The sequence below is a fragment of the Aotus nancymaae genome, unplaced genomic scaffold, assembly GCF_030222135.1.
Source record: "Aotus nancymaae isolate 86718 unplaced genomic scaffold, 86718_ANA_hifiasm-v0.15.2.pri h1tg000014l, whole genome shotgun sequence".
Lineage (NCBI taxonomy): Eukaryota > Metazoa > Chordata > Mammalia > Primates > Aotidae > Aotus > Aotus nancymaae.
In genome coordinates, this window is record NW_026988425.1 from 1,232,210 (window position 1) to 1,375,259 (window position 143,050).

The window sequence follows — 143,050 nt, forward strand, 5'->3', positions numbered from 1 at the left end:
CGCCGCCTCTGGCCGGCATCGGAACCGCGGGGCTTGCACCGCACTTGCGTGGGAAACGATGCCCCGTGCGGGCCTGGAAAACCCTGGCGTCCGAAACCCAGCTCCGGGCCGAATGGACTCTGAGGTTTCCCCTCCCAGGTGCCCGGGCAGGATTTCTAACATTCAGCGCGCCGAGTAAGGATGCAGCCCCCAGGCCGCCAGGCCCAGGACGTCCAGGTCCTTAGAAGGCCCCGAGGTGAGTGGCCGCGCCCAGCTCCGCACGTTACCCCCCGGGGTCACCCAAACCCCGGCGATCCTCCCCGTGTACCCTCGGTGCCCATGCGTGACACCCTGCTGTGGGCGTCCGGGAGAGCCCCGGGGCTCCCCAGCCATCCCTCCGGCCCCCCGGCCCCGCCGCCCGTGCTCAGCAGTGAGGGAGGCAGCGCCCCTTGGTGCCCCACCCCCTGCTGCGCCCCGCACTCCCGGCACCCCTCCCCTGGGCTGGCTCCCAGGCAGAAGGCACCCGGGGCTGCGCCTCCAGGCTGAGTTGGAATCAAGCGGGAACCTGGCGACTCCCTGGGGCTGCTATGACAAAATCCCAGCAGCCCGGGGCTCCCACGGAAGCCTTTAGTTCTCACAGTTCCACAGCCTGGGGGCCAAGGCCAAGGCCCGGCCGACTCTGTGTCCGGTGAGGGTTGGAGATCGTTTTCTCCCTGTATTTCCCTATGGTGGGGGCTGGGAGAGCTCCCTGGGGTCTGTTTTATGAGGGCACTGGCCCCATTCCTCAGGGTGGAGCCCTCCTGGACTGACCACCTGAAGACTCCCTCTCCTGACACCATCTCCCATCAGGGGTGGGACTTCAGCCTGGCCAGGGAGGTGAGGGGACTTCAGGAGAGGGGGATGTGCCACCTCAAAGCTGTAGTGTGTCAGTGGCCACCACAGAAGGAATCTCTTTGCCCCCATAAGCTCCATGGCACAGGTTTCAGTGAAATGCAACGAGCCAGTGCTTGGCCCCGGAGCAGCAGGGTCAAGGAAACAAACTGTCTCCCGAGGAAAAGGCTTTGCAGATGACGAAGGGAGGCCGTTAATAAAACACACACAGAGAACGGACGTTCGGGTACATTGAAGATACACAGGCTGGGCTGGGCATGGTGGCTCACGCCTGTAATCCCAGCACTTTGGGAGGCTGAGAAGGGAGGTTGTCTTGAGGCCAGGAGTTCGAGACCAGCCTGGGCAACATGGTGAAACCCTGACCTTGAAAACAAGAATTAGCTGGGCATGGTGGCCCACACCTGTAGTCCCACCTGCTCAGGGAGGCAGAGGTGGGAGAATCCCTTGAACCTGAAGGGCGGAGTTGAGATCACACCAGGGGTAACATGGCGAGACCCTGTCTCAAAACAAAACAGTACACAGGCAGAGCACGGTTTGGAAGTAATTGCAAGTTCTGAAGGAGTGCAAAATTGTGACCCAAAGCTAACTGGGCACAGGGCAGGAAGGAGGAGGGGCCACAGTCACACAGACCCAGGCGGGCACATCCTCACTGACCTCTGCACACAGAGAATGCGCCTGCCACACTCAGGAGGGGCTGCCAAGTGATGTAACCTGCACCCCGCCTCAACCCCAACTTCCCACCACATGAATTAGGATAAAGGAGTTTTGGGTGTTCTCAGAGCAACCAACTGTGGGAGCTGGGCCCACGGATGACACAGAGAAAGTGCAGCTTCTAGGTCCATGCGGCTGCACCCTCCCACAGCAGGAACGCCCTGTGAGCTGTGCACGTGGAAGCGGTGTGGTTGTGAGCCGATCAGACCTGATTAAACGGCTAACCTTTGCATGCTTGGTACTTTGCCCTAAATGCCAAGCTGGCTTTATGATGGTTGTCATTGCTGCTGTGGCTGCTGTGGGCTCAGGGTGCTGGAGCCATCCAGTATCTGCACTTCCTACCCACGCTGGGTGCCTCTCTCCATGGGCTGGGACCGCAGCTGCAGAGCCCACAGGGATCCTCTGGCTGCTGACTGCTGTCTCCAAAGCAGCCCTGCCCCACGGGTCCCCCCTCCTTGGGTGCCGCCTCCCGGGGGGCCCTCAGTGCTGGATGTTGCCCCATGTTCCCCTTGAATTGGAAGGCGGCATGGGTGCTCCCCCATGGGTGCTGCATTTGACAGAGGACAGGGCCGGTGGGCTGGTCTGCTCTTGGAGGAACGGCAGTGAGATGCCGGTCATGTACCTGTCTGCGTCTTTCCTACATTCAGGGTGTCCTGTGTGCTTTCAGAGGAAGTCCCAGGGAGCCCAGCTCAGACTCCAAAGACCCTGACCTCTTGCTGGTGCTGGGAAGGTTCCGGGGGTCAGGGGTGTGGGGAGGGCAAGGGTGAGGGGCCGATAGACAGGAGTAGCTTTTGTCCAGGGGTGTGGGAGGTCAGATCCCAGCCCTTGTGTGGCCGGGTCTGAGAGTGATGGAAGGTGCTGGCCCCAGGCAGGAGGTCCTGCTCGCAGCTGCACCCCTGTGCCCTCCCCAGGGCCACCCCAGGAGGGAGCCGTTTCCTCCCGCATGGCAGGGACAGCAGTACACTCCGATGTCTTCTCTCAGAGCCGTATCACTTTCCAGCTTACTGCTGGCTTTAGTCACAGACATCCCGATGGTATCGCCACGGCACGGCATGTCACGGTGGTCAGCCACACAGATGACATCAGGCCGAATCAGCCTGGGGAGCAAGACATGAAAAACTCCAAGACGCCTTGGTAAGACAGGAGCTTGCTAAAAACCGAAAGAGAGAAAGTAACACATTTTCAAAACCTGCCACCTTGGCGAAGTTTCCGTGGGTCCATTGGTCTGACTGGCCAAACTATGTACCCAAAATGAAAGAAAACGTGCCGTGTCTGGCAAGCCCGCCCTAGGACAGAAGTGTCGTACCTGGTGAGGCTCTTGGGATTGGTGAGGCGAGGTCCAAGGCCCCCGGGAGTGCTTCTCTGGCCCATTTTCTGTGTCACACATAAAGCGTTTGGTTGTGAGTGAAGCCCAGACTGAGAAACGTTCTGCTGCTGGTCTGGCTGGGAAGCTACCATCCCGGGAGGCCACACGATCTGGTGTTGTTCTCACACTTTAGCCGGCATCAGAGTCACCTACATGAACCTTACATGCACAGGAGACACAGATCACTGTGCTCCATCCTTAGAGATGCAGCTTTAGCAGGTGTGAGGCCTGTGTTTCTAGAAAGTTCTCAGGCGATGCTGACGCTGCTGGCCCAGGAGCCACACTTTGAGAAACACTGACCTGGCAGAACCACGTGGACTTGGAGGGTCTGTGGCAGACGGAGATGTTGTAGGCAGCGCAGACGATGAGCTGAGTGAGAGCTGAACGCTCTCCTGGAAATACATATTCTCCTTTTGAATAAGAGTGCCCCAGAGACTCAGGGAGCTCCGCTACTGCAGAAGCTGAGCCGCCCAGCAGAAGCCGCCTGCCGTTGGACCCACCATCCTGCCGTCATCAGGTGGAATGTGTACAAGGCTTGAGCAGGTCCGGAAGACGCGGTAAGTTCCATCAACAAGCACCCACTCCTGCTGCGTTAAGACCCCTTCCTTCACCCAGACCTCTGGCTATGTGAGTTTCTTATGACATTGAATGGAGGGAATGCACGCACTGGGGCCTGGATGACATGCATCTGTCTGTACACAACACACTGCCCCCACCTGAAAGTGGAAAGCTGCGTCATCATGGCCTTCTGTGAAAGGAGTCTTCCCAGTGGGTGCACGTTCTAACCATGCATCCGGTCCGTCATCTAGCCAAGGAGGGGTGGCCGGAGCAGGGCCCCAGTGCACTCACAGGCACGGGCGAGTGGTCTGGCTACAGAACAGGCGACTTCAAAGGACACTGAAATATTGATGACAAGATTTCTCTGGGTAGGTTCCATGTTTGTAGAAAATCTTGAGGAATTTACAAAAAAAAATTAAAAACTACTAGAATTTATAAGTGAATTTAGCAAGGCCACGGGGATCTGATAAAAATCAATTGTATTTCTGTGTACTAGCAGCAAACAATTGTAAAATAAAATCTAAAATAATTTCATTTACAATAGCATCCAGAACAAAATGCCTGGGGAAAATGTTTAGAGACTTGTGGACTGAAAACCTAGAAGCCACTGCTGTGAGAAACGTTTAAAAGCCTGGACAAGTCGAGGGGAGTCCCTGGTTATGACGGAAAGGCTCAATATTAATGTCAGTTCTCCATAAACTGACATATAGATTCAGCGCACTCTCAATCAAAATTCTAAATGGCTTTTTTGAAGAAATTAACCAGCTGGTTGTAAAATGTGTTTGGAGATGCGGGTGACCTGAAGTAGCCAAAGGAATCTTGAAAGATGAAAACACTGCAGGACCCAGGAGATGTTCACGATTCCCCCATCCCAACAAAACTCAGCGGGGAACGGGCCGCCTTCAACGAACAGAACTGGAGCAACTGGCTATTGGGACGTAAGATGGTCAGCTCAGTCGGTGTCTTACACGCGCTAGTTTAGAATGAATTCTGTGTGTAAATACGCAATCTACAATTTTAATATTTTAGAGGGAAACTTAGGAGAAAATCTTTGAGATTGTGGATTAGGTAAAGATTTTTAGAAAAGCCGCACTGAGGTGTGATATGCAGTATTCCCAGTGTGTGATCTGGTGAGTGACTGACGGGCCGTGGCAGCCCAGTCACATTCAGGATGATGGCGGTGGACGCTCGTCACTCGCCCACTTCCTTCTGTCTGCTTGTGTCTCTACCCTGCCCCACCCACAGGCAACCACTGATTTCCTTCCTTCGTTCCTTCCTTCCTTCGTTCCTTCCTTCGTTCCTTCCTTCCTTCGTTCCTTCCTTTCTTTCTTCCCATCTTCCTTTCTTTCTTTCTTTTTCTTTCTTTCTATCTCCTTTCTTTCTTTCTCCTCTTTCTTTCTCTCTTTCCCCTTTCTCTCTTTCTTCTTTTTTTGAGGCAGAGTCTCACTCCGTTGCCCAGGCTGCAGTGCAGTGACACAATCTCAGCTCACTGCAGCCTCTGCCTCCCAAGCTCAAGCGATTCTCCTGCCTCAGCCTCCTGAGTAACTGAGATTACAGGTGTGCACCACCTCACCTGGCTAATTTTTATGTTTTTAGTACAAACGGAGTTTCACCATGTTGGCCAGGCTGGTCTTGAACTCCTGACCTCAAGTGATTGGCCCACCTCAGCCTCCCAAAATGCTGGGATTACGATGTGAGCCACCATGCCTGGCCTGATTTGGTTTCGATGATTATAGACCAGTGTGTTTTGAATATAATTCTGTATAAATAGAATTATACTGTAAGTACTGTTTTCTGGGTCTGTTCTCTTGCATTCAGCGTATTTGAGAAGAAGCCACATCATCGCATCAGTAGTTAATTCCGTTTTACTTATTTGCAGTATCCATTGTGTGGCTATGGGATATGATGTGCTCTGTCTGCCTACTGATGGACATTTGGCTGTTACAAATAAAGCTGCTATGAACATTTGTGTGCAAGTCTTTGTATGAACACAGGCTCTCATTTCTTTGTGGTAGGTAAGAAGTACTTGGTAGTGGGATGGCTGGGTCGTTTGGTAGATACATGTTTAACTATTTTTTTTTTAAACTGTTAAATTCTTTTGCAAAGTAGTTGTATCATTTTACATTTCCATGAACAGGGTATGAGAATTTCAGTCACCTCACATTCTAGCGCAGGTTTAGTCCAGCAGTCTTTTCAGTGTTAGCCCCTCATGTGTCTGCAGCGCTGTCTCCTGTACTCCTCTCAGGAGAATGATCTTTGACAGCTTCTCATTGTCAGCGGCATCGGTGCCACCTCGTGTCAAGTGTCTGCTCAAATCTTTTGCACATTCGGGTTGTTTAATTGAGGTTTGAGAGCTCTTTAATACTCTGGATACCAGTCCCTTATCAGGTGGGTACTTTGCAAATATTTTTCCCAGTCTTGGACTGTCTTTTCATCCTCCTAATAGAGTCTTTCGAAGAGAAGAGTTATTAATTTTGATGAAGTCTAATTCATTTTTCTTTCATAAATCCTGCTTTTAGTGATGTATTTAAGAAATCTTTACCTAATCCATGATCACAAAGATTTTCTCCTAAGTTTTCCTTTAAAGATTGTACAATCATAGACTGCATATTGACACATATGATCCATTTAAACCAGCTTCGCCTAAGACACCGATTGGAGTTCACTATTTCACGGCCGAATAGCCGGTTGTTCCAGCGCTGCTTGCTGAAGGCAGCCCTTTCCTCACTGAGTTGCTTTTGCACCTTTGTTGGCAAGTCAGTTGAGTGTAAGGAGAGGTTTATTTCTGGGCTCTCTGTGTTACCATCTGTTCATCTATTTTCATGCCAGTACCACACTTGCTGTGGACTGAATTGGGTACTCCCAAATTCTTAGGTTAAAGCCATAACCCCCAAGGTGACTTTATCTGGAGACAGTTTTTAGGAGGTGATTAGGTTAAATGAAGTCATAAGGGTGGAGTCATAACCCAGAAGGGCTGTGACCTTATCAGAAGGGGAAGCTCGCTCTCTCTTTCACTCTCTGCTGTGTGAAGATACAGTGAGAAGGCGGCCGTCTGCGAGCCAGGAAGGGAGGCCTCACTAGGAACCGAATCAGCTGGCGCCTTGATGTTGGATTTCCAGTCTCCAGAACTCTGAGAAACAACTGTCTGCTGTTAAGCCCCCAACTCTGGGGTATTTTGTGGCAGCCAAGGAGGTTAAAATGGCACTATCTTGATTATGGTTCTTTTGTGATACCTTTTTAAGTCAGGTTAATGTCAGTCAGACAATTGTGTTCTTTTTCAAAGTTGTTTTGCCTATTCTCAGTCCTGTGCTTTTTCACATGAATTTTAGAATCAACTTTTCAATTTGTTCCAAAGTGCCACGTGGGGTTTCCTTGGGTGGAGGCCGTCATCGGTGTTTTGTTGTTACTTATGTCCGAGGCAGGCTTCATGTCTAGATTTTCTTCTAAAGTCTGATTTAGCTGAATTCCAAAACGTTTCATGTGCTGTTTTGTTTTCATTCAGTTCAAAACATTTTGTTTCCCTTTTGATTTCTTCTTTGATCCACTGTTATTTACATATATGATTAGTTTCCAAATATTAGAAGGTTGTCTGGATATGCTTCTTTATATTTCCCAAACGTACTTTTCATTTTGGTATCAAATTTATTTGCCTCTTTGTTGGAGAACATGCTTTACATCACCTGAATCCCTAAAGGGAATTTTATGGTCTGAACTGTGGTCTACCTTGGTAAGCTCTTCACACGCATTTGAAAAGAATGCGTGCTCTGCTATTATTGGGTGAACTATCGCATAAATATCAAATAGGTCAAGTTAGTTCAGACTGTTTTTCAAGTTCTCTATATACTTAAAAGTTTCTGTATATCTGTTCTATCAATTATTGGGAAAGAGGTATTGAAATCTCCAAGTATAATTGTGTGGACTGGTCTATTTCTCCTGCAGTTCTCTCAGTTTTTGCTGAATTTATTATGAAGCTCTGTTGTTAGGTACATAAACATTTGTCCTTTTGGTGAACTGACTCTATCATAAAATGACCTCCTTTAGACCTGATCTTTTTTGAGGATTCCCATGGCTTGTGTATTAGATGGCCTGAAGTCTCACAGTTCTCTGATGCTTGGTTCATTTTTTTGTCTTTTCTCTTCATTTCATTTTGAACAGTTTGCACCGCCATCTGTGTCTTCAAGTTCATCTATCCTTTCTCCCGAGATGTTAAATTCACCCTTCACCCCAACCAGTGCATTTTGCATATGAGGCATTGTAGTTTTCATCTCTAGAATTTGGATTTGTGTCTTTTACAAAATAACTGTCATGTTTCTATTACACATGTTCAGTCTCGCCTTTGGCTAGTTCTTGGAATGAGGCAACAGTTTTGATGATTGTCAAGGCCTCTACTAATGCTGTCATTTGAGTCATCTCCGGGTCTGTTTCTACTGACTGTAGATCACACTTTCCCACCTTTTTGCATTGTGCTAATTTCCAGTAGATGCCTGGCATTGTGAATTTAACCCTGTTGGGTTGTGGATAATGTTGTACTAATGTGAATATTCTGGAACTTTGGCCGCTGGTAAGGTGTCTGTGTAGTTTGGTCATTCTTTCAGGTTTCACTTTTAAGCTTTGTCCAGCAGGGCCAGAGCAGTGTTTCACTCAGGGCTGATGCTGCTTCCCTGCTGGGGCAAAGCCCATCTTAGTCTCCCACCTGATGACCGTGTTCTCCGACAGAAGGTAAATCCAGTCTCTACTCCATTTTGACTGGAAGCAACAATTGTGGACCCATTAACTTTTCTTTTCTTTGAGATGGAGTCTCACTCTGTTGCCTGACACCGGAGTGCAGTGGCACGATCTCAGCTCACTACAACCTCCGCCTCCTGGGTTCAGGCAGTACTCCTGTCTCAACCTCCACAGTAGCTGAGATTACAGGCATGGGTCACCACGCCCAGCTAATTTTTGTATTTTTAGTAGAGACAGCGTTTCGCTGTGATGGCCACACTGGTCTCGAACGCCTAACCTCAGGTGATCTGCCTGCCTCGGCCTCCCAAAGTGTTGGGAGCCACTGCACCTGGCCCCCGTTCACTTCTCTTATGTTTAAGGGAGTTAATCTGCACCTAGTCAGCCCTCGACAGTGTCACATGATAGAGAGTGGCCTGCTCATCACTGCTGCTCTTCTGCTGTCCTTCCTCAGCAAATGTTTTCCAGCCACTCTTGCGGCTTCCTGGGCCAAGCAGCTCAGTTCTGCCCTGGGAAATACAGGCAGAATTCATGACATTTAGCTTCATTTAGATGAGAGAACACACTCTGTGTGATTTAAACATCTTGAAATTTATCTGTGGTCAAGCATATGGTCAATTTTGTCAGCTGCTTCATGTGGACTTAAAATGGCACATCATTTGGTGAATAGAGCTGTTTCTCTCCACAATTACATCTTCCCCCGATGGTTATATCAATTACCAAGACATCTATGTTAAAATCTCCAACTATGTTTGCAGATTTGTTTCTTCTTTAAATCCTGTCATTGTTGCTTAATATATCTAAGCCATGTGATTAGGTGCCTGCACTTTTAGGTATTGTGTATTCCAATCGAACTTCTATCATCGTGAAATGTCTGTCTTTAACTCCGCTTATTCTCCCAGTCTTTACATTTAGTATGACAATCTCATCAAATAAACTTTCTTAAGGTTCTGTTTGCATGTTATAAATATATTTGCTATTGTTTTCCCTTTTTTTTTTTCTTGAGATGGAGTTTTGCTCTGTCACCCAGGCTGGAGTGCAGTGGTGGGATCTCGGCTCACTGCAACCTCTACCTCCTAGGTTCAAGTGATTCTCCTGCCTTAGCCTCCTGAGTAGCTGGGACTTCAGGCATGTGCCACCATGCCTGGCTACTTTTTTTTTTTTTTTTTTGCATGTTTACTAGAGATAGAGTTTCACCATCTTGGTCAGGCTGGTCTCAAACTCCTAACCTCAAATGATCCACCTGCCTTGGCCTCCCAAAGTGCTGGGATTGCAGGTGTGAGCCACTGCACCTGGCCTATTCTTTTACTTTCAATCTGTAAACAGCATATAGTTAGGTATTTAATTTTTTATTTAGTCCAACAAATGTCATTTAGGAGTTTTTAGTCTACATTTAATGTAACTGCTAATATGATTGGATTTAAATTTATCATTTTGCTATTTGTTGTATATTTGTATTCTCTGTTCTTTGCTCTTTCCCTCCCACCTTCCTGCTTAGTTGGGGTAAAAATAACATTTATATTAATTGTACTTCCTTGGTTTTGTTTTCTAATGTAGGGGGAGCTTACTATGTGTATTTTTTTTTTTTTTTTTCCTGAGCCGGAGTTTTGTTCTTGTTACCCAGGCTGGAGTGCAATGGCACGATCTTGGCTCACCACAACCTCTGCCTCCTGGGTTCAGGCAATTCTCCTGCCTCAGCCTCCTGAGTAGCTGGGATTACAGGCACGCGCCACCATGCCCAGCTAATTTTTTGTATTTTTAGTAGAGACAGGGTTTCACCATGTTGACCAGGATGGTCTCGATCTCTTGACCTCGTGATCCACCTGCCTCGGCCTCCCAAAGTGCTGGGATTACAGGCGTGAGCCACTGTGCCTGGCTACTACGTGTATTTTTAACTTACCACAATCTACGTTCAAGTGCCAAGTTTCTGCATGGTATTCTCATATTTCTGCCTGTAGAAACTCTGAACATTGTTGGTCATTATGGACTACTGGCGATGAATTATCTCCGTTTTTTTCTGATTTAAAAATGTCTTTATTATGCCATGATTTTTAAAAGGTGTTTCTTTTAGCATAGAATTCTAGGGTGACCACTTTCATCTTCAGTCTCTTTGAAGATGTCATCAGTCTTCTGAGTTGCATAGCTTCCGAGGAGAAGTCTGCTGTCATTCTTATCTCTGTTCCTTAATAGTATGTTGTTTTTCTCCAGCTTCTTTTAAGATGTTATCCTTTTCAGTGGCTTTCAGCAGTCTTGACATGTGCCTCGCTGTGTTTTGCTGTTTTCTCTTTTCTGCTGGGTGCTTACAGAGCTTCTTGACTGCCTGAGTTTATAGATTTGGAAAAATTCTGGCCATTATTTCATCAAACATTTTTTCTGTCCTACCCCTCTCCTTATCCAGGGCTCCAGTCACATGGGATAGGCCTTGTGGCATTATTCCATGGCCACTTAGGCCTCATTTCTTTCTTTCTGCACTTCACTGGGATCACATATTGCTGTATTTTCAGGTTCACGAATAGTTTTCTTGTTGAGTCTAATCTACTACAGTCTCCACCAGGGTATGACACAGGTGGCAGATGTCAGCCTGCATGTTTTCCAGCCAACCCAGTGTTTACCTAGTAGAACCATTCACAAACTGGCACTGGAAGTAGGGATGGAGACTGAGTGTGGATCAACAACAAAGAGCTGACCCATCAACAGTAGCCTTGGCTGATGCAGTTATCACTGAACTCCCAACCTGTTGGAAGCAGGGTCCCGCATTTAGCCCCAGGCACCGTTCCTGGGCAAGGGACACTGCTCAGCCAGCCCCCTGGAGAAGACCGATCGCACTGGACTCCTCCATCAGGGAGGGGAATATCTCCTGGTTTCACTGCTCCCTGATTCCAGATATCGATGTCTTTGCTGTCAGCATTTCTGCCAGCACCATCTGTGGCTTGATGAATGGCTTATTCACTATTGCCCACCTCCTGTGGCATTATTAAGGAATTTAGTTTACAGCAAAGGCAGCGTGGGCATAGGTACACACTTGGAATCCCATTTCCCATCACCAAGAGGTGGTGAGTCTGATAAAGCATGGGGATGACTTCTTGAAGCTTCAGGTGTGCCGCCCGTGGGAGGCAGTGCCCTGCAACACTGGACTGCTGTCCTGATGGGTGGGATGGTGCCTCGAACTGTAGACCAAGACACGGCACCATTTCATAGCCAGAATAATGTCTTTAATGCCAATGGGTGGAACTGGAACCAGCCCTGCTCACTTCCCCATCCAGCACTTACTGCAGGGTGGGCAGTGCTGCTGTTCAGAAGGTCCTTGCACTTCCTTTCAGGGGCTCTCCCTGCAGGGCTGCATGTCCCTGGCTGGTGAATTCAGCTGTGTCCCTGTGGCTCACTGTGGCCCATGAACTAGGAGGGGGCCTGCTGTGTTTTGCATCTGTGTGGAAAAGGTGGCATCTAGGTAGGGTTGTCACCTCTCTCTTCCCAATGCCGTCTGACTGGCTGAGTCCCAGGAGGGGCTGCTATGCTAGGCTGGATGCAGATGGTGACATGGAGCAGAGCTGCAGCTGACCTGCCTGGGAGAGACGGGAGAGGACCACATCTATTTAGCTGAGCCCCGAGTTTTACTGGCTTACTCTTGCTACGGCAGCATCAGTTATCCTAGGTGGGCTGATAAGCCCATTCATGTACTTTTGCTTTTCTCGTTTGTGACGTTGGGCTCTTTTGCTTTCAAGGTCCTAGTTCCCAAGGCTGGAATGCTCTCACCTGGACCACAGTGATCCATCTACTGCACCGGAAGTTCAGATGGTCATCAGCTATCTGGGGCTGCTCATGCCACTTAGCTAATAGGTCAAGGAAAGCATGCTGTGTCCATGGAGATGGCTAACCCGATCTTGGAGCTCCGTGGGCTTTTTGGGTACTTCTCAGTGCTTTCACAAGTAGTACTGTGACTAATAACGGCAAGATGACAACTGCTTCAGACACACCGGAATGAAAATTTGAGTCCTCTCACTGCGTAAAGAACCTTGACTATTCAAGGTACTGCTTAGGGTCAAGAAAACATGGAATGGGTAGTGGAAGGAGGAAGGTGTAGACGCTGATCGCAGCCTCACAGCTAGCCACAGCATGAGGACGGTAGCGGGGACGCAGGCTGTCCTCTTTGCGTGGGGTGTGTGTGTGAGCATGTGTGTAAGTAAATGTGTGCATTAGTTGTGCATGTGCCTGTATGTGAATGTGTGCCCATGAACGTGTGTGCATGTGATGTGCTCATACATGAGCATGTGAGCGCATGTGCATAAGCATGTGATTGTGAGCATGTGTGGATGTGAACATGTGTTGTACGTGTATGTGCATGTGAGCCTGTAAGCACGCCTGCCGTTTGTTAACTGATTACTCATTTTCTCACCTCTCAGCATCCCCCACTGTTTACACAGGGAATATTAGTGGTGGCGGATGGTGAACTTTGAAACTTAGTTTTTTTTTATGTCAGAGAATATCCAGAGGGTTTGTAGCTGTACCAAAGAATCAGCATCCCCCCAACGTGGCGAGGAAGACGCATGGGTCTTTACTTCTTCTGGGGAAAGTCAAAGCACCCATGTTTGGTGGTGTGAGTACAGCAGTGTTAGGAGATGTCCCAGGCGTGTGGCTTACTTGTGGACACAGAGCAGCTACAGGCGGGGCGGTGCTGGTCGTTCACAGCCCCATTTGCCCTCAGGCCCACTTCCCACATCCTGAGCTCTGATTTATGGCCCAGGGGGCCTCTGATCCCAGCCAGCTTTGGTTAGGATGAGCATGTGGCAGCGGCAGCGGCTGGCTGGGAGGACCAGCCCATTCTCTCTGCCCTGGTCCTGATGGAGTCTCCGGCACAGCAGGTATGGCCATGTCAACTCTTGCGTGAACACCGGGGGTGGGTTCAATTTTCCTGAGGGCCCCACCTTCATTACGACGAGTCACCCTGCTGTGCACCTGCCCATGTGCACATGCCAGGCACGGCCACCCCGCCTACAGCCTGTGCCCGGAGCCAGCCGCTCCTTCTCTTCGGTCTCACGCCAGCCGGCGCTGCCCTGGATGTGCAGCTCTAGTCTTTGTTTTAACCCTTGCTGTACTTGAAAGCTTGGACACATTTAATCAATTTCAAAGGCAGTACTCATTTATATAAAAAATGGCAAATGCGTACAAGCAGGAAGAAATCAGGAAAAACTGCTGTTGCTTGAAATAATGTCATTTTGGTGCATATTTGCTCTCACTGAATGTCAGACTGCACAGCTCGCTGGCAGCCCACGTCTGAGACTTACCTTCCTGAACGATATGACGATTCACTTTCCAGCCTCTCAGCACCCCCCATCATTTTATACAGGGAAATGCGTGGTGGTGGATGGTGAACTCTGAAACTTAAGTTTTTCAAAGTACTGAGGAGGAGAAAGGACTGCAGATTGGCCGCTGGCAGGCTTTTCTAGAGGTTTCTTCCATCCTTGACACTGGTGGAGACACAATCTTGATTCTTCACGTGCACTTTTGGGGAGTGTAACGGGTGAGACCCATCTTTTACTTCTAGTCCCAAACCTTTTACTGATTCAATAGGACTAAATGCCAGATCCACTGTCCTCTCTGCTTGACAAAACATGCTTAAGTGCATGTGCTTAAAACTGAGAGATGAAAGAAGCCAGCCCAGCAGGCAGGCAACAGCCATCCACGTCTGAACTCCGTAAAATGTCCGCTACTGTCTGCAAAATACCAAAGCGCTCCAGAGCGTCCCTTTGCCCCCAAGATGGCTTTTTTTTCCTACGGGATTTCAATTCTTGTGTTTTCTAAACATGCTAGAACCACACTAAGAAAATCTCATCTGCATGGGTGCTCCTGTCACAATGCCTGCTGTTGCCCTTCTAATTAAAAACCCACACAAAACATCACTCCCAAGTATAGAAGACTGTATGTTTTATTTATTCCACTGAAAATCCCAAGTTCCTTCACGGCGACCCTCCCTCTGCCCTCACGCCCCTGCAGGCCTGGGCCATGCTGCATCTGCCACAGCCTGGCTCCCAGGCCACCAGGAGGCCCGCCGCGTCCCTTTGCATACACGAGGGATCTGACTCGACGCTATGTACATTCACAGTTCTGAATACCCACCAACTCTAAATCACCACACAAGAGAAAAGAGAATCAGGAGGAACAAACATCCATTCAAAGTCTGGTTATCAGAGATTTTTTCTGAAAATGCACGGTGGCATTTCATTCAAAAAACCCTTCATCTGCAGACCTGCAGGGAAGGGGGTGGCCTGGGTCCCTTCCCTCAGAATATCTTGGTTTGTTCACCTCCGTCATTGGCCACGTGCAGGCTCTTCTCCTTGAAAAATGAATCTTTACGCATTCTCCAGTTCTAAAATCAATGACTGTTAGCTACCAAGGCTACGCTAGAATTTCTTCCGTGTCCAACAGGCCCAGAGCCCTGAAACTGACTTCGGTTTACTCCGTCCCTGTGTGGCCTGGCTGGCAGTGCACACGCTAGAAGCAAGTCGAGGTGATTGATTGAAACGGAGCTGAAGGTTGTCTGTTTCTAAGCGTCTGTCAGTGGAGAAACGCGTATTGCGAATCTCTCTGAGGAAGTTAGTAAACATGGTTTTCCTGTACTTACTGGCCTTGGTGGTCACTTTCTCTAGAGATGCCCCAAATATTAAAATCAACTCATTTCAGAAATCAAAAAAATTTTCCAAGCAAACCTGGAGCCTTTGCTTTAGGAAGCAAACTGAAGTCTGTGATGATTATTGTGCTTGAAGGATGGGTTTCTAATCACGTCATAGAAAATGACGAAGCAAGGTGACGTCATGAGGACTTCAGGTGACACCCAAATACCCCCTTCCCAGTGCCCGGAAGCTCCTTCGCCTTTGACTCTAAGAGGGGGCAGGACCCATGCGCTCAGTGGGATATGCCCGCGACCCCGGCGCTGGGAGGCAGCGCTGCAGGGAGGCGCGGTATCTGCGCGGCTGTCACCAGACATCCTCGTCACCCTCCGCACCGTGCAGCCCAGCATCTCCTTCCACAGGCAAGAGGCTGCGGCTTCTCTCTCCGCAGGGCAGGAAGGTCAGCCATGCTGGGGTGGCTGCGTCACACCGGTCACCATGGAAACCAGAGCTGAGAGGAAGATGCAGCCGCTTGCAGCAGGGACCTGGCCCCAGAGCCAGGGAGGAGTGGCAGGGTGGCAGCCGCCTTTAGTTCCCAGCTCGGCCCAGCTCATCTGAACAATATCCAACCTCCGATTGGAGTGTAGGCTACAGTGACGTGGATGACGTCATGACAAGACAGAAACAGCAAACTGGCAACGTTTATAAAAAAAGGGGATTGGAAAAGGATTAAGAAAAGCAGGAAAAGTGTTTTGGGGCTGGGTCCTTGAGCTCACACCTCCCCGAGGGGACCCAGCGGGAGGAGAGGGATTACCTGCTGGAGAGAGACCTGATGGAAATTTAAGTCAAAGCCCAAACAGCCTCAGATTCTATTAAAAAAAAGGCCTATAAATAAATATCCTTTGACCCTAAAAGGAAAAATGAAGTAGAAAACAATTTCCATTTTTTAAAAAATGCTGCATGTTTCCTGAAGTACCTAAATGGAGTTTATAAAATACTCATGAGCTCCTGCACGCGGTAGAAACACTGAGAAACTGGGCGGCGGCGCTGCCAGGCTGCGGATCCAGAGGCGGACAGAGGCTTCGTGCCAGAGCGACAGGCAAGCGCGCTCCGTGTGGCAGGTGTGTGCTGAGTGTGCACGAAGGCCCGCCCGGTGCACAGTGCCGCTGGAAGAGGCTGTGACAGAGACTCGAAACCAGGACTCCGTGGGAGAACACGAGGCGACACGGTGCCCCCAGCCCGGCAGGGAACCTGACCCAATGGAGTCCAGGCCAGGTGGGGGTCCGCGTGCGCACCCTCCGATTCTCACACAGTAAGCGCCGGTTCTGCAACAGACTCTTCACCAAGGAACAAAATAAGAACAGCCCCCGAGGCCCCTGGAACTCGGGCCGAGGGCAGTGCCAGGACAGCGGGAGTGGGGAGCGGAGCCCAGAGGTCACTCTCAGAGAGGCTCATGTTGGTGATGGCCACGCGGGAAGGGCCGAGTCTCACGCAACCCTCAGGCCTAATCCAGCTTCTTCCGAGCGGGCTTCCTCCCAACGTCTGAGTTTTCCGGGCTGAAATCGGCACAGAAACCGTTTGGGATCGGCGCAGGTGGGGTCTTCGCACAGCTTTCAAAATGTGCCTGCTCCGGGTACAAGTGTTCCTCCGCGAAGTCAGGGTACAGCTCTGCAAACCTGCGGAAGTCGGCTGGAGAGACGAAGGTGCCTGTGGTTATGAGGGGCGAGGGGCGAACTTCGAGGACTTCGGGGCTGTTTTCCCAGGGCCCTGGTGAGTGTCCACCTCATGCCCTTGGGGGAGGGTTAGAATCATCTGTGAAACGGATGCTTTCAGGGTGCAGAGGGGAACTCACGCTTCTTTGCCGCGCACTATGGTCAACCTGACAACAGGTGCAGGCTGTGTGTCCCCTACCTACTCCTGACAACATGGGGGCTGTGTCCCCTACCTACTCCTGACAACGGGGGGGCTATGTCCCCTACCTACTCCTGACAATGGGGGCGGCTGTGTCCCCTACCTACTCCTGACAACATAAGGGCTGTATCCCTTACCTACTCCTGACGATGGGGGCGGCTGTGTCCCCTACCTACTCCTGACGACGGGGGTGGCTGTGTCCCCTACCTACTCCCGACGACGGGGGCGGCTGTGTCCCCTACCTACTCCTGACAACGGGGGGGCTGTGTGTCCCCTACCTACTCCTGACATCGGGGGCAGCTGTGTGTCCTGCTTTTGGGGAAACCTACAGAAAGCTTACGGTTTTGAATTTGACAGATAAATCCTGGACGTAGCACTTCTGAGGCACTGTAGCCAGAGGAGTTGGCTCAGGGACAAGACCAAGTGTCCGGGCAGTGATCTGGCGCTCTGAGGGGGTGCCCTCGTCTGCACCGGGGTACCCGGGCAGTGATCTGGCGCTCTGAGGGGGTGCGCTCGTCTGCACCGGGGTGCCCGGGCAGTGATCTGGTGCTCTGAGGGGGTGCCCTGGTCTGCACCGGGGGGCCTGGGCAGTGATCTGGTGCTCTGAGGGGGTGCCCTCACCTGCACCGGGGGGCCCGGGCAGTGATCTGGTGCTCTGAGGGGGTGCCCTAGTCTGCACCGGGGGGCCTGGGCAGTGATCTGGCGCTCTGAGGGGGTGCCCGTGTCTGCACCAGGGGACCCAGCAGGCAGGGGTTGTCCTCACAGAGCCTCGGACTGCACTTCCTGGCCACTGTGAGCCAGGCTCTCGGGTGAGTGCCCTCAGTTCCCCGAGGCACCGTGCAGACTTCTGGCAAGGCTGGAAAGATGGTGCAGGGACTGGTCATGCCAGGCAGCTCCAGAAACACTGAGAACCCGGGCCAGGGATGGTTATTACTGGAAAACGTCTGCAGCTGGCCGGTGCTCATTGCAAACATCAACAGAACCCAAACACAACAAGCAGCGTTGTGCACTTTCAATGCTGAAACAAGGGTGCACATGCACACACACACGTGCATACACAGTAACACACATGCAAACACACCCCAACTAAACACACACGTGCACACGCATGCACACACAGCAACTGAACACATCCAGTGTCTGACCTTTGGAAGCAATTTAAAAACCCGCCCACACAAGATGTGAACAGTGGCCATTTCAGGGACTCCCTTGGTCTTTTTGAACAAACATCTGTTCCTTCCTTTTCTCAGCAGGAACAGACGCCGACTTAGACATGCGCAGGGCTGCCCAGTGAGTGGCCCTAGCTAGCCCTGGCCCCGGCCTCCCTGCTGGACTGAGCTGCAGGCTCCTGGTGTATGACAGTCCTCCTGAGCTCCAACGGTCCCAGCGTCACATGCCCCCCTCCAGGCCCCCACGCAGACCCTGTGTGCGGCTCTCATGTGTGCTTTCTTATTTACTCTGAGGCCATAGGTCGGGGACTGCCTGCCACACCCACGTCAGGAGACGAGGGCCGGGAGCCCAGGCTTCCACCGTGAGGATGCAGACCGGAGCTCGCAGCCCTCGGAGTCCCGGGCGGATGCTGGTGGCTCACTCACACTGCAGGGGAGGGAGGCGCCCCGAGCTGGGGTTTGCTGATTTTGCACAGCAATTTAAAAATATCAACCACTATTTCCCGGACACCGACAGCTCATGCTCTGGAAACACAGCCGTGTTACCAGTGGCCTCAGCAGACGTCCACAGGCAGGTGAGTTTTCCCAGGAGGAAATCGCCCTGGGCGGCACCGTGTTCTGCAGTACCCGCCTCCTTATCTCTCCTGACAGACCCCTCCCAGGAGAGGGGGGATGTGAAGCCATACCCTGGCGGGCAATGACAAAGTCCACAGCCAATGGCCTCGAGGGCTGGGTGTGGGTTTACCCCACCTCCAGGCACCGGGATCCCGGCCTGAGGTTATGGAAGGCTGAGAGCTTTGGGACTGGGCTTGGAATTTGGTTGTATAAATTGCCCAAACAAATCAGATTGGAAAGCTCCCTGTGAGCCCTGCCAGGTCTCTAGAACCTTCCTTCTCAGGGGTTTCTGTGTTGCACAGGGCAGCCTAGCAAGTGGAGGTGTAGCGGGGACTCCACTCCAATCCTGGGCTTCCACAGACTCACCCCACACTGTGCCCAGCCCCCCGCCCCCGGGCCGCGAACGCAAGCCCCCTCCTGCCGGCTCACCAAATGTGATCTTCCCCTTCTCATCCTCGTCAATGGCTCGGAACAGGTCGGTCACGGTGAGCTCTGCCACCCCCAGGGCTGTCTTGAGGATGCAGGACAGGTCACCTTCGCCGACGCTGCCATCCTCCTGGGCCCCGTACATCTGCAAGGCAAGCTGGGGGTCACCTGGCAGCCTCCTCCCTGCCCACCAGGCCCCACAGTCCAGGGTGTTCTTTAGTCCGGGGATACCCCAGCAGCCCTGCGTCACTTCTTAGAGTGCTGGGCACCTGCAGCGTCAGCAGCTGGACCCAGGGGGACTTGAGCTTCAGCATGGAGCCACGCAGCAGGCCCTGTGCCATGGACAGGACCCTGCCACCAGGTGCCTCGTGGACATGAAGCAGATGCATCTTGGCTGAGGACTCAGACGCTGCCGACCCCACCCGTGACAGCTCCTGGGGACCCGCCTGGGCCATGGGCGAGCACGGGGCAAGCCGGGGCTGCAGTCTCCCCACAGCCCTCCTGCGTGAGTGCAGGCTGCAGTGGACGTGTTCACAAACATCAGTAACATTAACAAACTTCGACTGCTAGAAATCCACAGGCCAGATGCAGGAGCAGAAATGAGATGGACCCTGGGAGGGAGGGGAGGGCCCCAGGGGGAGCGGGAACCAGCACTGTGCTCTCTCCTGAGCCTCACACGTGACGCCTCCTCTCTTCCCGCTCCAACTGTGGAGGCAGCAGCTCTGGCCTGCTCTCTGCAGGGTCCAGGCGCCTGCCGCCCGCCCCCTACAACTCCACAGTGCTCCCCTCTCTGGCTTCACAGGGACTCTGTGACCCGGGAATCCCCCAGACCCCTTGCTCAGGGCCCACCCGTCCCTCTGCCCCTCTGCCCACGCAGAAACAGCTCAGCTCCCTGTGGGGAGCAGGGGTCTCCAGCCCTTGCCCACAGCTCTGCGGCGGGGCTTTCTTCTTGTGTCCCCTCGGCTCCAACCCCTGGGCTCCCTCAGACCCCTCTGTGACCCTCTCAGCGGACAGCCTCTGTCGGTGCCCCCAGTCCTCTACCTGGGGCTGCATCATCCCCCGCCGCCCTCTCTCTGCCTGGGGCCCGTGGTTCCCGGGGCTCTCAACACACCCTCGACAGGGAGGTCGCCCCGACTCCAAGCCCCCTAGTCCCCGTCTCCTGCTCTGGCATGTTGTGATCTTGTGGCGTTCACTCCACCCTCCTAGAGTGAGCTGCACGTGAGGGGCGTTGGCCTCTCTTCAGGGAGGGGCTGCGCCTTCACCTCACCTGGCTCCTCCTGGTGCTCAGGGAAGAGACACCGGGGCCTCCGGCCTGCCGCCTGGCAAGGCTGTCCCAGGGATGGCACCCTCTTCCCGGGCTCTGTGGACAGGGTCTGCTGCAGGCTCTGGAGGCCCCGTCCTCACCCTCGGCCCTCCCTACCCAGCCTCACCCCACAGCGCCTATGCACACGGCCAACCAGTCTTCCGGGGTCTACGTTCTCTCCTGCTTTTAGATTTCCTGAATCAAACATCTGCAGTCAAGATCCACGTTGGTGCTGCTGGAGCCTCAGAACAGGCCAGGCCAAACCCTCAGGGCCACCGGCTCCCGCTCTTTGGCCGACCTGGATCCCACTCAGTCCCCAGGGAGCAGTGCCTCAAGGCTGCCTTGGAGAGGTGACCTGGCATCTGGGTCCGTCTGGACACAGAACCGCAGATGCGGACTTCCATCCTCGGAGCACCGTGTAGACGGCTGCACGGGAAACACGGACAGGCGGCACCAAGGCCGCCACAGGCGACACGGACCGCAGGTTCTCCTTCCACCCTCTGAGCCACTGCGATTTCCACAGGACGTCTTAAGGTTTTACACAGTGACAATAACGAAGAAGAACAAAAACAAGGGGCCCCAAGGCGTCTGGAAAGTCTGGAGCGTGCGCCTCTGGGTCCCAGGTGCCAGCAGTTCTGTGTCCACAGTCAGCCTGGGAGGCAGCTTCCTGGGTCTCTATGTCCCAAGAGCAGCACGCTGGTGCAGTGATCATGCTCCTTCAAAAGAGAGTGCTCCATGGAAGCCCTTCCTGCTACACGCAGCACCCCTGAATGTGCCAGGGTCCCAGGGCAGCAGAAAAGCACTGTGGCCGTGACTTAGGGATTGATGACACCACAGAAGGTACAGGCTGCAGGCAGGGGCACGGGGAGGTGGCCCGCAAGGTGAGAGGAAGGCAGGTAAGCTGAAGACTGCCAGGGCATCTGCAGTTGGGGCGGAGCTGCTGAGGGTACAGGTGAGGCGGGACCCTGGAGTCCCCGCGGGGACGCAGCCACCTCAGCCGACCTGGGAGCCCGTGAGAGCTGATCCCCCATCCTGCCCCTAGGTGGTCCCTGCAGGTCAGCTGGGTCTCACCTATCGCCTGGTTCACCTGAGAAAGAGACCTCCCAGCAGCACGTACTCCACCCTGAGCAGGGACAGGTGGGCACCATCCTCCCGAGTGGGTGTCCTCAACCCCACCACAGCCAGTTACCCTGCCTGCCCGCAGGTGGGGCCTCTGCAGCACCAGCCCGGAGGACGCTCGCGCCCCATGGCCCATCGTTTATGATGAGAAACGAGGCAAGTGCCACCCCCACCGCTGCTGCTGTCATTCTGTTCCAGAGTCTACTTGGTGGATTTAGAGCAGGGGCTGGCGGGGCCAGAACAGGATGCGGTGGCTCACGCCTGAAATCCCAGCACTTTGGGAGGCTGAGGTGGGCAGATCACCTGAGGCCAGGAGTTGAGACCACCCTGGCCAACATAGTGAAACCCTGTCTCTTCTAAAATTACAAAATTTCGCCGTATGCCGTGGCATGTGCCTATAATCCAGCTACCCAGCAGGCTGAGGCACAAGAATCGCTTGAACCTGAGAGGCAGAGGCTGCAGTGAGCCGAGATTGTACCACTGCACTCCAGCTTGGGCGACAGAGTGAGACTCCATCTCAAAAAAATTAAAAACAAAACGGTGTGGCGAAAGCAGGGCCAGCGGGGTCTGTGAGGCCACAGGGCCTGGCCCAGAGCAGGGGCCCTAGGAGGCAGCCTGCCCAGGCCTGGAGGAGAGGTTGGTTGGGCTTTCTTACACAGGGCTGTCAAATGGTGAGGTCATCCAGTTCATCCTGCCTGGTGTGACCCCCACAAGCACCTTTGCATGTGGGGACATGGTCCCGTGTTGCTATGGAGAGGGTGCGCTGGGGTCAGAAGTGAGAGAAGGGAGTTCTTGGAGCAGTGAGAGACAAGCAGCTTCCTGACTCACACATCAGGCCCTCGAGAGTCTGGCTAATGTGAGTCACACCCTGTGAGAAGGCCTGGTAAAACTGTGCCTCTGTATAGGCAAAGCCAGCCCAGCTCTGTCCCAGACGAAATCCGTATTGGTGGTGCTGGAGCCTCAGAACAGGGCAGGCCAAACCCTCAGGGATACTCGGCCTCCTGCTCTCCAGGCCTGACCCAGACCCCTTAGCCCCCAGGGAGCAGTGACTCCCTCCCCCCATCCCCTGCAGTGAGGCAAGTCCTGAGGGCTTCCCAGGACTCTGCAGCTGGGCTGGCACCCCAGAGTCCCCCAGTGGTCAAGGACTGGGCTCTGACGTGTCACAGCCCCTGGGGTTAGCCGAGGCGGGCAGCTCCTGAGCCATGCTTTCTTCACAGTCCACAGTCCGAGAGGGAGAGAGGACGGGACGTGTGGGCCCATGTTAGATGCCCTGTGGCTCCACCAGCCCCACCCAGGAGCCCCAGGACCCAGGTGCCCCAGGACCCAGGAGGAACCTCAGCCATGCCTTTCTGGTAAGTTTGAATTGCTAAATCCAGGAAGAAATGAATCTGGGAGTGTTTTGGGCATTTCACGAACAACAGCTAGCATAAGCTTATGTAAAAACAGCAGCTGGGCAAATGATCAATTAACTGGTATCATAAGGGACTAGAAGAATGAAGAGCGGTGCTGACATGACCGCACATGAACAATCAAACCCACGTGAACTCTGCACTCACCTCGAAAGCCAGCTGGATGGTGTCCAGTGTCCGGGCCGGCCGGCAGACGACAGACAGGGCCACCACGCACTCCCGCAGGTCCACCTTGCCACGGCCGCTCTGTGGGGAGAGACGCTGTCAGCCACGGCTTGGCCGCCGCCTTCGGCACTGGAGAAACGCCGGGGTTTCCCACGGGTCCCGGTGTTAATTAAGGGCAGTGCTGCTCTCACTTGGGAAAGGGAACTTTGGAAAGACATTTGACCAAGTGGGTTCTCCGAGGTCACTGTGCTGTGTACCCTTTTGGGGGCCATTACAATGAATTCCCAAAGTTCACCAGGCTGCCACAGGAAGCGTCTCAGCAGAGCATGCAGAAATCATTGCCTGTCACCTGCCGAGACTTGCAGTTGAGAAGACCCAGCAAGCACCAAGATTGGCTGTGGGCTCTAGGAATTGTCTGTTTATGGCAACACATCCATCCTTCAGAAAGAAGGTGAGCCCGGAGCTATGACGTGGAGCTAAACACACAGCCCGGCTGGGCCAGCTGTGGACGCCAGCCAGCCCCGTGCTGACCATTCTCAGTAATTCCTCACACCCAGAGTCTCCAAGCGACATGCTGATGTAAATGAGCAGGGTGTTGAGAGGCACGGAGAGGGCTGACAGGGTCTGCACTTCTGATGATGATGGGGGCGGTCTGCACGTGGCTACAGGGTGCACCCAGGCTGCAGGAAACAATCTTGCAGGTCAGAGCGGGAGGAGGTGAGGACTACCCTGGACAGGGGGAGGACTCTCTGGCCAGAGAGCAGGTGAGGAGCACTCAGGGCGGAGGAGGACTCTGGCCAGAGAGCAGGAGATGAGGAGCACCCAGAGACAAAAGAAGGACTCCCTGGTTGAAGAGAGCAAGAGAAGGTGAGGAGCACCCATGACACGGGGAGGATTCTGGCCAGAGAGCAGGAGGTGAGGAGCACTGAAGAGCAGAGGGAGGACTCTTTGGCTAGAGAGCAGGAGGGCATGAGGAGCACCTGGGGCAGAGGGAGGACTCTGGTTAGCAAGCAGGAGGAGGTGAGGAGCACCCAGGGGCAGAAGGAGGACTCCCTGATCAGAGAGCAGGAGGTGATGAGCACCCAGGATAGGAGGAGGACTCTGGCCAGAGAGCAGGTGAGAAGCACCCAGGGGCAGAGGGAGGATTCTGGTCAGAGCAGGATGCGGTGAGGTGAGGAGCACCCAGGAGCAGAGGGAAGACTCCCTGGTCAGACAGCAGGAGGTGAGGAGCACTCAGGAGCAGAGGGAGGACTCTGACCAGTAGTGGTCTTTGCTTGTGTCAACTACAGGCCACAGGTGCTGGAGGTGAGGGGCACACAGGTCCCTGAGGCTCTTCTGAGGGAACTGGCAGCTTTCTTTGTGACACGCCACACCCCTTGCAAGGCATGGGGTACTGGGACTGGGGCTTGGGTACCCGGCAGGTGGAGTTCCCATCAAATCCAATGCCTACAAGTCCCTAGCTCTGGGAAGGTCTTGGGTTGAGGGTCTGAGGTCCTGGGTGTGAATGGAGACTATACCTACCTCGTAAGATCATGCACATTTGAAATTGCAGAAAATAAAAAATGAACTGCATGGTGTCGTAAGTTACTGAGAATGCTGCCTGTGAAACCAGTCTTCACTGCTTCGCGTTTCAATTCCAACACTGTGGTAAAGCGGCTGAGTGCAAACGCAGCCCGAGCTGCGGCACGGACACCAGGGGGGACTCACACCTGAGATGCTGTTTCCTGCTGCGTGTATCAGAGGGCCCGCGGCTGGGAGGCCCCTTGGTGCGCGAATTTAAAAGCATGGGAGGAAATACCCCAACGTGACAGGGTGGAGTAGCGAGGGGTGGTTTCTCTTCTCTGCTTTCAAACTCGTGTGGAAATATTTATATTAGAACAATGTATACTTCAAGAAGCAGGAGGTTTGGCCGAGATCCCGCCCCCCACCTCGTCAAACAGGGAGAACATGTCTTCCAGCAGGTCAGACACGGGGACTCCCAGGAAGGCTGCAAACTCCGAAACGCCGACCTTCTCTCCTGCCTTCACCCTGGCGCTTGCTGAGTATTTGTCCAGATCTTTTTCAAGCTTTTCTGGTTTGAGCCTAGACAAGAAAGAGGGAAAGCTTTCTTTTTTAATAAAACGTCAGTACGCTGACACTAGATTTAGTTATAAGACCCCCCACAATATTAACATTATTTACATAGGTAGCAGCAAGTTCGTTTTCCAGAAAAGCCCTTCTCATTGGAAGGTGTGAGATGTGTTTTGCCCACGTGTCCAGCCAGGTGCCTGTGCCCCTGAGACCCACTCCCCTCCCAGGGCATGTGGGTGGGAAACCCCATGGGAGACCCCACAAGTGCCAGGCAAGGGTCTGAAGCCTCAGCCTGTTCCCATGTGAATATGGAACTAGAAAAGAATTAAGAGATATAGCTACCTAGTTATGCCTATATATATAACCATATATAGTCAGTTATTCACATGTAATATATATACTCAAAATAACCTTTTGAGCCTACTAAGGACTATCGGGTTATAAAGCATGGAACTGAGGTGACAATGTGAACAAAGTGATCCTAGGGCAAGAGGCCGTAAGCCCTCTGTCAGGCCTGCGTTAAGGGCTGCTGGAGGGCGCCTCAGCTGTGCGGCAGCGCCAGAGCGCTGGGAAAGCGCCCGCTGTTTAGCCAGCCAGGGAAGGAGACGTCCTTCCTCAGGGGAGTTAGGAGAAAACTCCGCTCCTCCAAGCTCCTGTGGTGAGGCCCGCAGACATCGGGGGCGTAACTGTCTCTGTGTGACGCTGTGCTTCAGTGGTCACGTTCCATGTCCACTCTCAGGCTCTGCTTCTGCACCTGGCAAAAGTGCTGACGCGTTGTGCTCCTTACCTCATCTCGGCTACTCCAAAGTCCTGGGCCCCCATCCAAGACACGTGATGTACCTGACCCCACCACTGACCATCATCACCTCACCCCACCTACCCTGCCCCCTGCTGTGTACTGAATAAAAGTCAGAGAGTGCGGACACTCGGGCCACGGCCGGACTCCGTGCTTTGGTTGGCAGTGACCCTGTCTCTGTGTCTTGTGTCTTTTATTTCTACAGTTTCTCATCTCCACACCAGCAGAGAGGGGCTCACAGGACTCTGTAGGGCTGGACCCTATAAGGGTGGCCTCCTGGGCGCCATCCACACAGACAGCGGATACCAAGCATTGAGGGATTTAAAGGCACTCTGTGTAGGCTGAAGTTGATGTTTGAGAAAAGCCAAAGAAAAGCCACAATAAACATCGTCAAGAATTATTTCCGTAGCTCCCTGCCGTGCAACCTGAGGGCCCCGCTAGACCGTGGCAGTAGTGGTTCTAGCTAATGCTCAAGGAAGAATCACCAGACACTTACCCAAGGCCCCGCACGAGCCTGGCGAATTCTAAAAGGCAAGTGTCAGCCGGGAGACGGAGCTGTCCTTCCGCCAGGGCCAGCTGGCAGTCCTCGAACGTGTAGTCAGTCACGGAGACACCTAGGGCTCTGCAAGAGAGGGCAGCACACCCCGTGAGCCCAGCCCCGTGTTGGCCAGCTCTCCCCACCTCCCCTCCTCCCCTGAGTAGCCGCAGATGGCTGTGGGCCTGGCTGCGCGTCTGCGGCACAGACATGGAGTGACCTGCCGACCACCTGCCTGTGCCTGAAGGAGAGCTCAGGGTGATGGGAGGGAATGGCAAAAATTACAGCAGTACCCCCTTCACAGGGCACCAGCTCCCACGTGGGTCTCTCCTGAACCAGCCGTGACAACTGAAATCCCTGCACTGGCTGCTGACCACCTGCTGCTTCTGCTCTGAGGCCACCACCGTGTCGACACCATGGAGCCGTCCGTCCAGGAGAATGTGAGCATTTTAAGAGCTGTTTCCTCCCCCTGCGGAGGCTGGACAGAGGTGGCTTTACCACCCGGTAAACCATGCTTTCACTGAGGTTTCAGGGTTTTTATTTTGTAGCCTACACAAAATATTATTTTTAAGTTATACACTAAAAAAGAAATGAATATGGGTCCAGGCGGAGGCCAAGGTGAAAGTGAATGCTGTGACTTCAGCAGGTTGATTACCCATGGCTGTTAGAGAACTGGGCCACCTCTGCATGGAAAGCCCATCAGGGCTCAGTGGAGCACCGGACATTCGGAAACAAAATAAACCATCCACGAATAAAGAAAAAAGCAACAGGAAGACCTTTACAAACTGGCCTGAAGGACAAGATGTGCAAAGGTGCATCTGACCAACAGGCAAGTCCTTTTCAGCTCTGGCTTGCAGGGCTTCCTTATCCAGTGTAAATCCCTACCCCAGCCTTCTTCCTTCCTGCCGGCACCGAAGGCAATTCGCAGCCACTCCAAAAGAACAGTTACCAGCAAGGGAGGAAACAGGGCTGGAAGTCGATTTTCCTCTTGGAATGAACCTGGGACAAGGCTGGATGAGAGGAATCTCCTGGAAACACAGGCTTAGATCCTGTCCCCCACTGACCCCAGGCTCTGCCTGGCTCTAACCACACATGCAGGCCCCTTTTCTATTTAACAGAGCTGCATGCAGGGGCTAGGGTCAGGCTCCACTTCCCTAGGCCATTCAGGAAAAGCCACTTTCCTCTTTGGGTGGAAGGAGAGGATGGGCATCTGGCCTGCCCTTCTGTGGTCCCCACCTGAATGAGGTGCCTCTTGCTCCTGCCTGGAGAAAGGAGGGAGCAGAGGCTTCGGGCAGGAGATGCAGCACTTATGCCTGCAGCCCTCACACGGGGACCTCCTTCTCCTGCAAGCACCCCTGCAGTAGACTCAGGGTCACTGGGCTCCCATTGCACTAAAGGTGCACCTGCATTTGCTGACTGCAGGGCTCAGGGCCACTGGGTTCCCACTGCACTAAAGGTGCGCCTGCATTTGCTGACTGCAGGGCTCAGGGCCACTGGGCTCCCACTGCACTAAAGGTGCACCTGCATTTGCTGCCTGCAGGGCTCAGGGTCACTGGGCTCCCACTGCACTAAAGGTGCACCTGCATTTGCTGCCTGCAGGGCTCAGGGCCACTGGGTTCCCACTGCACTAAAGGTGCGCCTGCATTTGCTGCCTGCAGGGCTCAGGGTCACTGGGCTCCCACTGCACTAAAGGTGCATCTGCATTTGCTGCCTGCAGGGCTCAGGGTCACTGGGCTCCCACTGCACTAAAGGTGTGCCTGCATTTGCTGCCTGCAGGGCTCAGGGCCACTGGGTTCCCACTGCACTAAAGGCGCGCCTGCATTTGCTGCCTGCAGGGCTCAGGGTCACTGGGTTCCCACTGCACTAAAGGTGCACCTGCATTTGCTGCCTGCAGGGCTCAGGGCCACTGGGTTCCCACTGCACTAAAGGTGCACCTGCATTTGCTGCCTGCAGGGCTCAGGGCCACTGGGTTCCCACTGCACTAAAGGTGCGCCTGCATTTGCTGCCTGCAGGGCTCAGGGCCACTGGGTTCCCACTGCACTAAAGGTGCACCTGCATTTGCTGCCTGCAGGGCTCAGGGCCACTGGGTTCCCACTGCACTAAAGGTGTGCCTGCATTTGCTGCCTGCAGGGCTCAGGGCCACTGGGTTCCCACTGCACTAAAGGTGTACCTGCATTTGCTGCCTGCAGGGCTCAGGGTCACTGGGTTCCCACTGCACTAAAGGTACATCTGCATTTGCTGCCTGCAGGGCTCAGGGTCACTGGGTTCCCACTGCACTAAAGGTATATCTGCATTTGCTGCCTGCAGGGCTCTGGGTCACTGGGCTCCCACTGCACTAAAGGCGCACCTGCATTTGCTGCCTGCACGGCTCCCGTTACGTGCCTTATGCGTATCCACTCCTATGCTGAAAACCAGCAAGCTGCACGCCCTGCCATCCCAACAGCGATAGGGCCCCTTGGACAGGACGGCCCACTCTGCAGTCGGCCTCTGACGGAGACCCTCCCTCACCTTCACAGGGGACAGAGGCCGTTTCTCTCAGTTGGCGCCACTCTGAAGTCAGAACTCAGCCCTTCTATGGAGCTGCATCAGGTTTCACGAAAATAATCTTTTCCTAACTTTTAAATTAAAACACAAAACAAAACAAAACCCCCATTGAGAAATTTCTGTAACGACTGGGCTTTAAAACTGTCCCTAACACAGGCAAATTGTGGAGATATGGTGAGTTCTAGGTCATCGTGATAGGGAGTCACATGACATTTCTGGTTGCCCAGTGCATATAAAAGTTACGTTTAGTACAATTACTGTAGTCTATTTAGTGTGCAATAGTGCGATGTCTAAAAAATGTGTACGTCTTAATCTAAAAGTAGTTAATCACTAAAAATGCTCTTGATCGTCTGGGTCTTCAGCGAACTGTAGTCTTTTTGCTAGTAGATGGTTTTGGCTATGTTGATGGCTGCTGACTGATCAGGGTGGTAGTTGCTGAAGGCTGGGGTGGCTTTGGCAATTTCTTAAAATAAGACCCCAGTAAACTTGGCCGTATTGATTGATTCTGCCTATGATGAAAAATTTCTGTGTAGCATGTGATGCTTTTTGATAGCATTTTACCCACAGTAGAATTTCTTTCAAAATTAGAGTCAATCCTCTCAAACCCTTCTGCTACTTCCCAGCTAGGTTTATGTAACATTCGAAAGCCTTCGCTGCCATCTCAACGTTCCCAGCATCTTCACTAGGAGCAGATTCTGTGTGAAGGAAGCACTTTCTTTGCTTGCCCATAAGCAGCGATTCCTCATGCGTTCATGTTCCGACCCGAGGCTGCAGCCGTCCAGTTCCACCTTCAGGCTCCACTTTGGATTCCAGTCCTCTTGGTGCCACCACACCTGCAGTTACTTCCTTCATTGGTCTTGAAGCCTTCAAAGTCATTCATGAGGGTCGGAATGAACCTCTTTCAAACTCCTGCTGTGGTTGATATTTTGACCTCCTCCCATGGATCATGAATATTTTTAATGGCATATAGAACGGTGAATCCATTCCAGAGGTTTACGGTATACTTTGTAGCTACAGCCTGAAAAATGTACTTCTGAAATCATAAGACTTGCAAGTTGAAACTGCCTGGCTCCTTGGGCTGCGGGATGGGTGCTGTGTTAGCAGGCATGGAAACAACGCTCATCTCCTTGTTCACTGCTGTCAGAGCTCTTGGGTGACCAGGTGCATTGTCAGTGAGCAGCAGTATTTTGAAAGGAATCTTTTTTTCTGAGCAGTAGTTCTCAAGAGTGGGCTAAAATATTCAGTAAACCATGCTGTAAACAGACATGCTGACATCCAGGCTTTGTTGTTCCATCTACAGAGCAAGGCCGAGTAGACTGAGCAGGATTCTTGGGGGCCCTGGGATGTTCAGAATGGTCCATAAGCATCAGCTTCCACTGCAAGTCCCGGCTGCCCCAGCTTCTAATGAGAGAGCCAGACTGTCCTTTGAAGCTTTGAAGCCAGGCGTTGACTTCGCCTCTAGCCAGGGAAGTCCTAGGTGGCGCCTTCTGCCAGTAGGAGGCTATTTCATCCACGCTGAAAATCTGCTGACTAGCAAAACCGCCTTCATCAACGGGCTTAGCCAGGACTTGTGGATTACCTGCTGCGGCCCTCCGTCAGCACCTGCTGCTTCACTTGCCCTTTCATGTTATGGAGACAGCGTGTTTCCTCAGACCTCATGAACCCACCTCTACCAGCCTCAGGCTTTTCTTCTGTAGCTGTCTCAGCCTTCACAGAACAGAGTTTGGGCCTTGCTCTGGATTAGGCTTTGGCTTAAGTAGATGTTGTGGCTGGTTTGAGATTCTATCCAGACCACAAAAACTTTCTCCATGTCAGCGATAAGGCTGTTTTTCTTTCTTATTACTTATGTGTTCACTGGAGCAGCACTTTTAATTTCCTTCAAGAACTTTCCCTTCACATTCACAACTTGGCTAACTGGCACTCAGCCGGTCTTGACTTTCGACCTGCCTTCCTCACCAAGCTTAATCATTTCTAGCTTTTGATTTAAAGTGAGAGACAATGGCTCTTCCTTTCAGCTGAGCACTTAGAGGCCATTGTCAGGTTGTCAGTTGGACTGATTTCAAATTTCAATACTGTTGTGTCTCGGGGAGAGGAAGGCCTGAGCAGAGGCAATGAGACAGGCGAACAGCCAGTTGGTGGGGCAGTCGCACATGTATTGATTAGCTTCCTCTCATACGGGGGCAGTTCATGGTGCTCTAAAACAATCACAACCGTGAGACCAACGGTCGCTGATCACAGGCTGCCGTAACATGAACATTGTGAAAAAGTCTGAAATATTGTGAGAATTACCCACATGTGACGTGGAGACACGAAGTGAGCTCACGATATGAGAAATACCAAAACGTGACCCAGAGCCACCAAAGCGAGCTCACGGCGCCGGAAAATGGCACTGACAGCCTCGCTCAGCGAAGGGATGCCACAAACGCGAAGTAATTGTGATGCTCAGTAACACGAGTCAGAGTGAGGCAGGCACCCTCATTCCCCTGCTGCCCTGACCAGGCCGTGTGTGCTCAGGGAATGAGAAATCAGTGCCTCTCCATTCCTATTAGACAGCCGCCAGAGTTCCCCTTGGCATCATTTGGGAACAGGAGCGTCTCGTGCTATCCATAGGAAAGAAGGACAAGGACAGTTGAGAGGCTGCCCATGAAGCTGATAGCAGTCCTGGCCCCACCACGTGTGATCCCAGACGGGCCAAGGGACAAGGAGCCCCGGCTGGGAGAACCACCCACCTCACCTCCACCAGCCACACCTGGGCCATCCTCGGCCTCTCCTGATGAGCCCATCCTGGGTGGCACCTCTCTCCAGGCCAGCACGGCACGTGAGTCATTCAACTCAGAACCCTGAATGACGCAGAGGCCAGCCTCATCCCAGATGAAAACCAAGGTTGGGGAAGGATGTGTGCGCTCTGCCACCCTGGGGTGCCGCCGTCCTCGCAGCGGGCAGGGGAGGAGAACGTGCTCCCGACACTGCTGCCCAGGCCTTGCAACGGGAGTCGGAAACCCGCTGGGAGGAGGCACTGCCAGGGTCTCTCTGCTCTTGAACAACTCTACTCCCCGAGTGGGGCTGCACCGGGCGGCTGCCCAGGCCCAGGAGCCTGAGGCTGCGCCTCCCTCCCACGTTCCTTGGTGAGGGTTTGGCTGACGGCAGCAGACCCTCCCAGGGCCCTGATGTGATGAAACATGGCTCCCAGTATTTGGAGTGGGGTTTTAAGAGAATTCTGAATTACAACAATGGAAATGGGGCCACTCTTGCCCCCTAAAAAACCGTGCAGGATCCTCAGAGTCCGTCCGGAATGGAGGGCTCCTAAATAAACAGTGAGGCCCTTCAGCGACCTCTCCGTGAGTGAATGCATTCCCCTGGCTCGGCGCCTGCTCAGCTCTTTCTATTGTTCAAAGCTGCCTGTGGCGGGGTTGCGTGGAGCTTTGGGAGACAGACTGCCACACCCATTTCTACCCTCGGGCACACGTGCTGGGAGGGAGGGGGCAGGAACATGGGGGACAGGGCCACCCAGATGAATCTGCAGGGTGTCAGGTGAGTGTGAACAAAGTGACTTGGAAGTTGGAGCTGGGCACACTCTGACGGGCCCCGCGGTGGCTGCGTCTCCCCCGGGCTCTCTGGAGAGGCAAGTTCCCAGCCACGCCCAGACCTGCTGCAGCAGAAGCCCGGGGGTGGGACCGGTGGACGGAGGTTGAGGCAGCTTCCAGGTGGCTCCTGCGGCTCAGGTCTGGCAGCCACCTGGGGGAGGGGAGGCTCTGGCTGCACTGGACAGAGCTGTGCAGGAGGAAGCACTAGGGTAAATCCAGGTGGGAGCAGCTGGTTGCAAGGACAAGTGTGGGGGGAAAGGGACAGTGAGGGATGGAAGGTGCTGAGAGAGGGAGAGAGGGAGAGCGTGTGAGCTGACGGCACTGCTGGCCATGCAGGTGGGGAACCTGGGATCATGTGATGCGAGGACGCTCCCTCTCTTCCTAACTGCATGCACAAGGATCGTGTAAGAAGCACCGGTCACCTTACAAGATTAAATGTGCAGCCACCACTCCACCCTGCCAGACACAGTAAGGGCACTGGGAAGTATCACAGGCAGATGAGCAAAGGTAGGCGTGGAGGCCGCTGCACAGATCTGACGTCCGCCCAGGCCAGTGCCCTGTGGAATCGTTTAGGTGCACAGGGAGCACAGGACCTGGGCTGACCAACAGCTGCAGGCAGGTCTGGAAGAAATCAGTCACGTGTCTTCCAAACATCGGAGAGGGTGAATGTCCTCAGATGAGAACAAGGGATGCACAGCATAGGCCAAGCACGCCTCACAGACACGCACGGGCTGGCTCCTGCGCTTCTGCAAGAACATCTTTTCCTAGCACTGCTGGCTACTTTAAACACAGAGAGCAACGCTCTGGGAGATGCCCCTAACTCAGCGATGCAGGAAGGAGATGCTCACTTACTCGGCCATGACTCGCCGCACGTTGCTGGCATACAGCGCGGGGTTCCTCTTCTCCTCCTCGGAAGGGCTGTACACAGGAAGGAACTGAGCACACAGAGAAGCTGTGTTACTTCCACAGGATCACGAGACGCTGACCTCAGCAACACCACCACAGTGACAATTGGGAGTCTGACAAAATTAAGATCTGTCAAAGCAACGACCATTAGAACCATCTTCAAAGCTGTCATGTGCACACATGTGTATGCACACTCACCCCAAAAATGAGGTGTGAACTGCACATGTGTGCACCTGAACACAGCCCATGATGCGTGAGCCGCACATGTGTGCACCTGAACACTCAGCCCATGATGCGTGAGCCACACACGTGTGCACCTGAACACTCAGCCCATGATGCGTGAGCCGCACACGTGTGCACCTGAACACTCAGCCCATGATGCGTGAGCCGCACACGTGTGCACCTGAACACAGCCCATGATGCGTGAGCCGCACACGTGTGCACCTGAACACAGCCCATGATGTGTGAGCCGCACATGTGTGCACCTGAACACTCACACCGCCAGTGCCCCTTAGGAGCACCTGCTGCCCACACCGGGCAAACTGTTTTATGAAATATTTAAGTTGCGTGTGACTCATCTTTCAACACCCTGCTCCCTAACCTCACAGAGGGGCTTATGCCCATTTCTCACAGCTCCGGTTTTGTCGTGGGGACAGCAGAGCGCCTCATTCCTAAATTTGGAATAGACTACTGGCAGCTTTTGCCACCTCCTGCATTTTGAAATTAAAAGAAATTGTCCAATGAACTTCTCCTTGCCTGAATGGCGCTTCCACGGCATTTTAAATGACCACGACACACAGTGCACACCACACCATCCCGGATGTCCTTTTCTCTAACACAGAAGATCTGAGAAGACAGGAGTGTCCTGAAACCCAGGTTCTCACTGCTGTCTCTCGAAACTCGGTAAGCAGCCGTGGCTCCACGCAGCAACACCAGCATCTTGAGTGAACAACATGAGTAAGGGCAGAGCCATTCAGCAAAGCCATTCAGTTTCTTTTCAACTCTTAAAATTAGAAACCAGCCTGTAACACAGCCGTTTAACACCAGGGTGCCCTCGGGAACTCACAGTCTGTGTTTTGGCCTTGAAGCCTGGCCTGCACCCTCCTGGCCACCATCCATCTAGCCACATAAACCTGCCGGCCATGGGGGCTGCCGCCCGAAAGCCAGGCCAAGGCCTTTCAGCCCAGTCCTCCGTAATGAGAGCGGCTTGTCCTCTATGGAAGTGAACAGCTGGGCTGAAAGCCGCGCTCATCTGTGTATTTTGTAGCACTCTGCAATATTTATTGGAAGGCAGCAAAGTGTTTTGTTAAATATTTAAGTTGCATGTGACTCATCTTTCATTTCCAGATTCAAGAAGTGCATATTAATTCCCCTTTTAAACAAACAAAGAACTACTCCTCATCGACTTAGATATAATTTTGCAGGCTACATAGAGGTCATGACTCTAGAGACCTGGGGCAGGCTGAGAAGGGGGATCTCTGACCACGTATTAAACAGAGCATGGTGCTGTGACACACTCAGCAGTATTAAGTATGTGCAGTAAAACTAAAAGCCAAAGATAATTCACTGCATGTGGACGGCTTCATATGCCTTTAAGCTACAATACCCATGATAAAGAATGGTAGATTTAAAAAATCCTATCCAGCTGGCTGTAGTAGTTGACGCCAGTGATCACAGCACTTTGGGAGGCCGAGGAACGAGGATCGCTTAAGCCCAGGAGTTTGAGACCAACCTGGGCAACAAAGTGAGACCCGTCTCTACAAAAGCAAGCAAACAAACAAAAAATAAAACAAAACAAAAAAATTAGCTGGGCGTGGTGGCATGTGCCTATGGTCCAATTACAAGGGAGGCTGAGGTAGGGAGATCACTTGAGCCCAGTAGGTTGAGGCTGCAGTGAGCCCATCAGTACACTCCAGCCTGGGCAACAGAGCAAGACAAAACACACACACACACACACACACACACACACACACACACACCCCCCAAACAAAATAAAAAACAAAAACCCAAATCTAATCCAAGTGGTTACTTTACATCAATGTAAAGTAACCAGAGTCTCCTCCTGAGATATGGAAGACAGGAAGCAAGACAGATGGCATGTCACATTTCCAAAGCTTATCTGGGCATCCCGGGGAAACCCTGCATCTGCATCAAGCACTGCGAGGAGCCCCGTGGAACACTGTATCCATACGAACCTCGATTTCCACTTGATTGTGAAACTGACACAGCGTGAGCCACAGGATTTCCAACCTTAAAAACAGATTGAGCAATGTTGAGACTTACAGCACAGGTTAAGAAGCAGGTTACTTCCAATTCCGGAGCAAAACCTCCAGACGCGCCCCCTCTAGAAGGCGCTGCCGGGCAGTGAAGGCTCCCGTGGCGGGGGTGCTGTGCCTGCCCAGCCCGAGCCACAGTGTGAGGCAGAGCCACGGGTGGAAACGCTGCTCTTCTGATTCACCAGCTGCTTGTGTCTTCTGTGTGTCTAGCAAGACATCAACTCCTGCATGTTCTCGAGCTCAGGAGACCTCGTGCGGCCCACCCCTGTCCCTCCTTACCGTCCCCAGGCAGCACAGGGCCTAAGTCATGCCACCCCTCCAGCCTGGCTCCAGAGTTCCCAACCTCAGAACCAGGTTCGCCCTGCCTTTGCTGCAGGAGTTGGAGCGGGAGACATCCAGAGTTGCATCCCAGGGCCACACTCACGCCCCGACAGACAGCCCACTTCCTCTCAGTCCCAGTGCTGTTTCTGCTCTCTCATGCCAGCCCTAGCCCTAGGCCCCAGGGACCCCAGAGTCCCCATTCCCGAAGAGCCCCTTCCCAGCTCTGCTCCCAGCCGGGCGTCTCCACACACCAGCCTGGGAAGCGCTGACCCCAACGCCTTCACCTGAACACACCAGTGGACCCACGTCCTCCCCAACACCTGGGGTGAACCTGCTCCCTCTTGGACCTCCCCTCTCCCTCTGCCCTCCCCTGATGAGCCTGTGATCCTGGGCTTCTTCTCTGTGGCTCCTTCCTGTTTCCATGGGGTTGTTAACTGTTGCATAACTGATCTTCCGTGTCTGTGCCGGGGGGACAGGGACACTGCAGCGGGGGCTGGCCTGCCACCCGGCACTACTCAGTCCCTCTACCTGTGCAGATGGGGTCCCCCCAGACACCCCTAAATCTCCACTTTCCTTACCAGGGCCCACTGCGTGGACGACGGTAATTACTGAGCTGGCAAACTGGAGAGTGAACAGAAGACTCGCAGTTCCCTTCCTAATGCTGCCGCTGAAGATGTGAAACTTAAGGCCCCAGAACCCAGGAGTGTCAGGACTGGGCCACGTCTCACAACGGGCTGAACCTAACGGCTGTCCAACACAGCTTTCACAACTGCAGAAGTGACCAGTGTGCATGGTGGACCCCAAGCAGCCCCTGTGCGCGCAGAGTAACAGGACAAACAAGACAACACAGTGTTTGACTTACGCTCCAGGTCCTTGCCACGTCCATGTGATGGTGTCCTGGGGAGGAAGGGGCAGAGCCAGTCAGCACAGAGCCTGCAGCCAGCACCTGTGCCTGTACCTGCCGGGCTCTCCCTGCACCTCCCACCCCAGAGAGGCGCTGCAGCCAGGGAGAAGGGAGGAGAGTGCTAGAACTCCAGCTTCCCAGACCCCCTGAGGATCCAGGACCTGGACTAGCCCCCACCAGGTCCTCAGAGCCCCTGATGATACAGGCCCCAGACCTACCTCCCTCCAGGTTCTCAGAGCCCCTGAGCATCCAAGACCCAGAACAGCCTCCGCCAGGTCCTTAGAGCCTCTAAGGAACTGGAGAACCACCTCCTTACAGACCCCCCAGAGTTCCCCCAAGATCCCCAGAGCCATCTCTTAAGAGGTTCCCAGAGCCCCCTGGACCTGGGAGAAATGTCCTCCCTCCCTCCATGCTCTCCTCTCTCCTCACGGGCCTGGGGACACCGATTCCAGTGTGCGCCCAGGAGCCTGGCCCTCTCCCACCCCCCGCTCTCTCCAGATGCTCTGGATGATCCCCTGACCACTGTGCATGTGCACAGTGCTTTGGAAGCCCCATCTTCAGACTCAGCGCCGCCGGGCAGAGGCCACGCAGCAGGGCCCTGATGGCAGAGGCCCAGACACCGTCATCCCAGGGTAGACACTGCTCCCCTGACAACTAAGCTTAGTGCTTCTGGGAGCAACCAGTAACAGTGTTGCTTTAAACACATCGATGAAACAATCTTAAAAAGTGAACAATCTAGTTTTCTGCACACAGATCAGAGTCTGTTACCCTCGGGATGAATTTTTTGCTCTCGGGAGCTGCATTAAGGTATGGTTTCTGTTGCGGAGGCAGGAGGGGGTCCTCGGCCAGGAACCCGGCTGACAAACGCAGGCTTCAGTAAGAAGGACAAGGCCTGTCGGTCGCGTGGCTTCCGGCCCTGAGTCCGTTTTACTACCGACCATCGGCCCTCAGGGCAGAGTGAAACCCGCAGGCATCGCCAGGACAGGCCCTGAGGCAGAGGAGCCGGAGCCTGGCACCCAGGTCACCTGTGTTTCTGCCCCACTGTGTCTGGACCTACTAGGTTTTTGTTCAGTGAACTTTCCTTTGCTGCCACAAAGAGGAACTGCTGTAGACGGGAAGCCCCTGTGATGGGCAGGCGCTCTGCCAGGAACCTGCAGTGAGCCCAGCACCAGCGGGCCGTGGGGAACTCCGGTCCACCTGAGCCGTTTTTATGCTCCAGGAGCCCATGAAGGAGCAAGGATGTGTGGGAGCGACTGCCGTGAAGGGGAGACACAGCTGGCACCAAATGAATGCCCTGAGCTCAGTGGCAGGCTTGGGAGGCAAGGCCGCCAAAGTGGGGAGGGAGATGGAACTGGAAGTTTTCTGAGCATCTGAGAGCACCTGGAGGAAGGTGCAGCTGCCTTACAGGTATGGAAACAGAGGCAGGATGTGGGCAGGGCAGGGGCTGGGGCGGGGCCAGGGGTGGGGCTGTGGCTAGGAGCGGGGGTGGGGCAGGGCCTGGGGCAGGGGTGGGGCCCAGGGCTGTGGTGGGGCGGGGCCGGGGCTGTGGCCAGGAGTGGGAGTGGGGCAGGGCCTGTGGGTGGTGGGGCCCAGGGCTGGGGTGGGGTGGGGCCCAGGGCTGGGGTGGGGCGGGGCCCGGGTCAGGGATGGGACCTGGGGCTGGGGTGGGGCGGGGCCCGGGTCAGGGATGGGACCTGGGGCTGGGGTGGGAGCCAGGGCTGGGGTGGGGCGGGCTTGGGACGCGGGGATGGGGGACGGAGCCAGGGCAGGCTGAGCCTCCTCTGGAGGCAGCAAGGCCCCATGGGTAACTTCTCTGGGGCCTAATCCAGGCTTTCTTCCCCAAGGTGGGGTCCACTACCTTCACCCCAGGAGCTCTTGACCCCTAACACCTTCTTAATTTTGTTCTCTTAAACCAAGCAAAACCTGGGCACTAAATGATAAGACCACCGAAATGACAAAGCCACCTCCTTTCTCTCCAGCTGCCTCCGCCTTCCAGAACGTAAACGTTCTTAATGTTTCAACATCCTGAACTAGGCACTGAGAGCGGCTGGGCCCTGGCCAGCGGTGTGGGGTGGCGGTCCCTCTCCAAAATGTCAGGTTTGGCCACACAGAGGAAAGGGCAGCTGCTTCGGGACCTATGGAAGCAGGGCTCTGTGTGGATACCGGGATCACTGTGGAATCATGGGGTTGATCAGGGACACGTGCATAGAACAGGCCGCACTTGGGAACACGGTGCGCCGAGCCCAGGGCCCGGCCCATCCTGTCCTCTCCAGCGCAGAGGCCGGTGCCGTGGCGTAGATAAAGCATGCGGGGAGACGGTGACACAGGTGCACGGAGGCAGCTCGCAGTTCCCATTCCCCGAGAATTCACCTAGAAGCTGGCCCCAGGAGAACACAACTCACCAGTTTATTTGGATATCGTAAAACCACAGGCTGGACGGGAGCTCCGGGGATGAAGGCACCTGTCGGGCAAGGAATAGTGGTGTTGCCCATGGCAGCCTGCGCAGGATGGCGTCTGCTGCGTTTCCCATGCTGCTCTTGGGCTAAGAAGGAGCTCTTCTGTCTAGGCCTTCCTGGTCAGCAAGGTCACTACATGCCTGGACTACCTCAACATCTGTACTGGCCGTAAACATCCAGCACCACAGCACGGATGGGCGGGAAACTCGGCCAGGAAGGACTCAGAACCACATGTGGTGAAGAAAATGGAACACGAAGACCCAGCACCTTCCACTGAGCTGCACTTTGAACCTCTGCTAGTGACACCTGCCACCTGCCACCTGCCTGCTGCGCCGGGGAGGGTGGAGGACAAAGTCACGCGCATCTGAGCAGGAGAGGATGGCCACAGGCCTGGAAACCACGTGGCCCACACAGGCAAGCGACTGCATACGTCCTCTACCCAGCTCCCAGAAAAGCCCGGATACTCAGGCTGTGCGGCCCCAGAGGCAGGGCAGCCGGTGCCAGTCCGAGCAAGGTATTGGCTTCTCCACGTGGCTCGGACCCAACCCCGGGGTACAGGTCTGCATACCCCAGTACGGACACAGTTCATGAGAGCCACCACTTTCTAAAGTCACCCAAGGGAGATGACAGGATCTGGATGGACGCTCTGACATGCCCAAGGGTGTGCAAAATTCCAAGCAGACTCAGCAGAAAGAATGGTGGGCTGTTGCCTGTTCACTGCAACGTTTCCCATGTCAGGGGTGGAGACCCCAACATTAAACCCGGGTGGCCGCTGCGGGAGAGACCCAAGTTCACAGGCATTTGAGTCCCCCTCCTCAGGGAGAAAGAGCGCTGTCTAACTGGGGACTTGGGAAGCTGAGGACGTGCGGATTTGAGCATGGCTCACAGGGATTTGCACCTGGGATTCCTAGGAGTGGTGGGGAGCAAGCTGCAGGCCCAGAAGGGCGCCCTGAGCCATTCAAAGGCAAGGAGGCCCCTTCTGGACCCAGGATCCCCCAGCCTGGATCTCAAAGCAGAAGCAAACCTTTATCTCTACCACCCTGGAAACGACCTGAAATCCTGACTTCTCCATCCTCCTGCAAACACGATAATCCTCGACTCAAATGCTAACATTTATTTTGTGACTTTTCTTAGAAACACCTCTAAGAACCCCAGCATATGGGAGAAAAACAGAAACTGTTCTTATTTGCACAACACATTATTTAAAAACATCACTTGAATATTTTCCTTTTCTCTAGGAGAAAAATAAACAATTAAGAAAACCACATACCAGGTTTGAAGGTTATTAGGCAAGTCCTGTTCGTACAAGTTCCTTCTGGAAAAATCATTATCTTGAAGAAGGAGAAAGAAAAAGATCAGCATTAAACTGTACATAAGTAGAATTCAGAACTTACAGGTGCCAATCTTCACAGTATATTTTCTTGACCGCTGACACAAGTTAGATACTGTAATCATATTCAGTATCGAAATTATTAAAAGGCACTATGGGAGTGTACACTGATTTCCACTCTACTGCTTTTAGTGAAGTGCCGCAGCAGTGGAAATACACAAACGGCATCTGCCTTCTTCAACCACAGCTCCTGGAAAGCAGGGAAATCGCAGTGCCCACCTTTCAGCCACTGTGAGAAGCCGTGCGCTAAATATAACGCACGCTTAGCACAGCAGAAGCACCCCTCGGGGGAGCAGCGCTCATTCTCATCGGGAAGAAGGGAGAGACGAGAACAAAGACACACAGTGCGAGCGCCTGGCTGACGGACCCCAGCAACGGGCTCCATGAGCAGCAGAGCTCAGCCCGTCAGGCAGCGCCCTCCACACCGCGGCTCCCACTCCTCTGATTCACGCTGACCTGCAGCAGCAGAAACTGCACTCAGACTTGCAGCCCCTCAGGCTGCTTCAGTTCTGGACCCGAAAAGAAGGGAGATCTCAGGCGAGCCAGCAGCGGTGCACCCAGACCTCAGGCGGGCCAGCGGCGGTGCACCCAGACCTCAGGCGGGCCAGCGGGGGTGCACCCAGACCTCAGGCGGGCCAGAGGCGGTGCACCCAGACCTCAGGCGGGCCAGCGGGGGTGCACCCAGACCTCAGGCGGGCCAGCGGGGGTGCACCCAGACCTCAGGCGGGCCAGCGGGGGTGCACCCAGACCTCAGGCGGGCCAGCGGGGGTGCACCCAGACCTCAGGCGGGCCAGCGGGGGTGCACCCAGACCTCAGGCGGGCCAGCGGCGGTGCACCCAGACCTCAGGCGGGCCAGCGGGGGTGCACCCAGACCTCAGGCGGGCCAGCGGGGGTGCACCCAGACCTCAGGCGGGCCAGCGGGGGTGCACCCAGACCTCAGGCGGGCCAGCGGGGGTGCACCCAGACCTCAGGCGGGCCAGCGGCGGTGCACCCAGACCTCAGGCGGGCCAGCGGGGGTGCACCCAGACCTCAGGCGGGCCAGCGGGGGTGCACCCAGACCTCAGGCGGGCCAGCGGCGGTGCACCCAGACCTCAGGCGGGCCAGCGGGGGTGCACCCAGACCTCAGGCGGGCCAGCGGGGGTGCACCCAGACCTCAGGCGGGCCAGCGGGGGTGCACCCAGACCTCAGGCGGGCCAGCGGGGGTGCACCCAGACCTCAGGCGGGCCAGCGGGGGCCCACCCTGGCAAGCTCAGGGCCAGTCAGGCCAACTGGGTAAAGGAAGAGGCAGTCTGTGCTTGTGGGGGTAGAGCTGGGGCACCCTTGCAGTCACAGCCCTCGCAAGCGGCTACTCCCAGCCAGACCCTGCAAAGGTTCCTGAGCAACCAGATCCCAGACAGTTCTGTGAAATTTCCAGCCTCTAACGCTGGCTCAGTTAAAGAAGAAAAACAGAGCGTCCAGGCTAACGTCAGCTGCACTGCCCTTACAGCTGGGGTCAGGGCTTCTGAATGATGGCTGGGAACCAGCACACAGACCAGGAAATTTACTCCAGGACTTTCAGAACCACCCAATACACAGGAGGCTGACACGTCAAACCCAAAACCGCACCACACCAGGAGGGTGGATTAGCAATGCTCTGTCCGAGTCAGAACTTATGTTCAAAAAAGATGATTCAAGAAGCTGACACATGTTTGAGAACTGTTTTTCCTTGCTTTAAATTTCAGGCACCGAAACCAAACGCGCCTGACAGCACTGTCTTGAGCTCATGTACTCACTAAGAGAAGAGAACCGGAATCCAGCCCCAGAGGAAGGGCCCCGGTTTCTTCTTTCTCCCCATTCTCGAGGTTCACATCTTTTGGAATAAAACCACCAAAACACAATCGAGACTGCCTTACCTGCGGCCACTTTCCGCTGGACTGTGCCCGTCTCTTGATTTCTTCTACTGTTTTCCTGCGAGAATCCTGGTCTGACCGGGACACGAACACGGGCCGTATGTATCGGATCAGAGCTGGAAGAGAGGAGGGGAGGCAGATCACATGCAGGGCCGGGGAACAAGAGGGCTGCATGGCGCCCAGGGGGGCAGGAGCCCCCAGATGCCCCAGGGCTGTGCCACAGGCGGGCTGTGAGTCCCTGCCTGAAGGAACAGGAACAGCACCCAGCCTGCCCAAGTATGCGACAGCAGGAAGCCCTGCTGCCTGGGTGCCAAAAGTAATAAAAACCATGTCCATGGCATCCACTGAGGACACGGAGCACAGAATGAAAACCAGGTCCACGGCAGCCACTGAGCACAGAACGGAGTCAGGGAAAGACAGCCGCCAGGAAGCAGAAAGTCTTTAGTACCGGTCTTCACAGAAGACAGGGTTGAAGGTGCCAGGTCCCGTGCCTTGGACCCCGCCCACCCTGTGTGGGTGAACTGCACCCCTAAATGATAAGCTGAAGTCCTCACTCCTGGTACCATGAACGGGACCTTGTTTAGAAACAGGTGACAGCAGATGGTGAAGCTAGGATGAGGGTCCTTATGGGAAGAGGAGACAGAGATGGGTAGAGAAGGCCAATGATGAAGGAGGCACTGGAGTGATGTGGCTGCAGCCCCCGCAGGGAGCTGGGAGCTGGGAGGCTGAGGGAGCTTCCAGAAGAGCCCAGTGCTGCCAGCATCTTCATCTGGGGCTTCTGCTTCCAGACGGTGGGAGCACACATTCCTGTCGCTCTGGGCCACCAGCTGTGTGGGGCTTTGTAGAGTAGCTCCAGTTCTAACCACTGCCCCCGCACAGCCTCCTGGTAGGTGCAGGGTCGGGGTACCAGGGACCCTGCCATGAAGGCTGGTGCTTGGTCAACCAGGGCACATGGCCACAGCACCTGTCCTGCAAGAGGATTTGAACATGGCAACCAACTTCTCAGAAGAGAAACTTTGAAGACTTTACAATGAAACTATCCCTGAGTGGGGCTTCCTTGTTGAGGAAGGTGAGCTGGATCCACGCTTGGCCCCCCAGACCAACTGAGGGAGTCTTCTGACCCCGCCACGGGCTCCCAGGCCGCTGCAGGTCACCACCTCTCCACCCCCGTTCAGCTCCAGTCTCTTTTCTTAGCGCTTTTATTACTTGTAAGTAGCATTTTATGACTTTCATTCTTTCTTGGAGGTTTTTTCCTCCAAGAAACAGAGAATTGAAGCCAAAAGAAGAAAAATTCCTTCTGTCCTGTGATTACCTGCTGGGTCTGAGGACCCTTCTGTAAAATCAAAGGCACCCGGGGTCTCAGCGGTCTTTCCTCTGACTTCAGTCATTTTGCTTTTTCACGATTCCAGGAACCGTTTCATCCTTACCCATCGGTTATTCCCGACTCTGCTAAAAAGGACTAAAGAAGGAAAGGGCAGAATGACGGAGCCGCCTCGTGGCCCTGACTGCATGGTCTTTCGGTGCCCACTGATTTGCCCAAAGCGTCCCATGGTCTTCCCAAGGGCACACCGGGTCTGGAGATCTCACCCTGCCACCTTTGCAATCTTGTCAGCTGGTCTGTTTCATGAACAGAGTTGAGATTTCAGAAGTTGTCCATACAGCAAATAAAAGAGCAGTGGCGTGGGGGCATTTCTCCACTCTCAGATGCGTTCAGGGGTCCACATGGGGGGTGCGGGGGGGCGACTTGGGCATCTGAGTGAAGCCTTGGGCTGTGCGTCTTCAGTTGGACTGCTGGTGTGCATTTCACACTCGAGCACTGAGAACTGGGCGGCGCTGATGGCAAGGAGCTGCAGCTCCTCAGGGCATCGCTGTGCCATACGTGCAGCCACGCTGGGACTGGCGCATTTTGCCAGCAGGAACGTGACAGTGTTCTGCTGTCTTTCGGGCATTTGAGCCTCAAACTTTCCTTGACAAGGTTTATAAATGGATGGTGCAGATATGAAGGTCACTGAAACTAATAACGTGAAAATGAAAACAACCCACTGGGTTGGTCACTCTAATTGGTATTGATACATCTAAAAATGAAAGTATTTTGAACACTTTCAATGTTCATCTCTTCAACGAAGTTGTGAGCTGTCAAAGCGTCCATGACAGGAATCAGAAGTTGTCACAAGCTGGGACCAGGTGAGATGTTTCTGGGCTGGAGCCTGGGGGAGATGTCTCTGAGCTGGAAACTGGGAGAGATGTCTCTGAGCTGGAGCCTGGGAGAGACGTGTCTGAGCTGGAAACTGGGAGAGATGTGTCTGAGCTGGCAACTGGGAGAGATGTCTCTGAGCTGGAGCCTGGGAGAAATGTCTCTGAGCTGGAGCCTGGGGAGATGTCTCTGAGCTGGAGCCTGGGAGAGATGTGTCTGAGCTGGAGCCTGGGAGAGATGTCTCTGAGCTGGAGCCTGGGAGAGATGTCTCTGAGCTGGAAACTGGGAGAGATGTCTCTGAGCTGGAGCCTGGGAGAGATGTCTCTGAGCTGGAGCCTGGGAGAGATGTCTCTGAGCTGGAGCCTGGGGGAGATGTCTCTGAGCTGGAGCCTGGGGAGATGTCTCTGAGCTGGAAACTGGGGAGATGTCTCTGAGCTGGAGCCTGGGGGAGATGTCTCTGAGCTGGAGCCTGGGAGACGGTTCTGAGCTCCTGAATCAGAGCAAGCTCTGGGTACGCAGTGGAAGAGCCATCAGCCACGCCCCAGGATGACGGCCCTTTCAGGCCAGGACAGCAGGGAGTCAAATGTGGTTCCTGCTAAGTTTGAGCTCTAAATTAAATTTCTGACAAGGCTGTTTGCCACTGTCCTTTCCCTTGCAGGTCCGTGGATGATCTGAAATGAGGAGGAACACATGGCTCCACGAGGGCCCCGTGCACAGTGGCTGTGGGTTCTTCCTGCTGCACCGAGATGAAGCTGGGTGCTGGGTCACCAGGGTCGGTCCTGAAGAGGTGGAATCCTGAGCCGTCCAGAAAAAATCGGACTACGGCGCTCAAACACCCCTTCATGCCAGCAGTCTCCGCAGGGAGGCACCGAGGGGCACAGGAAGAGCCCGGCCAATGCTCGACTTCATTCTGGGCAGGCCAGCCCCCTCTCCAAAGACCCCTGCAGCTGTGAGGGTCCCTGGGCACAGGGCTCCATAATGCACCTCCCTGAGCGGAGGACGAAGGACCATGGGCCTCTCTGCCACGGTGGAGGCGCAAATGTGGTCTCCTGGGTGTGCCGGCAGCGTGGGATGCAAAGGGTGCTGACTGGCTCTGGGGCTGCCCAGTGGGCCAGTGGAGCTTAGAGCGAGGAAACCTGTGTGTCAGAGCCGGAGCTGTCACCTGCATGGTGACTGTAGCCCAGTCTCGCCTCAGCCTCCTCCAGGCTTCCCCTGCCAGCTGAGTGTAGCCAGCCCCAGAACCTCCAGTCCCACTAAGGGTCACCCCCAGTCTCCAGGCCTGACCCATGCAGACACAGGCCAAGCACAACTGCGAAGCTGCAGGCACAGCCTGGATACCCAAAGGCTGCTATAGGCCCAGTGCCCCCAGGGCAGTGCCGGGCTTCTTCACCTCACTTCCAGCCTCCCTATCCCAGCTGTGCCAGCTTCTTCACCCCACTTCCAGCCTCCCTATCCCAGCTGTGCCAGCTTCTTCACCCCACTTCCAGCCTTCCTATCCCAGCTGTGCCGGGCTTCTTCACCCCACTTCCAGCCTTCCTATCCCAGCTGTGGCCACGATCCTCAGTGGTCAGCACCACAGAATGTGCCGCCCCCAAATATTCTGTATAAAACTGTCACATGAATGCTAATGTTAGGAGCTGTGTGGAAAGAGCCGGCAGGAGCACCAGGTGAGGACCCCAGCCACGGGTGATGCCCCTCCTCCTCCCGGGAAGCTCCTGCCCTCGGCACTTCCCACTGCCAACACAGGACCCGCCATGCCCCAGAACCTGCTGTGCTGATGTCCCCGTGAAGAAAGCACGAGGACAGAGCAGGCCCAGCCAGCCTGGAGAGCACCGAGGACAGAGCTCTGGTGGGTCCGCACTGCGCATAGGCGGGTGAGGGGCAGGCAGGGCTTCAGGGCTCCCTACAGTCCTCAGAGCAGCGGGCCTCTGCTCACCCCAGAACCTGGGAATGGGACCTTATTTCGACAAAGGTTTTTCAGAGGTAATTCATTAAGGATCTCAAGATGAGAGCACTCTGAATCACCCAAAGACTGGTCCTTATAAGAGACACACGGAGGAGAGACACATAGAGGAAGCCAGGCCAGTCGACCACTGAGGCAGAGGCAGAGCCACGCGGCCACAGCCCAGAATCGCCTGCAGCCCCAGAAGTGGGAAGAGGCAGGAAGGGGACCCCCACGGCCTTCGGAGGGAGTGCGGCCCACACACGCCTTGATTTTGAACATCTGGCCCCCAGATGATGAGAGGATGAATCTCTGCTGCACTGAGCGCCCGGCCTTGGTGAGGTCCGAGCTGCACCAGGGGCTCAGGCCCCTGGGTTCATCGCAGAGCCCTGGAGCACAGGCAGCCCCGGCGACCTGTTCCCCAGGACTTCCATAACTGCCGTCTGATAAAGGGATCCACCCTTGCCAAGGGGACCTGGAGCAAGCACTGTAGCCTGTTATGATGGTGAGGGCACTCAGGAGCCAATAAAAATTAAAACTACAACAATGAAAATTACACAAGAAACCGCAACAAACAAAATGGGAAGCAAGGCCAGTGTGCTGGCAGCGGGGGTTTCGATCACTCCCAGCTGTGTGGGGGTGGGGCCTCACTCCCGGCAGGAGGGGGGGGTCCCTCAATCCTGGCAGGGGGGTCTCACTCCCAGCAGTGCGGGCAGGGGGTGAGGGGGTGGGGGTGGGTCCCTCAATCCCAGCAGGGGGGTCTCGCTCCCAGCAGTGCAGGGGAAGTGTCCCTCATTTCCAGCAGGAGGGGAATCTCTCATTCCCAGCAAGGAGTGGAGGTGGGGTCCCTCACTCCCAGCAGGAGGGGAATCTCTTATTTCCAGTGAGGGGTGGGGGACCTCTCATTCCTAGTGGGGTGGGGGGCCTCTCATTCCATCAGGAGGGGAATCTCTTATTCCCAGCAGCTGGGGGGATCTCTCATTAGCAGGGCGGGGGTCCCTCACTCCCAGCACGGGGGTCTCACTCACTTCCCCAGATCGGGATGTCTCTGCTCTCTGCCTTCATCACGATGGAGGACATGGTCATGGTCACCGGGATGGCGTCGAAGTAGGACGAGTGAGGCGCGAGCGTGAGGATGGCCGCCTCGGTGGGCAGCGCCCGCCGTCCCTTCACGGCCACCCAGTGGAAGCCGCCGGCAAACCACATGGTGCGCATGATGGCCTTCAGCAGGAAGTCCACAACCCTGCAAAAGAGGGCACTGTGTCACGCGGGCACAAGGGCACGGGTCTGCGGTCTCAGAGGCCGCATGAAGTATGTGGCAGTCCCATGGGAGGGCCCTCCAGGGCGCAGTCCAGGCCACGGGCTTCCTGCGGTCACTGCTGTTGGGACATTCGCTTAAGGGAAGAAAAGACACCGTGCCTTCCCAGCCTCTGCCTGTGTCCTCGCCAGCCGCATCCTCGCCTACGAAGGAGACCCTGGGCCCTGTGGGGAGGCAGCAGGGGAGGGAGAAGTGAGGCTGGGGAGGAGGGAGAAGTGAGGCTGGGGAGGAGGGAGAAGTGAGGCTGGGGAGGAGGGAGAAGTGAGGCTGGGGAGGAGGGAGAAGTGAGGCTGGGGAGGAGGGAGAAGTGAGGCTGGGGAGGAGGGAGAAGTGAGGCTGCGGGGGAGGGAGAAGTGAGGCTGCGGGGGAGGGAGAAGTGAGGCTGCGGAGGAGGGAGAAGTGAGGCTGGGGAGGAGGGAGAAGTGAGGCTGGGGAGGAGGGAGAAGTGAGGCTGGGGAGGAGGGAGAAGTGAGGCTGCGGAGGAGGGAGAAGTGAGGCTGGGGAGGAGGGAGAAGTGAGGCTGCGGAGGAGGGAGAAGTGAGGCTGCGGAGGAGGGAGAAGTGAGGCTGCGGAGGAGGGAGAAGTGAGGCTGGGGAGGAGGGAGAAGTGAGGCTGGGGAGGAGGGAGAAGTGAGGCTGGGGAGGAGGGAGAAGTGAGGCTGCGGAGGAGGGAGAAGTGAGGCTGCGGAGGAGGGAGAAGTGAGGCTGCGGAGGAGGGAGAAGTGAGGCTGGGGAGGAGGGAGAAGTGAGGCTGGGGAGGAGGGAGAAGTGAGGCTGCGGAGGAGGGAGAAGTGAGGCTGGGGAGGAGGGAGAAGTGAGGCTGCGGGGGAGGGAGAAGTGAGGCTGCGGGGGAGGGAGAAGTGAGGCTGGGGAGGAGGGAGAAGTGAGGCTGGGGAGGAGGGAGAAGTGAGGCTGGGGAGGAGGGAGAAGTGAGGCTGGGGAGGAGGGAGAAGTGAGGCTGGGGAGGAGGGAGAAGTGAGGCTGCGGGGGAGGGAGAAGTGAGGCTGGGGAGGAGGGAGAAGTGAGGCTGCGGGGGAGGGAGAAGTGAGGCTGGGGAGGAGGGAGAAGTGAGGCTGGGGAGGAGGGAGAAGTGAGGCTGGGGAGGAGGGAGAAGTGAGGCTGGGGAGGAGGGAGAAGTGAGGCTGGGGAGGAGGGAGAAGTGAGGCTGGGGAGGAGGGAGAAGTGAGGCTGCGGGGGAGGGAGAAGTGAGGCTGGGGAGGAGGGAGAAGTGAGGCTGGGGAGGAGGGAGAAGTGAGGCTGGGGAGGAGGGAGAAGTGAGGCTGGGGAGGAGGGAGAAGTGAGGCTGGGGAGGAGGGAGAAGTGAGGCTGGGGAGGAGGGAGAAGTGAGGCTGGGGAGGAGGGAGAAGTGAGGCTGCGGGGGAGGGAGAAGTGAGGTGGAAGAGGAGGTTGCGGAGGAGGCTGTGGTGGGCACAGGAGCTGGTCCCAAGCAGGCTCAGAGGCAGGAGAGAGAGCAGGGAAAAGGGATCAAATCCTGGGCCGCCTTGGAGGAACACTCCCTCCAGCCCCAGACGGAACTGCAGGGTCAGACGGTGCTCAGGGGAAATGTACTGGGTGTGGGGGCTGGGAAAAAGCCGCCTCAGCTCTTCTCTAAAGACCTTGGAGGAATTTTACACCCAAACTATCCACGTGGGAAAACCCAGGCTGCTGGTACACATCGTGGTCTCAGAGAAGAGTTCTGCTCGCTGTGGGGTGGGGGACCCAGCACCCGCTCACCCCAAGGCAGAGGCAGCCCGTTCCCAGGGGAATGTGAATGGGGGATGGATCTATCTGCACCCCTGGGAAATCCACTCCATCCTATCGTCCTCACATGGATGACAGCCACGAATACTGAGATGTGTGAGCAGAGCAGCCGCATGGCAGAGAAGTGGAGCCCTGACTCCAAGAGACAGACAGGGTGGGCATCAGAAGACTGGCGCAAAACACCCACCACGCTCGCCAAGAGAGTCAGGAAGAACAGGGTGCGCTGAGGAGCATCAGAGAACAAAACCCTCTCAGAAACCAAGACTCTCACTGGGGACAAGCAACTCACAGGAAAGCCTGGAAAATGAGGGGGAGGAAATCTCCCGGAACAAGCAGGCAGGAAAGGAGGAGGGCTGCTGAGGCCTTCACCCTAAAGACAGCCGGTGTGTGGGGGTGGGCGGGGGAGACTGCACACCTGAGTGTGAAGGGCATTCGCAGGTTCCAAAGGTTCTGCTGTGAGTCAAGGCAGGAGGTGGAGCGGAGCCGGCCCTGGGGAGGACGGCTGCCTGAGTGCGAGGGGGCGGGGAGAGCAGGGAAGGGGCCCTGGGGCCACACCTGGGGGGGTCTCAAGGAGCCAACTCTGCAGCTCTATGTGGACCTGCCTAGCAGCGTCAGGGACGGCCCCTGGGCAGCTGGTGGTAGAGTTGCGTTGGACTGTAGGCGTGGAGGGGCAGCCCCAGGATGAGATGCAGGTGGCAGGAGCTGCTGGCTTCCAGGAGACCAGAGAAAGTGGTTTGATGTTCAAGTTCAAGCTCCAGCATCCAGGCCAATGTACACAGAGTACCTACAGTTATCGTGTGGATGGAATTCCCAAACTTGGGAATGGAAGTTCCCACACACACAGAGCATCCAGGAAAGGGTACTCGCCATCTGAACCGTCTAGTTGGCCCAGGGCCAGCCCCTGGAGGGCCTGGCCCAGCTCAGGACTTGGCCCATGGTCAAGGATTCAGGGACAGTTGGTTGGGTTTTGCAAAATGACGCTACAGTTTTTACAACACTGTGTTTCGAAAGTAACTTAAAATAGTGCCTTTTGCAAAACTGTGTCATTCGTTCACTGAAAACCTAACATTTTTATTTTAGGAAGGTTTGAATGACACTAACTTACATTCAGCAAAAACGCTTTAATTCAACATCAAACTATTGGAAACTGCAGAGCAGCGCAGAACGTGAGACAAGTCCCCCGCTAACTGCGTAATTATTATTCAGCTGTACACTCCGAATCCGTTATTTCAAATCCAGCTTTTTCCTGATCCCTTGCGTCCCTAACTACGGGGCTTTTGTGACTAGAGTTCCTCTTGGGGAATTCAGAATTCAGGGTTTGTTCTCTCTTCTGTTTCCCTTCAAGCACCAAGCCAAGCCCAGGACTGTGCACCAAGGGAGCTTTCATCAGCGCTGCCGAAGGAGACACCAGGGCTCCAGGGGTGGGATCCAATGCCGTGCAGCACGTGCAGCTCGAGCACCGACAGGCATCCGTGCACTTACACACCGGCACGCACGTTCACCTGCACATGCATGCGCATTCACACACATACACAGACGTCGCTCTCATACATATATGCACACACACTCACCTGCACACATTCACATGCACAGACATCGCTCTCATAGACACACTCATATACACATGCACACACTCACCTGCACACACGTGTGCATTCACACATACACAGACATCACTCTCATACATACATGCACACACACCTGCACATGCATGCGCATTCACACACATACACAGACGTCGCTCTCATACATACATGCACACACACTCACCTGCACACATTCACATGCACAGACATCGCTCTCTTAGACACACTCATATACACATGCACACACTCACCTGCACACATGTGTGCATTCACACATACACAGACGTCGCTCTCATACATACATGCACACACACCTGCACACATTCACATGCAGACATCACTCTCATAGACACACTCATATACACATGCACACACCTGCACACGCATGCGCATACACATACAGACGTCGCTCTCATACATACATGCACACACACTCACCTGCACACATTCACATGCACAGACATTGCTCTCATAGACACACTCATATACACATGCACACACCTGCACACGCATGTGCATACACACACATACACAGACGTCGCTCTCAAACATACATGCACACACACCTGCACACATTCACATGCAGACATCACTCTCACAGACACACTCATATACACATGCACACTGGGACAACATGTATACAAATACACACATGTACACACAGACAACACATACACATGCTGCCATACACGTACACATGTGCACACGATACACACATCCATACACACGTATACATGCACCTGCACACATGTACATTCATGCAATACACACATGTAAACAGCACACACACGTACGTATTCTTATACACATACGTTCTTACGCCGCCTGCTCACATACACACACACACATGCAACCACACACATATGCACATGTACCTACTCTCGAGCATGCACACATGCATGCACACTCACACGTGCATATGTACACACACACGTGCACACTCTCATACACTCTCTGCACACATACAGAGAATGATACACAGTGAGTCTCCACAGACCCAGAGGCCCACAGATCTCATGAAGGTGACAAAAATTCCAACGTGTCACTGTCACGGGACACTCGAGGTGTGCATGAGACGCACACATGAAAGCATCTCTGAAGTAGGGCTGCTGGAATGAGAGTCCGCCGTGGTCCACTTATCACGTGATGAAGCCAAGCAAATTATTCATAGACAAGAAAAGCCACCGGGTTAGCATTGGGAAATGGAAAATTGCCCCAAGCCATCTATTTTGAAAAAGTCAGAGCCCGCGCGTGCATGGGGCTCCTGTCTCCCAAGATAGAATAGAGGAGGCGGGGAGCTCGGCCCAACAAGGACACAGGGAGTGAAGAGAAAGGGTGCCAGGAAAGCCACGAAGCCACTGCGGGCCACAGCACCACATCCACCAGGTCACTGCGGCCCACCGACACTAGAACCTCCGCTCTCTAGCTGTGGCTTCTCAATTCAGCAAAATTGAAAGCTCGACTCTGACTTGGACTTGATTTATTTTGCTTGGTTATATATTGGATACCCAATTCCTGTTTTATGGTTCAAACATCTGAAAAACAACCCTCAAGATAAAGCGTGTTCTTCAAAAAGAATTTTAAAAATTTAGAAAGGCAAAATGAAGGACCAAAGCCAGTGATGATCCCACTGCCCCTAAATAACCCAGGCTGCCCTGGGTTGCCACCACCCAGCAAGCCACTTGATGTCCACCCACTCAGCAGGGCCCAGAGTGAGGGGCCCCCAACGTCCAGGCTGCCCCTCAACTACGACTGCGCCATGTCTGCACACAACAGCACGGCAAACCAGGGACCCTAAGTGGCCGTCTTTCCCGCACCTAACTGCGTGTCTGAGTGTGGCCCTGGGCATCCAGCAGATGTCGGCTCCCATAAGCTTCTTAGTGGTGAAAACTTTCTTGTACATACAGCCTATAGATCAGACAGCTTCCAGAGAGAGCAGGGGCCTGGGCACGCCCACTATACCTGTCAGGGGCCACACTGTGAATGCATCAGACCCTCGGCCACACAGCCTGTCCCGACCACTGGGCCTGGCTCCCCAGGAATGCTGCCCTGAACATCAGGTGAGCGGGTGTGCCCGTACTCCAGTAAAACTTTACTTACAGGCAGGCAGCCTCCATTCACTACTAATAATCCTGTTTGTGAATAAAAGATTGAGGGAGCCCTTTCAGGATGGCGAGAGGTGTTAACAACACATGGAAGGGTGGTCAGAGCAGAGGTTACAGGACACGGGTGACGACTTTTTAGACACTGAAAATATTTATGATATCTCAACATTTTCATTTGCTAATGGCAGATACTTTGAGTGAAAGCACAGCTTTAGGAATTTAAATGAAAGAAGAAAATACGGTGATTAAGTTTAATTTTTGTGATCTGTTTGGGATATTTAGATTGGATGTATTCCTCATCATGTAGATGTGCTTTATCTATAGTCCAGGCTTAAAAGCCAGGAAGAGTTTAGGTCCACAAAGCAAGGGAAAGACATGGCCCTGCAGGGGTGGTGCCAGCGGGCAGCAGGCCAGGCCAACGTCCGCTGACACGCAGCCCTGGAGGACTGGGGAGGACCCGAGCCTCCTGTCCAAAGGCAGGGCTGTGCCTGGCCCTGGGGAGCAGGCCCGCTGGCCGGAGCGTCTGCTTTTCTAAGACTGGCTGGAAATGCGGATTCTGATGTCAAGTCACTGGATCTTTATCATGAGGCAACCTGTTCCCACTTAGTCCACTTTTAATCAGACCAGGTTGGCAGGAGATGCCCCGGTGGACACCTGCCCCACAAGCAGCCGCTCCCCTCACTGCTGCTGCTCTTCTACCTGGAAGACAGCCCCTCCCAGGCCCACAGCACCCATACCAGGTCCAGCTGCCTCTGCATCATGGCCACTAGGTGGGGACCCCCCTAGGCAGGAGGCTTGTGCCACTGTGGTGCCCGTCGGTGCAGCCCAAGAGGCTGTCCGCTCACAGCCTGAGGGTCTAGGGGGAGGCCACCATGGGCAGGGCCAGAGCTGAGGGTCTGAGGCGGGAGGGGTGAGGGGGCTGGTAGTCACAAAGCCCGGAGAGGGTGCCTGGAAGCCTGACTTCCATCAGCCACAGGGAGCCCCGGCAGGTTCTGGAGCAGAGAATGCCCCGGTGTAGGGGGATGCCTATGCTCAAGGATGTAAAACAGTGGCCACGTGGCCTGCAGAGCCCTGGAAAAGGAAGGCTCAGAGCTGGACTGTGGCGGAGGCGCGGAAGAGGGAGGCAGCAGGGAGGCGGCAGAGTCCCCGCTGGGAGGCGGCAGCCCTGGTGGACGCTGGGCTCAGAAGGGAGGGACGGATGGGCTAGGGCGGACAGACACAACCCCACTGTGAGAACGGGTTCCCGCTGTTTGGCTGAGTGACCCCCCATGAGCAGAGCCCAGCACGGGCGCAACTTACTTCCTCCACAGGGCCAGGGGCTGCTCAGGTTCCTTCTCCGCAGAGCCCAGGGATGCAACAAGTGCCAGGGGCCAGGCCAGCAGCATCATGGCGGCGGCAACCAGGAGCCGGACCGGGAAGAGTGTCAGCGTCATGAGGGCCACCTGCAGACAAAGGGGGTGTCATTTGGAGAATCCACGCGGGATACCAGCCAGCTCCCCATCTGGCGGAGGCCAGCCCAGGGGGACAGCGCGCCCCGTGGAGTGGAGAGCTGGGGAGGGGCTGCAGCCGGCACACAGCTGACCAGCACTGACCAAGGCAGACTGGCACTGAGCAAGGCTGACCAAGGCTGACTGGTGCTGACCAGCCCTGACCCAGGCTGATTGGTGCTGATGCTGACCAGCGCTGACTGAAGCTGGTTGACACTGACCAGTGCTAACTGACACCCTCCATGCCCACTGCCAGCTTCTTGCCTTCTTACTGGAGCTGCCGTGCGAGTGCCTTGGGAACCACACAGTGGAGCTCCCTCCTACAAATTCAAGGGCCCCTCTGACCCATGGTGCATGCCCCCAGGCAGCTCTGTCCCCCAGGATGCACTCCCAGCCCCCCAAGGCGTCACTCAGCAGTTTCCCCTGAAATCATTTATGTGGACGTTAGAGTGCATACGCTGGCCTAGGCAGCGTTGGTGACGTGGAGAGGTAGCTGGCCTGGAGCTTGCAAGGTTGGCCCTCGGACCACAAAGACGGCAGAACTAAGGTGTGGCTTTCCAGCCCGTGGAAGACCCGGTGTAGGAGCGTGGACTGGCAGGAGGGCAGTGGCCTAGGACAGTATGGCGGCTCAGGAAGGCACCAAGCCAGGGCAGGCCCCCAAACCAAGGCAGGCTGAGGCTACAGGATCCCAGGCAGCCCAGGGTCCAAGGATGGAGGTCCCTCTGGGAGGCGGGAGGACTCCGTGCATTGGGGCCGGAGGCTTTGGGTGAGGGGAAGCCCCAGTGCTGTGGGGCAGGTTTTGTGCACAGAAGACAGAGAAGCCTGAGGAGACACAGAGGGCGGCGGGCCCCCCTCGCGGCAGCCATCCCTCATTTCTGACGCCCGTAGTGACAGCGCTGCCACTGTTCCCTCGGTTTGTCCCTAGATTCTTTTGGGTTCTCAACTGAGACCAGCAGAGCCCAAGAGAAACTTAATGCCGGCCACATGCGTAATTTTACATTTTTGAGGGGCCACACTGAAAGGCAATGATGATTTCACATGCAGTGCATTTTGGCCAATATATCTGAAAGGTCATTTCCACACATGCTCAGTGCAGAATTTGCCCCCGGCTAGTCTGCATTTTCTCATGCTGTCTAGGATGGCCCACGCCATCCGTGTCTCCACCCCGTCAGTGTCCAGCGGTCAGGCCAGCCTGTCGGGCGCAGATCTAAACGAGGTTTGCTTTGCGAGATGACCACCTCTAATGTCCCTCTCCTTTCCCTACTCCAGGGGCTGTTCCTCACCCCGGCTGGGCCCCGCCTCAGCACCACGCTCACTGCACCCAGCAACCACAAACCTGTTATCCCGCCACTGGTGACGACTGTCACTGTTCAGCATCGTGCTACTGGCACTCGGCAAACGTCCTTTACTGCTGGGAAACAGTCCCAGGCCTCGTCCTTCACAAGTTTTGTTTCGCTTTAAATCACGACTGGGGGGTGCTGAGCCTCCTCAGAGTCTTTCCCACCTCTATGGGAGAACCGCGTGCTGCTCCTCACTTTAATCCGCGAATGTGATGCGTCACAGCCAAGGTCTCTGATAGTGAGAGCTGCCTTCGGCGCTATGCGGCTCCCCGTTGGGACTGTTTCTTAAAAGGAATTGCTGGGTTTGCTGGCTAACAGGTGCTCGGGACTGTCACCACCAGCTGTTAAGTAAGACGCGCCTGTCACTTCCTTCTGGCGGCTTCCTCGTGCGGCTGCCTTATGAAACCAGCGCGCGGCCATGCCCACCGGCAGCTCCTGCCTGCGGCTTCACTGCGCCCACCCTACTGTGCAGGGTCTCTCCTTTTTCTTGGGTTAATTTCACTGTTGTTGTCAATGAGGAAATCGCTCCTGGAAGGTTTTGGCGTATTTTTCCCTCCTGCTCCCAGCATCTCCCGGCTGCCTTTCAGATAACGGAGTAAAGCTGCCCACCACTCTCTCTCCTGCGGATTCACACCAAGCCTGCTCTCTGGTTTCATTTCTAATGTTGTCTGTGTCTGCCTACCAAAACTTCTACACCGACGTCACCAGATACTTTTCTATTTATTAATCTATTTACAGAACCATTTTAGATTTGTCCATTCTTTCTGCTGTGACCAAATCATATTAATTTTGGCTCCTACGAGTTCCTCTTTCTTCTGCTTTGAATTTGGTCAAATGTTCTTTTTAACTTCTTGAAGGAAAAGCCTGTGTTGTTATTTTCAGAAACACCTCATTTCCTGATACTCACATTGAGAACACGGCTTCCCTTGAGGCCACTCGATTTAATCCACAAGCCTATGGGGCAGCCTTTCCTTCATCTGTAAAATGTAGTTCTAACTATTGTGTCCTTTCCCATCTTCTGTTACTGTTTCATATTTTGTTGCAGGGGAGGAGGACTCAGCCTCGGTCTTCAGCCCACCTAGGCCTGGGGCCGCCGGCTGGGAAGAGGCCGCTCCGAACAGGCCGCTGCAGAGCACACGAGCCTGGCTCTGCTGTTAAAGCCAACAGCTGGCCGTCTCTTCCCGACGCGCACAGAAACTAAGTTACTGGGTAAGATTATTTCTTATTCCCATAAATTGTTCTTAGAACCTGATGGCTTCCCGGGTACACGCCATGAAGTGATAATAACCAGCACTAAGAGAAAGTCTCAGAAGTTCCCCACTCCGACCCTGTGACCATGGTGGCCTCTGCCCACAGCCTGTTTCCCTCCACCGCCAGCGTGGCAGCCAATCCCTCTACCAAAACCGCTTCCACCACAGACAGTGGAACAAAATCACAGTAACCCATGGCATTCCTGAAACAGCACCAACTGCCAGGCCATTCCATCCCCAAACAACACAGGGCACAAATGAGACCCAGGTGGCCAGGCCCTGCCTGCATCCCAGACGGTCAAGCTGATGGTTCCTTAGCACATGGGGTTCACTGGGCCACCCAGTGGGGGATGCATTGCACGACCACGTGAATCCCTGTGCCGGCTCCTGCGTGCATCGGGGAAGACTGCATGACCACGTGACCTTCGCCCCACACATCCCTGCGCCTGCTCCTGTGCTCATGGGGAAGACTCCGTGACCCCCTGAACCTTGGCCCACGCATCTGTGCACCTGCTCCTTCATGCACAGGGAAGACTGCGTGAACACGTTATCTACTATGCCTGACCACGTGACCCTCCCCACCCGTCAGTGCGCCTGCTCCTGTGGGATCCCAGAAGGCTGTGAGACCATGTGACCCTCCACCCACACATCCATGCGCCTGCTTGTGGTGCATTGGGGAATGTAGCCCGTGCTTCTGAGCTCAGCGGCAGCTGGGAGAGGGGCCTGTGAGCCACAATTGCAATCGCTGATCCTCGGCAAACAGGGCTGATGAGTGGAGGGTGGAGATGGAGATGGAACACGGCCAGAGAGGAGCTCCCCAGGCCTCCGGCAGTGCTATGAGAACTGCTTGGAGGGGTCTTCCAGGAGCCCCAGGTAGGAGGAGGAGCAGTGCTCCTGGTGAAGAGCCCAGGCGTACCCACGGCTCCAGCAGTGCTATGAGAACTGCTTGGAGGGGGGCCTCCAGGAGCCCCAGGTAGGAGGAGGAGCAGTGCTCCTGGTGAAGAGCCCAGGCGTCCCCACGGCTCCGGCAGTGCTATGAGAACTGCTTGGAGGGGGGCCTCCAGGAGCCCCGGGTAGGAGGAGGGGCAGTGCTCCTGGTGAAGAGCCCGGGCGTCCCCACGGCCCTGCCTTTCCCCTCACCCAGCACTAGGCCTGTGCGCTCTTTCTCTGCCAGGCTTGGCCTGCCCACAGGAGCCGGGTGCCCTGACCAAGGGGAACAGGACTGGGGAGGCTGCTGTGGCTCCTTCCAGAAGATTCTGTGCTCCCAGCACCTTCTGTCCACCTGTCTCCCCTACAGGCCCCACACCCGCATCCAGCCTCAGGCCCAGCCCCTGGGCTCCCTCCATTCCTCATGCCCCCAAGCCCTGGTGCAGATGGGTTTGGATGGACTCTGTGGTCCCTGAGCCAGGAGAGGCCAGTGTGGCAGAGACGCAGAGAGAAGCTGGCTGGGGCGGCTGCGGCAGCCAAGCCCCTCAGTGCTGGCATGGGTGGCAAAGGGAGGTGCTGGGCAGGCAAAGTGGTTCTTAGAAAATCTTGGCCAGACCAGAAACTCCCAGAACAAAGGCCCTCTAAGGAAAGAGGACTGGCCGTGCAGTCTCCCAGGCAGCGTCACTGGAGGCTCAGGGCACTAAGTGGCTGCACTGGGCACAGCCATTCCTCCCCGAGGCAGCTTGGCAGTGGCCAGAGAGAGCAAGTGTATGTGTACAGACCAGAAGCCATAGGGATGCCTGGCAGAGAGGGCAGGGTTTATAGTATAATCCTCACCCAAGCGAGGCCCGGCACCCTCTCCAGACCCAAGCGAGGCCCGGCACCCTCTCCCCACCCAGGTGAGGCCCTGAACACTCTCCCCACCCAAGTGAGGCCCTGAACCCTCTCCCCACCCAAATGAGGCCCGGCACCCTGGTTCAGAGGCTCCCATGGAAGCCCCTTGGTGTCTTCACCAGAGGCAGCAGGGGCAGTGTGTGGCCCAAGATATCACTGCAAGTCATGGACAGGGACAAGCAGACTGTCACATGGACAAGGAGGGCAGCTGTGGGGAGCTGGAGCAGCCACCGGGCGGTGTGACCAGAAGCTGGATGGGGGGAGAGGGAGGGACTCAGAGAGGAGAACGCGGGCCACACTTCCAGTGACCATAGGTTGGGCCACCACGCAGCAGCTAACTGGGGAGGATGCTGTGGGTGCCTGCAGACGCCGAGACCCGCACTGTGGCCCTCCCAAGACAAGCTGCTGATGGCTGTGGACCGGCTGTCACCATAGGAGCCTGATCACCCTGAGAAACGCCAGCTGGAGGAAGCAATGTGGCCACTGTGTGTGAGCCATAAGTGAGGGTGCATAGCATAATTCTTTGAGGAACTGTGTCTGAGGTCGAGTTACTTCAGCTACTTGAAAGTCGGCTACAATAAACTGTCCCTTTACAAAAGAAGTGGCCCGTATGAGCACTGACAGACACAGTGCGTTACGTGCTCGAGTGGCCAATTTAACTTGGACTTGAACTTCCTGTCCTAACCTGGCACCAGGCATCCCCAGCATCCTCAGGATGTCCAGGCAGTGACCTGCCCACATGCATGGAGAGCTTTGGTAGAGACTGCAGCCACTAAATACTGGCCCAGGGCTCCTCAGACAGGTTTGTTCCAGGTCACAGGGGGAAATGCAGAGATGAAGCCGGGACAGCATGGCGCAGCCCATATCAGGGAAGCTGGCAGAGGCTGGGCGTGGGGGCTCCCAGCACCATGGTGTAGCCCACATCAGGGAAGCTGGCAGAGCTCATGTCCTGAGGGCTGGCTCGGGCCTACCCGGCTCTCACACACTTGGGGTCAGGTCCGGCAGCAGCCAATGCCAAGTCTGGTGCAGAAGCGGCACGGCAGCCCAGTGGGAACCCACCCTCTCTGGGTCTAGATGCAACAACCAGCTTCCAGAAAACCCCGATGACAACACGAAGGTTCAATCAATCAGAAAATGCAGAGAACACCACAACACAAAAAACTCCACAAAACAGCCCAAATCCATTGTAGCAAACAAGCAGGAGCCAGAGGACCCTCTTAATCCACGGGCACCAGAGCCCCGAGGGAGCTCATTCACACTCCACTTTGTGGGGACAAAGAAGGTGCCCTCTCTATCAACCCAGAGGGGGTCCTTGGCAGACACCAGATCTGCCGGCACCTGGGGCTTCAGCTTCCAGAATGGTGAGAAATCCATGCCTGCTGTTCAGGGGCCACTCCGTCTGTGGTCCTTTGTGACAGCAGCCACGCCAAGCAGGGCGGGCACAGTGGGCGTTCACGTGACCCGGCCTGGCCATACGCCATCCTTCTCTGGGCTGGGGACAGGTCTGGGGCCCACTGTATTATGACGGCTTTGGTGTTCTGGGTTGAATTTTGACTCCCTTCCCCACTTGCTGTTGATGTCTTGACCCCCAGGACTCTAGAAGTGACTGTATTTGGAGATGGGTCTTTTTTAACGAGATGATTCAGGTAGAAAGAGGTCACATGGAGGCCGAGATCCAACCTGCCTGCTGTCCTTGTAAGAAGAGGAGATGAGGACAGACACCCGGAGGGCGGCCCTGTGAGGACGCAGGGAGAAGACGCCACCTGCAAGCCCAGGAGAGGCCCCGGGAGGAAGCGGTCCTGCCGTACCTAGGTCTCGGACTGCAGCCTCCGGACGGTGAGAGAACAACATCTGGGGTTTAAGCCCCGTCTGCGGCACTTTATGACAGAAGCCTGAGCCGAGAAAGATATTTGACATATGTTTGAAATTTCCCATAACAGACAGTATCAAAGTGATGATTCTTGTTTTAAATGTAAACAAGCCCATCCTAATGTTGGCCTGGAACTCTCTAGAAGTCTGAGTGAAGGCACCGGTGGTCACGATGCCCAGGCCCAGCTCCCTGACGTCAGGCAGCTGGCAAACCCCTCCCTCATCTCTGCCAAGGTCACCAGTGCCGTCAGCAGTCCCAGGCCCCGGCATTACCCGGCGTTTCACGCTCAGTGCTAAACCCAGAGACACGAGGGTCTCCAGAGGACATGCGGTCCCTCTCGTGTGCATGCATGCCACTGCAGTGCTCGAGATGCCACGCTGCAGTGCCCCAGCCAGCAAGAGGAGCTTCAGTGCACCCGCAACAAGGTGGTGGTGGGGGAGGCTGCCCAAAAGTGGGGGGCCTGGAGCCTTGGAGGGTGTGGGGTTGTGTCACCCAACACAGGCGGTAGGGGTGGACAGCCAGCCACTCCCAAGCTCCACGGTCAGCACGGTGGAGGCAGCTCACAGGAATGCTCCTCCTGAAGGTGCAGCCCACATTGCTGCTTTAATTCTGGAGAAAAAATTCTCCTGATTCCACAGGATATGTGACAGTGCATCTGCAGATCTATGAAAGAATGTCCACTCCTCCCACGGTGAGGTGTGCAGCAGCGCACACAGGCGCCTGCTGTCCAGAGGCTGCCGCAGCCTCATCCCGGCCGTCTCTGCTTCTCAGACGCTTCCGATTCATTCATGGAAACAGAGAGAGACTGTGCTCACAGAGTGAGTGCTCCATCTACCCCATCCCTGCACACCATCCTTGGAGGGCACTGAAAGGCAGAGACCCAGAAACTGGGAGGAAAAGGAAGGGAGGGAAGGCATGGGGGTGGGGCTTGCAGGCTGCTCCTGGGAGCAAGGGGCCAGGGCCAATGGCCCTCATCCCGCAGCACGACCCAGGAGCCCAAGTGCTGCACAGCCAGGGAGGGAGGGCGGTGCTCACTGGGAACTGGGAAAGGTGGGTTCTGGGGAAGGTGAAACAGATTCTGGTGAAACACCTCGCTGCCAAAAGAACCTGCACTGGGCTCGGCTGACTGGGAGCTCCCACCCTTCTGGTGAGCCCTGGGTGGTGCTCCTGTGTCTGAGAAGGCTCTGCACCCTCCTCCTTTGAGAGGTTCCATTGGCTCAAAACAGGAAGAGAAGAGCAGGTGCGTGGAGGGCGGGCGCTGGCCTCCTGTAACAACCCGTCCAGGGCACCGTGTGGGCAGAAGATGCTGGCGATGCTGGGGCTCAGCAGGAGACACCTCTTGGGGCGCCTCTCTAGCGGTTCTTCCACCAAGAGCCCAGGTACGACCTGTGCGGCTCAGGGCAAGGCGTCTCACGGGCTGGAGGGGAGGGAGGCCCTCGCTGAGACTGGTGCCAGGCGTCCCAGGAGCTGAGCACATGGGCTGGGCGATCGGGAAGGTGGCCCCAGGCTGCGGATTTCGTTGCTAGTGGCAGCAGGGCAGGATGCCACCCAGGGTGCCACTGGGGACAAGTGAATCAGAAGTCACCCGTGTGACAAGCACCTCTAGCCAGTCAAGAGAGAAGCTCCGAGCCACAAAGGGCCCCAGGGATGGACCCTGAGGTGGGCGAGATGACCACACAGGGCACCAGGGATGGATCCCAAGGTGGGAGAGTTGAGGTCAGAAGCAGCACAGGGCTGGTGCCTTGTGCCACCGGGTCAACATTCAATTGCAACCCGAGCGTTTTTGAGGCTTACGGTCCCAGGGGAACACGCAGAGGTGTGTGACTAGGGAGTGAAGTCATGCACTAGGTGGGGCCTGGGTTGAGAGCTCACAACACAGTGAGGGGCTCCCAGGCCCAGCACCCGCCAAGCCGGCCTCCAGGCGGCAGCACTGAGGCCCACAGCGTCCGGAACTGGCAGGCGCCCTGACCTGTGGGCTCCCACAACCCCTGAGGACACTGCGGCCTGGGGCACAGAGGCACCGTGGCCACCCTCAGATGCTGAGGGGATGCACCCAGAGGCCCCAGTCTGCGCCCCAGTCCAAAAACCCAGAGCACTGGGCGGCAGCAAGCAGAGCTGCTCATGGACACTGCCAAATAGAAGGAAAGGCCAGTGGGACCCGAAGAAGTGGTTTAAGGAACAATACAGCTCTCTAACAGCCAGCCCCAAATAACGCACCCAGAATGAGGTGCGTACGGCACGCCAGAATTTGCTGAGCAAGATGCAGAGACGGGTAAGGCCAGGCCGCATTTCCCTGTGTCACCCAGAAGGTCACCTCACTCTCGGAGGGGAAGGCAGAGAAAATCCCACCAGGGATGCAGCCGTGTGCCCCAGGAGGCTGGTACAACCCTAGAGAGCAAAAACACCCACCCACTGTGGAGAGCCTTGTACAAGTGGGGAAAGTGAGGCCAGAGGGGACAACAGGGCAGCCTTCCCAGGGGGTCACAGGTCAGCGCACAAGCCAGGGCTGCAGGATGGCTGGTGTGCAGGGCTGCCCTGGGGGAGGTGGGTGGCTGTCGGGGAATCCACAAGCTTGGGACCCCCCCGACTCTGTGAACTCTCAAGCCCTTGGACGGTGGCCAATACCCCTACACTGACACCTTCAGATGCTACTCAGTCCCTGCAGGTGTGCAGGGCTGGCAGGTGACCTACCACCCTGCCAGCTGATGTCCCACCCCCGGCCCCACCCAGCCCTTCTCCAGCCTTCCCTTCTCAGGGTACTGCCATTCCTGTGTCCCACTTCCTCTCTCACCAACTCCTGTTGGGCCCCCTCCAAAATGGACCCAGCACCCACTCCCTCAGGTGGCCTCCTAGCCTTCTGCCTCTGGGGCCACTAAGGCTGGCTGGCTCTCCTGCCGGGGAGAGGGGCCCCTATCTGGCAGGGCAGCTGGAGCGCTGAATGTACAGGCCCACTGGGGAAGCCAGGGCTCCTCCGGAAGCGAAGAGAACGGCAGCTTCTGGGGCCAGCTTGTGCCGTCCTCAAAGCCACCCCGGGGGTCTGGCCTTAGTCACCTCCAGACTCCCCTGAGAGGCCCCAGGGACAGGGTCACGGGCTTCCTGAAGCAGACTGAAGTGGTGAGAGGCAGAAGGGGCAGGGGTGAGCTGGACCCACTGCTCAGGGAGCAATCTTGGTCACTCTTGTTGCTTATGAATTAACAGAAAGCAAGCTGTTCGTCACCTGATTTAGATGAGACACAATCCCCCAGAACAGAATGAGCGAAGGACCCTGGGCAGTGTGAGGCCCCACACAGACTTCACAGACTCAGCAGAGCTGCTTGGGAATGCTTCAGATCCTAGGACCGCTCTCGACATGGGCACGAGGGAAAAGTTACATCGAATTTCATTTTGCTTTTTCCTTTTAGAGAAAGAACGACTTTTGAAAGCACAGCAGTTCTCCCAGGCATCCCAGTGGAGGGAGCGGGCACGCCCTCGGCATCTGAGAGCCGGCAGGAGCTTCGGGACTCACCGACTCCCGTCCAGCACCCACAGACACCAACTGAGCAAGGCAGCAGCAGGAAACGCCCTCCTTTCCTGTCTCCCCCAATCACCAAAACACCTTTATTCATGCCTTCTGGTCCAAATCGAACGCTGCATCTAAATACGGAATCAGCGATCACGCCCACAATTGATTCTGAGTTACGATACTGAAAGACAGACGCGAAACACGAAAAGCTGGCATCGTGAAGCACCGCTGCGGGCTCCGGCCACACGCAGCCGCCCAGGGCACCTCAGGAACCACAGGTCCCAGGTGAGGCCTGCAGGAGGTGGGAGGGGCTGCCAGCAGTGCAGGCCACGTCCGCAGGGACAGTTTCATCAGGAGGAACGATTTATTTTTACCGGGTATTCCCACTTCTGTTGTGTAAATTGCTTATTTACATGAACGTGTATAAAGCTTTTGCCAAATCTGCAGTGGGTTTCTTTGTATTTTTCTCCCTGGCCTGTGAACACCCACTGTTTCCTTGACCTGAGATTTCAGCGACGTCACCCTCTGGAGTTTTTCGCCCCCACCCCGTGTGACTCCAAGGAGGATCTCTGCCTCCCGACGGGAACCGCTCCCCCAGAGCCCGTGCTTACGGCTATATATAAAGCTGTTTCTTCTCTGCTCTCCCACTCACATCTAAAATTAAATATAGCTTTTCTAAAACTGAACTATTTTTCCTTTCAAACCCTCAACCAGCCGCACCATCTCATGCTGCTGTCATCGCTACTCTGCAGTCCTCACCAGAACCCTCAGCACCATCGCCTGCGAGATAAGTGTGTTCAGTAATTCCCTCTGAATTTGCAAATCGGCCCCGCAGTCCCACACAGCTCAGTGACTTTCCCAGACCCCTCTATTTTCCATCCACTGGCGTCTTCCAGGGATGCTGCACACTTCTGTACGGGATCAAAGCCAGTCTGCTCTTGGGCACTCCTGCAACATGCCACCCTATGACCAGGGAACCCCCACCAACACCCAAGCAGCTGCCCTGTGAGTCCAGGATACAGGGAAGGCGTGGGACTGCTGGCACCAGCGTGGTCACCAGGACTCCATGGCATCATGCAGGTAGCACCCTGGGGTGACACCGACACCACTCAGGCCACTGGCACGTGACCTGGAGGGCAGGCGGGCCTGGAGGGGTGCAGGTGTCTCTGGAGCAGAGACCGCTCTCTGCAGCTCAGCATCATCATCCCACAGACACTCGAGGGGTCACACTGCCCCAACCCAAGAGCATCCCCACAGGAGAGCCTCCCTCTCGCTCTCTATCCCTGCGCCTCTTGTGGAATCGTACCCTAACCTCTGGGGAAGCGCCCTGCAGTCACCCGAGAAGACACAGCTTGCTGAAGTACCCAGGGAGGGCCACGTCTCAGACTCTTCCCCTCGTGTGCTACAAATGCAGATTCCTGGACACCTTGTCGCCTTGGGAATGAGGCTGTGCCCTGTGGGCTGGCTCCCTTGGGCCCCCCGAGGTATGGCCTACGCATTCGCCTGGATCTTCCTCCCATCAGGGCTGCTGCTGTCTGGACTGGGGGCGCCCTAAAGCCCTGGCTCACACCTGCGACCCAGCACAGGGCACGATGCCCACGCACAGGGCACGATGCCCACACACAGCTGCTGTTTGTAGGTAACTGAGTACAAAGGTGTGTGAAGGAAAACACATTTACTCATTCTGCAGACACTTTCTGAGCACCTGTGATGTGCGCTCAGGACAAAGGGTGTCCAGATGCAGTCAGAACGAGACCGACGGAGACTGCAGCACCCCCGGCTCAGATGGCACACGCAGGCATCCAGATGTGGGCCTGTGGGGAAAGGGCATGGGGTGCGGGTGCGAGCTCAGCTGAGAAATCTGAAGGAGACAGTGCAGAGGCCCCATGGAGAGAGGGCCCAGGCACGGTGGCTATGTGGGCACCACAGCCAATGCCCCAGTCCCTGCTTCAAGATGACAGATGGCAGGCAGGTGCCAGGGCCGACCCACTGCTCTCCAAGGTCCTGCCCACGCAGTCTCCCAAACAGTCCTCATGCCTTCTCACCTGCAAAGCTCTGCACAAATCCCCCTTCCCTGAAGGTTTTGGGGCTCCCAGCTAGAGTTCTGTCCCTCTGGTCCCCACATGAGGTCCCCCATGTCCATCCTGCAGCCCCATACTCTAGACGTGAGATTCCACAGCAATCCAGGCTGCAGGCTGGGAGGCCCTTCCATGGCTGTCTGGTCACCCCAAGGGCTCAGCTCCAGGCAGGGCCTTGCTCACAGCAGGTGCTCATGAGAAGAAACAGGAGGGAAGGGAGCAGAAGCACTGAGAAGTGTGTTCCTGGGCTGTACACACTCCACTGTGGGAGCAGGCTAAGCTCCAAAAGCAGAAACTGGCTGTAGGTTCTTCCCTGGAGGACGCAGGGACTCGGTTACACCTGACCTATTTCCACAGGCTGGCACCTGTGGGGCAGGACACCGGTGATTACATTCCTCGGAAGGCAGCTTTCAAGGCGCCAAGCTCCCACGTGTGGAAATGGGCCCCAGAGGCTGGGAGCCCCGGAGCCCTGGAGCCCCAGGAGCAGTGGAGAAGCTCCAATGAGAACGTGGCCAGATGGGCGGCACGCGGGCAGGGCCCACACCACAGCTTCTGGGGAGAGGCCGGAGACGGCAGGGCCGTGCTTTGTCCCTGAGGCTGAGGGGAGGAGAAGCACAGATGCTGGGGACGAGGGGCTTGGCACAGGCCAGGCACAGGGAGGCCCCGGCCTCATCTGCCCAGTGAGCGACAGCCTAAAACAACAAACAGGGTCAAAACGCCAGCCCTGCTGCCCCAGCGGCACGGGGCCATCTGCAGGGGCATGGGCCTCACAGCTTCACAGAGAAGAGCCACACCAACGCCAAGCACTCTCAGTGACAGGCAGCCTGCTTCTTAAGACTGTTCCTTCAGCAGCTCATTCCTGAGCCCCAGACTGTGTCCCAGGACACTGCGGGTCTGCTCCGCAGTGAGGGACTCAGAGTCCAGACGGGGCCCATAGGTGGTGAAGTGAACCAAAGGCCACACACCCTGACCAAGGTGCACCTTTTCCACACTTTAATTCCGGAGCTGGGTATGCGCCCCCAACAGGCCGAGGCTTGCAGCAGCATTTCGCTTTGTTGGTGTTGGAGGACCTCAGGGGCTGGGAACCCTGCAGGCACTGCAGACAGCGACACATCATGCATGCGGGGCTCAAGAGAAGCAGGCTCCATTCCAACAAAAAGACCCACCTGCACGCTCCACCAGGACCCCACCTTCCACCTCCAGCCGTAACAGGACCCTCATCCACACCTCGGGAACCGCGCCTTCCCTCAGGGAACCCTTCCCCAAGGCAGCACCCTTCCCACTCAGCGCAGGCCCTGAGACAGACCCTCCCAAGGTGCCTATCTCCCCAGTCTTCTGCACGGTCTGAGTAGAAAGAATCCTGAAAGTTAGGATCTGTGACATTTCCAACTGCTCGCATTTGTTTAAAAAATATCTGCAGAAAGCCAGGGGGGCCCTGGTGGAGATCACCTCCCAAGCCCCCTGCGGTGGCAGCCCTGCCCCCAGCACAGCCTGTATCAGGGGCGCCTGCTGCAAGTGCCCCCAGCCTGCCCAGCCCATCCTACTCCGAACTGCCCGAAGATATGGGGAGTCCCCCAGCATATCCTGGCCCAGCCCCTCGAAAGCTGCAGGAGCCCCCAGCCTGCCCTGTACAGCCTGCCTCACACTACCAGCAGACACAGGGAGCCCCCCAGAACATCCTGGCTCCCCCCCACTCCCCCAAGCTGCAGGAGTGCCTCTGTCCCCAAAATTGTGGGTCTGTGCCACCATCTCCAGGGAGCCCACTAAGCACATCCTGGCCCTGTCCCCAGCTATGGGAGACCCTCCACCCAGTACATCCCGCTCCCCTCAGCTGCAGGGAGGCCCCTGGCCCATCAGTAACATCTCTGGGGCAAGGCTGACCCCTGGTGCTGGCCAGCGGGTGGAACGGGAGTGGGCAGGGGCTGTGGGCCCTGGCAAGTATGTCCACTCCTCTGAGCACAAGGAGGGACAGAGGTGACCAGCCTGACGTGCAGCTGTGGATGGAGGCGGAGGGCTGCTGAGGGCTGGAGGCCACTGCCCGGGGGTGGTTGTTGGGGAGGCGGAAATGACCCAGATCACTGGGACATGCTGAGCTTGATGGACGCACAGGACCCGCGATGATGTCACAATGATGATTCACATGGCGCAGAGGTGAGCATGACCCTTCCCTGATAGGGGCAGTGACTCACTGCTGCAGAAAGGTGGATCTAAGCCCTCCAGGGGTAGCCTAGGACAGCAAACAGACTCCACTACAAAGAGCCCAGGCATTCCATCCCTGATCCTCGCCCGCCCAGCCCGGCGGCATCCCCACTGTCCCAGGGGCGCCGAGGTCGCGTCTGTGCTTGGACACCAGGCCTCCCCGGCTCCAGGACCCTTGCCGCCCAGCATCTTGGCCCAGCCTTGGTTCTACCCCAAGAGTTTTGAAACATTTAGAACTGGGAGAGAGATTGTTTTCTTTCTTTTCTTTTGTTTAAGCTTGTATGCGGCAAATTAACTTTTAAGAGGAAGTCACTCACTCCTCTGGCTCTAAGAAGGAAGTGTGAAGTTTAAGAGTAAAATCAAGGTTTGGAAAAGGCTGCTGTCTCCAGGTACCAGCCCTACCCTGGCAGTGCCTCCCCACACAGCGGACGAGGGGGCAGGGGACGAGGTTGGAGGGCCACCAATCACAGCACAGCAGAGACCACACTGAGGGCAGTCGAGGGCTGACTGTGTGTAAGTTCAAGAACAGCACCTCACCTTCAACACACCTAAGCTCACGCTGCTGGAACACAGCTGAGAAGCCAGGGACGCGCTGGTGTTAACACAGCACAAAGTATCACCCAGGGTTGCAAACGGACTTGGGCTTCAGAAGGACAAACACTGATCACATTGGAAAATCATGTTATTTCCAAACATGAGCCTAGCATCGTGCTTTTTTCCCTGGGCTCGTTTTCAAAATGATCCACAGCTAGATTAAAGGTTTACCCTAGAGATGCTGGAAACCAGAACCGGGAATGGTAAGCATGACCCAACACCCACAGGAGGCCCACAGAACAGGGAGGGAGCAGGCACGGCCCCAGGACGTTGTGGGAACCGTGGCACTTTTGTCGCGGGCCTCGTGGGGACGATGGCCCTGGAAACAGGAAGATGAAGGGAAGGAGGGCTCGGCCTGCAGTCTCTGCATCAGGGACAGGGACATGGCTTAGCAAGACGGATGACCTCGGGGAAGCCCGGCTTGGACACTCCCAGCCAGACACAGCCAAGCAGTACAGCCCAGGGTGCCTCCTCAGACGACAGCGGTGGGAGCCGTGTTCTCCACTGCCTGGGCCCTCATAGCACTTGAGGGCGCTCTGCCCATGTGGGCACAAGAGGCACTGGCCATCGGCCAAACACTCAGAAAGTGTGGTCGAGTCCTGCACCCGGCACCTGCAGCAGGGCTCCTGAGTGGCCACTTTTGTGGGCACCAAATCCTAACACTTCTATAGGAGAAATAGATCATTCAACTGCAGAGAGTACCACTCTCAGGAAGAAACGATTTAAATGAAATGGAAGCAGGTAGTGACCACAGCTTGACATTTTCTAAAGACCACCGTTCACACAGGAACAGAGGGGACGTTTGAAATTCAAGAGTCAAATCGAGGTTTGGAAAAGGCCGCTGTCCCCAGGCAGAAGCCCCCACCCCTGGCAGTGCCTCCCCACACAGGGGACGAGGGGATGCAGTCCTGAGTGTCAGCACTGCCTGGCAATGGGAAGGTGCCACCTCACTTGGGCTGATGTAGGAAGAAGGAAGCCGTGTCTGTAGGAAGTGCGCAGAGCAGGGCGCACGTGTAGGGGAAAAAGCGGCTCTCACGGCTCACGCCAGACTCGAGGCCTGAAACAGACCAGAAGCTGCAGAGTTTAAAAGTCGGCACAGATGGGTGCTGACAATGTAAGGATAAAGGGCTCTTTCTCACGGTGAAACAGGAGTGCAAAGACAGTGTCTGTTTAAGACGAGCTTTACACCACAATCACAGACTTCTGCGTGAAACTGATGGTGCTTTGCTGTCAGCTGTAAAACAAAACCATGTTCGTGCGCTTGTGTATGTGGGTGTGTTTATGTGTATGTGTATACTTGCATGTATATGTGTGTGTACGCGTGTACACACACATATTCTCATATACACACTCGTGTTAGAAATCCAAGTTTTAGGACAGAAGGCTATAAAAAATGAAAAGTAAAATCTTTCCCAATTTTGAATCCCCCTTCCCTCTTTTCAAAGTTAACCACAAATAGGTTTCATGAGAAAATTAGAAAGGATTCCTGGAGCGCTCTTAGTGACTTAGAGAATAAAGCCAGTTCCCTAAGATCAGGGCTCCTTGGGAGGTCAGGACAGGCGTCCACGCTAAGCCAACCCACGCTGCCCTCCCTGCCTGGGAGACGGCATAGCACCTGGGCTTCTGTGTCCTTACTTGTTCTTCCTGAGACAGAGGATGACAGTGACCAGGGGTGAGGACATGGAAAAATGACCCCTGGGCCTCTACTGGGCCAAAACAGCTGGCACCATCACACCCAGATCATCAGAAGGCAGCTGGGGGCTGAGGGTCTGGCACTGTCTCCAAGGCCTCTGAGGCTGGCCTTCTCCACCCTCCCCAAGGGACAGGCACTCGCCTGTGTCTCCTCCATGGGCTGTGACTGCCCTGTGCTCCCACAGGGTATCTCCTTGGGCCACCCCAGCCCTCCACACCTGCTGCACAGCACTGGGGCTGAGCCAAGAGCCCTCTTACTGAATCCAGGCAGGCAGCACCCAGGGATCCAGTGGGCAGCCAGAGCAGCTCAGAGAAGCTTGAGAAACTCCCATCCCTGTGCATGTGTGCCTGGGGGACACCGAGGGTCAGGAACACTGCAAACACAGCCATCTGCGTGAGGAGCCCGGCAGGGTAGCAGGCACAGGATTTCCTGCTCCACGGTAGTCACACGGGACTTAGGAGTGAGGCTGAGAAGGCAGTGTCCTGCTCCTGAGTTTTTTAAAACAAATCATAACTCAGGCATTTGTATAAAAATGTGGAGAAAAAGATGGCCCACTTTTGGGTAAATTCCATGCAGGGCCACCAGGCAGGGAGGGGCAGAATCTGTCCCTGAACTCAACCCTCACCCTAATCCTCTCTGTGGATTAGCCAGCATGGGCAAGCGGGCACCCAGCAGCCTCCTCCGCTCTGAGCTAGTGACGCCCGTCCAGGGACTCAGCTCCAAGCTGCGTTAGGCTTTCCAGGAAGTAAATTCTTGCTGACTCTGGTTCTGAGCTGCACAGACTTTGGAAATGGGGCAAATGCATCAGAACCAGGGTGGGAAATGCTCATAGCCACAGATTCCAAGGAGAGTCCCGCGAAAACCCTGGGTGACAGAAAACCACTTCATGACTTCAAAACAACACATTAATGTGTGACTATGAAGAACTTTGGCTGAATTCACCAAGACCCTACGCCATACTATTCACCATTCTAAACTCTATATCCTTGCTTTAGCCAGGGGATTACAACATTGCATGTATTACAGACTCTGCTGGCTTTGATACCTCTTTTCAGATCTTAATGTACTGTTTTCTGTCCAAAGAGGTACTTAAGCTCCTCGCTAAATCTGTAGTTAAATGACAGATGGGTTGGCCAGAGGAGGAGGTGTCCCCACATGGCATTAATCCGAAGACACCCAGCAGCCCCTCCCAGGGGGCAAATGCTCACAGGTAAATGCAGGTACTCACTGGTTTATCTCAACTGAGAACTTAGCTGGGTTTCTGATGGTTCTCAAGTGTGTCAGCCACTACTGGACCGGTTTCTTTATTTGGGGAAGAAAGATAGGCTATTTCACTCTGTGGAAACTTTACAAGAATATATTACATAAAAGTAAAAGCTTTGCAAAGCAATGCTTGGTGAAAAGCAAAATGTTTCTGCAGAGAACTTTGAGAACATTTACACACTATAGCCTTGAGCCACACACTGCAACATCCAGCAGAAGCAACTGGATGTACAAATACTCCCAACTACTCAGATGGGGCCTCTGAAGCGGGAACAAGGCGCGTACAAGGCAACCCTCCCTCCGAGAGGCTGAGACGCCTAAAGCCAGGATCTCTGCCTGGCTTCAGCCCAAGGGAGAAAAGCTACTTGAAGCTTCAACCTCCCATCTCCGGACCAGGAGTCTCTTGGTGACCCCCTGCCCAAGAGCCACTGGGAGCAGCTCGCTGCTCTGAGGACTTGGGGAGGAAAGCAGGCCCAGGGATTGGGCACTTCTGGCTCTGCCCTGACATCTGTACCCAAACCATGAGGGTCTCTGCCCAGCTTCTCGACAGGGCAGTGGGCACACACTCTTAGACAAAACACAGCTCGCCCCGTGCTCCTGCTGACCCTGGGCCGCAACTATGACAGGGATGCGGAAGTGGCCTCCGGGGACCTCCAGGGAGGAGGGGCTTGAAGCTTCTCCCAGGGAGCCAGAAGGGACCAGGAAAGGCAGGAAGGGAGAGGACTCCTGAGGCAGCCAAGACAGAGCTGGGGCAGCAGTGGGGCTGTGAAAGCCCTGGAAACCACAGCAGGGGTTGGGAGTTCATGGGGCACCCCCGGGGGTTTCTGAGGAGCAGAGCGCAGGAGGAAGAAAGCCTGCTGGGCTGAGAGTGACTCAGGGAGAGAGCCTGGTGGCTGGGTGGGGTGAGGATTGAAGAGGAGGAATGGGTGAGGGGCACAGGATGAGCGACCGTATCCCAAGCCCTACTTGGAGAAGCACGGCGCACGGCAGGGGACGGCATGAGGCAGACGGAGGCCCAGGCAGAGCAGTGGGCACAGGGGCCAGCGGGCAGAGGGGCCGGCACCGCCCCAGCCCTAGAGTCCGGCTCGGGATACACTCGGTGGCGGGGGCCGGGGCCTGGGAGCCAGGCTGGGGACGACCTCACCCTGTGTGTCCGCGGGAGGGCGGCACCATCGGGCCCTCCTGCTCACCGTCGCCTTCCACACCATGAGGATCAGCCCCATCAAGGGGCTTTGAGCAAAAGCAGGCATCCTGGGGAAGTGACAACCTCAAAGTCTCAAGAACTTTTCACTTTAGTGTTGTTTCCGATACTTTACGCATTCAAAAATCTCCGTCTTCCCGGAAATCGTATTCTCACAATTGGAAGTGTGCTCCCTAGAAACTGGACAGCCCCACAGACAGCCGAAGTGGTGGTTGCTTGGAAGAATTGTTCTGGAGTCAAAAGGCCCTCTTGAGAGTGGATCTCAGGCCACCGCAAGCCCAGCTGGCAGCCAGGTAGCGGGGACACCCAGGCTGAGCCAGCACGTCCCCGGTGGTTTCCCGCAGCAACAGGCCCCCTCCCCGCGGCGCCGCCGGGTCTCCCTCACACCACCGTCCCATTGCAGGATCTCAGCAAACCGCTCCCTCCCACGTGGCAGCCCAGGTTGCGTAAAGTTGATCCTGGTCACAGACCAGACCCGACAAAGCATCCCTTACAACAGGAACGAAGCACGCACCCCAGAACGCGACATGCAGCCAGAGAGCAGGGGCCCCGTGTGCCTACAGGGGACCCTACAGGGGCCCCACGCCGCCTGCCGCCAGCCCAGGCCCGTACACGAGGCTCACCCAGCGCCGCGGTCCCCTCCCGCCAGCGGGCCGCGTCCAGGGGAAGCCGCTCCGGAGTCTCCCGGGGGCGCGCAGGGCCTGCCAGGGCGGGTGGGGCCCGGACCAGGCACGAGCGCGGGGACCGGCGAAGCGGGTCCAGGCTCCCGCGGGGGTCGGGGTCGGGGTCCCGGGAGGCAGAGAAACGGGGGTGGGCCCGGTTCCGGGTGCGGGGTCCCGGGGGAGGAGCAGGGCGCGGGGACCCGGAGGAAGGCGCTGAGGGGCCAGGACGTGCGGGCGGGCGGCGGGAAGCCGGCGCGGGGTCCGCGGCATCGGGTGCGGGCGCTGGGGACGCGGGCCGAGGGGCGGCCGCGGGGAAGGACTGCGCCGCCGCTCTCGGGGCCGCGCCGCGCCCGAGGCCCCCTCCCCGGCCCCCTCCCCGCCGCGCGTCCCGGGCCCGCGTCCCTGGCGTCTGCGCCGGCTCCGGGGGCCGCGCGCCCGGGCACCCACCTGGGCCTTCTGCAGGGCGCTGAGGCGCAGCTCGTGCACGAAGGGGTTCCGCCCCGGGGGCGCCGGCAGCCGAGAGTCGCCGGCCCCTACGCTGGAGGCGGGGGCGGCCCGGGGGCCGCATCCCCGCAGCCTCATGGCCGCGCCGTCCCGCGTCGAGAGCGGTCGGGCTGCCCGTGGCGCCGAGCGGGGCCGGGTCCGGCGGGGCGCGGGGCTCCGGGCGCGGGCCGAGGATGCGAGGCGGCTGGAGCGGGCCGGGCGCGCAGGCGCGGGAGGCGACGTGGGCGGGGCGGGCGCGGCGGGCGGGGCGGGGGAAGGGGCGGAGCGTCTCCGGAAGCCCCGCCCGCCGCGGCCGGCAGGGGCGGCACCAGCCCAAGCTCCGCACCCTGGAAGCTCTTCTGGGGTCTGTGGGGTGCCGGGGCGGTGTAGGGCCGGGGCCGCAGAGTCGCTGGGGCTGAGGCCGCCTCCCGCTGCCGCAGGAGCACAGGGACCCACGGCGGGGCCTGCGCCGGGAGAAAGGGAGGTCCCCGGGGCCCGCGAGGCTGCCACGTCGCCCCCTTCCGCCGCTCGGCCCGCCTGCGCGCGGGGACGGAGGAAGGGGCGGGCACGCGTCCAGCTCGGGAGCTCGGCGGGTCGGGCCCAGGGTGCCGAGCCCCAGGCTGTTCCGACCAAGGACCCCCGCTCTTCTTATTCCTCGGGCTCCTCGCTCGCACCGGCGACCCTGGAAGCTGCCCCGGGCTGGGGGAGGTTCTTCCAGTCCCACGTGACTCCCGCCCGGGAGACCCCCCCCAGACCTCAGGACCCCTCAGGCCTCAGGACCCCCCCAGACCTCAGGACCACCCCCCGTCCTCAGGATCCCCCGGACCTCAGGACCGCTCAGACCTCAGGACCCTCCAGACCTCAGGACACCCCCCAGACCTCAGGACCCCCCCGACCTCAGGACCCCCGGATCTCAGGACCCCCCGGATCTCAGGACCCCCTCAGACCTCAGGACCCCTCAGACCTCAGGACCCCCCAGACCTCAGGACCCCCCGACCTCAGGATCCCCCAGACCTCAGGACCCCCCGACCTCAGGATCCCCAGGACCTCAGGACCCCTGGATCTCAGGACCCCCCGGATCTCAGGACCCCCTCAGACCTTAGGACCCCTCAGACCTCAGGACCCCCCCGACCTCGGGACCCCTGGGATCTTGAGATCCCCTCAGACCTCAGGACCCCCTCAGACCCCTCAGGACCCCATCAGACCTCAGGACCGCTCAGATCTCAGGACCCTCTAGACGTCAGGACCCCCTCAGACCTCTCAGGACCCCCTCCGACCTCAGGACTTCTGAGGCCTCAGGACCCACAGGAGGAGGCCCAGAGGCCCAGCTCTGGGGTCAGCACACCAGGGGGCACAGCTGGTACGGTGGGTGAGACAGGGCCAAAGGCTGTGCATAGCGGGGGCAGGACTGGGGCACGCTCTTCCTCACCAAGCAGAACCCAAGGAGGCCCCAGAGAGCAGCCAAGGAGCCAAGGACCCCCAGAGGGAATGAGTCCACGGAGTTGCCCCGTCCAGGAGAGACCTGGGAAGGCCAGCCAGTGGTAGTAGCAGGCAGTGGGGACCACCCTGCAGGGTGCTGTGGAGTGCACACGAGTCACAGAGGCTCTTTCCCAGCTACCTGAGAAAAGAGGCAGGGTAGGAGGAGGAAGATGGAGGCTTGGCGGGAGGCTGGGATCCAGGGCAGCTGCTCAAGGAAGGGGCCCAGGACGTGTTCCCGGCTGGAAGGCAACAGGGCAGCCCCACAGGAGACGTTGAAAACCCCCATCTCAGGAAGGAGCCAGCACTGGGGAAGGAAGGGCCTGGGGTCTGGTGTGGGGACTCCTTTTCTGCGGCAGCTGGAGAGGGTGGGATGGTCCACAGGGCGTGTGCCCAGGGGTGGGTGCTGGGACACTCGTGTGCGGGAGGCAGTTTTCTCCTAGGGACTGCGAGGGGTGGGGAGGAGGGGCTGGTTATGGGGAAATCGGTGCAGGCTTGGAGGAGCAGCGAGGAGGCTCCTCGGCCCACACTGCCCCTTCACGCGTAGGCTTTGGTTTTTGTATGTAATGGAACGTTCTTGAGACCTGGAGGGTTCTGGAGGCTTGATTAAGAGAAGCTGGTCTTGGGCAAGGAGGTAGGAGCAGTTTTCTCTCTGTAGCAGGGAAAAATGAGTTTATAAGCGCCCTTAAACTGCAAAAGGAGTCCCCCTGTGGTTCTCAGGAACCTCCTGGAAGCCCCCACAGCTCCCCGGGGCTGCTAACCACATCTCTGAGGCTTCTTGCTCTGGTTTTGTTTCTGTTTAAGAGGGTAGGTTCACAGAGAAGTGTTTCCTATACTCCGGGCGCATTGAGAACACAAGGTTCCCTGCTTGTTCTGGTGAGGCTGGGTGTTTTGTTTCGTTTGTTTAATTTTTGAATTTTGGAGTTATCTCTAGGATAGAAAGAGATGTTCTTCGTTTTCTTCTAACATCTTTTTTCAGTTCTGCCTTTCATGGTTGTATTTTAATCCATTTGAAGATTTCTTTCTCTGCATGGAGACCCAATATTCTCAACACCACTTATCAATCGGTGACTCCCTCTTGTGGGTCCACTTCCAGCATGAACAGGGGGTTCCTAAAGCTCCTTCTGGCCGCCCCCTCTCACCCGCTGGGCTGTGTGCTCATTTACTCCCGCAGCGGCGCAGGCCTATTTCAGCGGCTACACCTTCCGAACCGTGTGCCTTGAGGACCGTGGAGCGGGTTCCTTCCTGTTGGCACTTCTTCCCAAGAATTGTAGTAGCAATTCAGAGAATTTTATTTTTCCATCCAAATTTTGGAAACAAATTTTCCCAGTTGCTGAAAATTCCCACTGAAGGTTTCCTTTTGAATCACATTAATTGTACAGGGCACTTGGGTAAGAACGTTACTTCTTTCTCCCTGTTCATTCTCCCTGTTCTGTAAGAATGTTACTTTAGGAAGAGCCGGCTGGCCCTGGGAGAGGCAGCTTCTTTGGGGCGAGCGAGGGTCCAAGGCTTCAAAGCATTAGAAAATACAAAAAACGTTTTTAAATGAATGATGTGGAATGGATACTTCACAATTTTGACAACCATTTTTCACCAACATGGTTATTTTACCATGTATTTAGATGTTCTTTCATCCCTTTTGATAGCATTAAAATATTTTCTATGTAAAGATTCTATATTTTTTGTTAAGTTAATCCTAGATGCTTCGACTTCTACAGTGGTGTAATAATCTTTTCAAACATTACTCTTGGGCCAAGTGCGGTGGCTTATGCCCGTAATCTCAGCACTTTGGGAGGCCGAAGTGGGTGGATCAGCTGAGGTCAGTAGTTCAAGACCAGCCTGGCCAACATCGTGAAACCCCGTCTCCACTAAAAATATTACAATTAGCCAGGTGTGGTGGTGCACGTCTGTAATCCCAGCTACTCTGGAGGCTGAGACAGGAGAATTGCTTGAACCCAGGAGACAGAGGTTGCAGTGAGCTGAGATGGCGCTACTGCACTCCAGCCTGGGCAACAGAGTGAGACTCTGTCTCAGAAAAAGATTACTCTTGACCCTTGTGTGTGGATTATATGGAGAACTGCTATTGATTGTGTTGGACTTGTAGAGGTTGTATGAAGACAGACCCCAGGGTACAAGAGGGCATGTGGATATTCCAGCCTGGGAGCACACAGCCCCAGCGGGAGGGACTCTGTCATGTGCAGTGGGTGACCTTCCTTGACAACCCACAGACTGAGATGGTTTGTTAAGCAGTGATACTGTCTTTCAAAGAGCAGATATTGTAAATTTCGATGAAGTCCAATTTATCAGTGGTCTTTCTTTCTTCTTTTTTCTCTTTCTTTGTTCCTTCCTTCTTTTTGTTTCTTTCTGTCTCTCTTTCTCTCTCTCTCTCCTCTCTTTCTCTCCTTCTCTCTTTCTCTCTTTCTCTTTCTTTCCTGTTTTGAGACCAAGTCTCACTGTGTCACCCAGGCTGAAATGCAGTGGCAGGATCTCGGCTCACTGCAACCTCTGCCTCCCGGGTTCGAGCGATTCTCCTGCCTCAGCCTCCTGAGTAGCTGGGATTATGGGTGCACGCTACCACACCCAGCTAATTTATTTTTTATTTTTTATTTTTAGTAGAGACAGGGTTTCACCATGTTGGTCAGGCTGGTCTCGAACTCCTGACCTCATGATCCACCTGCTCGGATTACAGGCGTGAGCCACTGCGCCTGGCCTATCAGTGTTTTCTTTTAGGGATCATGTTTTTGGCATCCTCTTTTAAAAATACTTACCTGCATCAAGGTCATTAAGATTTTCTTACTTCAGCAGTTTGACAGTTTTGGCCCTACCATGTAGGTCTGTATTCCATTGCAAGTTGACGTTTGTACGTGGTATACGGTAAAGTAGAGGCAGAGGCCTTTTTAGTTACATTTTTTCGTCTGGATATTCAACTGTTTCAGCACCATTTGTTGAAGAGAATATTCTTTCTCCCTTGAATTACCTTGGCAACTTCGTAAAAAAAAAATTTTATGTATCTAGTTGAGTCTATTCCTGGACTCTGTGTTCTGTTCCATTGATCTGCCAACAACACACTGTCCTGGTTACTAAAGCTTTGTATTAAGTCTTGAAATTAGACAATGAAAGTCCTCCAATTTTCTCTTTTCCAGAATGTTTTGGCTCTTCTGGATTGTTGGATTCCCCATGGGGATTTTTTTTTTTTGAGGCAGAGTTTCACCCTTGTTGCCCAGGCTGGAGTGCAATGCCGTGATCTCGACTATCTGCAACCTCTGCCTCCTGGATTCAAGCGATTCTCCTGCCTCAGCCTTCTGAGTAGCTGGAATTACAGGCATGCGCCACCATGCCTGGCTAATTTTGTATTTTTAGTAGAGACAGGGTTTCTCCATGTTGGTCAGGCTGGTCTCAAACTCCCGACCTCAGGTGATCCACCTGCCTCAGCCTCCCAAGTGTTGGGATTACAGGTGTGGGCCACCATGCCCAGCTAGAAATTATTTATTTATTTATTTATTTATTAGACTGAGTCTCACTCTGTCTTGCCCAGGCTGGAGTGCAGTGGCATGATCTCAGCTCACTGCAGCCTCAGCCGTCCAAGTTCAAGTGATTCTTCTGTCTCAGCCTTCTGAGAAGCTGGGACTACAAGCATGTGCCACCACACCTGGCTAATTTTGTATTTTTAGTAGAGACAGGGTTTCACCATGTTGGCCAGGCTGGTCTCAAACTCCTGACCTCAGGTGATCCACCCAACTAATTTTTTGTATTTTTAGTAGAGACAGGGTTTCTTCATGTTGGTCAAGCTCGTCTCGAACTCCTAACTTCGGGTGATCCACCCACCTCAGCCTCACAAAGTGCTGGGATTATAGGTGTGAGCAGCCCCACCCGGCCAAAATTTTAGGATCATTTTGTCAACAAACCGAAGTTTCCAGAAACAAACAAACAAAAGATTGGTGAGATTTTTAATGAGATTGTGTCGAATCTATTGATCAATTTGGAAAATTGCCGTCTTAGCAATACCGAGTTATCCATCCGTGAGCATGGTATAGACCTTGTTTATTTGGCTTTCTTTACTTCCCCTTGGTAATGTTTTATAACTCTCATTGCATAGGTCTCACACAGGGTTTTCTAATTCTGTTCCTATTTCATGTTTTGATGCTGCTGTAAATGATACTGCTTCTTAATTTCAATTTCCAGATGTTTGTTGCTAGTATATAGAAATACAACTGATTCTAAATATTTGCTTTGTATGCATTAACCTTGCTAAATTCATATATCAGTTCTAGCGACCTTTTTTTATAGATTCTTTAGGATTTTCCCCATTTCAAAATCATAACACCTGTGAATAAGAAGTTTGTTTTTCCTTCGCCAGCAACACGTATGCCTTTCTCTCGTTCCGCTGACCGTGATGTCCTCTGCAGAATGCCGGGCAGAGTCCTGAGACTGGGCATTTTGTCTTGCTAACAATCTCGAGGTCTGTTAGTACCCAGTACCCAGTATTGATGTAAGCTGTGGGTTTTCACAGATGCCCTGAAAAGGGATGAGGGTGTTCCCTTCTATGTCCAGTTTAACAAGTAGTTTTTAATCATTCTGGTCAAAAATCTTGCTTGCATCTATTGAGATTATCTTAAATTTTTCTTGTTAGTCCTGTGTATATAGTGAATCAGATAGGTTTATGTTCCAATTTTAAGCCAACCTTGTTTTTCTGAATAAGCCTCACTTAACCATACTGCACTATCGATTCATATATTACTGAAGTTAAGTTGATAAATTCATGTTAAAGATGTCTGTGTCTATGTTCATGAGAAACATTGGCCATAGTTTTTTTCTTACAATGCCTTTGCCTGGCTTTCTAATGGGGATAATACTGTCTTCAAAACGTGAGTTAGGAAGTATTCCAAATTCTCTATTTCTAAATAAAGGGTGAGAAGAGTTGATATTGTATCTTCCTTAAATGTTTATTAGAGTTCATCAACGAAGCTATCTGGAATAAAAGTTTTCTTTTTCAGAAAGATTTAAAGATTATGAATTTGAATGCTTCATTAGATATGGTGTTATCCATCTTTTCTACTTCTTCTTGAGTCAGTTTTAGTAACTTAGATATTTCCAGGAATTTGTCCGTTTGATCTAAGCTGTTGATTGACTGTCATAAAATTGCTCATCATAATCCCTTATATCCTTTTTAGTATCTGTGGGCTCTAGACTCATGTTCCTTGTTCACATTCATAGTATTGGTAACGTGTGTCTTCTTCCTTTTTCTCGATCACTTTGGCTAGAAGTTTATTTTGTTATTGATCTTTAAAAATGGCTACCTTTTGAAGTCACTGATTGTTTTCCTATTATTTTTCTGTTTTCTATTTTTACTGATTTCCGTCTTTATTATTTCCTTTCCTCTCCTTCTTTTAGGTTTAATTTGGTCTTCTGTTCCTACTTTCTTAAGTTCTAAGTATAGACCATTGATTTTAGACCTGCCTCATGTAATGCTACAAATTTCCTTCTAAGTACTGCCATATCTGAATTCCACCAATGTTGGCATGCTGATTTTTCATTTTCATTCAGTTTTCAATGCACTTTCTCTTTTCTCATGTGGTTTCTTCTTTGATTCACATGGTTTTTTTTTTTGTTATGTGTTAATTTCCAAATATTTGGAGAATTTCCAGTCAATTTTTATTGTAATTTATTTGTGGTCACAACATATACTCTGTGTGATTCCAATCTTTCTGTGGTCTGTGTTTATGACTATTCACAGGCATATTATGAGAATAGGTTCTCTGTTGTTTTTGTCTGGACTGTTCTGTGAGTGTCAATCAGCTGCATTGGTTGATAGTTTTGTTCAAGCTTTCTGTATCTCTGTTTTTCTGTTACTATTCTATGAATGACTGAAAGACCCACTATAATTGTGGATTTGTTTATTTCATCTTTCAATGCCGTCAGTCTTTGCTTCATGTATTTTGAAGCTATATTATTAGGTACGTATATATTTAAAATTGTTATGTCTTCCTAGTGAATCAACCTCTTCATCATCATGTTTTGTCTCTTTTACTTTGGTGACATTCTTGTTCTGAAGTCTAGTTTGTCTGATATTCACATAGTCACTCCAGATTCCTTCTGTTTAGTGTTTGTATGGCATATTTTTCCATCCTTTTCATCTTCCTGTGGCTTTATATTTAAAGAAGGTTTCTTGTAGGCAGTATAAAGTTGGGTCTTGCTTTATTATCTAATCTTAAAATCTAGGTCTTTTAATAGGCATGTTTAGATTACCCATATTTGATGTGTTAATATGGTTAGAGTTAAAAATACACACTTGCTGTTTGTTTTCTATTGTGTTATCTGGTCTTTGTGTTTGCTCTTTCACTGCATTCTTCCAGATTAATTTGCTGTTTTATCTCCACCATTGGCTCATCAGCTCTACCTCTTTGTTTTAACTTTCTAGTATCTGCTTTTAATATGTGTGTTATTGGAAGACATTTTAGATAATATACTGCTTCACATGTAATTGGAGGTCTTTACAGCAGATACTTTCACTTCTCTTCATCCTTCGTGCCGATGCTTTCGTACATTTTAATCTTAAATAGGCTATAGGCTCCACGATATATATATTTTGTCTTCAACAAAGTGTTTTTAAGAGATCAAAAACAATTAAGAGGCTTTTGCATTTATCTGTGCATTTGCCATTTCGAGCACTCTCATTGCTCTCTTTAGATCTGAGTTTCTTCTTTTATCACTTTCCTGCCCTCTGAAGAAATTTTACTGCTATTTTTGCAGTGCAGAGCTTTTTGCAACTAATCTTTCAGATTTGATTTATATAAAACATTTTTTTATTTTACCTTTGCTTCTGTAGGACTTTTCCCCTGATAGATACAGAATTCTAAGTCAGCAGGTTTTAATTTTGTCTGCGTTTTTATATGCTTTCAAACTGTTGTCTTTATTACTGTTTTCGAGCAAATCAATTATGATGTACCAATGTGTGAGAAATCATTGCGCTTCTATTTGTAAGTTTATGCTTTTAATAAAATTTAGAAAATTTATAGTCATTATTTCCTTTTTATCGTGACTTTATCGAAGTATGATTGATATACAATAAACCACATAAATTTAAAGACATTTTGCTGTCTATATATATACACATACGTATGTATACACACACACATGCGTGCTATGAAATTGCCACTCCATTCAAGATATGAAACATATTTATTATTCCCAATGTTTTGTCACTCCCTTTGTCATCCCTGCACCCCCCACACACATTTTATCCCCAGGTCCCTGCACCCCCCACACACATTTTATCCCCAGGTCCCTGCACCCCCCACACACATTTTATCCCCAGGTCCCTGCACCCCCCACACACATTTTATCCCCAGGTCCCTGCACCCCCCCCACACACATTTTATCCCCAGGTCCCTGCACCCCCCACACACATTTTATCCCCAGGTCCCTGCACCCCCCACACACATTTTATCCCCAGGTCCCTGCACCCCCCACACACACATTTTATCCCCAGGTCCCTGCACCCCCCACACACATTTTATCCCCAGGTCCCTGCACCCCCCACACACATTTTATCCCCAGGTCCCTGCACCCCCCACACACATTTTATCCCCAGGTCCCTGCACCCCCCACACACATTTTATCCCAGGTCCCTGCACCCCCCACACACATTTTATCCCCAGGTCCCTGCACCCCCCACACACATTTTATCCCCAGGTCCCTGCACCCCCCACACACATTTTATCCCCAGGTCCCTGCACCCCCCACACACATTTTATCCCCAGGTCCCTGCACCCCCCACACACATTTTATCCCCAGGTCCCTGCACCCCCCACACACATTTTATCCCCAGGTCCCTGCACCCCCCACACACATTTTATCCCCAGGTCCCTGCATCCCCCACACACATTTTATCCCCAGGTCCCTGCACCCCCCACACACATTTTATCCCCAGGTCCCTGCACCCCCCACACACATTTTATCCCCAGGTCCCTGCACCCCCCACACACATTTTATCCCCAGGTCCCTGCACCCCCCCCACACACATTTTATCCCCAGGTCCCTGCACCCCCCACACACATTTTATCCCCAGGTCCCTGCACCCCCCACACACATTTTATCCCCAGGTCCCTGCACCCCCCACACACATTTTATCCCCAGGTCCCTGCACCCCCCACACACATTTTATCCCCAGGTCCCTGCATCCCCCACACACATTTTATCCCCAGGTCCCTGCACCCCCCACACACATTTTATCCCCAGGTCCCTGCACCCCCCACACACATTTTATCCCCAGGTCCCTGCACCCCCCACACACATTTTATCCCCAGGTCCCTGCACCCCCCACACACATTTTATCCCCAGGTCCCTGCACCCCCCACACACATTTTATCCCCAGGTCCCTGCACCCCCCACACACATTTTATCCCCAGGTCCCTGCACCCCCCACACACATTTTATCCCCAGGTCCCTGCACCCCCCACACACATTTTATCCCCAGGCAACCCCTGTTCTTTCTGTCACTACACAATAGTTTGCATTTTCTGAAATTTTATATAAATGAAATCGTACAGTTTCTTCTTTGGTTCCAATGATTTCAGTCAGCATAACTATTTGAGATTCACCCTTTTTTTGTTTGATCAATGATGTATTTGTTTTATTGCTGAATAGTGTTCCATTGTATGGATATACCACAATCAGTTTATCCGTTCTCCTGTTGATAAACATTTGGGTTGTTTCTAGTTTGGAGCTATTACACGTAAAGGTGCCGTAAGCATTTGAGTACAGGTGTTGGTATGGGTGTATGGCTTTCATTTCTGTTGAGTAAATATTTATCAGTGGGAAGGCTGGGTGATAAATTTTGAAAGAAACAGTCCAGCTGTTGTCCACAGTGGTTGGACCATTTTACCTTCCCAAACCCGGACTGCGTATGACAGTTTCATTTCTTACGTATTCTTGCCTACACTTAGTCTGGTAAGACTCTTAAGTTCTAGACCTTCTGATACATATGCAGTGGTGTCTTATTGCGATGTTAGCTTGCGTTCCCTGCTGAATAATGACGCGGGACGTCTTTGCATGTGCTCATTTATCACCCATAAATCTTCCTTGATGATCTAGTCAAATATTTTTCTCATCAAAGTATTTTTATGTTTTGTTATTAATGGGTCTAGAGAGTTTTTAGTTATTGTGAATACATTTCTTTATAGGATATGTGATCTGCAAATGTTTTGTACCATTCTGTGGCTGTTTTTTCATTCTTTTAACAACATTTCTTGAAGAGAAGTTTTTAATTTTTATGTTTAATTTACCTTTTTAAAAAACAATCAATCATGCTTTAGATGTTACACGTAAAAATATCTTTGCTTAATTCAAGGTTATGAATAGTTTCTCTTGTTTTCTTCAAGAAGTGTTGTAGTTTGTAATTTAAAGTTAGGTCTATAATCCATTGTGAGCTAATTTTTACATGGTATGAGGTATAGATACAAGTTTTTTTTTAAGTTTTTAAAATTTTATTTTATTTTATTTTATTTGAGACAGAGTCTCACCCTATCTCTCAGGCTAGAGTGCAGTGGCATGGTCTCGGCTAACTGCAACCTCTGCCGCCCGGGGTTCAAGCAGTTCTCCTGCCTCAGCCCCCCGAGTAGCTGGATTACAGGCACCAGTCACCGTGCCTGGCTAATTTTTGTATTTTTAGTAGAGATTGGGTTTCATCATCTTGGCCAGGCTGGTCTTAAACTCCTGACCTTGTGATCCACCTGCCTCGGCCTCCAAAAGTGCTGGGATCACAGGAGTGAGCCATCACGCCTGGCCAAGTTTTTTATTTTTATTGTTTAGCTCTGGATATAGAATGTTTCCATACCATTTCTTGTAAGACCCCTTTCTCCACTGAATAGCCTTTGCATCTTGGTGAAAAATTGACAAGGACTGTCTTTTCATTGCATTGACCTGTTTATTCATTTGGACGCAAATCGTGACTACTACCGTTTCATAACATGTCTTAAGGTCAGGTAACGTTAGTCATTGAACTTAGCTTTTCTTTCTGAAAGTTGCTCCAGCTCTTTTAGGACCTTTCCATTTCCACGTGAATCTTAGAATCAGTTTGTCAATTACTACAGAAAAAATCTGCAATTCTGAGATGATGTTGATGTTGTACATAAATTTTGGGAGAAATGACATTGACAATCCTGAGTCTTTTGACCCCATCACGGCGCATCTCTCAGCCCATCCAGGCTTTCTTTCATTTTCCTCAGCAATGTTTTGTAGTTTCCAATGTGTAAATCTTACCCATCTTTTGTCAGATTTATCATTAAATATTTAATATTTTGTGCTACTGTGAATGGTACTTAAAAATACTGTGAGCTTGTGCAGAATGTATATTCTGCTCCTGTTGGGCGCAGTGTTCTATAAAATCAGTTAGCTCAAGCTTGTGGGTGAGGGTGTCGTGTCGTATTTTTAACTGATATTTGTGTCTGTCTTTACTGATGTTCACGTTGTGATATGGTTTACTTCTCCTTCTAATTCGTTTTTCTTTTCACCTTTGCTTTTTGTTATTCAAAGCTCTGATACTAGGTACATACATATTTAATGATGTCTTTCTGATGAGTTGAGCCTTTCAGCGTTATGAAATACCTCTATTTCTGGTAATACACTTTGTTTTGAAGTCTATTTTTTCTTGATATTAATAAATACACTCTAGTCTTAATTTTGCATGGTACATTTACTATCAACCTATCTGTGTCTTTATATTTAATGTGGATCTTTTGTAGACAGCATGTAGTTTTTTCTTGATTTTTTCTTCTTCTTCTAGCAGTCCTCTTACGCCCGTTCTTCATAGCATACATTTACTGTGCATTATACCTGCATTGATTGCTCACCTTACAAGAGAATGTAATAATTTTTGCTTTTACAGCCCTATGTATTTTAAAGAAATTAATAGTAAGTTAATAATCACTTTATTGATTATTTCTGAAGCTCTTTATTCCTTTCTGAAGTCCCCTGTTTCCGTAAGATAAAATACATGTTCATCCTGAAGAAGTTCCTTTAACGTTCCTTACAGCACCTGTCTGCTGCACGCGAATAGTTTTAAAAATCTTTGTTTTACTTTCATTGTTGAAGGGTATTTTAATGATTTTAGAAATCTAGGCTGGCAGTTGATTTTCATTCCGCCCTTTGAAAGGCTTGCCGCACCGTCTTCTGGCTTCTGGACATTCCGACGAGAATCAGCAGTGATTTCAATCTCTGTGTTGGGTATGTCACATTCTTTTTATCTGGCTGTCTCTTTTTGTAGCTTTATCTTTGGTCACCGGCAGCTTGATGTTAACTTCCTAATTGTAGTTTTCTTAGAGTTTCCTGCTTGTAGGTTTTCTGAGATCCTTGAATCTGAAAATGTGTATCTTCTATTACATTTGTGGAATTGTGTGCTACTATATCCTCAGATGGTTTTTTCTGCTACATTTCTTTCCCATTTCTTCTTCTGGAGCTCCTATCACAGGTACATTAAGCCGTTTGATACCGTTCCATACGTTCCTGCCGTTCTATTCATCTCTTTTAAAAAATTCCCCTCCTTCTATTGGACAATTTCGAATGATCTGTCTTCCATTTCAGTTCGTTTCTGAATGCCATTCTGCTGCTAAGCCAACCCAGGAAATCTGTATGTTCAGATACTGAATTTTCCAGTATTAGTTTTTCGGTGAGTTCTTTTTAACAGTTTCTTTTGCTCTGCTAATATTTCCCATCTCTTTACTTATCGTGTGTTTTCTTTGGTCTGAGCATGGCTGGAATGACTGCCTTAAAGCCTGCTCTGCTGTCTCCGCACTGGCTCGTCAGGACTCAGCTCGGTCGGACATCCTCCTCCTTGAGCCTGGGTCACGTTTCCCTGCTCTTCACGTGGGACGTAGGAGACTCCGGGGCGCACGTTCTCTCGATGAATGCTGGTGGCTTCCCTTCTGTGGTGTTTGGGTCTGACTCACATGTGAATTCTGTGTCCTGGGTGGCAGCCTGAACTTTGGCTCAGTTCAGTCCTCGACTGAGCTGCTCTAGGTCACTCCACACCTGGCGACGCTGGTGTTAACCAGTGACGTGACGCGGATGGAGCTTATGTGCAGAATTTGGGATTTTCTGCCATAGTAATAGCTACTCTGCGGTTCTAACCTCTGGCTCAAAGCTACAGAATGGGAGCCACCCTGCGTACACCTCGTCTTACAGGCTCTACCTCCCATCCACAATTTGCCAGTTTTCTTTATTCTCCAAGATAGTCAGGTCCTCAAAACATAAAAAAATAAGTTTCTCAGGAATCTTATCTATTAGCAGCTCACATGGACATACCCAAAGTGGAAAACTCCAAACTTACATTTTTAAAAACGCACGCCTGTTCTCTCTCCAGATATCTTAATGCACTTCACAACTTTTTTAAAAATGGACTCAATTGTAACTCTTTGACTTCCACTTTTATTTCTCATCTAACACAAACTAGCATTCAAATTGAGTTGAAAATCCACACTGATAAACTGTTCAATAGGAAATCATACGGGTACTTGCCTACAATCTAGGCTTTTTTCTGATTTCCAGAAAGGCTATATAAATGAAAACGCCTGCTCAGACGTTTACCTCGTGCCTAGAGTAAGAAGGATGTGGTCCATCTGGCCACCGTGGCCCGGTCTGTAGACGGGTTCGTGTCAGTATTCCAGGATCGGCGGTGATCTGGGCACTTTCACGTGAATTATCTTCTTGTTCATTAACTCCATCACGAGGTGTTAAACCCGGTTTCTGGAGGAGGACGTCAAATCTCTGCAGGTTGTACAACATGCCCAAGGTGTCAGAGAAGGTCAGGAACAGCACTGAGGTTGGAAACCAGGTTTACGCCTCAAAATACTGGGCTCGTTCCACCCCAGGGTCTAAATTCACTGGTTTCATTCACTATATGGCAGTTGTAAATAGACATTTAAAAAAACGGAAAAGGTTGCCAAAAACCCCTCCTAGTTTAATCAGGCCTGTGACGCGAGTCTTCCCTTGTGCGCTGGGATTGGAAGACGGCTGTCTCGCCAGGATGGAGTTCCTCTGGAGTGGCAGCAGCTGCAGTTCCGGCCTCTGCCTCCGAGTGAATCACAGGGTTTGGGGATTCCGGGCTGGGTAGTTTGCTTGTGTTTGTATTGAACTAACGAGAGAATTTTACACTGCCCAGTGTATTCGCTTCTCAGGCTGTGCCTTAACGGCCACAAATCGGGTGTCCCTAAGCAACAGGAACGTGTCGTCTCACAGTAACGGAGGTCAGAAGTCTGAGATCCAGGTGCGCGCAGGGCGGGTCTCTTTTTCTTTTTCGTATTGTACTTTAAGTTCTGGGGCACACGTGCAGCTCTTGCAGGACTGTTGCAGAGGCACACACGTGCCATGGCGGATGCAGTCTCCCGCCCTCCGTCACCTACATCAGGCAGTTCTCCCAGTGCTATCCCTCCCCAACCTTCCCACCCCCCGCTGTCCCTCCCCAACCTTCCCACCCCCCGCTGTCCCTCCCCTAGCCCTCACCCCTCAACAGACCCCAGTGTGTGATGTTCCCCTCCCTGTGCCCATGTCTTCTCATTGTTCAACACAGGGCGGGTTTCTTGAGGGCTCTAAGGGAGGGTCTGACCCAGGCCTCTCCCAGCTCCGGCCCCTCCCCCCGCCCCGCCCCAGCAGTTCATGAGGCTGCTCCTCTGTGTCTGTGACTACAGTCACTGTCTTCTTTCTCTGATAAGGATCCAGTCATGGGATTTGAGGCCCACCTTAGTCCAGGGCAGTCTCCTCTCAGGATGCTCACCCCTTAATCCAGGGCGGGCTCCTCTCAGGATGCTCACCCCCTTGATCCAGGGCGGACCCCTCTCAGGATGCTCACCTCCTTGATCCAGGGCGGGCTCCTCTCAGGATGGTCACCTCCTTAATCCAGGGCGGGCTCCTCTCAGGATGCTCACCCCCTTGATCCAGGGCGGGCTCCTCTCAGGATGCTCACCCCCTTGATCCAGGGCGGGCTCCTCTCAGGATGCTCACCCCCTTGATCCAGGGCGGGCTCCCCTCTCAGGATGCTCACCTCCTTGATCCAGGGCGGGCTCCTCTCAGGATGCTCACCTCCTTGATCCAGGGCAGGCTCCTCTCAGGATGCTCACCTCCTTGATCCAGGGCAGGCTCCTCTCAGGATGGTCACCTCCTTGATCCAGGGCAGGTTCCTCTCAGGATGCTCACCCCCTTGATCCAGGGCGGGCCCCTCTCAGGATGCTCACCTCCTTGATCCAGGGCAGGCTCCTCTCAGGATGGTCACCTCCTTAATCCAGGGCAGGCTCCTCTCAGGATGGTCACCTCCTTAATCCAGGGCGGGCTCCTCTCAGGATGCTCACCCCCTTAATCCAGGGCGGGCTCCTCTCAGGATGCTCACCCCCTTAATCCAGGGCGGGCTCCTCTCAGGATGCTCACCCCCTTGATCCAGGGCGGGCTCCTCTCAGGATGCTCACCCCCTTGATCCAGGGCGGGCTCCCCTCTCAGGATGCTCACCTCCTTGATCCAGGGCGGGCTCCTCTCAGGATGCTCACCTCCTTGATCCAGGGCAGGCTCCTCTCAGGATGCTCACCTCCTTGATCCAGGGCAGGCTCCTCTCAGGATGGTCACCTCCTTGATCCAGGGCAGGCTCCTCTCAGGATGCTCACCCCCTTGATCCAGGGCGGGCTCCCCTCTCAGGATGCTCACCTCCTTGATCCAGGGCGGGCTCCTCTCAGGATGCTCACCTCCTTGATCCAGGGCGGGCTCCTCTCAGGATGCTCACCTCCTTGATCCAGGGCAGGCTCCTCTCAGGATGGTCACCTCCTTGATCCAGGGCAGGCTCCTCTCAGGATGGTCACCTCCTTAATCCAGGGCGGGCTCCTCTCAGGATGCTCACCCCCTTGATCCAGGGCGGGCCCCTCTCAGGATGCTCACCTCCTTGATCCAGGGCAGGCTCCTCTCAGGATGGTCACCTCCTTAATCCAGGGCGGGCTCCTCTCAGGATGGTCACCTCCTTAATCCAGGGCGGGCTCCTCTCAGGATGCTCACCCCCTTGATCCAGGGCGGGCCCCTCTCAGGATGCTCACCTCCTTGATCCAGGGCAGGCTCCTCTCAGGATGGTCACCTCCTTAATCCAGGGCAGGCTCCTCTCAGGATGGTCACCTCCTTAATCCAGGGCGGGCTCCTCTCAGGATGCTCACCCCCTTAATCCAGGGCGGGCTCCTCTCAGGATGCTCACCCCCTTAATCCAGGGCAGGCTCCTCTCACAACGCTCACCCTAATTACATCTGCAGAGACCCTGTTTCAGTATTGTCACATTCACAGGTACCAGAAGTTAGGACCTGGACACATCTTTGGGTGCCATCCCCCAACTCTACAGCCATCCAGTCGCGTCCAATTTGGGCAAAGTCCATGGCAGATGCTGGAGAGGCAGTGGGGTCCCTGCTGGCTGCCCGTGCCCCCTTTGCCGTCCACTCCACCTCGCCGTGGAGGTTGGTGCTGAGCTCCCTCTGCAGGGCATTGGGGAGTTCTTGGTGGTCCAGGGCCCTCGCCACCATCACCTGGGCACTCACGCTGCCCACACAGCAGGCCTCGCCGCCAAAGCCTTTCTCCTCCGGACTTCAGGCGCAGAGGCTGCTGCGGTCTCTCCCCGCCCCTTTGTGCTCTGGCCACTCCCCTCTGTCTTGGCTGATGGCTCCCCCTTGTCCAGCTCTGAACGTGGCATTCTTCAGGGCTCCCTCCTCGCTTCTCCCTCTCTTCTCTGCACACCCTCGCCGTGTGTGCTCTGGGCCACACCCGGGCTTTACACACTGTGTGCCCATAGGTGATGCCCGCATCCGCCTCTGACCTTCTGAGCTCATGCGCGCGTCCAGCGGCAATTTCCTGCTTCCACTCGGAGGTCTGTCTTAGTCTGTTCAGGCTGCTGTAGTAGAAGCCACCACAGGCTAGTGGCTTAAACGGCAGACACTGCTCACAGTTCTAGAGCCTGGAAGTCCAAGGTCAGGGCATGGCAGGTTTGCTGTCTGGTGAGGCCTATTTCCTGGTTGATATACGGCGCCTTCTCCTGGTGTCCTCCTGTGGTGAGCTCTGGGTCTCTGTTATAAGGACACTAATCCTATTCGTGAAGCATTGGGCACCTCCCACCCAACAACATCACCATGGGGGTAAGGATTTCAGCGTAGGAACTGGTGGTGGTGGGGGGGGCACAGTTTGGTCCGTAGTGGGTCTAACAGGCATTTCCAATCTCCTGCACTGTGGCTGAGCTCCTATCATCCTTCCCAAGCCGGCCTCCCCTGCTCCTGGGACCATCCCGGGGTGGGGGTGGGGGCTGCCCGTGCTCTGGTGCCCTCAGACTGCCCTGCCTCTGCCTCTCAGCCTTATACCCATTTGCATTTCCTGACGGCCCAAGCTTGTTTGAAAATGCAGCTTTTATTATTACTCAGGGATGGCAAGGCTCAGGATGGGCTCACAGGATAAGTCTGTGGTTCCACAGGCTCCAGGGCACATGTAGAAGCTGTCCCCTGCTGTCCAGTGCCCGGCCCTGGGGTGGGCAGGGCAGGTGGCCGGGGGAGGGGGGATGAGGGCACCCTGGCCTGTTTGGTTTCCACATGGAGGGTGAAACGGTTTGGCTGTGACCCCACCCGAATCTCACCTTGAGTCGTAGTAATCCCCCACCTGTGTCAAGGGTGGGGCCGGGTGGAGATACTTGAATCATGGGTGCGGGTCTCCATACTGTTCTCATGGTGGTGAATAAGTCTCACGAGGTCTGCTGGCTTTATGAATGGGGGTTCCCCTGCACAAGCTCGCTCGCCTGCCACCATGTAAGGCGTGATTTTGCTCCTCATTCGCCTTCCGCCGTGTTAGTGAGGCCTCCTCAGCCATGTGGATCTGTGAGTCCATTAAACCTCTTTCCTTTATGAATTACCCAGTCTTGGGCATGCCTTTGCTAGCACGTGAGAACAGACTAATACAGAGGGTGTGCTCACAGGTAAGCAGCTTCCTGTCTCAATGTGCTGGCCAGGCCTGGGAGAGGTCATGTCCCAGGGTCAGCAAAGCCCCAGAGTCAAAGCTCAGGACCTAGAGATGACCAGGACCCATCCCCTCCTTGCCATGACAGCACCTCCTGCCTGGAGAAGCTCTGGTTTCGTGGCTGGCCCTGGCTCTGCTCCGGTTTTTCACCTCTGTGGTCAGGGGATCCTTCTGGACATAAGTGGGTGGATGGGGCTTCCTTGACTGGACCCAGCAGTGACACCCACCCCTCCAGCAGGGAGATGCCTCTGGGCCTGGCTGCCACTGTGGCCCCTCATTCCTGACCCCTCTGCCTCATCCCGGCCCTTCCTGAGGGTCCTCTCTGCCCCCCAGGCAGCCATGCTCTGGCCCCTGGGCTTTTGCCCCTGCTGTTCCTGCAGCCACTTCAGGACAAGCCCTGGACCCTGCTGTATGCACAGTTCTTGTGAGCCCGTGCGTCCCACCTGCATCTTAGGGGAGGGTTCATTTCTTGGCACAGAGTAGTTTCCAAGGCACCTTGGTGAGGGAGTTAGGACCATTTTATAGACAGGGAAACTGAGGCACAAGAGACTGACCCAGGTCATAGCCAGGACCAGTGAAGAAAGGTGGTGAGCTCCTTCCCAGTCGTGGGGATCTTTCTCCTGGGCACTCGTCCAGCGTCCCTGTTGGAGTCTGCCCTGTGGCTGTCCATTTCTGCAGGTGACTTTCCAGAAAGAGGCTCTGGTTCACCACACTCGGTTCCCAGACGAAACCATTTTTCTCCACTACGGGACATTTGACGTTAAATAAGGATTTAGACACTTGACATTGTTTCTACGTCCTGTTAGGAAATTCTGACTCCGTTTACTATGTTTTGATGGGCACCTAAAGCACGCACTAGTAATCGCGGCGGCAGAGGCGGCATGCTGACGCTGCTTCCATGGACAGGCAGCTCGCGGGGTCCCAAGTGACGTAAAAAAACTTGTGTAATGAACACAGCATCTCCCTCAGCGGCTGTGCCTGTCCCATTTTCTTTGACGTTAAATACGTGTGGCTCAGTGGGAAACATGGGCTGGAAGGATAATCCTGTCACTGGGTCTTTGTGAAAACTAAAAAGATTTTTGAAATCTAGAGGCGTGAAGCTTTTTTTAGTATTTGAATGCATCTTTCTTCACACTTTGGGTTTGCAGAACAAATGTTTGGATGTAATTTTGCTTCCTAAAATGTCAAAAAATAGCACAAATACGAAAACAAGTATTCTCAAGGAGTGATCTTTTATGGAGAGACTGCTTACAGTAACTCGTTCCAGTTGGCTTTGAAAAATGCTGGGTGGAATTATTTTCACACGCTTTGGAACAGGGAGCGTAAGGGAAACCCCTGCTCACCGTCTCACCATCTCAGGAGAGTTGTGACGAGGGCATCTTCCCTTCCTGCACGCCCCCCACAAGCCCCAGCATCTGCTGATGGAATGAGGAAGGCGTGTCTCCTATTTAAAATCACATGTGATTTTATGTTGTCTAAAACATAAGCATGGCTAACTGTACGACCTCTGTGTCATTTGTGAGGACTTTGGCATACGAATATTTTCTGAGAGTCGTAAAGACAGAGACCTCCTTTGGCTGGGAGGAGAGCGAGTTTCTAAAGGAGGAACTTGCTGCGGGAGGAGCCAGCGGCCCCACAGAGCCTGCCGGCCTTTCCTGGGGTCCATCCTCAGCTCCTTCCTGCTGATACAAGCTGCGTGTTTTAGCTGGACATGCAGCTGCCCGGGGTGAAGACTGCATTCCCGGCCTGCCTGACACCTAGCTGTCATTGTGTGACCTATTCCTGGCAGCACATTGGAAATGATCCAAGACTGTGGAGCTTCTGGGAAGTGGCCTTGAGTAACTTCCTGTTGGCGGGAAGGTGGCTGTGTTGGCCGGAGCCATAGCATCCATCTTGGGCTGTAAAACAACTTGGCGTTGAAGCAAATACTTCATTTTCGGCTTAAAAATATCAGTGCAGTTTTATACGTTCATTCTGGGTTATCAATGTGTTTTCTAAATGAAGACCATTCTAAAAACACACTAATAAAGTTAAATACATGCCGTTTCAGTCCCAGCTGATACAGACACACCAAGGATTCAAGGACTGCAAACCAGTGACGTTTGCGAAATCCTGGCTCAAAAGGAAGGGAAACCAGGCCAGCAGCAACTAGGGAGAAGGAGTCTGGGTCCTGGACCCTGGGAAGGACGCTCTCGGCTCTGGCCTGGCTAGCTCTGGCCTTAATGGATGGGAGGGAGGAAGGAAGTTCTATCTCGTCTAGGTGAGTATGGTTTTGGACATTTCCACTACTTGCAAGCACAGCTGATTCGAACGGACATGCAGGCTCCCGGAGACGCTTGGACTGAGAGCAAACCCATGCCCGAGACCTCTGTCTTTGCACATTCAAGTAGACTCAGGTGACCCTTTCGCATCCCTCTGAGTACTTTTCTATGCTGCTCCCGCTCCACCTCGGTTTTGCTTCTCATCCCAGTTTCTATGGGACCTTTTGGCCCGGCCCTTTGCCCTCCCTTCCTGCAGGCTGCTGAGCTATGGCTACCCCGGGGGTGGTTGAGGGCTCCTGCCCGCCCAGCCCCACCTCCCCAGCCCTCGCCTCAGCCCTTCCTCCCCACTGGCCCCCCATGCCTTGCTGTCTGCTGACTGTGGGCTGCTGCCTCACACCCCAAAGCCCAACTCCTCCTTCAGAATGCCCCTTGGCTCTGACACCCCCAGAACCGTGTTCAGCTTCTCTGTAGTTGCAGAGCCCAGCAGAGCTCTAGGCCAGGGCAGGAGAGCGGGAGGGGTTTCCTGAGAACGCTGACTTTGGCTCTGAACTCCCAAGACATTTTGGTTGCATAATATTCATTGAGAAAAGAAAGAAAAGAGACTCATTTGGAGAGTTAAAAAAATTCTAGAAAGATTTCCTTTCACAAATCCTCATTCTCATTCGTATCTAAGTAGCCCTTTTACAGCCCTAAGTGCAGGCCAGAGCAGGAACCAGAATACAGAAGTCTCTGGCCCCAGTGGCAGACTGGGACTCAGACCGTCACAGGTGAGTCCAGAGGCTTCAGGGAGAGAGAAGCAGCTCCTCCCTGCCTAGAAGTCCCAGGAGATCTTCGAGGAGATGTTTGAGAAGGATGGGGGAAGAGGCCCAGGAGAAAAGCGGGGAGCAAGGAGGTAAAAATATCATAAGCTCAGGCCGAGGCCGGCCTCCAAGATCCCGGGGCCGGGGCCAGGCTGGATGTGTACCACGTCGGAGCACGTGGAGGTGGGCCGAATGTGTGAGCAGGTGCCCTCTCCCTCCTTCCCTCCTTTTCTGTTCCTTTCTATATCCCTGCCTCTTGTGGAGATGTGGCAGGATGTGACTGTATGCACCGGCTCCTTGGAAGGGCCTGTTACTCAGCTGGATGACTCATTTCTCACTCACGCCTGGAAGCAAGTGGGCGCAGGCACTATGGATCACTTGTCAGTGGAACCATGAGTGTACCTACATGTGGCTTGTACCTGCACACACACCTGTACACATGTGCACCTATGCATACACTTTCACCTGTGAACACACCTGCACCTGCACACACACCTCCAAACACACCTGCACACATGTGCACCTATACACACACTTGCCCCTGTGTACACACCTGCACCTGCACACACACCTCCAAACACACCTGCACACATGTGCACCTATGCATACACTTTCACCTGTGCACACACCTGCACCTGCACACACACCTCCAAACACACCTGCACACATGTGCACCTATACACACACTTTCACCTGTGTACACACCTGCACCTGCACACACACCTGCAAACACCTGCACACATGTGCACCTATACACACATTCACCTGTGTACACACCTGCACCTGCACACACACCTCCAAACACCTGCACACATGTGCACCTATACACACACTTTCACCTGTGTACACACCTGCACCTGCACACACACCTCCAAACACACCTGCACACATGTGCACCTATGCATACACTTTCACCTGTGTACACACCTGCACCTGCACACACCTCCAAACACCTGCACACATGTGTACCTATGCATACACTTTCACCTGTGTACACACCTGGACCTGCACACACACCTCCAAACACACCTGCACACATGTGCACCTATGCATACACTTTCACCTGTGCACACACCTGCACCTGCACACACACCTCCAAACACCTGCACACATGTGCACCTATACACACACTTTCACCTGTGCACACACCTGCACCTGCACACACACCTCCAAACACACCTGCACACACATGTGCACCTATACACTTGCCCCTGTTGTGCACACACCTGCACCTGCACACACACCTCCAAACACACCTGCACACACATGCGCACTTATACACACACTTGCCCCTGTTGTGCACACACCTGCACCTGCACACACACCTCCAAACACACCTGCACACACATACACCTATATACACACTTGCCCCTGTGTACACACCTGCACCTGCACATACACCTCCAAACACACCTGCACCTGCACACAGACCTGCACCTGTACACACACTTGCACCTGTGCACACACACCTGGACCTGCACACACACTTCCAAACACACCTGCACACATGTGCACCTATACACACACTTGCCCCTGTGTACACACCTGCACCTGCACACACACCTCCAAACACCTGCACACATGTGCACCTATACACACACTTTCACCTGTGCACACACCTGCACCTGCACACACACCTCCAAACACACCTGCACACACATGTGCACCTATACACTTGCCCCTGTTGTGCACACACCTGCACCTGCACACACACCTCCAAACACACCTGCACACACATACACCTATATACACACTTGCCCCTGTGTACACACCTGCACCTGCACATACACCTCCAAACACACCTGCACACAGACCTGCACCTGTACACACACTTGCCCCTGTGCACACACACCTGGACCTGCACACACACTTCCAAACACACCTGCACACATGTGCACCTATACACACACTTGCCCCTGTGTACACACCTGCACCTGCACACACACCTCCAAACACACCTGCACACACGTGCACCTATACACACACTTGCCCCTCTGTACACACCTGCACCTGCACACACACCTCCAAACACACCTGCACACACATACACCTGTACACACACTTGACCCTGTGTACACACCTGCACCTGCACACACACCTCCAAACACACCTGCACACATGTGCACCTATACACACACTTGCCCCTGTGTACACACCTGCACCTGCACATACACCTCCAAACACACCTGCACACACATACACCTGTACACACACTTGCCCCTGTGCACACACACACCTGCACCTGCACACACAGCTCCAAACACACCTGCACACACATGTGCACCTATACACTTGCCCCTGTGCACACACACCTGGACCTGCACACACACCTCCAAACACACCTGCACACATGTGCACCTATACATACACTTGCCCCTGTCTACACACCTGCACCTGCACACACACCTCCAAACACACCTGCACCTGCACACAGGCCTGCACCTGTACACACACTTGTCCCTGTGCACACACACCTGCGCCTGCACACACAGCTCCAAACACACCTGCACACACATGTGCACTTATACACACACTTGCCCCTGTTGTGCACACACCTGCACCTGCACTCACACCTGCACCTGCACTCACACCTGCATGCACACCTGTTTCTCTCCACACAGCTATCTACATCACCCCACATGTGCACTGTCACCCAAGCTGGAGCAGCCCAGAGGGTTTGCTCGTTAAGTGGCTCTTGCTTGAGCAAACCGGGAAGTCATCTTGAGCGGAAGCACTTGGTCTCTGACAACAGATGCTGAGAATCACCTGATCTGGCCCTTCGGCATCGAGGTAATTGCCGTCACAGAACCCTTGTGCGTACTTTCAATATGAGGTGGTGAGGCCAAGTGCTCTTATTGGATCCGAGGTTCGTTTCATAAGCCACTTGATTTTAAAGACTCGACGGAGAGGACATACCTGTTAATACACCGAGTCGACATTAACACCAGTGTTTGAGGGAGGTCATTCGAGCCAGGATTTCGCAAACATCACGGATTTGCAGTCCTTGACTCCTTGGTGTGTCTGTATCAGCTGGGATTGAAACAGCATATATTTAACTTTATCAGTGTGTTTTTAGAATGGTCTTCATTTAGAAAACACATTGATAACCCGGAATGAACGTATTTTCAAGCAGTGATATTTTTAAGCTGAAAATGAAGTATTTGCTTCTACACCATTTAGTGGTGCCAACCGTCTTTAATTTAGTAGAAGATTTTGCTCTGGCTGAGTTGCTCTTTTAGACAGACATTTATGTGGGCAACGTTTTCCAGCAATGTTTTTGGCAATTCTCCTTTCTCCATGTTCATATTTAAAGGATTGTCTTAGACACGCGTTTGTAGCCAACATTGATCCCTCAGCTGGGAGAGATGCAGCCCGTCAGGCGCTTCTGTTCAGGAAGTGACTCGCCATGACTCTGGAAGGCAGTGACACAGGGAGTTAGGACTCTGGGCTCTGTCGTGTGACCTTGGGAAGCGACTTGGCTTTTCTGCTTCACTTGCCTTCCTATGCAAAGTAGGAGTGAGCTGAAACTTACCTGCAGGAGCATGGAGTCTGGAGGGGGAGTACAGGTGTCCAGAGGCAGGGTCAGGAGCACAGTGAGTGCTTACTCAGTCCATGAGTCCAGAGGCACGGCCTGGCCCACAGTGAGTGCTTACTCAGCACAGGTGTCCAGAGGCAGGGCCTGGCCCACAGTAGGTGCTTACTCAGCACAGGTGTCCAGAGGCAGGGCCTGGCCCACAGTAGGTGCTTACTCAGCTCAGGCGTCCAGAGGCAGGGCCTGGCCCACAGTGAGTGCTTACTCAGTGCTGATGTCTTAGCATGTGCGTCCTGTTCTGTTCTGGAGTCAATCATCTTTGATGAACAGGTGGGAAGTGACTCGCCGTGACTCGGGAAGGCAGTGACACAGGTGGGCAAAAGCACATCGCCCGGTCTCGGTAGAGTTTGTGCTAATGTGACTTTTTAGCTGGAAAACACTGATTACTTTATGAGAGTAAAGAACCAGCCACACTTTTTACGGAGTTGGATCTCACACTGCAAACTGCGTTTTGTGAAAAGCCAGGCACTTCAGCTTCAGTTACTGATTAAATTACCACAAAAAAGCACAGCCAATTTAGGGTATTTTGGTAGAATTCCGGGTTTGAATATTTCTGATTTCTAGAGGAAGAGACAGCATATTCTGTCTTGGACAAGTTAATACCTTCTCTTTGAGCAGATTCTTTCTTCTAAATTCCCAGATGATTCAGAATTAGATGGGCCCAGCAATGATCTGTCCTCAATCTTCATTTTGACAGTTGGGTTTATTACTAGTCAAAGTGCACATGTGTTTCTCTGGACATACATACCTCGTACACGTGCACAGCGGCAGGACTTAAATGTACCAACGTGCACATGGGGCACTAGAGCCAGAGGTGTCCCCTCTGCTCTGCGGCTCCCGGTGCCCTTCAGGGTCTCCCCAGAGACACTGACATTGTGGGGTGTGGGGCAGGCACCAGAACCCGGCAGCCAGAACGGCCTGGCTTCAAACCCCTGTACTGTTGTTTACCACTGGGATAACTTTGGTCAAGGGATTTCCACTTCTTTTGTTTTTAAACTTATTTATTCTACTTTAAGTTCTGGGGTACATGTGCAGATTGCGCAAGTCTGTTACATGGGTATACACGTACCATGGTGGTGGTTTGCTGCATCCGTCACCCCGTCATCTACATTAGGTATTTCTCCTAATGCTGTCCCTCCTCAATTCCCCACCCCCTGCTATTCCTTCCCTAGCCCCCCACCCCCAGGTCCCGGTGCGTGATGTTCCCCTCCCTGTGTCCGTGTGTTCTCATTGTGAGAACATTCGGCACGACGCCCACCCATGTTGTGGGCATACAGAAGAATCCGTGCAGGCTTCCCCACAGGGGGATCCTAATGAGAGGCCCGTTCTTCTGAAACAGGAGCAGCTGAGTGTGCAGGGAAACGCTGACCCTCCCGCCCCGGAGTCTTCCACAGCCAGAGCTGCCTTGAGCCGGCATAAAGAAGAAAAACCTGTGAAAATGGACCTCCTTGTGCAGGAACCCACATTTGCAAGTGGGACAGGTCAACCCCAGAAGGGTGCTGAGCAGGCTTAGATGTCTATGACTGGCCTAGCCTGCTGTCCGAGGAATCCGTTATCAGGGTCAGGCTCAGTGGGGACAGGACGCTGGGTGGGCTGCCTGCACAGGTGGGCTGGTGCATCCCCCAGGCAGCCTGCCCATGGAACAAAGAGTCACCTAATTTGTTTAAAGTCCAAGTATAAAGAGACATGGCATGTCTCTAATGCTGAGGGGGCCCAGCGTTCTTCAGAAGACACATCCAGAAATAATTTCCTTCCTCAGGCTGAATTCTGCCTTAACGATAGGAAACTCAGTAAAATCTGGAGGACATTCTGGAAAGTCTGGAGAAGTGGGAGCCCTGGAGAATGTTCTGAAAGGTTTGGAGAAAGGGGAGCCCTGGAGAACACTCTGGAAGGTTTCAAGAAGCAGAGCCCTGGAGAATGTTCTGAAAGGTTTGGAGAAGTGGGAGCCCTGGAGAACGTTCTGGAAGGTTTGGAGAAAGGGGAGCCCTGGAGAACTTTCTGGGAGGTCTGGAGAAGGGGGTGCCTTGGAGAATGTTCTGGAAGGTTCAAGAGAAGGGGGAGCCCTGGAGAATATTCTGGAAGGCTCAGAGAAGGGAGAACCCTGGAAAACGTTCTAGATGGCTTAAAGAATGGGGAGGCCACGGGGTCAGGAGGAGACGCAGCCCGAGAAGGAAGAAGAGGAAGGCAGAGGCGGAAGCCGGTGGAGGGTGTCACCTGAGAGGGCCCAGAGGCTCTGCCGGCTGGGCACCGGGTTCAAAGGACATCTGGAGTGCAGGAAAGGAAGTGCCTGCTGCTCCCCAGGGCACCCGGTGGCATCTGCAGAGGGAAGGCAGCCCCAGCAGCCCCGCTGAAGGCGGCCAGGGAGGCCCCTGCAGCGACAGCCCCAGGTCACAGGGTCAGAAGCGGCCCATCCAGACCTGAGCATGGCAGCCCAGCTCCGGTCCTCCCTGGTGTAGACATCCGCCCACACGGCGAGACCAGGAGTGTGCCAGGGCCCTGTGGATGCGGGTGATGTGCCTGTGCAGTCTCCCAGCCGCTGACCAAGCCCCTGCTGTCGTCGCTCGGAGTTGGAGGAGGGCAAAGGAGGGCAGCCTCGTCTGGGAGAGGCATTCCTCCAATCCCCTACCTGTCACGAAGATTCTGGAAGCATCTTCCCAAGCAGAGCATCTTTCCTAGCCACTCAGGGGGAAACACCATCACCCTCCTCCTCACCCAGGAGCCCGAGGGGGTCGCCTGGTGCTCGAGGTCTTCACGTATCAGGGCTTCTCTTTCCCTGGGCCTTCCAGAATGTTCTCCGGGACTTCCCTTCACCAAAGTTTCCAGAATCTTCTCCAGGGCTCCCCATTCGCTAGGCCATCTAGAACGTTTTCCAGGGCTCCCCCTTCTCTGAGCCTTCCAGAACATTTTCCAGGGCTCCCCCTTCTCCGACCTCCCAGAACGTTCTCCAGGGCTCCCACTTCTCTAGACCTTTCAGAACGTTCTCCAGGGCTCCTACTTCTCCAGACCTTCCAGAATATTCTCCAAGGCTGCTGCTTCTCCAAACCTTCCAGAACATTCTCTAGGGCTCCCCCTTCTCCAGGGCACAGTGGGGAGGAGGCAGCTCCAGCCTGGGGGGCAACCCTCTCCCCCGGGTGGGCTTTTGGGCTGCCTCAGGACACGTGGGCTGCCTCATTCCCTCCCATGCCCCCAGTACCCCTGCCCACCTGCCCATGTGGACTCTCCATGCTCTTTGACCCCGAGGTCAAATGCCGTATTCTCTGCTGCCTTCTCGAGGGACACTTCGGACGTGGCTGAGGGAACCGTGCCAGGTGAGGTCAAAGGGCGTGACTTCTTCTAGGGCAGAAAATCCGCCTATGGAGGGTGTGGGTGTGGTGTGAGCCCGAGCGAGCTGCCTGCAAAGCAGAGACTTTCCCCATCTGCCAGTGCCAACAAAGCCACGCTGCAGCCACGGGGAGATAAGGCGGGGCTGGGCTCCTCGTCCTCTGTCCCCACGTGGACGGCAGCTCACCCCAGCCCAGGACGAGACGCAGGAAGGACGCAGCCCCGAGCAGGCCGCGTGGGGCCCGCCAGGTCTCGCTGGGTAAGTGAACTCCAGCTGGAGGCTTCTTCCTGGGTGATGCGGCTTTGAAACACCTGCCGTCGGTTGCCATCTCTTTACTCATTCTGCATAAATACTGAGTTTCTTATCGATTTAGTATTTGTGGTTGTGTGCCACTTTTCTTAAAGAAAGCTCCTGAAGCTACCTAAGGCCCAGGCCCTGTGAAATGTGGACCATGATGGGAGCAGATCACAGGGAGCCGTCACCGTCTCCAAGTCTCTGCTGCTTCCAAGTGCGACACCCCCGGGGCGTGCTCTGGAGAGGTGGGAGGAGACAGTTTCTCTCCCGGGCAGCAGGGCAGGGCACTGATGGAACCCGCCGGCCTCAGCCATGGACCCTTGGGGTTGAGTTCCCAGTGGCTTCCTTAGCCAGGGCCAGGAAGAAGATGCACGTTAGAGGCGGTAATGACGGGGCATCTTGGAGTGGCCCTAGTCAGGACGTGGTGCAGAGGACCCCACAACAGCAGGGGACGCTACACCCAGGCTCCAGGCTGCTGGGTCCTCCACCGAGGCCCAGGCAGGAGTGGACGAGGGCGGGTGGCCTCCCCACCGCACCTGCTGGGACTCCGACAGCTGCCTCTTCCCTGGAACTGCGAGTGCCAAGGTCACATGTGGGGACCTTGCTATAGGCTTCATGGGCCTTACAGTTTCCGTCGCAAGTATGGGGCCATGTTCCAATAAAACTTTATTCACAGAAGCAGGCAGAGGGCCGGATCTGCCTCAGATAGCACAGCCCTCCCCTGGCTGAGACACCTCCCACATCCTCAGACCATGTTGCTCTTAGGCCCCTCAGAGCGCAGTCCTGGCAGCATCTTCCTGGGGCTCCCGGCTCTGTCCGTGCAGCTATGGGGACAGAAACTATGTGTATTGACCTCTGAGAAGCCCTCAGGGTCCGGTGCATTCTGGGTGGTGTGTTCCTGGTTCTCTTCGGGTACTCTGTGAGCCAGCCTGTGTGAGCGAGTGGCCCAGCGAGGGGACAGCGGGTGGGGGCAGCCAGGGGCCAGGGCAGAAGGAGGGCCTTGGGCACCACGAATGGTCCTCAGACATCTCCAGTGTGGAGGGAGGGCCCCGGCCACCCTTGTGAGTGGTCCTTGGACATCTCCAGGGTCAGGCATCACTGCCCTGTCTGCAGTGAGACAGACAGTGTAGAAAACATTGGAGCACAGGTGCCCCTGCGTCGGGCATAGGGACGCATGTCCTGGCCTTGAGTAAAGTGAGGCAGTGACAGGAGAGTGGCCCAGGCCCCTGCAGCACCCAGGTAGCACGCACAGTTCGGGCAGGACATGCGTCTCTTGCACCAGGGACCATAAGGCCCATGAAGCCTACAGCATTTACTACCCAGCACTTGGCAGGAACAGCCACCCGCCTCTGGGTAGGAGCAAGGAGGGTTCGCTCAGCACGAGGGAGGCAAGTCATGGAGGTGATCCAGGTGACGGACCCCGGAGTCAGGCCGGGTCATGAACTCCTGGTGCAGGAGGCAGGCTGGACGAACAGGACACTCCTGTGGGCAGAAGTGGAAGGAGTGAGAAGCTTTGTACAGTGGGATACGGGACACTGGTAACCACGACCGCGCGCACCTGCTCCTGTGAGCAGCATCAGCGCGCAGCCCAGGCCAGACAGTGGGATGGGGGTATCTTTAGAAGCCCTGTAGTAACCCCACTGTGCAACCAGCGAGGGGAGGCACGGGTTCTGGGGGGCTTCAAAGGCAGCGCTTTTCAGGGGGGCCTCTGGATCTTTGCAAGAGTCAGAGTAGAGACGGTAGAGAAAGCACCCCTTGGAAAGAACTGACAGCAGATAAACCCCCCGTGGCTGAGCCTGGGGGCACCGTGCACGGAGGGAACCAGGCGACCTGGGCGCCCCTCAGGGTCTCACACACAAGGCTGGGTGGGACTCGGGAGTGGGACCGAGGGGCGAGATGCTGAGATTTACAAGTGTTCAATGATGACTTTAAGCTTTGGGCATTCAGTTTTGTTTTATTTGACAATGCAATGATGGTTTTATATTTTTATTTTAGTTTTGCTGTTTTGAATTCTATTTTAAATTTCAGAGTAAAACTGCTTTCCTAATAATAAGTCATTTTACTGCTAACAGCATTGATAGGCGTCTGGTTTTAGCTCCGGTTCACAGCCAGCCCTTTCGCTTTCAGAGCGAGGCTTCAGCTCATTGGCGTGGCTGTGTCTGGTGGCGTCAGCACCTCTGTGACAGGCGGCCTTTCTCGGGGCTTAGAATGTCAGCAAAGGGATTATTTCAGGCTGACACTTGGCACGTAGAATTCTCAGGCAAATGCATTTTTAAGAGTTGGATCTGATCTCAATTATTCCATTTGGCTTTGTTAAAGGGGAGGGAGGGAAAACAGTTTACCCAGCTTCTGGCTCGGTCATATTTTCATTTGGAATCTAAAGGAACGACGCTGGCAGGCAACCAGCTCTCGGCGTGGCCTGACACTTCGGCCCCTCTGGGAAAAGCAGCCTCATTCAAACAAGCTGGAGCCTTAGGAGTGGCCGCTCCACTTTCCCGCCGGGCTGCGCTGTGATGCTGACCCAGCGCGGCACACAGATCCCTTGTGTCCTGGCTGGACGCTGGCCCGGCGACCGGGGCCTTTGGAGCAGGCTGCGCGGTGCATGAAGCCAGCACGGCCCTGGAAATCGCGTGCAACAAAAAGCCTCTGTTCCACTCAGACGCGCTCTGAGCAGACAGGGCCCCGCCGAGGCTGGCAGCGATGGACTCACAGATGGGTGCCCGGAGAGAGCAGGCTTTAATTAGGTCAGCCCCGGGGTGTGGGGAGCAGACAGCTCTGCTGGGCTTGGCCGGGGAAAGAGGCGTCCTGAACCTGGAGGAGCTTCAAGAGTTTACTGGACGCTCAGGAGCCTCCTCGACTCCGCCTTTTCTTCACGTCCTAAAGTGCGTGGAGCCGGTCTTCAGTTTCCGGGCAGTGAGCATTGGCCCAGACGGGCTCTCCTCTGCCAGAGAGGGTCCTGAGACGACCCCCATGGCTTAGAGCCGCCATGACTAGAGCCCTCACCACGTTACAGCCCCAAGACTCAGAGCCCCCCATTCCTGTGGATTTGGGGGAACTGTCTCCTTTCAGTTGCCAGTCTTTGTGGCTCTGTGATCTGAGCTGTCCGGATGGTCCCTGGATAGAAAAGCCCAGCCCCGCGTTTCCTCTGCAGCCCATTGATGGGGGAAGCGGGGTCCTGCAAGGCTCTGGTGGGCTGGATGCTGAGCCTGCTGAACCACAGGGGCTATTCTGATCACCTCCTTTCTGTCTATGCTGTTGGTGACGGGGACCCGCTGCCCTCAATAGCACTAGATGTCCGAGTGCCCAGCACCCAACCCTGGGCAGCAAGAGCGACAGCAGTTCACAGTGACAGGAGCTGACACACGGGTGGAAGGGCCCACTCCACTCAGGGATGGGCTGAGCCCCCGGGGGCTGCATGGCCTTGCACTGACCACCCGCAGGGTGAGGGGACCCTGGCTCTGTGGGGCATGGGATGAGGTGTTGGGAGAATCCTGTGGCTGGCCAGGATCTGAAGCCTGGTGAGGGGGCACATCCCATAAGGACAGTGGCTCCCAGGAGGCCTCCAGAGACCGGGAGGCCTTTCAACACGGGCTCTTACTGGCCACGTGGTCCTGCTCAAATGAACGCTCCGAAAGTCTCAGTGCGAGTCTCAGTGCTGGAAACCGCTGTGCTGGAGGTGAGGGCACCTGGGGCCCAGGGGCACGGGAAGGGCCGAGCCCCACCTCCCAGGCCTGCAGCTGTAACACCGCTCCTCACAGCCCAGAAGGTTTTATGTGTAGAAGGGTTTTAATTGGCTGTCTGGAAGCAGGTGAGGTTGTGTCCGAGCTTGGTAATGAGAGGCAGGGTGAAAGGGAGGGACATCTTGGAGGTGACTTTCCTGATGCCAGGTGTGTGCCAAACAAAACTCCACAGGCCTGACCACACCTGACAAGGGCACAGGGCAGCCGAGGTCAAGGGGGTCCCGGAGTGGGGTCACTGATCAAGGCGTTGGGCGCTTAGCACCTCAGCTTCCTTCTCTGCAAGGTGAGGGGCTTGGGACCCCAAACCCCAGTGCATTTACGAATTTTAACAGGGCTACGGCCAACATGTATGCTTCGGAGGCTGGGCCTGAAGGCAACGCGCCAGGCACCTGGCAGAAACCAGCCGTGCGGCCGAGGGCAGGTGCGTGCAGGGAGGCACCCCCGTGCCGTGCCCATTAGATTGTGACGGTGGCTTGTTACCAGCGTGTTTTACTTCAAGATACTTCACTACATAAAGATTTTCAATTATAAGACAGGCGGAGTTGAAAACTGACTTTTCTAAAAAGGGATTATTGTACCTTGAAGAAATGATCCTAAGCTTTAAAGCTTTGTTTTTCAATGAGTGCTCCCTTTAGGCATTTGGCATGTCTGGGCTGCAAACCCTTGTGTTCGTCCTGTGTAGTTCGCAAAGCGCACAGTGCCTCTAACCTCTTTCTGAGCCTGGCCGGGTGTGAGCAGTGAGAGAGGGTGGCATTTCAGGCTTCTGTGGGGCTGAGGATGGGCCCCGCCATGCCCCTCAGCCCACAGAGACAGAGACGCACCCGGAGCCTCTGAGCCACGGGTCTTGTCTGCAGCTGGGCCAGGTGGGCTGCACCTGCCAAGGGTGCCTCCAGGGTGGGTGCTGCCTGGCCGGGTGCCCTCCTTACACTCGAGGGCAGCCCAACTTGGGTGCAACTCTGTCTGCACGCAGTGCTCTCTGTGCCAGCAGCTGAGTGCCACCTGCTGAGCTAATATTTGCTGAGCCCTCGAGTGGTGGATTCCTTCCTGACAATGTTGCTCAGGTGTTTATCCGAGCAAGAGCCCGGGTCAAGGTTGCCCTCGTCTCCCCACCTCCCTCTGCAAACACCCTTCATCGGCCAGCAGCGCCCTTGATGTCCCGTGTCCAGCTCCTCTGAGTGCGGATTCCCGGCTCCGGTCCGCTCTCACGGTTGCCCAATGCACGGCATTCCTCGTGCTGAGCCACAGGGCTGGCCCAGGTGTCTTAGACGTGGGAGGAGGCGAATGCCACGTCCAGCAGAAGGAACTGCACAGCGGCGACCACGCGTCGGCACGGCAGCTGGGGCGGCTGTGGAGCGGGGCGCCGCTGGTGGGCTGTTTACGATCAGCTCTGCACCAGTGGCTGTGCCTGGCTTTTTTCTTTAATGGAATGAAGCGAACAGGAGTGCCATGTCCCTGTGAGGACACAGCACGGGCCTGGGTGATTTAGGGCCTGTGGGTGACACCCGCCATGGGCACTGAGAAAGAACTGTCCAGAGCCCAGGCACAGCTAGTCCCTGAAGAATATCTTAGTTTGTAGTGTTACTGCTCAGCTGTTTCCTTTATATAATCCTTCATATACAATCATATATTAGTTTATAGAATTAGTGTTTGAAGTGTAACTTACCGCTCACATATATCTAGTTTATACAATCATACTTAATACTTACATCTACTTAGTTCTGTACAATCTTTCTATATAATCACATAGGTATTGTAGCCGGAGCTGCACTGACACATTTAGTGCTGATTTATAGAATCCTTCTACATAACCATATAGCAGTCTGTAGCAGGAGGAATGCCTAGAGCAGTCACAGAACAGAAGCAGCACATGGGAAAACAGCCAGACCAGGACGAGAACCAAAGACCCAGGCGGTGGCGTCCCTGCCTGAAAGGGCACACGCTGTATGGCGGGCTTGGAGCAGGAGCCTCTCCTCCTGATAAAGGAGTTGTAGCACCTTGCATCCAGTTCCCGTGGAAAGTCGGCCTCGGGCCTGAGATCCTGGAAGGAACCGAGGGAGAAGAACCCTCTGGTGTGACCAGTCACGGAGGCTGTACACCCTGTCAGTCTTTCCTGTGCTGGCTCAAATCATCCTCCCATAAATATCCTAAGAGAAGAGCACAAGTCTGTCAGCTCCCACTGCACTGGCTGACAGTATCCTTCTATTAGAAATCCTTTGAAGTCTGCAGCCCCCGGATAAGAAGTGTTGCACATGACACCTGTTGCACACAGCCCACCTTCTTGCCTCGGTGACCTAATGGGGGTGGACCCCTTTTCTGTACACAACCCTCTACTACTGCGCACGGCATGGCCCCCTACTGCGCACGGCCCACCTCTCTGCCCAGGTGACATAATGGGGTGGTCCCTTCGCTGTAACTCACGTGATTATGTATGCCCTATTACTAAGCCTACAGACAATGACCTCACTCACAACCCTGCCCCCTGCTTGTACCTAATAAATACAGATGCTCTTGGGCATTTGGGGGTCTCCGCTGATCTCCTCTCACAGGTGGCGTGGCCCCCTGAGTCCAGATGCTCTTCACCAGTTCTTCAGTGTCCTGTCTCTTTGTTTCTCGGACCCTGCACCTCAGCACAGCATAAGGGACACCCCACGACCCTGTGGGGACTCCACAGCCCTACAGGGCCCTGGTGAATTCATATACCTCCGGGACACGAAGGCCTGTTTTCTGCAACATTTCACTGATGAGAAGCTTGAGGCTGAGGAGGCCAGGTCGGGGCTGAACCCCACGGTCCTCACCTCCCAGGCCACAGCCTCCTTCACTGTCTCTCCAATCCCAGTGGAGGCCCTGGGCCCACCCCATGTCCGGGTCATGCTCCAGGAAGTGGTCAGTGCTGACCTAGAGCCTGGCAATGAGCCTCTGGCCCGAGACCTCCAGGAAGGCCTGTATCTCCTGCTTGCTGCACACTGGCTGAGGTCAGCGGGCCAGGGCGGGACTCCCACATGCACGGAGTGCCCTTCTGCCCTGTGCTTCACCAACACAGGTGCCCCAGCACCTCCCGAATGCCCCTGTGCAGAGCAGGTGGTGGCAGATGGGGCCCATTGCCATCCACGTGACTCATGGAGGTGCTGGTGCCCCGTCCAGGCCTGTACCCTGTGCCCAGCTGAGGGGGCTGTGCCTCTTTGGGAGAAGACTGGGAGGTCCTGAGCTCAGACCGTGGGTGGTCCCGAGCCAGTGACTGACAGTGGTGGGCAAAACGGCCGCCATGTCCTCCCTGGGGCCATCACTGGGGACCAGGCTGACAGGGACCCCCTCCTGACACCTTGTCCTGCCCTATCATGCTCACCTCGCCCCTCCCCCTTGGGTTTCTCCTGCAGGAATCCCCACGGAGGTGCTGGCTGCTCGGGGCCAGAGCTTTCCTCGAGGTGGGGCTGCAGGGTGAGGGGGTTCTCACCACAGAGGCGGCAGAGGGAACAGCTGTGAAGGCCCTGGCAGAGTGAGGACAGGCCCACAGGAACGGGCGTGGAGGCAGCGGAATAAATGGAAGAAGATGTTATGATACAATTTAGCCCTTTAAATTATGCATCTGCTGCACTTTCATGATATGGAATCATCCTGAGAAAATACTGCTTGACGATGAAGGACATGAAAGTGGTGACTTCAACCCGGAATAGACGGAGCACCCGGGAGAGCCCTGCAGGGTCCTGGCCACGAGGTTCAGAAGAACATCATGACCAGGTGCATTGTCAGTGAGCAGCAGTATTTTGAAAGGATTTTTTTTTCTGAGCAGTAGTTCTCAAGAGTGGGCTTAAATATTCAGTAAACCATGCTGTAAACAGACATGCTGACATCCAGGCTTTGTTGTTCCATCTACAGAGCAAGGCCGAGTAGACTGAGCAGGATTCTTGGGGGCCCTGGGATGTTCAGAATGGTCCATAAGCAGCAGCTTCCACTGCAAGTCCCGGCTGCCCCAGCTCCTAACGAGAGAGCCTGTCCTTTGAAGGTCTGAAGCCAGGCATCGATTTCTTCTCTCTAGCTAGGGAAGTCCCAGATGGCGCCTTCTCCTAATAGAAGGCTGTTCCATCTATAGTGAAAATCTGCTGTTTAGCGCAGCCACCTTCATCAATGGTCTTAGCCAGGTCTCCTGGCTGCAGAAGGTAACTTGCTGCAGCTTCTCCATCAGCACCTGCCACTCCACCTTGCGTTTTCATGTCATGGAGACGGCTTCTTTCCTTAAACCTCATGAACCCGCCCCTGCAGCTTCTTCACCTCTCTTCATAGAGTCGAAGGGAGGTGGGGCCTTGCTCTGGACGAGGCTCTGGCTTAAGGGGATGGCGCTGCTGTTTTGGTTATCTATCGAGAGCACAGAAACTTTCACCGTATAAGCAACAAGGCTGTTCCACTTCCCATCATTCATGCGCTCTCTAGAGCAGCCCTTGTGATTTCCCTGAAGACCTGTTCCTTTGCATTGGCTGCCTGTCTAACTGGTGCAAGCCTGGCTTAGCTTTCAGCCGATCACAGCTTTCAACCTGCCCTCCTCACTAAGTTTAATCATTTCTAGGTTTTCACGTAAAATGAGATGTGATGGCCCTTCCTGTCCCTTGAGCACTTTACGGCCGTGGTTAGTAATTGGCCTCATTGCATTAGTGGTGTGTGTCAGGGAGTAGGAAAGCTTGGGAAGAGGGTGAGAGATGGGGGAATGGCTGATTGGGGGGAGGCAGTCAGAAAACACCAAACATTTATCACGTTTGTGTCTTATATGGGTACACTTCGTAGCACCCCAAAACAATTAGAGTGGTAACATCAAAGATCCCTGATCACAGATTGCCATTACATCCGTATAATGAAAAAGTTTGAAATATGGCAAGAATCGCCGAAATGTGACCCAGAGCCGTGAAGGCAGCTCTTGCCACTGGGAAAGCGGCACCCACAGAATTGCTCCACGTGGGTTGCTACGCACCCTTGATTTGTAAAAAGTGTGACATCCATGAAGCAAAATCAAGCAAAACACCATAAAACAAAGTATGCCTGTATAGCTCTCTCTACATCCCCGTATTTTTAGACACACAGATCTACATAATTTATAATGTAATATCTCTATATAATACATTAGCTATGCAATGTTGATTATACAGAGCTACGTATAGATCTACAAATGCTGGAAACAGATGCTCGGTGCCGCAAAGGAAAATCAGCACTGAGGCAAAGGATCTCTCAGTAAAGCAATTTTTACTTTTTCGCTTCCTGGACTGCAGGAAGGGGACCCTTGCTAGCCATCTTGCCAAGAGGGTACAGTGAACAAAGGAAAGCAGACATATTTGTCCCTTATGCATTTGGGGTCACCCTTACTGCTGTGTCTGATCTCCGCTGGCTGGAGCCAGGCCTCACAATCTAAACTAAAACCCGATTGGCGAACAACTTAAAACTTTTCTAAACAAGTAAAAGCAATGGGGAGCTGGGACACGCCTGTGAGCACGTCCAGGACAGACATCTTGGTTAAAGTACAAGGACACAGAATATACTACGTGCCTGTAAGCACGGCGTGTCTAACAGCTACACAGGGTAGGACTTAACCAGGAGTTATTTGTACACTTATGATTTATTTTTTAACAAGAAAGGAAACTTTAGAGAGGAACTTTTCTACTTCTCACAGTAAATTATATACATAGCCAATATTTTTAAACATACAAAATAAGAATTACTCTTTATAAGGACAGAAGACATAAATCTCTCCTCCTTTACTATGTATGAATTTGGAATCCAACAGAGAAATCAACCCCTAACAAGCTTTCACCATACGATGGACCTGGCCTCTCTAAATCTGCATCTTCCATCACAGTTATTGCCAATAGGACTTTCCTGGTGACATTTAGCTGCCTTTGAGTGAGCTGGCACCAGGTGGGAATTTGACACAAGCTTTCGTGGAGGCCGTGTGTGGTTCCCGAGCTTCGTGTCACCAGACACTCTCTCGCCTCAGATGAGAGTCAAGTTGAAATTTCATTACAGAAAATCTTCCACTGTTGAGAGGATCCAAGATGGCTGATCACTAGCAGCTCAGGCTCGTAGCTCCCAGTGAAAGCGCAGAGAATGAGAGGACGCCACACTTTCAGACGAATATTTGTTGCTCACAGACCAAGAGATTCCCAGTGGAGGAGCCCCACGGGTCACCAGAGTGACTCTTGTGGCCAGTGCGGCGGTTTTGCTGGCACCTTAGCATGGCAGTTCTTGGTGCAGAGTCCGGAGATTCCCGGGCAGAAAAGCACCATCAATCTTAGCACCGCTGTTTTGGCCGGCGCAGTGGATTGCTCAGATTTCGGCGCTGGGAATCAACAAGTTGGACGTCCGCTCAGAGACCTAGTTAGAAAGTCGGTAATTACAAAGATGACAGAGGGATAAATATATAATGAAGGGAAGAAACCAGCCTAAAAAGGCAGAGAATACTCAAAATCAGAATGCCTCTCCCTCTACAGGGGATCGCAGTTCCTCATCAGTAACGGAACGAGGTTTAATGGAGAACGAGTGTGTTCCAATAACAGAAGCAGGTTTCAAAACGTGGGTGATAAGAAACTTCTGTGAATTAAAAGAACTTGTTCTAACCCAATGTAAAGAAACTTAGAACCTTGAAAAAAGTTTAATGAAATGCTAACAAGAATGGATAATTTAAAGAGGAATATAAGTGAATTGATGGAGCTGAAAAACACAACACGAGAACTTCGCAAAGTATGCACAAGTTTAAACAGTCGAATTGATCAAGCAGAGGAAAGGATATCAGATGTCGAGGAACAGCTCAGTGAAATGAAACAAGAAGACAAGATTGGAGAAAAAAGGATAAAAAGGAATGAGCAAAGTCTCCAAGAAATATGGGACTATGTGAAAAGACCTAATTTACGTTTGATAGGTGTACCTGAATGTAATGAAGAGAATGAATCCAAGTTGGAAAATACTCTTCAGGATATCATTCAGGAAAACTTTCCCAGCCTAGCAAGGCAGGGTAATATTTAACTCCAGGTAATACAGAGAACACCACAAAGATATTCTTCAAGAAGACCAACCCCAAGGCACATAATCACCAGATTTATTAGGGCTGAAATGAAGGAGAAAATACTAAGGGCAGCCAGAGAGAAAGGTCAGGTTACCCACAAAGGGAAGCCTACCAGACTTACAGCAGATCTCTCAGCAGAAACCCTACAAGCTAGAAAAGAGTAGGGACCAATATTTAACATCCTTAAAGAAAAGAACTTTCAACCCAGAATTTCATATCCAGCCAAACTAAGCTTTAAAAGCTAAGGAAAAATTAAACCTTTTGTGAACAAACAAGTACTTAGAGACTTCACCACCACCAGACCTGCTTTACAAGAGCTTCTGAAAGAAGCACTATACATATAAAGGAACAACCAATATCAGTCTTTCCAAAAATATATCAAAAAGCAAAGAACATCAACACAATGAAAAATTTACACCAACTAATGGGTAAAACAGCCAGCTAGCATCAAATGGCAGTATTAAACTCATATATATTCAAATTGGATAAAAAGCCAAAACCCATCAGTATGCTGCATCCAGACCCATCTCACATGCAACGATACACAAAGACTCAAAGAGAAGGAGGAAGATTTACCAATCAAACAGAGAGTAAAAATAAACTAATAAACAAAAAGCAGGAGATGCAATTCTCGCCTCTGATAAAGTAGACTTTAAAGCAACAAAGATCAAAAGAGGCGAGGAATGACATTACATAATGGCAAAAGGATCAATGTAACAAGAAGAGCTAATGATTCTATAGATCAACGAGATAGAAAATTAACAAGGATATTCAGGACTTGAACTCAGACCCGGAACAAGTAAACTTAATAAACATTTATAGAACTCTCCACTTCAAATACACAAAACATACATTACCACCTCACACGTATTCCAAAAGTGACTACATAATTGGAAGTAAATCACTCCTCAGTAATCGCATAGCATTTCATAGGTTTAAATGAAATATTGGTTGGCTGCTTTTTGTTATTTTCTTCCCTTATTCCTTCCTGTCTACATCATTAAGTATAATTATTGGTATAAAAGAGGTTTTCAATACCCATTACTAAACTGCATTCTAGCCTGGGCAAGAAAGCAATACTCCCATTCTCTCTCTCTCTTTCTCTTCCTTTTTTTCCTCTTCTTCATTTTTTTCTCTTTCTTTCTTTCTTTAAAAAAAAAAAAAAAAAGAAAATCTTCCACTGTTGAAGCTCAGAAGGAGTCCGCCTGGGATGGCCTTCTCTGTAACCTTGAAATGAGGATTCAGTGAGTAAACTCTTAGGGTGGCAGGATTTTGAGACATCTTCATTTATGTAAAAGAAATCCCATTCACAACATTCCATTCTCAATGACCGTGTAAATCGTAAGTGAGCCTTGTACAGTCATGAGAGCAGGCATCACGGAAGCATCAGCACTTCATCTTCTCATTGACAAATATGCATGAAAGTTGTCTGTTTCAACAATGCAAAGACACAATGTTCACGAATCCAGATTATATCTTTTAGGCTGACTGATGGATTATCACTAATTAGATTTTATTCTTAGTTTTCTTACCTGCGAATTTATCTCAATGAAAAATAACTAAATCCCGTTATTTATTTGCTCTCTTGGATACAAAGACTGTGGAGGAGTTGCAGCAATGTGGGGATAAGGGGAAGGTGGTGGACAGCTGGTGGAGGAGGACGAAGTGGAGGCAAGACGGGCCCCCATCTTCCCCGGTGTCCTGCACACGGCCTCCACTCTCGGCTCCTGTGGTCTGGGTGGATCCTGGGTGCACAGAGAGCCTGGGACAGAGGTCCTGGGGACAGAAGGTCCTTGTTTCAGAGGATCCAGGGTGAGTCCACGGTGATGCAGCAGCTCACTCACACCCTGCAGGGCTGGCTCCGTCTCTTGGAGCTTTCCCAGGTCATGACTGGCCCACTGAGCACAGTTCTCACAGAGGAAGCGCCAAGGCTCCAGGAACTCGGCAGGGTGCTGGGTCATTCCGTGTTTGGGAAAATATCTTTCTTTTCACAAAGAATGTGGCATACATGCACATGCACACATACACAAATTGATTAACACACATCTACACATAAACTAATAAACACACATATACACAGTACACACACATTCACATATTTACCAACATATAAACATGCATGCACACACTTCCACACACCGACACACGCATACATAGAAATACATGAGGCAGACACACACAACCAAACATCTACAAACTTATAAATGCACACACACACACTGACATACACATACATATGAATTCATAACACAGACACACACAAACATATAACCATACATCCACAAACTTATAAATGTACACACACACACACACTGACCCATACATACAAATTCATAACACAAACACACACAAACACAACCAAACATCCACAAACTTATAAATGTACAGACACACACACACTGACACATACATACAAATTCATAGCACAAACACACACACATAACCAAACATCTACAAAATTATAAATGTGCACACACACACCCCCACACATACATATAAATTCATAACAGACACACACCAACACATAACCATATGTCTACAAACTTACAAATGTACACACACATGCCAACACACACATACATGCAAATTCATGACACAGACACACTCCAACACATAACCATACATCTACAAACTTATAAATGCACACACACACACAAACACATACCGACACATTGACATACAAATTCATAACACAGGCACACACAAGCACATAACCATACATCAACAAACTAATAAACGTGCACACACACACTGACACACACATAGGAATTCATAACAGACACACACAAACACATGACCATACATCTACAAACTTATAACACACACACAGTGACACACACACACCTACAAATTCATGACACAAACACAATACCATACATCAATAAGCCTGTAAACGTGCGTGCACACACACACACACACACACCAGCAATACATGTGTGTTACTCCGTTTGTGCCACTTTAATGAAATGCACGTTGATGAAGATCATCTTTTTCTTGCACAGTTCTGGGGGCTGGGAAGTCCCACAACAAGGTGCCGGCATCTGGCGAGGCTCCTTCCCATGCACAAGGCGATGAATGTTGTGTCCTCATGGGGTAGACAAGTGAAATGGAGCCAGCCCCACTCCCACAGTCCTTTGCGTGACATCATTAATCCACTCCCGAGGGCTCCACCCCCATGACCTTAGCTCCCCCTAAAAAGCCCCACCCCAGCACTGTTGCACTGGGTATTAAGGTTCCAACACATGGATTTTGGGGGCCCATTCAGACCACAGCAACATTCATACACGCACGCTCTCACCCTGGAGAATTAAAACCCCACATTGAATCCACTTCTCTGTTCCAGACTCCACTCAGCACAGCCTCAGCCCCAGGACTTCTCGTGCTCTGGGAGTTCAGTTCCTGCAGCAACTCCGGCTGGGCTGCCTCGCCCGGAATGGGCTGGGTCGCTCCAGGGCCTCACCACGCGTTATGGAGGCTCAGGAGGTGGCAGGACGCATCGTGCGGTCGGTCACGCAGGTCACACGCTCCCCTGCTCCTGGAGCAGCGGCTTAAACCACGCTTTGTGCCGGCCCCACGCCCGGTGTGCCCAGAACCGCGGCAGCTCTCTGGACAAGAAGGAAGTTTTCTGGGAAATGCTTCTTTGGCTAAGCCTGGTCAAGCGGCTGCCAGCCCGTGCCAGGCAGCTTCCACGGCCGGGAACTGATGCTGTGTTGGGGCCCCTCCTGTCAGGAGGCTGACGCGACCCCACACGCTAATGGCCACGTGCAGGAGTGTCTCTGGGGGGTGCTGCCTCTGCTTTTCCAGAGACTACCCCTAGACAGGTTCCTGAGATGTGGCGGCTGCTGCCTCCCCCCCCGCTCACTGGAAGGGCATGGTCTGGGGCTCACCCCAGAATTCTAGGGTGGTCTTCACCCACAGTCTGTAGGAAAGCCACATGGATTCAAGGCCATGCGTCTGCACCGCGTCCTCTGACTTAGAACCAGTCTCAGCATCGTGGTCCGAGCAGAGCCTTCCTGTACCAGGGGCTGCCTTCTCACACCCAGTTGAAGGCCTGGTAAAGCAGCCCCCCCGAGACAGCTCTACAGAGAGCCTCTCTGGCCAGCCTTGCACCCCACTTTTCCTTGTGGGGGGTCCTCAGGTCCAAGGTCCTCAGGGGTTTGCTAAGACCCATCGGGGGCCCGGCTCTGCAGAAGCAGCCTCCTCCTGTGGGCACAGAAGCCATGAGCCGGGGCAGCTGCAGACACCCGCCTGGTGACAGGCACCCTGGCCCTTCCGCATCCGAGATTCCCCTCTGCAGCTCCCCCACATCCTCTGCACCTCCAGCCCCCACCCCACCCTGTCCTCCTCACCTCCCCTCCATCCTCCTCACTTCCCCGCCCCCCTTCTCTGGGCTGTGACTTCCCACCCTCCAGGTCCTGGCCCAGTGTCTGGCCTCCCAGGGAGGGGCGAGGTTGACAGAGGCTGACAGGTGACTCAGACATGAGTCGGCCCATTTAGTTCCTTTTCCAGAGGCCACATCAAAGTCACAAGAGTGTGATGTGTTGCTGCGACCACCTGCTGCCAGGGGTGACTGGCTTATGACCCCAGCTCCTGGGGGCCTGTCTCAGATCCAACCTATCCTGCCCACCACATTTTCTGGACAAACCCTTGTCCCCAAGGAGAAGTGGCCACTGGTCCCTCAGTTTCTTGGGGGGTTGGGCCCACCCCCTGGGATCTGGAGGCCTCTGCAGTGTGCCGGGGGTGGGGGCATCCCTGGTGTCATCCCTGGGGAGGGAGCTCCGCCTGGAGGGGAGAGACTAGCAGAGGCTCGCGGGTGACGTGCAGCTCTTCAGAGGTGACTGTGGCTGTCTGTTCATTTCAGAATATCCCCTAAGCCAGCTCTCCCCAGCAGGTGAATTATAAAGTCAACATAGTGCTTGAAATAGCGAAACCTTTGAGGAAATCCCTAAAAGGACGACATGAAAGTGTTAAGTTTATTTTAATCAATTCTGCTAAGATGTGGACGGATTGAGGCCATGCTTTAAGACAACCTCCAGCGAATTAAGGTGAACAGTTCTGGCAGGACCCAGAGGACACAGGTGTGTGGGTCCGCGGGCGGGTCTGTGCGCAGGTGGACCTCAGAGCATGCAGGGCGTTCCCGGCATCGTCTGGATTTCCAGACATGGTCTTGCGTCTTGCCTCCCTCCGGCCCTCTTGCTCCCAGCCTGGCCCCAGCTCCCCCTGCCTCTCCATGCTGTGCTGCCCTCTGTCCAAGGCTCTGAGTGGGGCTGGCTGGAAGAGGAGCCCACGGCCTCCTCACCCTCCTGGAGCTGCCAGCCGGGGGTTCCACACAACACTGCCCTGTGGGCACCCTGCCGTCCTCCGCCTGGCGGGAGTCCTGTGAGAGGTGCCCTCCACTCCTGCCAGGCCCTTATCATACCGCCCTCTGGGCAGTGTCTTTGTGAAGTAAGATAATCTGAGCCCTCTCCAGGTTACCTGTCCTGCAGGATGCAAGGTGGCCACCATGCCCTGACGAGTGACCTTCCCTGGGTGTCCTGGATTAGCCGGTGACTGCACAGGACATCCGATTGTGCGGCTTAGAGCTGCGCAGGGCGCTGCCCTCCAGCCACCCCAGTGCAACCCGGCTCGGGGCAAGGTCACCGCTGGATTAGGGGAGGGTAGAGTGGGGTCAGCGCCCTGCCCTCTGGACACACAGTGGGGGCTGCTCCTGGGCATGAGGCACAGCTGGTTACACACGCTGGCCAGGGAAGGACCCCTCCTCGCCTCCACACCCCACTCTCCTCCCTGGTTTTTCTGCTTTTACTTCCTGATCCGTGTCCCCCAGCACACATTCATCAGCTGGAGGGCACAGAACCCCCTGCCCCACTGCCAGTAAGGACTCACCCAGGCCGAGGAGCCCAGGTAGACGATGACAAGGTTGCCATGAGCTGGGGCCGTCCTGAGTTCAGTCCAGTCCTCCCTCGGGTATGTCAACCTGGTAGGCAGAGCCATGTGCCCTCGAGGCTCACAAGGTTTGGAGGCTGGAGACAAGAGGACACCCTGGCGCCATGTGGCTCACGTGGCTGAGCGGATGTGGCAGGCAGAGTGAGGATGGAGGGAGGGGCACATGCTGGGGCCAGGACAAGGCTGCCCATGGCCAAGTGGCTGACACTGGTCTTCCCAGCCAGCATGGAGGGTGCCGGAGGCATCCGGTGGCCCCTGGTGTTCACAGCTGGCCAGACAACGGGCCGGAGCCAGGGAAGGCCTGGACACTGCCAGACCGCCCCAGAGATTCCTGTCACTGTGGCTTCCACTGCTGCATACCGGCTCCCAGAGCGCCACGGCCATGGCCAAGGCCAGCCCCAGAGGATGGACAGGGGCAGCCCACACTGTGGGTTCATGTCCCCCGTCCTAGAGGCAGCAGCCACAAGATGGGCTGTGGGGTGCATGGGGTCAGGGCTTTAGATGCAGGAGGAGGGATCCCCCTGGCCCCCAGACACACAATTTGGGGAATTCCTCAAGCAAGAAGAGAGTTCAGGCAAGAAAACCGCCCCCAAGAGCCTCCGGAGATTTCTCCCTCCGGAACCCAGTTCCCACTTCAGACCCGTGCCTGCCCCACACTGAACCTCCCCACCCCGTGAGTGGATTTTACCACCTGGCACATTTTCCTTGAGCCCGTCCAAAAGCACGTCTGTTTGGGGTAATGGCGAAGACAAAACTCAAGTCCGTGAATGTGATCTTTTTTCAGCAACTCACATATTTAGCCGGTGCGGGCTCTGACGTGGTGGCACCTCAGCTGCCGTGCTGTGCTCTCGCTCACTGGCTTGTGTGGCCGGGCAGTCTTGTCTGTGTCTTGCCGTGTGGGGTGGGATCAAGAATCCTGGGCACCAACTCGCCGTCAGCCGCCCACCTCCCCGTAGCTGGTGGTGTGGACCCTGCCCATCCTACCGGAAGGCATCGGCTGCTGTGAGGCCCACAGAGCCCGTTCAGGAGGCATCTCCATCCTTCCCTCCAGCTCCCTCTGCATGCAGCCTGACTCTGAAGGGGGCTGCACACACAGCCTTCCCAGCACCCACAGCCCGGCTCCTCTTCCCTGCCCGGGTGAGGCAGGGCATGTGTGGCTGTCTTGGCCCACCTGGCTGGGATGTGGGAAGTTCACACGCTCAGGGTGGCTGCTGCGTGGATGGTCAGAGCATGGCCACACTCTTGCTCCTGCTGGCTTTGAGCCCTGCTGTCCCACCTCCCATCCCCAGGGTCTCCTCACAGCAGGAGTGGGTGAGTTTCCGGGCCTGGGTGCACCTGCAAAGGGACAGTGTGTCCTGTTCTGCCCTTGACACTATGAATAGTTCCACAACCCCTGAATCTCCCACTTTTTCTAACATAAACTTTAAATTTCAGAACAGTTTTACATTTCCAAAACACATGAAGGTAATGCAGAATGTTCTGGTCATCCGACTTCCTATCCCACTACCTACCTGCTTCCTACCCGCTTCCTATCCCACTTCCTACCCACTTCTGCCCCACTTCCTACCCCACTTCCTATCCCACTTCCTATCCACTTCCTACCCCACTTCCTACCCCACTTTCTGTCCCACTTCCTACCCCACTTCCTACCCCACTTCCTACCCCACTTCCTACCCCACTTCCTACCCCACTTTCTGTCCCACTTCCTATCCCACTTCCTACCCCACTTCCTACCCCACTTCCTACCCCACTTCCTACCCCACTTTCTGTCCCACTTCCTATCCCACTTCCTACCCCACTTCCTACCCCACTTCCTACCCCACTTCCTACCCCACTTTCTGTCCCACTTCCTATCCCACTTCCTACCCCACTTCCTACCCCACTTCCTACCCCACTTTCTGCCCCACTTCCTACCCCACTTCCTACCCCACTTCCTGCCCCACTTTCTGCCCCACTTCCTACCCCACTTCCTACCCCACTTCCTACCCCACTTCCTACCCCACTTTCTGTCCCACTTCCTACCCTACTTCCTACCCCACTTCCTACCCCACTTCCTGCCCCACTTTCTGCCCCACTTCCTACCCCACTTCCTACCCCACTTTCTGCCCCACTTCCTACCCCACTTCCTACCCCACTTCCTACCCCACTTTCTGCCCCACTTCCTACCCCACTTCCTACCCCACTTCCTACCCCACTTCCTACCCCACTTCTACCCCACTTCCTACCCCACTTTCTGCCCCACTTTCTGCCCCACTTCCTACCCCACTTCCTGCCCCACTTCCTACCCCACTTCCTACCCCACTTCCTACCCCACTTCCTACCCCACTTCCTACCCCACTTCCTACCCCACTTCCTGCCCCACTTTCTGCCCCACTTCCTACCCCACTTCCTACCCCACTTTCTGCCCCACTTCCTACCCCACTTCCTGCCCCACTTTCTGCCCCACTTCCTACCCACTTCCTACCCCACTTCCTACCCCACTTTCTGTCCCACTTCCTACCCTACTTCCTACCCCACTACCCCTGTTAACATCTGACCTTACCAAAGGACATTTGCACAGTTAAGCAGCCGATACTGATGGATCATCGTTAAAGAAAACCCTTGCTTCATTCAGGCTGCCTCAGTTTCTCCCCAATGTCCCTTTTCTGTGTCGGGGCCATCCAGGACCTCACATAGCGGACATTTCGCCCTCACGCCTCCTCAGGCCACTCTCTCAGACTCTCCTTCTGACCCTGACCCAGCTAGAAGTCTGGGTCAGGTGTTTTGGGGGATGTGCCTGATGTTTTCTCTTGTGGTTAGCCTGGGGCTAGGAACTCCAGACAACACTTCAGCAGACACGCAGGGCCATTTAAGACACTGAGATCATCAGAAAAAAGCATGAAAATTTGACAAATGTGGCACCTGGCACCACATAGGTGGTCACAGGAACATGGTCACAGATGAGCTGAACAAGGAGGTGGAGTGCGGCCTCGGCCTCGGGGAGCTTGGGTGCCTCGAATTATTCATTGCTCTATGCAAGTCTATGAATGAGCATGGCTGCAGTGAGCACTGATTTCTAGAGTTACATAAACCCTAGCAAACAGGCCGGTCTGCAGACAGAAGCCAGGAGTGACGGGGAGCGGCTGCACTTGCCTCCTATCTGCTCTCTCGTCGGGACCAGACCTTGCGAGCTCCGCAGCTGTGCAGGACGGCTTCTGCTGTGCTGTGAGTCCCGCTGTGAAAGCTCATGCATGGAGTGCACTCGTCACGTGCTGCACAGGTGCACGTGGGGGTCGGGGGCCAGCAGAGGCCCGCGAGGCACTGGTGGGAGGCACTGCCTCTTCCAGGGTGCAGGGGCAGCTGGCGCAGCCGGGCACATCTTCAGAGCTGTGAACCCTGCAGATGGGAAGTCCGAACCCAGGACCAGTGCCTGGTGCAGGGCAGATGCTCAGTGAAGATGCATCACCTGACTGTGAGCCCCAGGAGCCTTCTGAAGAGGAAATCCCACTCCAGCCTCCCTGCCACTGCCAGTGAGAGGCCCACCAGCCTGCAGCCTGGCCAGGGAGCCAGCCCACACCTGACACAGGTAAAGGATGATAACCACCTTGAATAACGAGAATCAACAGCCTGTGATTAGAAGCAAGCTGCTGCTCACAACAGCAAAGGGCTGGACTCGACCCAGATGCCCATCAATGCTGGGCTGGATAAGGGAAGTGCAGTGCAGACACACCAAGGAATACGACACAGCCATGAAAAAGAACAAAATCACGTCCTTTGCAGCAACATGGATGCAGGTGGAGGCCACTATCCCAAGTGAATTAATGCAGGAACAGGAAACCAAATACTGCATGTTCTCCCTTACACGTGGGAGCGAAACACTGGGTATACACCAATATAAAGAGGGCGGCAGCCGATTCTGGGGACTCCCAAATGGGAGAGGAAGTGGGGAAGGGCTGAAAACTCCCTACTGGGTACTGCGTTCACTATTTGGGTGATGGGATCAGCAGAACCCCAAACCCGGCACCACACAATAGATGCTTGCTGCAAACCTGCGAAGTCCCTTCTAATCTAAAACACAGCAGAGCAAGCAGCAGGGACCTTTTCTTCTTTCTTTGTAGCAGCAGGGATTTTAAAGGGAGCAATGGTTCCTTCCCCCATAAACCCACCGGAACAACTGAGCTTCAGTTTCTACAGAGGAGGAGCTCTGGCCTTCACATTGCTCCTGAGTCTGGTGCCCACGAAGCCGCTAAGCTTGAGGTCACTGCTTTGGCACCTCTCTCGGTTGAACTGTAAGCATTTGGATGGCAGCAATGAAACCCAAATGCAGCAGAGGCGGGGGAGGCTGCCCGCAGGAGATGGTGCCCAGCATGGGGAGGGCCTGCGTGGTGTTCTTCAGCAGATACGTGAACTGTCAGAGCCGAACGGGCTCCGTGAGAACGTTTCCTCCTTAGAGGAGCAGCTGCTGTCTCCCGTGACTTTACACCACACAGCAGCAGTGCTCCCGGAGACAGCCGCCTCGCCGTGCGTGCTGTGAGCGCCGATGGGGTTTTCTGCTCTCTGATCGGGGCTGGGAATGGTCATCCACCATCAGTTTTTCTGTCCACTGTGTACGACACAAGACACAGCGATGTTCCCCACCACTGTGTGAAGTCTTTCACTCCATGACACACTCTTCCAGACCTACAGAGAACTCAGCGTGCTATCTTCTCAAGGTCTGCGTACGTTGAGGACGAGGCCGGCAGACTTCGCCGGCTCCCCGCTCCCTTTCAGCCCTCTTTGTCACACCGGGTGCTCTGGGTGAAAGCTTTTTCATTCTTTCTTTTTCTTTCTGCGCTATTTTCTTCACCGGTTTTTCATGGTTTTGGAGATTGTGGTTACCTCGCAGTTAAGCTGCCCTTAAACACAAAGCTACGGCAGAGACACCGCACTGGGCCATGAGGAAGGCTTGGCAGGAGACGTGGATGGGCTGGGAAATACCGCAGCTGCCGGGTGGGGTCCCCAAGCTGCCCGCCCGCTCACGCTTGCTGTGAGGTCACAAGGAGAGACTTTGCTTCACCGAGACATGGGGTGGCACCACACGATGTGTCCCATGCGATAACTTCCGACGAAAAGTAATAGTGTTGACAAATTGGTGACCGTGTTTTTGCTTGAAGCCAAGTCAAAATATCACCTGTTCTATCAAATTCATGGAGTGAGCTTTCAGGTGGAGAAGGTGTTGACCAAACGGTACGTTTCGGGAACGTAGATGAAATGCACAAACATCTGGAAAGACACAACCAAAATTGTCTGCCGAAAAGTAGCGTCGCTTTGCAAAAGCCATTATGAAAAAGTCTCACTGGACAGCAGCTGTGTCTGGCAGTTCATACGACAAGCAAGCTAATAAACCGTAGCGATGAAAAGCACTTGGATAATCAAAAAGGAGGCAAACGAATAGCAAGAGAAAAGATTGAAATAAGATTCGTCAGTAATTACAGCAAACGTTAACGTGAACTGCATTAGTAGTGAGGAAATACCAGGCTTGAAAAGGTTACACAATCTACCCGTTACAGGTCTTTTCCTTAGTTCAGTGAAAGGCAGGGTTCCGGTCCGTCCTACAGCCACGAAAATGTAGGCTCTCAGACGGTCTAAAGCGTGAGTAAAGCAGGGTTTTGTTGGGTAAAAAGGAAAGCGGGGATCTTCCAGGAGCCCAGTTTCCCCGCTAGAGCGGCTCCCGCCAGGTCCCACAAGGAAGAGGAGGGCCCAGGGTCCTCCCTGCTGCAAATGTCACGAACTTCCTGAGGCCCCACCTCAGTGGGCAGGCTGGTGGGAGTTTCTCAGGGACCCCCTCCCACCTGGCTGTCTCATCCCCCTGCGGGCCGCGGAACTGCTGGTAGAATAAGGGTAAGGCCGAAGACCAAGCTTAACTGCCTCCTGCCGACAGGGGGCGCTGTTTTGGGGAAACAGCGGTCAGAACTCCCTGGAGATCCGTCTAAGGGGCCGTCATCTGAGGCTCTGGTTACATCACCCTTTGGAGTTTGAGGGCCCGAGGGCGAGAGAGACAAGCCAGGTTCTTAGAAAACATTGGTCAAAACAAAACCAGGAGAGGGGCAAGGACAGCTCAAAAATCCCGAGGCCTTTTACCAGTTGGCACAGGGAGAGGGAGGCCAAAAGCCCGACTGGCAAAAACCAAAACCCAAAAACGAACCCTTGACCGTTTGCCGGCGTCTGGCTCCCGGGCTCCTGTCCCGAGTTCAATCCTAAGCCACCCGGTTTAAGGTCTGGGAAATTAACTCTTTCCAGTTCGGAGTATGCATCCGAGGGGCGTGTCTTACAGTACAGAGACAGTTACCTATTAGTGAAGAGACGACAAAAGAGAAGAAAGGAAAAAAATACGGCTTTTTTTTTTTTTTTTTTTTTAAAGGAGTCTCAGGGTTTCAGGATGCATTTGAAAGGGGCACAGAGTGAAGATGAATGGCTACCCATCTGGAAAGAGGGGAGCAGACATCCCTGGGTCTCTTCTCCTCCTGGCAGGTACCCGGGGTACGTGAGGGAGAGAAGGGAGAATGTCCTTTTTCCATCTTCCAACCTTGCACGCCCGAGTTTCAGCGGCCTTGGCAGGCGCTGCCATGGGTGTTAAAGTGGCTTGCACCATGGAGCAGGGGGCCTGGAGAATAGGAATTATCGGCTGTCACCTACGTCTCTTTCCCACCTACTGTCAGTAGCCTTGGAGTTCCCGAGACCTCATTCGTGCCACAGATACTAATGTGGCCTTTGTCTGTGAAACAGGAAGCGTGGGCTTCGGCTAATGGGCAGGAATCAGCCGTGCTCACCTGCACTGTGTCTTCTAACTTCTGCTGTCATCTGCCTCTGGGTCCCTCAGACCCAGGTCTCTTTCCTAGGGCTTTGAGCCGAAGCTTGGAATTGAGTGTGGGACAAAAATGGGCCTCAAGGGGGTTACATGGACTCCTTATCATAAGCCAAATGCTGACATGAAACTGTGGAACTGAGTCCTCCTCCACCCAGGGAGAGGAAAGGATGTCTCGTGACACACCCAGATAACTGGCGGCTACAGTGGCGCGTGCTAGGATTCGGGTGCATGGCGCTTGGCGTGTATTAGCTCCCTTGATCTTACTTTCCCAAACAGAAACCTCCAGGTGATGGGCATCCTGTTTGTTCCCGTCACCTGGCAGGATTTGCAGGATAATTGCTCAGACCTAGAATATTGATCCAGATTTCTACATTACCCATCCCTTTTGTTCTTTCTGACCTGCAGCTGGAGATTGCTGGTTGGTTTGCAGGAACAAGCAGAGTTAGTCTAAAACGTAGGCAAAAACTTAAAAACAACTAATGAATTTAGAATTTAATGACAGATGTATGATATGTTTGATAAATTTTGGATCATAATTTCTCTCTTTCTAGTCCTCATTTTTGTTTTAAAAAACCAAATTATGATAGGACCAAGTTGTTTGCAAAATAGACTTTAGTTTTATACTTGCCCTAATTATTTGCATAAAGTGCATCAAGAATAATTATTTCTACTTAGGCCTTTTGGATTGGCTTTTGTGGAAGTTTGTTCCACAGGAATCTTTTTAAAGCCAAACCCAACCATGGGTTTGTATCCTCAGACACCTGTGAGTTGGGTGCTTCTCTCCTGTTAAGGTCCCAAGATAAACTTGGAGCTCCTGGGCCTGTTAGAAGGTGACATTCTTTACTGAGCACAGGTCAGGAACCCCTACAGAGACTGCATATGCAAGAGCATGAGGCCAGTTTCCCGATTGGGCTTTTATCAGCTCTGTGACTCCTCAAAGGGAAGCATACCCTTCCAGTCAAAGTCTAGGTAAAATGACTAGTTTTTCCAACTGTGTCCTGTTGCAAAAGAAAAATGGATTCTTACTGCACAGATGCAAATAACTCTATTGTCATAAGAATACTCACAAATAGTTTCCAAATTCTAGAGGAACCAGGCAGAGAGAAACAAACATGCTCCAAATTTTTGTTCACAGGAGTATACCTTACTCAGTTGTTAGTGGCCATAAATAGTTTAAATTAAGTTTCCTTCACTCTGAAAAACAAAACAAGGATCATCAATATTCCAATCAAAAGTCAAAAAGCTTGCTTCAGTTTCTTGAGTTCAGTCCATTTAGTTAATGCTTGTTTTGTTTGATATTTACGAGCATTTCAGCTCTTCATGAATCTTGCACATTTTCCTGTATTCTAACATCACAATATCCAAAGTTATCAGAAGCCTGTATTTGAGAGCACCGGTCAAAGTCCTATAGCTGATTGTAAACTGAGGACTAAGCTCTGAATTTGTATCTTGCCCAAATTTCTACCTAGGGGGCCTAGGAAGTCATGCCCTACAAACCATAAATTCTCATCAGATGGGTTTTCTTTGACCCTATATATCATGACTTACTTTTCAATCTGACTCTGGCATAACATTATGAGATAAGGAAAAAAATATTTAACCCCAAAATATATTTCCTTGCCATATCTTGAAATTGCCATGCCTTGAAATTGCCCTACAAAAGCTCTTGTGGGAAAAATCCACGTCCTATAGAGACTCCCCCTTTCCTCTTTGTTTTCCTGCCTTCCTTTCCAGATCCAGGAGATAATCAACTAAGAGCCAGGCACCCTTTTAAGTCCAATAGTAAATATTTTACAACCTGCTGTCTCTGAAGTCTGCTATCTGAGAGTTTCCTCTGCATGACAAAACTTGGTCTCCACAATCCTTTATCTTAACCTGAATATTTTCTTTCTATTGATCCCAGATCTTCAAATAAACTCAACCAATTGTCAGCCAGAAAATGTTTAAATTTTCCTATAGCCTGGAAGCCCCTGCTCTGAGTTGTCCCACCTTTCTGAACCAAACCAATGTACTTCTTAAATGTATTTGACTGATGTCTCATGCCTCCCTAAAACTATATAAAACCAAGCTGTACCCTGACCACCTCAGGCACATGTTCCCAGGCCCTCCTGATGGCTATCTCATGAGTTATGGTCACTCATATTTGGCTCAAAATAAATCTCTTAAAACATTTTACAGAATTTGACATTTTTAATCAACAAAACCATCTTTAAAAAGGATTAAAAAAGCAAGACAACAATTGTCTGTGAATAGCAAAACGTCCAGGGTATTTACAATTACAAGCATAATTGTTGACAAAAAGAGACAAACTCTGTAAAATATTTTAAGAGATTTATGGTAGCCCTACATCCTGATAAACCCATGGTACATTGGAAATATCATAGGCTGAAAGCGCATTTAATACACTTAACCTACCATACATCACAACTTAGCCTGACCCACCTTAAATGTGCTCAGAACAGTTATATTGGCCTACGGTTGGGCAAAATAATCTAGTACAAGCCTGTTTTATAATACAGGGTTTACTTCCTCATGTAATTTATTGAATTACTCACTGAAAGTGAAAAACAGAGTGGTTGTATAAGTATTATGATCAAGCAGAAAACTTACAAGTGGAACCCCTGCAATTTGGAGGCCATCTGTACATGATTCCAACTGTATGACACTCTAGAAAAGGCAAAACTCTAGTGACAGTAAACAGATCAGTGGTTGTTAGAGGTTCAGGGGAGAGAGAGGGATGAGTAGGTGGAGCATAGAAGATTTTCAGGGCAGTGAAAATCTTGATGACATTATAATGGTGGATACACTCACTATACATTTGTACAAACCATAGAACTTGAAACACCAAGAGTAAACCCTAATGTAAACTATGAACTTTGGTAAATAATGTATCAATATTAGCTTAGCAATTGTAATATGTGTCATATGAATGCAAAATGTTAATAGTAGGAAAAACTGGTGTGGGGGATGAATTTGAGAATTCTCTGTACTTTCTGATCAATTTTTCTGTAAACCTAAAACTGTGCTAAAAAAAAGTCTGTTAATTTTTTTAAACAATAATTTTTAAGAATTGTAAAAATCCATTGTATTTCTATGTACCAGCAAGAGACAACTAAAAAAGTTTTTGAATGTTTACAATTTCACCAAAAATATCCAATAATCGAAAAATCTAATCAAAGGTATTTAAACTCTTTTACAAGAATCTACACATCATTCATAAAAAATTTAAAGCCCTAAAGAATACAGAGGTGCACCATATTCATGGATATGATATCTCATATTTAAAGATGTTAGTTATTCTGGAGGTTATTTATAGATTCACCACAATCAAAGTCTCAGCAGAGGCTGTGTGCATGAGGACATAGAAAAATCATTCCTAAAATTTATGTAAAAATACAAAGAGTCAATTGAAACCACAATGAGATATCATCTCATGCCAGTTAGGATGGTGATCATTAAAAAGTCAGGAAACAGCAGATGCTGGAGAGAATGTGGAGAAATAGGAATGCTTTTATGCTGTTGATGGGAGGGTAAATGTGATCAACCATTGTGGAAGATAGTGTGGCAATTCCTCAAGGATATAGAACTATAATTGCCATTTGACCCAGCAATCCTATAACTGGGTATATACCCAAAGGATTACAAATCATTCTACTATAAAGACACATGCACATGTATGTTTACTGCAGCACTATTCACAATAGCAAAGACTTGGAACCAACCCAAATGCCCATCAATATTAGATTGGATAAAGAAAATGCAGCATATATACACCATGGAATACTATGCAGCCATAAAAAAGAGTGAGTTCATGTCCTTTGTAGGGACATGGATCAAGCTAAAAACCATCATTCTCAGCAAACCAGAACAGAAAACCAAACACCACATGTTCTCACCCATAAGTGGGAGTAGAACAATGAGGACATATGGGCACAGGGAGGGGAACATCACACGCTGAGGCCTGTTGGGGTGTAGGGGACAAGGGGAGGGATAGCATTAGGAGAAATAATACAAAGAGTTAGTGCTAGTTAATACAATCTTGAGGAAGAGCTAAGTCAAAGGACTATCACTATTGGGTATTGTGCCTTAATTTAAAGTTACAGTAAACAGCACAAGGTGGGACTTTTGAAAGAAACATGGACCAATGGAACAAATAGAGGCACGGAAACTTACACAGAGAAATCTGATTTATGCCAAAATTAGGCACTTCTGTTCTAACTAGAATGGCTAAGATGAGAAAGGCAGAAATATCAAATCATGTCCTGACTGTGGAGCAGTGGGAGCTGGGGTGCACGTGAGGGGTCCTGCGGCAGAACATGGGAGCCAGCGACGCAGGCCTAGCCATGCCCCACAGACACGTGTATGTAAACTCACTAAAGACGAGCACCTGAACGTTCGCAGCAGGTGTATTCACAGCGGCAAACCGAAGACAGCCCAAAGGCCCATTCACAACAGAGTCGGTGGATGAACCGTGGTGTGTTCACAGGACAGAGCCCAACAAGGCAGCCTCAGGTGCAGCTGCGACAGGGTGAGGCTGGCGTGATGCCGGGAGGAAGGAGGGCACCGGTGCCGCCTTCTGGGGCCACGTGCATGGAATTCAGAACTGAGCAGTGCCAGTGGGCATCTGGGTCAGGACAACGGTCCACACAGGGGTCGGGTCACAGCTCCACAGACGGGGTTGCTGGTGTCCTGTTTTTGATCTCAGTCCTGGTTCCATAGCCATAAGCCAGAAAGCATCTGAGACAGGTCTCCATCGGTTTAGAAGTTTATTTTGCCGAAGTAAAGGACGTTTCTGGAAAAGAACGCGATAGCACAGGAACAATCTGTGGTCCCTGCCGTTTTCCAAAGATGACATTGAGGGCTTTGAACTTTAGAGGAAAGTGGGCTGGAGGGGAAAGAGGGAGCGTATGGACCTGTTACGGAATCCACATGTTGTAGGAGAAAGAGGGCGGGCAGAGGGGTGGGTTACGTGTTCCTTTTGAGCTCGTTACATTGGCACTTTATGGAGAGCAGCTACCGGCGGAGACGCTTTTATCCATAGCCCTCTGCTGAGGAACAAAAGGAAAGGTCACTTTTTGCATGATTCAGTTTCCAGAGTAAATTTTTCCTTTTGGCAGAGTGCACTGGGGTCCCAAGATTTTATCCTTTCACACAGCTTTGCTCACAAAACTTACTGATTCATATGCTATTTGTCACAAGCCATAAAAGTTTTCTTAAAACACAATGATGCTGTAAGAATAGTTCTGGCTGGGTGCAGTGGCTCACACATTTAATCCCAGCACTTTGGGAGGCCGAGGTGGACGGATCACTTGAGGTCAGGAGTTCGAGACCAGCCTGGCCAACATGGCAAAACCCTGTCTCTACTAAAAATACAAAGATTAGCTGGGTGTGGTTGTGCACGGCTGTAATCCCAGCTACACAGGAGGTTGAGGCACGATAATGGCTTGAACCCAGGAGGCGGAGGTTTTAATAAGCCAAGATCACATCACCGCACTCCAGACTGGACGACGGAGCAAGACTCCGTCTCAAAACAAAAACAAAAACGAAAACAAGTCAACAGACAAAACGCTGTCACTGAAATGCACTCACGACGCCTAAGTAAGCAGTTTAAAACAACCGTTATTTTAAACTCACTGTGCTTTGAAAGACATCTCAGTGGAAGCAAACCTGTTTCAATTGATGGCGTTATTTGCTAAGCTCTGGATGAATGTTTTCTCTCCACCTGGACAAGCTTCTGGGTGTCGCAGGGCAGATGGGTTGATGAGACTGCGTTTGGCGCACATTATCTCCCACAGGCACAGCCCGGTGGCGTTTGCTTACACGGAGGCCCTCTGGTCCCTTGCGGGGCAGGGAAGGTGGTCAGAGTGGGCCCAGCTCCCTGGGAGACTGGCCTGCAGTGCCCCATCCACAGCAACCTTTGTGGATTTTTCGTCAACTTTATCCTCCTTCTCTACAGAACACAAAAGTATCCAGAGCTCTGCACAAAACAGCTGGGGACGTGCTTCCTCCTCTCTGTCCCCCACCACACTCTCATGCAGGCTCGCCGCGCGATGGCTTTGCGGTGGTACAGGCGGAGGATGAGGAGTCCTGTGTCCAGGTTGCTATGGTTCTGAACCAGCACTGTGCAATGGGTGGGTAAGATACACAGGTAGAATGTTCCCCTGCATTTCTGCTTTTCTGTTATAACTAGACATACAGGGCAGGGAGCCCTCCACACAGCTGTGTGTGCACGTGGGTCCCACCCTGACAAGCTCGTGGCCCTGTCGCCAGCTGCAGGTGCCGGGTGGAGGGCTGGGAGCCTCCTCTTTTATTCTGGGTGGAGAGAAAGCAGTTTTATCTGCACATGCATGTGGCATAACTGCTTTATCAGGAAGCAGAGTGACCCACTGGTCCCATTACTCTGAAGGAGCAAGAATGTGTCCCTGGAAAACTTCAGAAGGTTTCCTCCGGAGTCATCCACGCTCATCGGGTGCATTTGGTTAGGCCTCATGATGGCCCCAGTGACCTGAAAGGGGGCAAGGGGGTGAGACCCAGTGGAACCCTCCGACCCCTACGATGGTGGCATTGCAGAAACGATCCTATCACCTCGCCCTGGGGCTCAGCCTCCAGGCCTGGGTTTCCCTGGCATGAGGGATTTGTGCATTGTCTGGGTCAGGTCCTAGTACTGGTTTTTGACCCACAGGTTTGCTTTAGCCCACCCAAGATGGTTTATCCATGAGGTCGTCCTGGGCTTGATGCTTCGGGTCACTGCTGAAGCAAATGTGTAACTAAGAACACAAAGCATATGCCTGTGCTGCTTAAAGCTTCATGGGAAGCCAGGCCCAGGACACCTCAGCCTAGTACACAACCTCATCTGCTCTGTAAGTCCAAGAATTCCGGTCCTGTGTAGACAATAGGGGATAATCCTGTCCGCCGTAGACAATGAGGGATAACCTGGTCCTCTGTAGACACTGGGGGGTAATCTGGTCCTCTGTAGACACGGGGGGGTAATCTGGTTCTCTGTAGACACTGGGGGGTAATCTGGTTCTCTGTAGACCCTGGGGGGTAATCTGGTTCTCTGTAGACACTGGGGGGTAATCTGGTTCTCTGTAGACCCTGGGGGGTAATCTGGTTCTCTGTAGACACGGGGGGGGGGGTAATCTGGTTCTCTGTAGACACTGGGGGGTAATCTGGTTCTCTGTAGACCCTGGTGGGTAATCTGGTTCTCTGTAGACACGGGGGCGGGGGGGTAATCTGGTTCTCTGTAGACACTGGGGGGTAATCTGGTTCTCTGTAGATCCTGGGGGGTAATCTGGTCCTCTGTAGACACTGAGGGGTAATCTGGTCCTCTGTAGACACTGGGGGGTAATCTGGTCCTCTGTAGACACTGGGTATAATCTGGTCCTCTGTAGACACTGGGTATAATCTGGTCCTCTGTAGACACTGGGTATAATCTGGTCCTCTGTAGACACTGGGTATAATCTGGTCCTCTGTAGACACTGGGGAGTAATCTGGTCCTCTGTAGACACTGGGTATAATCTGGTTCTCTGTAGACACTGGGTATAATCTGGTTGTCTGTAGACACTGGGGGGTAATCTGGTTTTCTGTGGACACTGGGGATAATCTGGTCCTCTGTAGACACTGGGGGGTAATCTGGTTCTCTGTGGACACTGGGGATAATCTGGTCCTCTGCAGGCAGTGGGGGAAATGGCCTTGGGGTGTGAACCTGTGAGTGGAGTGTGGAGGGCTCTGGGGTCAGCAGCCTAATGGCCCCTGTGAAGGCATCCACACTGGACCCCAGATCCCCTCCAAGAAGCCCATGCAGGGCCTCCTGGCGATTTTATCTGATGGGAGGTGCTGTTTCTCCCCATGACCAGGACATACCAGTTAATGCCAGACTCTTAAAAGAATTTGTCCATAAGACCATGGCACAGTGCGGGTGATCAGCCTGCTCTGGTCAAGTGGCCAGGGTCACATTGCTGCAGCTGCTGTGGGGGAGAAGCTGCCACCATCTGTCCAAATGCCAAGTGCACCTGCCTGGGATCCCACACTCCAATGCCTACTCACACACACAGACAGAGTGCAGAGATGGGCAGCCTTCAGGTTCAAGTCAGTCTGTTAGCACCGAGGCCCTGGCCCCCGTGTCTTCAATATCAGACCAGCTAAGTCCACTGTGGCTCCCTGGGAGCTGGAGAATCAGCTGCTGTCCAGACCGAGGGGTGGCTCCAGTGTATGGCTGAGGAGGCAGCTTCCATGTGCACAAGGCGTGAGTCCAGACCCAGCCAGTGCCCTGTGTGTGGGTGTGCTCGTGTACTATGTGTGAGTGCCCGTGCCCTGTGTGTGGTTCTGCCCATGTCCTGTGTGTGTGGGTGCCCATGCCTTGTGTGTGGGTGCCCATGCCCTGCATGTGGGTGCCCGTGTCCTGTGTGTGTGGGTACCTGTGCCATGTGTATGAGTGCCCATGTCCTGTGTGTGGGTGCCCGTGCCCTGTGTGTGTGGGTGCCCGTGTCCTGTCCTGCGTGTGTGGGTGCCTGTGCCATGTGTATGAGTGTCCATGTCCTGCATGTGGGTGCCCGTGCCCTGCATGTGGGTGCCCGTGCCCTGTGTGGGTGCCCATGTCCTGTGTGTGTGGGTGCCCGTGTCCTGTGTGTGGGTGCCCATGTCCTGTGTGTGTGGGTGCCCGTGTCCTGTGTGTGGGTGCCCGTGTCCTGTGTGTGTGGGTGCCCATGTCCTGTGTGTGGGTGCCCGTGTCCTGTGTGTGGGTGCCCGTGTACTGTGTGTGTGGGTGCCCGTGTCCTGTGTGTGTGGGTGCCCGTGTCCTGTGTGTGGGTGCCCGTGTCCTGTGTGTGGGTGCCCGTGTCCTGTGTGTGTGGGTGCCCGTGTCCTGTGTGTGTGGGTGCCTGTGTCCTGTGTGTGGGTGCCCGTGTCCTGTGTGTGTGGGTGCCCGTGTCCTGTGTGTGGGTGCCCGTGTCCTGTGTGTGTGGGTGCCCGTGTCCTGTGTGGGGGTGCCCCTGCCCTGTGTGTGGGTGCCCATGCCCTGTGTGTGAAAACCGGCAGAAGCAGGCTCCCTCTGTGCCATCTGCTCTGCCCATGAGCTTCTCCGGTGCCACTTTCCATGAACACAGCTGGGACTGACACTCGCTGGCCCACTCCCAGGTTGCAGGTGTCTGCTGAGTCATGGATAAAGTCATTGACTGGAAAACTCACCGTCGACTGCCGGTCTTCCAGGGCGCTAGGCACCCATAGCACTCTCGTGCACCTGCAAACTCAATGTCATTCCCACGCTGCCACGACTCAGAGGTTGGCGGTGTGTGGTGGGCATCCGCTGTGGTGGGGCACAGGCAGGAGCCACTGAAGAGACTGTGGGTTTCCATGCAGGAGAATCCAGCCTGTCCTGGCAGTGAGATTCACCACTGAGGAGCCCGCCCGCACGCACTTAGGCAGGGACCGAGCTCCTGGCCTCCTGGTTGCACCTGCCATGAGATCTTCCCACCTGGTGTCTGGCCCTCCTGACCTGCAGGGGCCTTTCTCTCAGCCCTTTCCCGCCTCACGGGCAGGAGAGGAGTAGCAGGTGGTGCGGATGTGGTGGCTGGGCTCCCCAGATACGCAGGGGTGTCTGCATGAAAATGTTGGCGCGTGGTCTCCTGTTTTCCAAGTGAGTTCTGCTCAGAGGTCGTGTGTGCTGAGGCCAGGCAGCCTGGCTGCCACCCACTGGAGGCTACCGAATGCCAGTCTCTTGGGTGCCCCGGTGAGCCTGTTCTGGGGGCCTCTGCGTCCCCATCCTCACTGCTCTGAGCTTATTGTCCCTGGGAGCAGGCAGGCAGCAGTCAGGCAGGTGGCAGCGGTCAGAGACGCACCCTGCACTGCTTAAGGAGCATTTCCCTCAACACGCGGGGGACTCACCCTGTGGCCACCGCAGCAGCCCCCTCTGCCACCTTGACCATCAGTGAGCAGGTTCCAGGGCTCGGGGGTCTCCCGCCTGTGCACCCCGACACCCCCTCGCTACCCCACCGCCCCTCCCCAGCTCGCGCCGCTGTGTGGCTCCTTTCCATCACTGCCGGAAAGTCTTTGTAAAGTCCGACTCAGGGTGTGCACGGCCCCTTCTCCACGCGAGGGGCACGTGTCGTTTGGCACATGGGCTCCCTGTTCCCTCCACCTCAGCACACACGCACATCCACGAGCCACGTAGGAGGGACCGCAGCATCCCACAGCCGGTCCCCCAGGGCCCTTAGATGTCTCACCCTGGTGAGCCCTTCGCTCCGGCTCCCTCCAGGAAGCCCCCGTCTCCCCAGACAGAAGGGATCTCTTCCCTCCTGGGCCATCGAGGTCCGGCTCTCCCCCTCTTCTGTGGCCTCTCATCTGTGGGCAGCTCAGCTGCCCCCATGAGACCTGGAGCTTCGTGAAGGCAGTCACGGCTTCTTCTTACAGTGCTGGGCAGTGCAGGCAGCCGGAAGCTGTTCCCTGATGAAAGAAAGGAAGAGGAAAGGGGGAGGGAGGAAGGAAGGCCTTTTCTTGTCCCCAGAGACATCTGTAGGAATTTCTGGGTGATATTGAGCAGGGTAGACCCAGGTCACCTTTCCATAGAGGGAGCCAGAATACAGCAGGCTCAGCTGCGGTCAGGGGGCTCAAGGCTCCAGGGAAGCCTTCGTGTGGGCTGCCCCCACAAGCCGCCTTTGCCACCAAGACCAGGTCTTCCAGCCAGGCCTTGGGCCGGCTCTGCTTTCCCACTGGACAGAGTCTTCAGTCCACCGAAAGGATGGCCCACCTTCCCTCCCTGGGTCAGTGCGCACCCCAGGGAGGAGCTGTGTGGGCCTGGGGGGAGGAGCTGGGTGAACCTGGGAGGTGCTGTGTGGACCTGGGTCAGTTCCTGGCCCCAGGGAGGAGCTGTATGGACCTGGGGGGAGGAGCTGGGTGAACCAGGGAGGAGCTGCATGGACCTGGGAGGTGCTGCATGGACCTGGGTCAGTGAGCAGCTCCAGGGAGGAGCTGTGTGGACCAGTGGGGCCAAGGCCAGGCAATGCCCAGTCACTTGAGGACAGCGGCTAGCCAGGCCTCCGCCCAGACGCTGAGCCCCAGCGTAACCCAGTGGCACACCTGCACTGAGCACTCAGCAGAGCCAGTCAGGGTTCCCGAGCTGCCTCCAGAGTCAGTGAAGAAACGTGGCGTGTCCTGCCTGGGCACACGCACGAGCACGTGGAGCCAGCCCGCCTCCTCCCCGCGCTCCTGGGAAGACGCCTCCCTGGGCATTAGCACTGAGCGTTTCCACGGAAAACATTACAGAGACTGTCTTCCTGTCTTTAGTCTTCAATGTTCTTCTAAATTAGAAAAAAGCGAAAAAAGCGTCAAATTTTTCTAAAGCCAATAAAAGCCTCAAATTCTAGTGATATGTAAGAAAAAAAAAAAAAATCAGAAAGCTGAGCCCCGGGTCTGCGCGCCCTGCTCCAGGTTTGGGGGGCACACATCAGATCCCAAATTCTTCCCCCTGCACGGATCCGTTCTGTTGATTTCTTCGCCTATTTCTCTGTCAGTTCTTCAATTTTTCTTTGCTGTGGTTTGATAATGTTCCTTAACACGTGACAGGGAACCTTCCTCCCCTTTGCCCTTTCCTGCTTCTGCCAGCCATTTCTTAGTTACGTTCGTACATTACTCTCCTATGTGAATTTTAGGCGCCGAGCTCTGTCGGAATTTTGATTTGGATCACAACGAGTTTATAAAACAGACACTACAAAACTATTTTCATTCCAGAACACGGGATTTTTCTCCAGTTACTTCTGTCTTGAAATGTGATTTTTCTGTCATGTTTCACTAACACACAGGAAAAATACAAGTGTTGAAAGCACCTGAGTTTTAGAAACGGAGGGTGGGGGTGAGGTCAGGAAGCAGAAGAGTCTCATAAAGCGTTCAACGATGCTGGTCGTCACGCATCCACTGTGCGGCTGTCTGGCTGGAGTCAGGTTTCCTGGCTCACGCTCACTGTGAATGTCCCAGTGCCTCAAGGTGGTCGCTCTGGTTGCCCTCATCCGGCAATGCCACGGCAGTGCCCGGAGTGGAGGGAGCAGGGCGGGTGGCGGGAAGGCGCCTGTGTTCGTGCGTGACAGCCACAAGGATGGCGTGTCTGTGAAGACGGCTCCTCCCAGCCGCGGCCGCCTTCTGTGTGTGGGCAGCTGTGGTGGAGCCTTTGTCGTGTGCTTTTCTCGCTTCTGGTCCCTTTCCTGGGCTAGGGAGCCTGGCTCTGGGGGTTCAAGGTGTGGGGTTCACCAGCACCGGTTCCTGCTGTAGACACCCTGGTGGGCCTGGCGCAGGCCCATCCTCCAGCACGGTTCCTGAATTCTCCACGCGGGAGCCCCGGGCCCCTGAGGGTCGGCAGGAGTGAGGCAGGCAGTCGCCAGTTGCCCTTGGGCGAGCCTGGTGGCCAGAGGTGGACCCAGCAGGTGCAGGCCAGCCCCCGTCCCCAGCAACCGCCTCAGCCTGTGCCTTTCCCACTGCACAGCCGGGGCCGGGGTCAGACCATTACTTGGGCTTCTAGTCCTCACATCACCCCTAACCTGTGTGTGTCTGTGGCACCTGCAGCCTGGCTCCACAGAAACACAGGCCAGGATGTCCCATCTGGGGCCTCCCACCGCGAAGGCTGCGGCGGTCCACGCTCCCCAGGAACTGGGCCCTGCAGCCCCCACAGATGGTGAGACCTGTGTGCGAAGTGGAGTCTATTCTAGGGACAGTGCTAGCCCTCCAGGGTTGGGTCACTGGAGGCTCCAGGGTCCAGCAGCTGTGGCGGGACTCCCGGCCGCGCTCCTCCTGGGCTGGGCCTGGACTGGTCTCCGGCCTCCTGCCTCCCCGTGCAGCACCCTTGCTCCCCAGCTTCCCCGGAAAATCCGACACCACCTGATCCCCTCCTGCATCCAGAACCCCTGATGCGGGTGGCCTTGCCTCTCTGCGTGTGCAGCCCCAACAGAGCACACAGCGTTCTGAAGCCTTGCACGTCCTCACGGGGGTGGCTGAGACTGCGCGGCCAGACGCTCACCTCCTGACCTGGAACTGTGCACTGGACCTCTCTTCGAACAGAAGGCAGGTCTTTGTGGTTGTGATTAAGTTAAAGATCTTGAGATAAGGAAGTCATTCCGGATGAACCTTTTGGCCCTAAATCCGGCAAGTGTCCATACACAGGAGGCAGAGGAGGCTGCGTGGAGACCCAGGCAGGGGTGCAGCGAGGGGGCCGCGGCCCAGGGACTCCCAGAGCCACAGAAGCTGGCGGAGGTGGAAGGGGCCTCCCCTGGCACCTCTGGAGGGAGTGCGGTCCATGGACTCCTTGATTTCAGACCGCCCCTGCTGAACGGGGAGAGAATGAGCCCCTGTTGTTTCAAGCTGCCCAGGCTGTGGGGCTCCGCCTGGCAGCTCCAGGACCGTTGGCTCAGAGCCCCCCCAGCACTGAGCAGGATGACCCCTCAGGGCTGCCCCTCCCCGCCCAGCTGGCATGTGTCCTGCCACTCACCCTACAGCGCTGCCCTCGGTTGCAGACGCCTGCCCAGGATGTGTGGAGTATGGGCTGCGGCCTCCCTGGGGACAGGGTGTGTGGAGCTGGCCGTGGTCCTGTTGAGGTGCTCAGTGAAGCTGGACCTGCGTGTGACAGGGCTTTCTGTCCGCGGGTCTCTTGGGGGTCCATGAGGACTCCGTTCTGACGGTACCGCACTCCTTCCTGAGGCTGCCATTGGGCGGTGAGGACGGAAGAACACCCAGGCTGGGCTTCCGGGGATCCCAGCAGCAGCTGAAGCCACTCGGAGCACCCCAGTTCGCATCCACGGGCCAGGCAAGGCCAGAGCCGTCCCAAAAGAAGGGAGCAAGGAGGCACGGCCTTTTAGTGATCGTTAATATCATAACCAAAAAGTTATTTAAAAGTTTTTTTCATTTTTTTCCGTCACACAATATTTTTAAAATTCTATGTCCCTTTTTTTATTACTTGCACCCATCTATACCAAACAAAAAAACCTACACAACAGCGTTCACAAAGTACTTCGGACGCCTGCAAAACGCAGCGACAGTGAGTTCGCCTGCACCACGCTCCCTGGAGGCGCCTGACCGGCACGCCGCAGCTGGGCCTGAGGGCATTTGCAAGTTTTCTTTGCAATAATGAATTCTGCAAGGAACATCTTTCTATGCACATTTTTGTGAATACTTTGCATCATTTCCTAAAATAAATTAGAAGAAGGAATGATGAATCAGTGAATGTAATCATTTGGGGCTTTTGAAACAGACAGTTTTTGTAAACTACAGTCTGTGGTTTTGATTCAGGGAGGCTGCTGTGTCTTGGAAGATTTTTCACGGTTAAGTCTCACCTGATGACACGTCCTCGTCCTCCGCAGAGCCGTGCGTGTGGGGCTGGGTGCTGACTGGGCAGTTCTTCCACACAGAGAGTGGCAGCGTGGCCCGAATGCCCCGTGGAGGGCATTTTGCGGACTCCCCTGGGGCAGCCGCAGGAGCTGGCTGAGAACAGATGCGCCTGTAGCAGGAGGCTGTTGACGCCTCTGAGGTTGTAGCGAGGTTGGTTTTGACCTCTTCCTCCTTGTTCACTCTGAAGCTCCAAAGAACGGTCAGTTTGATACAGAGACACAACTACAGCGGCAGCTACTTGAGGCCAGTCATGCATTTTGGCTAGAATTACGCAGGACATTGGGAAATCACAAAGCTTTTCATGTAAATTTGCAGACTGCTAGCATTCTCTCTGCAAGACAAGGGACGCTGTCTGTCCCCTGAGCCTGACTCTACACCGCAGCTGATTCTGCCCCTTTCTGGTTGTTCTAAGTGACTGACATACTCAGAGCAGTTTGGAGCCACGCTGTGGTCTTCTGAGACCAGCATGCTGTGATGTTTTCCTACAGAGCCTGCTAACTTCCAGAGTGAGGGAGGCACGGGGAGAATTCGATCCTGAGAATCCCTGGGACACATACCACGGTGGCTGTGGGTACGAGGCAGATGCCAGGAACAGCCTTGGCAGGATGTGGGGCCCGAGGCCCCCGGCAGTGCCCGAGCTGAGCACCTTCTCCCCACCTTCCTGGAGGAGAAGGCTGGGGCCAGATGCCTGAGGGTGGCACGCACAGGCCCAGCTGTTCTTCAGAGACGGAGTGAGCTGCGGTCTGCTTGCTGGGACTGTCTGGTTTTAGCAGGGAAAGTCCTGCCTCCGGCATGCTGGGGCGGTGGCTGCACCAGCTCAGAACCAGCCTCTGATTTTAGGGGTGAGAAAAGTAGAGGTGGGTGCTCTACCGAACGCTTGCCAGCTCAGGGGGTGCAGCTCAGCGGTGGACATCAGTCGGACGTCTCCGTGAAGCCTTAGCGAGAAGAAAGTCGTAGAACCATTAGCAGCCAAACCGGTGGGGACCACAGCATCGAACCTCTTGGAGCCACCTGTCCTTGTCGGGGGTGGCCCACTTCTCTTCTGAGTGAGGAGGGAGCAGTGTGGCTACAAAGCTCCCTCTTAGAGTGAGACCCCGTCTCCACTCCCCGCGTCCCAGGATTTTGTGGAGAAGAGCGAATGGGTGGCCCTTCTTTCTCCTAGGATCGTAGCTGTGGGGCTCCCCCCCCTCCTCCCACCCTAGGCCACCTGACCCACAGAGGCCGGCCTGAGACAGACGCACTCCCAAACACCAAGCGCCCCGTTTTCTAAGCCCTTCGAGACTGATGAGTCAATGGCTTCTAATCGTCACGTTTTAATTTGGGACACTGCTATTGATCTGATGTTTACAAAGTAATCCATGCATGACATTCAACTGTCGAGAGAGAAGCCTGCACCCTGCGAGAATCCCTGCCTGAGG

General features: G+C 53.7%; 1 protein-coding gene across 1 annotated transcript; it reads right to left on the minus strand.

Moving 5' to 3' along the window:
• Window positions 1-14,127: 14,127 nt before the first annotated feature.
• LPCAT1 (lysophosphatidylcholine acyltransferase 1) lies at window positions 14,128-75,183 on the minus strand. The gene is made up of 14 exons (XM_064375848.1): window positions 74,933-75,183; window positions 54,825-54,967; window positions 47,785-47,999; window positions 42,624-42,736; window positions 40,612-40,672; window positions 39,288-39,346; window positions 36,844-36,878; window positions 35,580-35,634; window positions 33,331-33,413; window positions 26,312-26,437; window positions 24,878-25,031; window positions 22,932-23,030; window positions 18,957-19,098; window positions 14,128-16,521 (listed from the first exon to the last, which is right to left on the minus strand). Exons 1-14 carry the CDS (start codon window positions 75,065-75,067, stop codon window positions 16,337-16,339), a joined length of 1,605 nt encoding a protein of 534 aa, XP_064231918.1. The 5' UTR covers window positions 75,068-75,183; the 3' UTR covers window positions 14,128-16,336.
• Window positions 75,184-143,050: the final 67,867 nt, after the last annotated feature.

What these genes read in the sequence shown, in the direction of transcription:
- LPCAT1 (XM_064375848.1), bottom strand. Translation starts at nt 75,067, where the DNA reads ATGAGGCTGCGGGGATGCGGCCCCCGGGCCGCCCCCGCCTCCAGCGTA. An exon ending in AGACATCCCGATCTGGGGAA is followed by an intron (nt 42,737 to 47,784) that starts GTGAGTGAGACC and finishes CCTCTCTTCCAG; the next exon opens with CTCTGATCCGATACATACGG. An exon ending in ACGTGGCAAGGACCTGGAGC is followed by an intron (nt 35,635 to 36,843) that starts GTAAGTCAAACA and finishes TCTGTTTTTAAG; the next exon opens with GTTGGAAATCCTGTGGCTCA.